At 30.4% G+C, this 144,179-nt stretch overlaps 8 protein-coding genes and 1 long non-coding RNA gene across 13 annotated transcripts in view; 6 read left to right on the forward strand and 3 right to left on the reverse strand.

The window, feature by feature from the left end:
* The window catches only part of LOC124948300 (doublesex and mab-3 related transcription factor 3, truncated), a 37,405-nt gene extending 11,755 nt beyond the window's left edge, over positions 1-25,650 (forward strand). The window contains exons 3-6 of one of the 3 annotated variants that reach the window (XM_047491728.1): positions 19,878-20,000; positions 21,640-21,914; positions 22,475-22,799; positions 23,119-25,650. In XM_047491728.1, coding sequence (XP_047347684.1) covers positions 19,878-20,000; positions 21,640-21,914; positions 22,475-22,799; positions 23,119-23,444 — 1,049 coding nt within the window. In that variant the 3' untranslated portion in view covers positions 23,445-25,650. The remainder of the gene's footprint in view (positions 1-19,877; positions 20,001-21,639; positions 21,915-22,474; positions 22,800-23,118) is intronic. The other 2 variants (XM_047491729.1, XM_047491730.1) reach the window with 2 other exon arrangements.
* A 5,002-nt stretch (positions 25,651-30,652) lies between these two features.
* Positions 30,653-34,381, forward strand: LOC124948265 (sorting nexin-4-like). The gene is made up of 10 exons (XM_047491624.1): positions 30,653-30,856; positions 31,232-31,338; positions 31,423-31,639; positions 31,720-31,825; positions 31,907-32,016; positions 32,093-32,230; positions 32,374-32,584; positions 32,684-32,816; positions 32,920-33,034; positions 33,146-34,381. The coding sequence occupies exons 1-10, from the start codon at positions 30,779-30,781 to the stop codon at positions 33,194-33,196; spliced, it is 1,266 nt and encodes a 421-aa protein (XP_047347580.1). The 5' UTR covers positions 30,653-30,778; the 3' UTR covers positions 33,197-34,381.
* Positions 34,382-35,406: 1,025 nt separating this feature from the next.
* Positions 35,407-52,464, reverse strand: LOC124948580 (pyrokinin-1 receptor-like). The gene is made up of 4 exons (XM_047492387.1): positions 52,119-52,464; positions 50,527-51,796; positions 37,676-37,902; positions 35,407-36,524 (listed from the first exon to the last, which is right to left on the reverse strand). Exons 2-4 carry the CDS (start codon positions 51,380-51,382, stop codon positions 35,931-35,933), a joined length of 1,677 nt encoding a protein of 558 aa, XP_047348343.1. The 5' UTR covers positions 51,383-51,796; positions 52,119-52,464; the 3' UTR covers positions 35,407-35,930.
* A 3,498-nt stretch (positions 52,465-55,962) lies between these two features.
* LOC124948424 (neutral ceramidase) lies at positions 55,963-91,474 on the reverse strand. Of its 2 annotated transcripts, none has more exons than XM_047492022.1 (15): positions 90,994-91,474; positions 88,771-88,947; positions 88,139-88,282; positions 87,867-88,043; positions 87,510-87,637; positions 87,025-87,223; positions 86,428-86,634; positions 60,156-60,278; positions 58,957-59,151; positions 58,166-58,399; positions 57,698-57,793; positions 57,378-57,548; positions 56,494-56,609; positions 56,246-56,414; positions 55,963-56,154 (listed from the first exon to the last, which is right to left on the reverse strand). In XM_047492022.1, the coding sequence occupies exons 2-15, from the start codon at positions 88,915-88,917 to the stop codon at positions 56,110-56,112; spliced, it is 2,151 nt and encodes a 716-aa protein (XP_047347978.1). In that variant the 5' UTR covers positions 88,918-88,947; positions 90,994-91,474; the 3' UTR covers positions 55,963-56,109. The 2 variants fall into 2 exon arrangements, with proteins under 2 accessions (XP_047347978.1, XP_047347979.1); XM_047492023.1 differs by lacking the exon at positions 90,994-91,474 and adding an exon at positions 90,639-90,735.
* Positions 76,336-82,541, forward strand: LOC124948425 (cuticle protein 19-like). Its single transcript, XM_047492024.1, has 3 exons — positions 76,336-76,493; positions 79,130-79,402; positions 80,919-82,541. The coding sequence occupies exons 1-3, from the start codon at positions 76,485-76,487 to the stop codon at positions 81,186-81,188; spliced, it is 552 nt and encodes a 183-aa protein (XP_047347980.1). The 5' UTR covers positions 76,336-76,484; the 3' UTR covers positions 81,189-82,541.
* LOC124948426 (cuticle protein 19-like) lies at positions 85,015-86,345 on the forward strand. The gene is made up of 3 exons (XM_047492025.1): positions 85,015-85,162; positions 85,445-85,669; positions 85,747-86,345. The coding sequence occupies exons 2-3, from the start codon at positions 85,445-85,447 to the stop codon at positions 86,008-86,010; spliced, it is 489 nt and encodes a 162-aa protein (XP_047347981.1). The 5' UTR covers positions 85,015-85,162; the 3' UTR covers positions 86,011-86,345.
* Positions 91,475-98,186: 6,712 nt separating the features above from the next.
* LOC124948644 (serine protease nudel-like) lies at positions 98,187-106,733 on the forward strand. The gene is made up of 23 exons (XM_047492527.1): positions 98,187-98,457; positions 98,532-98,678; positions 98,763-99,950; positions 100,044-100,256; positions 100,356-100,519; positions 100,605-100,732; positions 100,871-101,308; positions 101,396-101,691; positions 101,839-101,983; positions 102,071-102,201; positions 102,267-102,548; positions 102,803-102,962; positions 103,419-103,588; positions 103,663-103,776; positions 103,848-104,034; positions 104,106-104,438; positions 104,547-104,735; positions 104,806-104,953; positions 105,054-105,219; positions 105,297-105,473; positions 105,573-105,810; positions 106,032-106,148; positions 106,279-106,733. Exons 1-23 carry the CDS (start codon positions 98,355-98,357, stop codon positions 106,577-106,579), a joined length of 5,535 nt encoding a protein of 1,844 aa, XP_047348483.1. The 5' UTR covers positions 98,187-98,354; the 3' UTR covers positions 106,580-106,733.
* An 8,602-nt stretch (positions 106,734-115,335) lies between these two features.
* LOC124948789 lies at positions 115,336-116,530 on the reverse strand. The gene is made up of 3 exons (XR_007100843.1): positions 116,024-116,530; positions 115,839-115,878; positions 115,336-115,741 (listed from the first exon to the last, which is right to left on the reverse strand). It is a non-coding gene; the product is annotated as an uncharacterized LOC124948789 (long non-coding RNA).
* The window catches only part of LOC124948785 (sushi, von Willebrand factor type A, EGF and pentraxin domain-containing protein 1), a 34,150-nt gene continuing 6,369 nt past the window's right edge, over positions 116,399-144,179 (forward strand). For both annotated transcript variants that reach the window (XM_047492951.1, XM_047492952.1), the window contains exons 1-24: positions 116,399-116,970; positions 125,965-126,040; positions 128,541-128,574; positions 133,499-133,580; positions 133,756-133,922; positions 134,897-135,037; positions 135,353-135,582; positions 135,953-136,306; positions 136,446-136,820; positions 136,894-137,062; positions 137,145-137,507; positions 137,585-137,767; positions 137,845-138,021; positions 138,096-138,298; positions 138,381-139,004; positions 139,100-139,223; positions 139,299-140,621; positions 140,700-141,152; positions 141,234-141,451; positions 141,526-141,778; positions 141,859-142,700; positions 142,789-143,672; positions 143,754-144,001; positions 144,077-144,179. The exon at positions 144,077-144,179 is cut by the window's right edge and continues 29 nt beyond it. In XM_047492951.1, the coding sequence (XP_047348907.1) occupies positions 125,969-126,040; positions 128,541-128,574; positions 133,499-133,580; positions 133,756-133,922; positions 134,897-135,037; positions 135,353-135,582; positions 135,953-136,306; positions 136,446-136,820; positions 136,894-137,062; positions 137,145-137,507; positions 137,585-137,767; positions 137,845-138,021; positions 138,096-138,298; positions 138,381-139,004; positions 139,100-139,223; positions 139,299-140,621; positions 140,700-141,152; positions 141,234-141,451; positions 141,526-141,778; positions 141,859-142,700; positions 142,789-143,672; positions 143,754-144,001; positions 144,077-144,179 (7,622 nt within the window). In that variant the 5' untranslated portion in view covers positions 116,399-116,970; positions 125,965-125,968. The remainder of the gene's footprint in view (positions 116,971-125,964; positions 126,041-128,540; positions 128,575-133,498; positions 133,581-133,755; positions 133,923-134,896; positions 135,038-135,352; positions 135,583-135,952; positions 136,307-136,445; positions 136,821-136,893; positions 137,063-137,144; positions 137,508-137,584; positions 137,768-137,844; positions 138,022-138,095; positions 138,299-138,380; positions 139,005-139,099; positions 139,224-139,298; positions 140,622-140,699; positions 141,153-141,233; positions 141,452-141,525; positions 141,779-141,858; positions 142,701-142,788; positions 143,673-143,753; positions 144,002-144,076) is intronic.

Below are 144,179 nucleotides of genomic sequence, written 5' to 3' on the forward strand. Positions count from 1 at the left end.
AGTGTGTTTCGAAAGAATACGTCAGCGTCGTTCACTATAGCCCACTTCCTTTATTCGGTTTCCCCTTTATCCCTCCTTTCAATTCACGCTCACTCGTTGGCATCGCGCGCGCAAATTGAATTTATTTCTTTTTTCTCTTCTTTTTTCTTTTTTCTTTCCCTTTTTTTTTTTCATCTTTTTGTTGCTCGCCGATCTTTCTTCCGTACAAAGCTCGACAATGTTGTCCGTTAATGCTAAAAACTGTTTTCTTTACCTTTAGTTACAGCCAATTAAATATTTTTTATAGCGAATATTTCAAAGAATTTTTTCAATCTTTATTTGATCGATAATTTTCATATTTGTTTTTCCTCTTTTTCCTTTTTTCTTCTTCTCTTTTTTACTTTTTTAATTCGAAAGAAACACTCGAAAAGCTCAGCAACCCTTCTCATTTCGCTATCAATCGATACTACCACGTGAAAAGTCTATTAGCATGTAAATCTGAAGTGTCCCCTAGAGAATTCACGTTGGGGTAACGTGCCAATAATTAGTTATATTAGTGTATATATATATATATATATATATATATATATATATATATATACATATATATATATATATATACATATATATATACATATATATATATACATATATATATACACACACACAAACATATACATATATACACAACTAGGAAACCGCAATTTCAACTTTCAAAGGAAGAATCTCTAATGAAGGTTCACCTTTAACTCTATAACGAATCGATTCCTCGTAAGGTCCATCTTTGATACGGAAATTTAGAGAAAATTCAAACTCTATCTATCTATAGCGAAGAAATATAATTGGCCAGTCTACATATAAATGAATTTTTGAATGGATCGATCTTCATTTTGTTTATATGAATAATTTTATGCCAAGAGAAATTTTGAGTATTTAATATTAATTAATAATTAAACATATTCGAATGTAAAATGTTTTTTTTCGTTTTTTTCTTTTGTTTTTTTTTTTGTTTTTTTAATATAAGGTGTAAAGATTAATTGAGAAGAAAAATATTGGGTGGTGAGAAGATCTTCGTGCCTCTTTTCAATAAATATAAAAAAAGAGAAAAGAGAAAGAAAGGAAGAAAATGAAGTAATGATCGAGAGATGGTCCCTTTAATTGGAAGTTTGCCATTGAATCGTGACGGTGTTTTCGTCGACGAGGGGAAACCAATCTGTACTCATTCATCGTCCAGTTTCTATATTTCCTGTGAGCCACGAAGCCGTGCTATTGGTCCCCGCGAAGATGGCAGGACGCGTGCCGTCTAAATCCGCTACCCCTCGTGGGCAACGCGCTTCAATTACTTTCTCAGGGTGTACATTTGATTCGAATTAAACGCCACCGGTTAATGCGACTTTTTGTGTGTTCATATTTAAGGGGGCTGATCAAGGAAGTTAAGGGAAAGGGTATATGAAATTGATTGGAAAATTAATAGTAAATATCTGATATTTACTGAAATAATTTATTGAAATTAATTCGTTGAACAGCTACCGAATTATTTGTAAATTTGTTTAATTTTATTTAGATATGACACGTTTTTAATACTTAACACTCCAATTATGATGCCAATTAAATATATATATATATATATTTTTTTTTTTTGATATTTGTGCTCATACAACATTTATAAACATTTTTACTAATAAGCAACTATCTTATAAAAATTATGTAAAGTTTTTTCTTAGCACTACATTTACTTGTAGTTAAAGTGATGATAGTTAATAGAAATAAAAATGAACAATATAAAAATGTTTAATAAAGAAAATATTTTCTTTTTTTTTTATTTAATCAGAACGTACAGTATTATGTTAATTAGGAATAAATGCATGTAATTAGGAAGAATATCTTTGTAAGAAAATCGTATTCCATAAGAACAAGAAAAAAGAAAGAAAAAGAGAAAATAAGTCCTCAGAAAGAAAATGTTCGGTCATAATTTTCTTTGTCACTGTGGACCTCTTTCTTGTACACTCCACAATCGCTCGGAGTGCGATTACCATCGAATCTATTTTTCTTCCTTCTTCCACCATTCGTTCTCCGTTCCATTCTCATTTTGGCATTGTGCGACGTGTACCGCCAGGAATAAGAAGAGGATAACAATGAAAAGGAATATAATATATAATATGCAAATTTCTACATATTGAATCTGATAGAATGGTGTTATTTTGAAGAAATTCATTTTCTGTATTTAGTCCGACATTTTACTGAATTTAGATCTAAAATTAAATCGATTTTAAAATCAATTGAACAATTTATTAGTTCTTGCAAAGGCAACAAATTTTCTAAGGAGAAATTGAACAGGTTTCATCTAATTTTATCATCTTTAATCAGATAAAAGACAAGAGTTTTTTAAGATAAAACGATGATCGAACTATTAAATATAGTAAACAAAACTGACGAGCAAATAACGTCTTTGGCATGCCATATTAAACTTTGACATAGGAAACGTATGGTACGCTAAAGAAATCATTTATTGTTTAAAAGGATTAATAATTTATTCACTTTACATTAAACGATAATACAAATTATTTTTTGACATAATTAATGTCATAGAAAAAGATTATATAATGATACATCAGGAAGACGAAATTCGTTTAACCAATCCGTAATTCTCACGATCACTTGATCGAGGAATTCCAATGGAAGGGACTAACACGAATATCTCCATCGGGCTTTGAAACTTTATCTCACGGCACGTTTTAACGAAGAAAAGAACGAAGAATTCATCGAAAGAAGGAGAAGTACCTAGAAGGAGTAAGGAAAAGAGGAGAGAGAAAAGGAGGAGGAGGTGAAGGTGAAGAGAAAGGACTCTGACAACGGCAGATTCTTTCGCGGCCCTCGGTGGTTTCCGTTAGCCTTGCCTTCGCAATATCGCGTTTTAAAAGGTACGAACACTTTCTCAGAGCTCTTCTCAAGAGCGTAGGAGGAGATCGCGTGGTACTTCTCCTCCACCTCCTCCTCCTCCTCCTCCTCCTCCTCATCTTCCTCCTCCTCTTCTTCTGCTTCTTCTTCTTTCTCGTATCTCCTTTCTTTTCCCTTTTCGTATTCTCCGACTGTTGATGGTACTGGTGGTGGTAGTGGTGATGGTGGTGAGGTGGATGATAGGGAGGGTAAAGGAAAGGAGGAGTAGACTACGCGCGATATATATCGCATTTCAATTTATATAAGGGCACGCAGACGCTTAAACCTCGCGAACGAAGGCACACTCACACACACACACACACACACACACACATATATATATATATATTACTTATAGAAACGTATACACGTTTCTATACTAGAACGAGACGGCGCGTAAGATGTCTTTCACTCGATCTCCGAAACAGAATGCTTACAGTAAAGTACGAGCCGAGCCAAGACTTCAGTCGAGAAGTTCAGCAGTAATTGAATTTCTCGGGCCAGTGCCTTCGACCGCGGGGGATGCCGGAGCTTGGTTGATTCGTTGCTTGGCTGGCTGGTTAGCTGGTTGGCTGGTTACTTCTCTCTCTCTCTCTCTCTTGATCTCTGACCTACGAAGAAGAGAAATCAGAAGAGAGAGAGAGAGAGAGAGAGAGAGAGAGAGAGAGAGAGAGAGAGAGAGAGAGAGAAGCTTTTCCGCGTCGAAGTACTTGTATTGTACTCTCCTGTAGGTATCTATAGGAGAGAAACTCGGTGATTCTCCATTCTACTAGGACCGCCACGGAAATCGAGCTCTTACGCTCAGTACAAGGGGGTGCTGCCGTTTCTGGAAACGCTTCTAGATGTCCATAATACGTTTAACTGGCGAACACATGAACGTATGTATGTAATATCCAATTTTGGTAATATCCCTTAGGACTCTGGGTTCTTAACTTTCCGCAAGCTGTTCGTTTACTTTTCGAACTTCCTCTTCCTTTCTATTCTTACCTTTCATATTCGATCCAATTACAGTTTCCAGTAGATATATGCAGTTTCGTCAATATGATATGCACGTTCAAAGGGAAAACTTGAATACGTCGAAAACAATTCGAAAGAGAGAGAGAGAGAGAGAGAGAGAGGGGGGGAGAGAGAGAGGGAGAGAGAGAGAGAGAGAGGAGGAAAAAACGTGAAGAAGTAATATTTTGAGAGAGCCAACGTAAGAGTGTCTGGTTACATTTGAAGCATTCTTTTAACATTCGCCGTTAAGTGAAAGTAAATATTTGAGACGGTGGAAGAGGACAGTGACTAGCGTGCCACCATTCGGTATCGAACGCACAAAGTAAGTAGGTAAAAACGTATGTTTAAACTGTTTAATTCGTATATATCTTTAATCTTCCGCGATCGTATTCGGTCTCTCTTTCACTAATTCTTTTTCTTTGTAATCCTACTTTCCACCTGAAACGATCAATGTAATATTTTTCTCAGCGATGAGTATGATACTCAACAATTTTATACGTTGTCAACTAGTATATATAATTATAATTGATAAAAATTAATGAGGATCTTCAAGTTTCATTCTTTTTGTTTATATGAAAAAGAATTGACGAGTATATGAAAATAAATTCAAAATATTCTGTATTCTATTTATTGATATGATCGATAAATCTAAATATATATAATCTCATATTAAATGAGAATTAAAATTGTGAAGAAATAATAGTTATATCTTAAGTTTTGTCGATTCATTCACTATAGTGTTCACATTCAACAATATAAACATATCGACTTTTTTCCACGTTCCTTGGATGCCTGAACCAGTAGGTCCATCGATTTTCACGCATGGAAAGCACAACGAGAGAGAAACGAGCGGCGCAATCGTTACGTCGAAAAAGAGAACTCTGAGACTTGGATTTCCAAGTGAGTTCTTCGAAGTAGGGAGAGAAGATATGTCGTGAATGTGTGCTCTCTCTTTCTCTCTCTCTCCCTCTCTCTCTTTCTCTTTCTCTCATTCACTCACTCACTCTTTAGTTGTTCTCTTTTGCACGGTACGCGCACACGCAGAGGGTTACCTTCGAGTGTACACGTGCGGTACGCTGTTTATTCCGAAGGATCTCTCCTTCTCCATTTTCGTAGACCATTATCTCGTATGGTTGAGTGGGAACAGCATAAGGGGGTGGAGATGCTCCTTCCAGTGTCCAAGAAACTCCACTCTACCGATACTTCGCTGGTCCTCGTTTTCTCTTTATCTCTCTCTTTCTCTCTCTTTCTCTCTCCCTCGCTCTTTTCTCAACTATGCTGGTAGCAAAAGGATGCCTTTGGACTTTAGACTTATTTTTTATCGATCGTGATCTTATTTACTCTTTCCTACTCTCGGATTTATCTGGTTACTTTGATCCTCATCTCTTTGAAATTTATATGTTTCTTAAATCGATCAATAAATCCGATAAAAATTAAAACTATACATCGTTTAGTACTTAAATATGAAAATATTAATTGACTTAAAAAATATCTTAACTACCGTGATTGTAATCCACAAATTTGTATCTGCGAAAAATATTCAAGTAAATAGTATCGCAAAAAAAGTATTATACAAATTTGAATAATATAGTTTGTCTGTGTGTGTGTGTCTAATAATTATATTTTTATATTTGTCGTTAAGGGAAACATTCTTAGCGAATATTTTGAAAGATCATCTTTCTTGATGGCTCCAAGAAATGTGCTATTGCATCGTTGGTTAAATAACTATTATCTCTTCGACGTTATTTTTACGTTCTATAGTTTAATGAAGCAAATACGATTGCTACTTGACTGCTAGATGATAGATAAACACGTGCACCTTGCGCGCACGAATATAGATATTTATATTTTAACGAGGCTCGCCGACGGCGTTATTTGCAAAGATTCAGGATCATCGATGTCCTCGTCGTAGTTGTAGCCGAAGAAAATAGAAGGAGATGAACGATTGAGTTAGAATCTTACTTGTTTGCATAGGTGTACCTGCTCGTACGGACGTTTACACGTGCACCGCCACGGGAAGAGCACGTTTCCGTGTGTGTTTGAACAAAACTTCTGTTAACGTCTCCTTTCTTTCTTTCGGCGAGCCTCTTCGATGACTTCGTACTTTGACTTTTGTGTACACACGCTCCGCAAGCGCGTAAAAGTAATACAATATTACCAACCGTGTCTACCTTCTTTAAAGTTTCTTTATAATTTTTGACAAATTTTTCAATTTTGGAAGAAAATTATATGCTGAATAATTTTTAAGATATAGAGATATCTTTTTTACATTAGATTTACAGATATTGATCGTACTCGTCATATCGACAATTACATTGAAATGCATGTTTTTCTGTTCATTATAACATTCGTTCATATCGTTAAATCGATCAATGTCAATACAAATTATTAAACAATAATATTCACAATTTTTCGAATTTCAAACAGAGGCAATTTGAAACCAATCAGATTTACAAATTTCTTAGATTTTAATGTCAAATTTCGAATGTCAAGATATGAATCAAAACGAATAATATCTTTTCGATTCTAATCGATTAAATTTGAAAAAGAACGAATATTTCTGAACTTTTGTTTTTGAATTCTATTTAGAATAAAAAAGATAAGAGATAAAGATAGCGATTGAAAAATTTCTCGAATGAAAACTTCATATTTATCTCTGTATTTTTATTGTCATCGGCAATTACGATTTAAACGTAGGAAACATGTATAGGTATATTATATAAATATATTAAGAAAATATAGATACGTTTAAACTGATATAATCGTAAGGTACGATTCATGAAATGGATCGTTTCTATTCAATGGCGGATCATATAATAAAATCTTTCTTTGCCCTTTGCACGCTTTCGAACGTACTCTCAGACGCGTGGCTTCTCTTTTGAAAAAGCCTCGAGAGCTACGAACATATTTTTATAGTCCTACGCTTTGGTTCTTATTCAGGGTGTATTGTTAACGAAACCAGAGCGCACTCTGGTTCTTTGTTTCGTCTTTGAATGCGAGCGCGCGAATAGCTGCGCGCTCGCGCACGTTAAGGTCGTCTCTTCTCCGAAAGAAAGAAACGAAGATACACTTCTTCTTGAATAATCGAATAGAAATTCTATTTAAAATTCTTTAAAATTTTCTGTCTTTCTCTTTCTTTCTTCCATTGTCCTTTCTTTTCATTATTTTATCCGCTGTTTGTACTATTACGTTCGTCGTTTGTGTGATAATTATTATAAGATATAAAAAATATCTTGTTTATATGCATGAATAAATGAATCCGACGATTATATAATAAACTACATACGATTCAACTTTTTAACAAGGTGATATAAACAAAGTGATATAATATTAATGATATAATATAAATGATATAATATAAAACTTATTATAACTTATTATAATTTGGTCTAGATCAAACTATATTATACTAATTGTAAGCATTATTTAAATTTAGCAAAAATTAATGTTTGAGTATGAATTAGTTAATTTATTAATTAATAAACACTTCAATAGAATATATATAAATGCCAGATTTCAATGTTTCATAATTCAAGTGTTTACAATTCGGTCATAATTCGAAAATTAATTTCAATAACATATTGATAAAAATAATGATTATAATTATCAAGTAATCATGAGATAAAGTTACACGTGAAATTTTGACTTTTTCACTATACGTATGTACTTACATACCTACGTATTTCCCTTGAATGCAAATAAATACATAGCTCAACGAATTCATGCGATTTATTCAAACAATAGTGACGGCTGAAAACAAGGGTTAGAGAGGGGTTAATAGTAGAGAAGGGATGGTTGAAGCGTGCGCACGCGCTCCTATAATAAATTATTATTCTATTCGAATATCGGATATTACTCCGGTGATATTCGAGTGCGGCGTTATTATCATCGAAATGTTGGTCCGCATACATACACGGATACATACACTTATACGCATATGCTCTTCTCTATACGTAGTTAACGCGTTAACGCGGAGACGTAGGTGGCGATCGACGTCCATGCTTCGGCGATCGTTCACATTATTATCGACTGAGTACTGGGTGCTAGTCGCGCGCGCCTGTGTCAATGTGATAGGAGAGAAAACAGCACTCGATACGGAATTCTGTGATTGTCAGATCTCGAAAGCATAATAGGTCGCAAGGGGGTGGGAGTTGGTGGCTGCGATCGAAGTATGCATAGGGGTAGCACGTCTATTCAAGTCTTTCTATATCTGGAACACTCCTTTTCTATGTGAAGGCAGTCCAGGATGATGAGCCAATGCACGCTCGAGTACTATAAATTGATGGACCAGAAGTACCGTTTTCTACCAGTACATCACGCGCATCGAGTCCCGCAGAACTTGAAGAGCAAGGTCTGGCTATGTTCTTACCAGTCTGATCCCTTTTTTATAAATTCAAAGTCAACGCTGAGATATCGTCTCAAGTGTTGAAAAAAAGTATCAGACCTTTTCATTTTTCTTTCTCTCTTTCTCTCTCTCTCTCTCTCTCTCTCTCTCTCTCTCTCTCTCTCTCTCTCTCTCTCTCTTTCTCTTTCTCTTCCCTCCGCCCTCTTTCTCTCTTTACTTTTTCGGCGATTTTAATTTGTTGAATTTCTTTTCTTAATCATTATGTTTCAAAAAAATATTAACTGAATTGTGATAACTTTGTTGATTTTTAGAGTTCCAAAGAATCGAAAAATATACATATATATATATATATATATATATATATATATATATATCTAACTCTAAGAAAGCCATATGAAATCTATGGAGAAGAAAAAAGAAAAGCTATCGAAATAAGGATGCTTTGTTTACCACGGGCTTCTCATCCTCGCATTTTTCTTTCCGTTAAAAGAGACTGTTTCACTTGATACGTATCGTATAACGAGAAGTAATCGAAAGAGATTAAGTATAATGTACGGTATCATTGAAATAAAAAAAAATTCATATTCCAAGCTTCTTTGAAATTACTTTCAAGAAATCAAAATTTTTTCAACATGTTATTTGCAATCGAAAAACAAATTTGACTATAAAAATTTTGTAATAAGGTACATAAAATAATTATAAATAATTGAGAAACTGATCAATTATATTAATTATTTCGAGGAATAAAATTGTAAAAAATAAAACATTAAAATCGTCCTCATTACTTTCGAGACAAACTTATATATGTATACATACGTACATATAGATATATTCACTAACGTATCTCGACTCTCATCGAGTTTGAGGTTTCGTAAAAACTCACGACGAAATCATTCAAGCTTGGGAAGCGAAAACGCGCGAATGCATAGGTACATGTTCGCCTTTCTTTTTCTCGACATACATAAATATATATATATATATATATATATATATATATATATATATACATATATACATATATACATAAATCGAAAAATAGAAGGAAAAGGCGGAAGGGCGACTTCTGCCCTTCTGCCGTCCCGCGATCCCTCCTGGTGCTCTCGGCAAACGTTTACGAGGCATAAACGCCGAAACAAAAGACGGCTGGGTGCGAAACAATTAAAAACGTTACGCCCGATCGCTCTCTTCCCTTCCCGCGCGCTTCTCTTCTTTTCCCTCTTCTCTCTTTCTTTTTCTTTCTCTTTCTCTCTTTCTCTCTCTCTCACTCTGATTCTCACTCTCACTCTCTCTTGCTCTCTGTGGTTCTCTGTACCTCACTCCCACCCCCTGAAAGCTACCCTAGCCAGCTCGTGGACCACCCCCCGCTCGTTTTCACCCTTTTTGGCCGCACAATAACGAAAACACAGCAATGTCTGCACTTTCCTTCCCCTCCCCTCACCACTCCACCCCTCTCTCTCTCTCTCTCTCTCTCTCTCTCTCTCTCTTACTCTCCCCACTCCTCAATCAGATTCGCTAACCCCTACTCCAGATCGCAAAACTCCCACTACGGCCGATCCGCGCGCACTGTCGCCCAACAAACAAAAGGGAATCGCGTCGATTTAATGACTGATCGGGCTGTTGCTCGCTGTTGCTGTCGTTGCTGGCTTCAAGGATCTCAACGTTTTTTTCTCACTCATTCTCTCTTTCTCTCTTTCGTTCTCTCTCTCTCTCTCTCTCTCTCTCGCTCTCTCTCTCGCTTGATCTTTCTTTCCTTCTTTCTTTTTCTCTTTCTTCTTCTTCCTCTTCATTTCCTTCGATTTTTCTTTTTCCCTTTCCTTCTTTCTTCGCGAATATGGAATTTCCGTTTTCTGCCTCTGATTTCTCTTTCTCTTTTTCCTTCTTTCGCATAATCCTTGATTTTTCCGACATCAGCAAGAAGAGATCGGCCAGCTGCTATTTTACAGGCTTATCGATACGTGATAATGAGAAGCTTTTGTTTTGTGCTAACACGTACACAACCATCATCAGGACTGCCTTAAAGCTTCGGCTTTTCGTTTTGAATGCAACGCTCGGCCGATTTCCGCTCTGTTGCTTGCATATACAGACATAGACGTAGAGTTGCACTGTCCGTAGAAACGACGTCGTAGCCGAGCTCGAATCGATGAGAGAAATACATAAAGAGTGTAAAAGAGAAAGAGAGAGAGAGAGAGAGAGAGAGAGAAAGAGAGAGAGAGAGAGAGAGAGAGGGAGGGAGGGAGAGAAAGAGAGAACGATCGTTATGTACGCTCGATATGAACACTTTTCGTGAACGAGGTATAATTAATGCGCGGAGAAACGGAGTTTTGTAATTCGCGTGAGATTCGAGAGTCGTCGTTTCGTTTCTAAAGCTACACGAATTTTTAGGTACTCGAGGTAGCCCGCTCGCGAAAAAGAAGAACGCGAGTTGTCGACGTACGCACATCGACGTGAAAGTCAAGTTAAAAATCTATAGGTTTGAGAAGTTTCACTCGAATCATACTGATTTTTAGATAACATACACATAGTAATCCCATCTAATTATAACGATATAATGAGAAATCTTTAAATAGGAAATTAATAGGATCATTCATTTTGTTTAACATTTTAAAGAACTATTATCTATTACTAAATCTTATCAAAAAATTACTAATTATAAAATGATCGAATTTTCTTTATTATTCTTTTTTTTTTTTTAGGAGTAGAACTTAGTCTTTATTTTTGTTTTTAATTGATTCAGTCATTCATCTTTCTTTTATACCTAAAAATGATATCGTGTCAGTATGATTCATTAGTCGATATGATTGTTCAAATAGATTATGTTTTATATATCGAGAAAAACACGTGGGACAAACGAGGTAAGATAAAACGTTGTCTCCGCAACGTTTTAGTCGGTGGTTAAACGTCTATGTCCTTTATCAAAGAAGAAAAAGAAAAAGAAGTTTTCTTCCTTTGGTTTTGGATCCTACTCCAATTACGGTACCTCGACACAGCTGCCAATAATTACCGGTTTGGTTCGTAACCTCAGAATCCCTCCGAGTACCTTGGAATTATATAGATATTGTCTCTAATGATGCGGAAACTTGGCTGGTTCTCGGCTGGTATCGCTTTCGTAACGCCCACACTTCAACCTCGATCATTCTTCTCGTTCACGAGATATTCTGGACGTTTATATTATCGGATCAAGTTACGTCGAGAGCATTTTCGGTGCTCCCTCGCCAATCGAACATACCGTTTACAATAGACGTGATACACTTTTGTCAATCCAATTTACTATGACGTATATATAAATGTGCGATCCTCGATCAGAAACCTACAATATGAACTATGAGAATGCATCACAGTGTAGCGAAGGATTTTTATAAAAGCGGAATATATTATTTGAATTTTTTTTATTATTTTTTGAGGATATTCATAACATCTTTTGAAGGATGCTATTAAATCGAAAAATATTAGATAATGTATATGTACACAAATTTTTGCAATGTTGTAATAATTTACTTTTTAACTACAAAATTCGAAAGTCGATGCTACATTATGATTTTGAAATTTTAGATACTTACTTTTTTCCACGGCACGATATTTCGATATCGTAGATCGGAAATCTTCTAGATCTTGAAAATAAAATTGACGAAAAGTTTAGTCTAGGTGTTGATCGAAATAGTATTAAAATCCCGATTTGAATCACGATTTTACACGTGATTTAATCCGAAAAAAACCTTTGTATACTTTTCATGTATCCACGAAAGAGATTTTGAAAAACACGCAGGTACCTAGACAGACGATTTAGGTTCGTGCGAAAAAGAACCTATTTTTCCGGGATCGTTTCGAGTTACTGAAATATTATCGGATTACTTGTAACTTCGTTCTTTCGTCTCATTTTTTTATCCATCCTTGTCTTTTAGCAAAACACAATTATTTCAAATTTCGATCTTTACTAAATTATTTATATGTTACTTACGATATTTAAAGTGTATTTACAAAATACATGAAAAATTGTTTCTCTCGATATTATATATTACATAATCGAATAAAGATTTTGATGGAAAATCGATAAACTCGAGGGTTAAACGGTAAAGATTTTTCGCTACCAGTGATGGTTCAGGACCCTTTCGGATAATAGGTCCGAGATGATTCACTATCCCCATGTCTCCTATAGCCCTTAAGCGCACGCAACCCTTGGCCCACTGTATCCATACGTCAAGCCCGCGTGATCGTGAAGTCATATGATTCCTGTGAAGTGACACGGCTACTGTCACCTATTGTCCCGTTTAAATCCGAAGGGTCGATTTTCAATATATTTAACCTTATCAAATTAGGCTAATTATTTAACTAATAAGATTTCGATTAGATTCGACTTTTTGTAAACGTAAAAATTGAAGAAATATTCAAAAATAGAAAGAATAAAATATGGACGAAAGTCTTCTTCGTTTTCTTTCATATTCTTTCTATAGGACACAAAGCGAGTCGTAAGTAAGGTACGAAGAAGGGAAAAGAGATTGATAACGCGAGCCGAATCGATCGGAGACCCTTTCTTATGATAATCCTTCCGCAAAATTTTATGTCAGTGGGTGGAGACTAGAGTTGGTGACGGGTGGAGAGTTGAACAAAAATTGTCGACGATTTTCTGCAGCTGTCGCCGTTTAGTTCTCTCACCGTCGATTCTCGAATATAAGAAAATGTGAGATTTAGGTACAAATCCTTATTGTATTTTTCCGATATAAAAATCCAAATCATTTTTCCATCTCTTTCAAAGATGATTCGAGATTTTCGTGTTCAAAAATTCCGTAAAATTTCATAAGTATTTATACATGTCAAATTCGATTTTGAATTTACTGTCTTCATTCTATAAAGCGGATGTAATAACACCGAAAGGTAGCTCGCGAAAGAGTATATATTAATTTCAAATTACTCCCTCGCGAAAGGGGATCGAAAGGACGGGTCAGGGTAGGCGTAAAAAAAAAGAATGGAAGAAAGAAAGAAACGAGAGGGTGAAAAGTAGAAAGAGAGATAGAGTATACGTGAAGAAAGAAGATTAAGAGAGAGAAAGAGAGAGAGAGAGAGAGAGAGAGAGAGAGAGAGTCAAATATCGTTGTGGAGTGTGGTTATGCGTGCTTGCTTAGTCTTATTGTAAGCTTGGCTTAGGCTAATTTATAGAGATGTTTCGTGTCCTCCACAGTTACCCCGCAGGCTGTGTCCTATTACTCCTATCCTCTATTATGCAGTTCCATCGTAGGCTGGAGAGCACCCGATATCTATATGCCATTCTAAATTATTCGGCATTGTACTCGCATGATTCCATTGTCCGCGTCTGTCTCCACCACCGTACGGTGATGCGCAATGCCGCAAGTTAGGGCGTAGACCCACAACGACATGCAAGCTCCGACGGAACCTCGAGTACTTCAATGTGTATGTGTATGCGCGTGTTTCTACGTACATCCATAGTATAACACACCTGAGTGCGTCGATCGTCGTCCTTCCTAACTATATCTCTACGTCCTCCTTCTCTTGCCTATACGTCTGTTTCGAGTATACCGCTGTCATCGATCAAGAGTGAGAGAGAATGAGCTACACGATCTCTCTCTTTCTCTCTCTATCTATCAATCTATCAATCTATCTATCTATCTATCTATCTATCTACCTATTTATTTCTATTCGTCTTGCGCTCTTTGATCATTCTTCTCTTAATATCTATTTAAACGTTGTTACTTTAGACTCGAATAGTTAATTTATTGTCTTCCCAAATAGTATTTTATCTTTGATCTCCCTCGCTTCGATATATCGATTAATAAGAAATTAAACGTTTAAGAAATATGTACTTATAAAAATTGAAATTCGAAACTTGTATGCACTGTTTTTTGTACTCGTTCATTTTCAATATAAAGGCTAATTGAAAAGTTCCAAGTTGAAGTTTCTTGCAAAGGTTTTGCATAGTTTAGCTTTTGCTATACAACGAACGATTCTACAGAAAGGTTCGGATTAAACGTCAAAGAATTTCAACAGAAAACTCTTTACTTCAAATCTTTCCCATTTACACTGTTCTATAAGATTGCATATACTTTGTCATTTGTATTGAAGTCGTTGAGAGTTGGTAGAAAAAAAAAGAAGAAAAAAAAAAACAAATTCGATCACCGTAAAAGATTAATTAATTGAAGCGAATTTAAAGTAATTTCAAATTAATCATTGAGTTTTCTTATTTTCTTGTAAAAAATTTCTCTTTTTCCTCCTGATCGTTAAACAAAAATACTCTTAGAAGATTTTAATTCTTGGGAAAATTATGCAAAGGAAAGGAACATGCCTAGAAGACGGTTGTTAGAGGACGCACTTGAATTAAGATATCCTAACAAAGGCACTTTTCTATTGCCTCTATTTCTATTATACTACTTCCACTTGTATCGCCACCTACCCTTATTATACCTTCGTTGCTTTTCTTCGATGGAAATAAATTACAGGAGAGTAAATGAAGTTGGAATGAATCGAATTGGTTGCCAGATAAAGAAAGAAGAACGAAGGAAATATATATATATAATATATATAAAAAGAGAAAAGAAAAATAAGAATAAAATAGTGAGATCGATTTATAATTCCCCATCTAGCTACTCTTCGTATCTCTCACGATCACCTGATCTTTCAACCATCCTCCCTTTCAATCCCTTCTCCCCTCTTCTCTCTCTCTCTCTCTCTCTGTCTCTGTCTCTGTCTCTGTCTCTGTCTCTCTTTCATCGCAGAACACGAGCGTACCTTATACTCTTCTTCGTTGACACTCGTCATCCACCCCACGCCGATGTCGTCATTCGCACGCATTTTCATTCGTCGCTCGTGTCAATTGCTTCGCTTTCGTGCCTTTCGTTTATTTCTCTGTCGCTCTATCTACTATACCTATCCATCTCCCTCTCTTTCTCCCTCCCTCCCTCTCTCTCTCTCTCTCTCTCTCTCTCTCTCTCTCTCTTCCTCTCTGTTTCTCCCTCTTATACAAACGAAATTCGGAGTTTAGAAGTGCCTTTATTATACGTCCACGCTTCGGCTTATCCACCCGATCGGAAAGTAAATTCGTTTTCCCATCAAGTTTCACTCATTTTCCAAGCGTAATCAATAATATTTGTTAATATATATCGAATAATACGAATAAAATAATACGAATAAAATTTGAAAATGGATGACCATTTTTATACTCTTTATTGTCTCTATTAAAAGAATGTTATCTTTGTTTGTTTGAAAAGGAAAATAAATAAAGAAAGAAAGAAAGAAAAAAAGAAAGAAAGAAAGAAAGAAAGAAAAAAGAAAGAAAAAAGAAAGAAAAAAATAAAGAAAGAAATTTAAAGAAAGAAGAACGATAAAAGTTAAATTTCTTTCTTTCGCATATGCCCGAGGGAATCAGATCAGAGTAAAATTGCACGAACCCTTCTCGAAATACAAGAGGAATACCGTTTCTGAAGTGAAAGACGAAAAACACTCGTGTTCACTACTATAATGTGCTCCCTTTTATGATACGTTGCGTTGGCCCTCACCGAAGGGCAAGCCCCAATGTATAATGGCTCGCTTTTTCTTCAGGTACGGCTAGACGTTTGAGAGGGCGATGAGGAGGATGATCCTTTTATATATACATACTCTATACACGTATACATTCGTATAAAAAAAACGAGACGAAAAGATTCGAAAAGAATTAAAAAAAGCGTAGGGCAGGCATATCAGTCGCTTCGATTTCCTAATACCCAAGCATTTAACCTTTTCGCGTGAGAAGAAAGCTTTGCTACCTCCTACCGATGATCTTTTCTCTTTCGAAAATTCTCAAGAGACCGAAATTCGAAAGGGCGAATCATTCATTCCTCGTTCTTTCGTAGGTATATATATATACCTATATATATATACACTAAATATCAAAAGAATGAATACTTCATTTGAAGAGAGTATATATGATGAGAAGCAAAGAGAGTTCGTTTTAAAATAAGATAATAACAAAGAAAGTAATTTTCCTCTGATACTTTATCGTAATATCAAAAGGAAAATTAAAGTATTCAAACTAAATAATACACCCTATATATAAGTACCTATACTTAAGAACGAAACAAGAAATATTGATAGTATTATATTACCGCGAAGTTTGAGTGAAATTTGTAGAACAATTCATCTTTAGAATTTTACCAAAATATTTGTCACTAATTTATACCTCAATTAATTGATTAATATACCTCATTATCTCTGCATTATGTGCTTATAACATTCTTGAAAGTAAACGTATCGTAATTCCTGTGTAAATAGGGTTCGGAACCCTATCCACCAGCATATTATATATATACATATATACATATATATATATACATATATAATATATATACCTACGTAAGTACTGTATATAAATGAGTGAGACAGGAAGGGGGTTGATTCTTCTATGTTACCCTCGAAGTACGGCAGTGTCGGCTACGAGGACGACATTTTAATAAGAGCTTCGTAATGCATATAATTCCGCAGGCACGACGGGCTATGCATTCGTTCGCGTTGAAATTTCACGCGTACGCGAGCATAGAATAGACGGATACACAGTACACTGCTTCAAAATGATTCTCTTCTCTTCTTAATACATACATATATATGTTTGTTTGTATGTATGTATATGTGTGTGTGTGTTTGTGTGTGTCTCAAATACAGAAGCTACATTTACGCTTCAATATTGCATTCCTTTCCTTTGACGTTGAGAGGATATCAATTATTATTATTAATATCATTATCTGAATGCTGGTGCACGATAAGAAACGTGGAAATCATTTTCCTAGAGAACCAGAGAGAAAAGAGAGAAAGAGAAAGAGAGAGAGAGAAATACAGGGATGGTGGAATTTTCCTCGCTTGGAATTTAACGGTTAATGCGATAAACTTCCAAGCCGAGTCACTGTGAATTTATCGAAGTGTCATAAATCGAATGAGATTCTTTATTGAAAGTAGATATATTGAATATGAATACTATAAATCGTTTGGCATATTCATTGAACAAAATTTAATGGACAATTAAATGATTTTAATATTTCAACTGCGAATAAGGATAATAATAAATGATGCATTATTTTCTTTTATTTTGATGTCTAAGATCTAGAAAATTTTTATCATTATAATATTTGCGAATTATGTAGAATGATTTATAGAAGAACTATCAACTTTCGTGAATTATCTCTGTACGTTTGAATTCAATTATTAAATCATATATAAATAACTGCAACACCCTAACGTTAAATATAAATTAAATGATATTCATAAAGAAAGATAAACTTATATTTCTTTTGAAAAGGGATACACAAATAAAAAAAGTATCAAGGAACGAACCAATTTCTAAAGGCTAATCGCTACGCTACGGTATTCAGCATCCATTCGAGGATTGTCCATGTATTAATAAATCGAGAGAGCCACAATATAATCATTATCATCAAGGATTAACAAGGGTTGGTTTGTTAGAAATAATTGCTATAGACCAGCAGAGTCGAGATGCCTTCTGAACTTACCAACAATGTAAATGAGAGAGAGAGAGAGAGAGAGAGAGAGAGAGAGAGAGAGAGGAAGAGAGAGAGAAAGAGAGAGAAAGAGGACAGGACGATTGCGAATAAAGCTATAATATCGAACTCGTTCGGCCCTCTTGTGCACGTGCACGACCATCGAATTTATATACGGTAATGCCTGAAAGACTCGGCTTTCTCTGTAGTAGGTGGTGGAAACGTAGCTCGACTGACCGCTCGTTAAAAAGTTTAACCGTCCGTTTATTAGTACGAGAGTGCGTTCCAGGGGTGGGATGAAATGTAGCTAGAGTCTTAGCCAACTTTCTCTCTCTCTCTCTCTCTCTCTCTCTCTCTCTCTCTCTCTCTCTCTCTCTCTCTCTCTCTCTCTCTAACTCACCCTCTAACCTCTTCTCTTGGTTGCCCCAGGCATAAGTGCTTTTCCACGTTTTAACTACGAGCGATAGCATAACATTTCGTTATCGTATTATTTGTTATATATATATATATGTGTGTGTGTGTGTGTGTGTGTGTGTGTGTGTGTGTGTATGTGTATGTGTGTGTGTGTATATATAATTTAATTTAACGTGTAATTATAGGCAATATACGTATATATTTGTCTACGACTAGTATGCGATAAAATTCAATAGTTTGATCGATTTTATATGAGTTTTATAGTATTTTGATTGCAATTTAAGCATCTAATTTTCTAAATTATTATATATTTATATGCAAATATGTATTTGTATATAAGATGAATAAGAATCAACGAGAAATAATTTGATTGATTTTCATGAATATTATCTTTCTACATTAGAAAAAAAATTGCAAGTGAGAAATAATACGATTGATTTTTTACGAATGTCACATAGTGTCTTGATTGCAATATGTTTCTATTATTCTAAATACTTTTAAGTATGTCATTTGGAAAACTGCAGTTTATTATAAGTTGCTGTTTGCGTTTCTTATCGTAAGTGGATGGTGAAAGGGAGATTTAGTATTATAGGGAGTAATAAAGCTAAGCGTTCGGTCTTTTGTTTCTGTTCGAATGGACAAAAGGGTGGAACTTGCGTGGGATTAATTTATAAAGCCAGAGATAGATATGAATGGTATATAGGGTGATTAGTTTTTATCAACGTATGAATACTGACTTTATTGTGTCTATATCAATTTGTTTATGTTATTTTTGTTAATATCATAAATTATATTATATATATATATATATATATATATATATATATATATATATATATATAATCACGATTTATTGTAACGATGCCGATAACTGGAATTCAAAATGATCACTTATGGTAAAACTTCCATTATCTAAACTTTTCTCTTTCTCTCTTTCTCTCTTTCTCTCTGTCTCTCTCTCTCTCTCTCTCTTTCTTTCTTTCGCACTAATCACTAGACTAAGATATTAGTAGCCGAGAATAAGCATTATGCGATTATCGTATTGAGCAGTCGCTCAATGAGTTTCCTACGAGTGCCGTTGCGTCTAACTTTCAAGTGGTGTTATAGAAACGGAATGTGGTATAGCTTCTTAACTAGAGTGTTCTCCCCACGCTTAGGATGTACCTTCGAGTGGGTAATGCTTAGAATAACGGACTCCTTAAAGAGCACATTGAGAGAGATAAAGAGGGAGAAATGAAGAGAGAGAAAGTTACTGTTTAGATAAAATATTTGTCGCTAATAATACATTTCATACATTTTTAATTTTGCTATCCAAAGACAACGAACTGATCGAGAAAGGAAATGTATGTGAACATTTTTTTTTATGTAATAATGACACTAAATTCGATGATTACCGTGTCATTAAATTATTCTGTCTTACTTTCAAGTAGCTGCTCATATATCTATATTTTTTAATTGTCTTATTTAATTTTTTTCATCGCAAAATTAATTGTTAACTCAATATTTGATTTTAGTTAAGTATTCGTTTATTAAATTAGTATAATTTAGTATAATTTACTAAGTAAGTTTTATATTATATAAATATTTCTTTAGATACATGAAAATGTATTGATTAATAGAGATTCGATTCTTATCATTGTTAATGCATATTATTGTATTCATTATAAATTAATGGCTTTTGGATTAGAACGAGCTTAATTAGAGAAGATTGTGCCAATCAAAATATTTCTTTCTAGGCTCGAAGAGAACAAGACTTTCCGATCATACCAAAGGAACGATATTAGCTGGGGATGATACGGGAAACGAAGATGATCGCGAATCAGATTCAGGTGGCGAACTTCGTGCCAATCATCCACTTGGTAAGGGGGCTTCACTTTATCTTTGATCTTTTTTATTTATCGTAAAAATATATTTTTTTCGATATTTTATTTAATCGATCTCACAAAGAGTTTATTTTCCTATCACCTATTTTATAATACCACGAATAATGTTGTATATAAATATTTATGTAACTAACTCATGATATATATATATATATATATATATAAAATTTAGCAGACAGATTCACTGAACGAAGTTTTATGATATTATCTTATTCATTGTTAAAATGACGTCTGTAGTTCAAGAACGCAATAAATTTGAAATGCCGCGCAGGTATAATATAATATATGTACATCTTAGTGTCATAAAAATTTAACAGATTCTTTCATACAGCTACATACAATTCTTTAATATAATCTTATTATCATTTATATGATGTGCAAATAGTATGATATATATGTTCGTTCATAATTAGAGTCGTAAAAATTTAATACATACATTCATTCATACAAATGGGATATGATGAAATGAAGTTCTGCAATATAATCTTTTAATGATAGTGATAATATAAGTTACGCTCAACGATGCAATAAATTCGCAACATCATGCAAACAAAGAGGGAGAATAGAAAGGAAGAAATATAAAGCGCAGGCGCCGTTATCTTCGAGCTAAGCCCCTTGATTTCACAAATATGACAGATAGATGCGTGACGCCGTTAAAATTTAAGGTGAAAAGCTTGACGTATCAACTAAACAAAGTTTCCTCTAACATCTCCCTTCACTATTCGATCAGCACACAAACTCTCTTTAGATACTTATACACGTCCGCTGGACCAACACTCGTTTCTGCCATTCTCGCGGCCTTCATGAAGCTGCAGGATTGGCGGGTACGTGAGTTTGCGCCAATCTCGTCTGCCTACCTCCTCCAATAGCAAATTCCCTTGATACTGTAGCAATCCTCTCTCCAAAGCTCTAACAAGTGGAGATCCCGTCGAGCTACTCCTCTTTCTCGAATTCCCACCTTCGTGGTGAACCTTGGCACTCCCATCACTCTCCCTATTCGTCTCTAAAGATCGTTCTACCCCTTGTCGTTGCTGAGAAAAGAACAAGTACAAAAGGGTTCAGACTAGTCGTGTCTTTGTTTAGGTATTTTATGAAATAGTATATCTTTAAATAGTTCTCGCGTTACAGTCAACGGATACGGTTTTATAGTTTTTTCTTCTTTTTTTTTTGGATTGTAATTTTCAATATTTGTCGATCTTAAAACCTTTTTATTGTGAACATTCTTATCTACGAAAAGTGAAATATTTTGAATGTAAGAAGTCTAAGGATATTTACGATTTCTTATAGACATTCTATTTCATTTTATAACGACATTTTTAATTATCCTCAAGAATTATTACGTAGAAACATAAATAATTTATGTGACTAGATAATAATTGTATAATTTTTATAATATAATAAGTGTTTAATATTTATTCATTTAATTTGTTCATCTGAAATGTTTTTTGATTATAAAAAAAATCTTGTGCATTAGGTAAATTCTTCTTTTAAATAATTATTTGTTGTTTTTGAAACATGATAACTTGTTTCAAGTATAATGAAAATTTAATATGCATTATGCATTATATATCATTCATTGTTAATAATCAAATTCATTTGCGTTCTGTGTTAAAAGTTGTTTCTAGCCCTGTCGACAGTCAAGACGCCGAAATAGCAAGAATGCGTACAAATAGTCTGAATGATTCTGAAGAAGGAAGTCCAGAGCCAGGTTCTTCGAGTCCCACGCATACACCACCCCTAACGCCTGCACTTACACCACAAAGAGAAAGTACACCAGCTCCGGAAAACCTCAGCTTGCGTAAAAGCGGAAGTCCGCCACAAACACAACAAACTCCACAGGCGGTCGATCTCGTGCAACCCAGACCAAGTCCGCCATTAGCCTCACTCGCAGTGAGTTCAATACATTTCTCAGATTTGATTATGTCAAAATTAATAAAAATTATTTACTTTAATATCATCGATTCGTATATATATATTTATTTATTTATTTTTTTATTTGACTTACTTTTTAATATTACTTACATTTTAAATTAATATTAATTTATTATGTTTATTTATTGATTTTTTGTAATTATAAGCCTGGAAGTAGACATTTTATCTTTAATCGATAATATTGCTTGAAAATGCTATCTATCGATAAACAATTCGTTTAATCTCTTTAGATAATAAAATAGACCCTTCAATAGAACAAAAATCATTTATGTATAAATTATTGCATACTACAAGAGTTTCAAAAAGTTTCTTATAAATAGCGTTTGTAAGTAACATTATTAACAAAAGTATAGAGTGATATCTATATTCAAGAACGATATTTATAATTACAAATCATATATTTTTTTTCTATATTTTAATAAAATCAAAACGATGTTTTAAATGAATGAAATAAATTGAAATAACCTTGGTTTGTTATTTATTAATTCCCCTTAAGTATTTTCAATAAAATTTTTTAGGAAAATCCGTATTCTATGTTTCAGGCCGCAGCGACGTCGGTGCATTTTCCTACTTATGCACCACTTTATGGACCAGCGGTCAGTTCCCTGTACTGTTCGCCCACGATTTATCAGCATCAACATCATCCAAATGTACATGAACCACGAGAAATTCAAATGCAAATGCAAATGCAAAATATTCAACAACCTTGTGGTATACAAGTCCAGCAACAACAACAGCAACAACAGCAACAGCAACAGCAAAGATCGCCAGTCGATGTTCTTCTTCGCGTATTTCCTGGACGACGTCGAGCCGATGTGGAAGCCCTATTGCATCGATATAAAGGTAAGTTTTGAAATGTTTAATTAAGTTTCATTCTTTCTCATCTTTACTTTCAGAATAAAATAAAAGCTTATCTTATTAGGATTATAATTATTAAATCGATACATGTAAATAATATATCTTTTGAATCGATCGTAAACTTTATCATCCAATTAATTCTACAAAATCAATATACATTTGAAAAGCTTCTGTCAAAGCAATGAAATGCAGATTATAATGGAAAAATTTTCTGACTAGACGAAAAAAGTAAAAAAAAAAAAAAAAAAAGAAAAAAAAAGAAAAAAAAAGAAAAAATCTATGAAATAAAATTGTATACCACTAGGTGATGTGGTATCAGCGATGGAAGTGTTAGTCTGTGAGGATAATCTTCAACCAAAGTCAGCGTTCTCACCATTGGCGGGTGCCTTGGCTTCAGCAGCAGCTGCTTCGGCATCAGTTTCGGCAGGCTATACGACACGCAGTGCTTACTGTACCACACCGATCCCTTCAACGAGACATAGATTTCTCGCAGCACCTTACGCTGGTACTGGTTACCTTCCAACCGTGATAAAACCACCGAATCAAAGCCTTCACGCCAATGGTACAGGTGATGCCTATCGAGAAACATCACCGGATGATGCCAGTGATAAGACCAGTTATTCCGAGTGACCTGAACAAGAGAGGACCACTGTTTGGTCATATTTGCAGTAGTCGAGAATATCTTTCGACCGCCATTGTCCTTTCTCCGAGAAGAACACAAGCTATCTAAGCTATTAATAAAAATCAAAAAGGAGAGCTGTTATTTTGAAAGGTAGACGATAAATAAATTATCATCGTTCTCTCCGCTCAATTTTCTTCCAGCTCGGACTCGATTCCAATATGGCGGTTCTAGATAAATCACGTCCTACCCATTAAATTAATTTTTCTTTTTTTTTTTTTCCACACAAATTTCTAATAAATATAAATCGTCGTTATTATCACCCGAATGATATTTTTATTTTCATAATAATATCATAAATAATACGTATTTTATGTAATATCAGTGAAATGGAAAGCTTACTTTGAATTTTCCATTCACGTTCATTGCACTTTAAGAGTAAGTTACTCGCATTCAGTAAGAGACAGAGATTTTAAGAGACGCGTGGTTTGACGTGAATAAAGACTAAGAAGGGGTGGCCACCCTTTCGTATTTGTCCACAACATTGAACGTAATGCACGCGCGAAATCGACTGCCTGCTTACGAGCTAATTTTAAATCGTACGGAGATCTCTACCTAACATCAAAGGGATTAGAATTGTACGTAGGAAAGCCGGTTTTATCCGTACCAATGTCAGAAACAGTTGCGAACTAGTTAATTTCGATAAGATCGACTTTGACGAGTAACCAATAAAATTCTTCCTGAAAGGAACATCATTGTCAAAGGAATCTTATTTTTGTTGATAATAATCGCTAAAACAATTTATTATTTTTAAAGATCTTTATTTTTTGCACAAACTGCTGTTGCTGCTGCTGCAAAAAAAAAAAAATAATAATATGAGAAAAAGACTTTTATACGATCCCATTTCTTATCGCTTAAAACTATATAATTAGAAATAATAATTTTGTTAAATAAAACGAGCTTTCTTTGATCCAACATAACGACGATTCGATAAACATATATTCCCTTCACAAAATGAATTATCTTCAAATGAACCCGATACGATTACGTCTGGATGTGCACATGACAATCCGCCCGAGTAAAGCGATATATTATAACTTCCTGTCCACCCATTTACCCGCAAACTCGCCATAATTTCTACGAGAACGAATTATTTCATATTCAAGAAATAAAATGTTCACAGTGAAATAGCGAAGATTTATGCGAAATATTTCGAGAATAAACGATCATCTTGAACGAAGACGATCGAGAGAGAGAGAGAAAGAGAGAGAGAGAGAGAGAGAGAGAAATAGTATACTATATTATACATATAGGTCGGTTCGTTATAAAGAATATTATACTTTATACATGTATAAAGAAAATGCGAACGTTACCGAGTACGTATATTCGTAAAATAAAAGTTTAATAAGTACGTATGTTGGATATATTAATAGGATCAGAAATGAAGAATTGTAAATAATAATAAGCGTGTGTTGCCGATTGATTTTTGTTTCGAGGACGATTTTCCGATTCATTTTCGCGATTTGTCGCATGTAGTACGACGTTCTACGAGTTCGAACAGTATACATGTTACGTACGTGTATGCGTGTGTGTCCGTGTATGTATGTATAATATGTACGTGTTTGAAAGGAAATGAGAGCAATAGAGAGAGAGAGAGAGAGAGAGAGAAAGAGAGAAAGAGAGAGAGAGAGAGAGAGAGAGAAAGAGTATGTACGAGCATTCGAACGACGAGAATGTTATAACGTATATCATTCGTTTATTTTTTTCTGTACCTAATCCTTAGAATTTTGGCCGAGATCTCGTAGTAACGAGTTACAAGGTATTGCGTGTAGCCTATCGATTAAACGCCCTTCCTATCCGATAAAATTGCTAAGAATAAGAAGAAAATAAGAGAGAGAGAGAGAGAGAGAGAGAGAGAGAGAGAGAGAGAGAGGGACAAGAGAATGCAGTAGGAAGAAAGGCATTAAAATGTTTATCGAATATTCTTGAAAAAATGGAAAAAATGCAGTAAAAAAAAAAAAATTATGAAAAGTTGACGACCATGTACACTCGTTATACATACATAATACATGTTTCACGACGAGACGCGCGGCGCCATAATTATGTATCTGCAATATACTTAGATTATACTTCTCCGTCTATACGGCCTCGAACGCACGTCGTACTTTGTAGTTACCAATAAATATGTTACGAGAAATAAACAAAAAAAAAAAAAAAAAAAAAAAAAAGAAAAAACAGCAAAAAAGAATGTATAGATCGGACGTAAAATGAATAAACATGATATTGATACTCAATACGAATGAGTTGTAAATGATTTTTTTTTTTCTTTTCGAATCTTTGATTCGTTATAATCTTCGATAAGGTAAGTGTGTTTTTTTCTTCTTTGGTTTCTTTTTCTTATTTTTCTTTAGCTCCTTCATAATTTTTTTCTTTACTTTGTTATCTTCTTTATTCGTTTTCCTTTCTTTGTTTTTTTCTTTGTTGGCTTTCTTCCTCTTCTTCCTCTGAATGGCATTTCATTCCACACGAAATCTACATAATTTCCATTCTTCTTTATTTTTATAAAAGTAAATATATAAAAATTAAATGAATAATTCGTTTCGGCGTACCTCTTAAAGAATTCTTAAATTCGCTTACTTTCAAATGCAATAGTCTCCCTTTTCTTCTTAGCTCGACTTGCATTTGCTCAAAGGTTAACACAAAATGACGGGAAAGGAATGTTTGCGTAATTCGAATGACTTAGTTGCGTGTCTCCGAAGCATAGAGAGAGAGAGAGAGAGAGAGAGAGAGAGAGAGAGAGAGAGAGAGAGAAAGAGAAAGAGAGAGAAAAAGACAGAGAAATTAGCTGATAAGGAACGCCACGAGAACGTGACTTTTTGAACGACCCTCGTGCAAGCAAACGGCGACGAATTACGCGCGAGTCTCCGTGAATAGTTTATATCGTGTAGAAAACCGCTTTAATATGACAAAAGAATAGTGAGTAAGCGAGAAAGAGAAAGAGAGAGAGAGAGAGAGAAAGAAAGAAAAAGTAAAAGCAAAGATAAGAGAGAAAGAGAGAGAGAGAGAGAGAGAGAGAGAAGTTGAAAATGAAAGAATGAGAGGGTGAAATAGGAAGGGAGGGAACGAAAATTAATATATAATGTAGCGTTGAAGTAGTATATGCGGTATCATAATTTCTTTTTCCACCATGCAACCAAGAACAGAATAAGGGTGGGTTCCAGTTGCTACGCCACCACTTTTTTCCTCTCTTTTATTCTCTCTTTCTCTCTCTCTCTCTCTCTTTCTCTCTCTCTCTCTCTCTCTCTCTTTCTCTCTCTCTCTCTCCCTTTCTCACTTCGCTCCTTCTCAACGCTCAATGCGAGAGTAAAACGGGTATAGTCTCGCTTTAGAGGAATATAATCGACTAAACCTATTAGCGACACACGTTCCAGCATTACCATGCCGTCTCTATATACACACACACGTATATAGTTATATATAGCTAAGTATTATCATCAAGGACGAAAGACGTTTGGATGCATCTGCCAGATATTGCTTTTGGCCTTAACGCTAAAAGATTTCCATGCAAATCGTCTTGAAAGCAACGCCTACGTTCGTTCTTTCTTCATCGTCCTTAACAACACAAACCCAAAACTACTTTTCTTTTTTATTTTTCTCTCTCTTACCACATATTTCTTCGCTTATCTCATTTTCTCAGTCATATTCTAAATGAACGATCGGCCATATTGGTGGCATAGCATTCTTGGAACTTTCGATAATATTCAATTAATTATTTCGATATTATTATCGATTGACAAATAATAAATAATAATCGAGATATTGGGATAATATCGAATCGGAATATATATATTCGTTCATTGAGATCTTATATGATTCTATTTCTTTTCCCATTGACTCCTTTCTTTCTTTTATTCTCTTTCTCTTTTTCTCATTCTTGTGCTTTCTCATTGTCATTCGGAATGCGTGGAAAGTAGGAAGAAACGAGCTTGTCTTACCTTTTCCGATAAGAAAGAGTGAGAAAGAGAGAAAAAGAGAAAAAGAGAGAGAGAGATAGAGAGAAAGAGAGAGAGAATAGTTCATCATTGATTTATATAATCTGTACGATTCATTAACGACAAATTCTGTATATCCCGAACCAATTCCACGATGGCGCAATCAAGGTGGCATCGAGAAAGGCATTTCTCGCCCTCGACTCAAACTACCAACAAGTATTTCAATATCCGCTCCAATATATTCCTATCGACCCTATAAGCGTATGTGCGGTTATATTGGATTTTCCATCTGCCCCTCGCGACTCCTTTCTCTCTCTCTCTCTCTCTCTCTCTCTCTCTCTCCCTCCCTCTCTCTCCCTCTCTTTCTCTTCCTTTCGCTGAAATAGTGGATAAGTACGTGCCAACACAACCGTGTCCTTTGGTATATATCGATGTAAAATCTTCGATCATCTTCGTTTCATCTATTACATTGAGATTTATACATTCTAAGATGAGAAAATAAAAAGAGAAACAATTTTTGTCTGAAGTTAAAAATTAATGTAAATTGAAACTCTTTCTTTTTATTTCATTTTCTTTTGGTGAATGTTAAAGCAGAATAGTAAAATAAAATTTATAAGTGATCTTGAAAGATTTGAGAATTAATATGGAAATAATTTTATGTAGTTTATTAATAAAAAAAAAAAAAAAAAAGAAAAATGTTATTAAAAATACTGACGTATTATAGGTAAATCTTTTTTTTTTTTCTTCAAATTATTAAATTCTTCAATTTACAATAATAAAATTATATTTCAGAATACAAATAAAATTTTAATTATTTTACACATTAATGGAATTAATAACATATACAATTGATAAAGGTTTTGAATAAAATGATGATGATCGCAATATCCAGTAAAATAAATTCTTGATCAATTTATAAATAATGCCGAATGCCGTTTTACGAAGATGAAAAATTTTAAAGAGAAAGAAAAGGAAGTATCAAGAATTAGATCAATTTTGCGTGATCTGTTCGAAGATCAATCTATTTTACGTGGATCTGCATGTTTACTGTATATCTGTATATATGAAACTATTCAACCCCCGGAAAAGGGATTACGCGAAACAATTTTCAAACTCGATAATATTAATGTCTAACAATGGGCGTGCTAAATTGAAATACAGACAATTCGGCATTGTCCCGATCACCCTTCTCATACAACCGTAGGAGAGAGTGCGCGCGCGTGCACAGGCGTGTACGCGACGTATTCATGTACAAATCGCCTACTAATCTCCGTTTCATTGATGTGTCCGCATTACTCTCTCTCTCTCTCTCTCTCTCTCTCTCTCTCTCTCTCTCTTTCTCTTCTCTTCTCTTCTCTTCTCTTCTCTTCACTTCTCTTCTCTTCACTTCTCTTCACTATATCCTAGTATAATTGTATTGAAAGAGACGAGTGCACGTTCAAGGGTGAGTGTGAGAGTGCGGTGATGGTAGTGGTAGCGATACTGATGGGTAGAGGTGGAGGAGGCGAAGGCATGAGAAACGACATATAAACGAAATATTAATTAAATTGGCGAATATCTCTGTCCCTTCCTGCTTTCTCTATCTTTCCATTTATTTGTCCTATGTATCTCACTCCGTACCATTCCCCTTCTTTTTATACTCTACCTCGACGCACATTCTTGTTTTTTTTTCTTCTTTCCCTTTGTCGCTTATTTATTATGCATTTTACGCATCGCATATTAATAATATGTATGTATGTATATATGTATGCATGTATGTATGTATATATGCAAGTATGCATGCATATGTATATGTATAATATACACCGAGATATAATTTTGTCTGTGTACTCGATAGAACTAATTTCAATCAGTTATCTCTTTTTTCTGTTTTTTTTTTTTCTTTTTTTTTTGGAAATAATTAGACTCTTTAGATAATTAAAGAGAGTATAAAAAGAAGATAAATTTTCTATGTTTTCTAATAATTTAAATCGCTCTTTATAGTCACGTAGTATTGTTCCTCGATAAGTAAAGGATATAAAAAGAAAGAAAGAAAAAAAAAAAAATGATGAAGGTAGTCCTACCGGGTATTGTAATGTAAGTAATAGGAAGGGAGACAAAGGGAACGAAATACTGTCGGGGTGTCACCCTGGCAAACACTCCGGTAGACCACCGCGTCTAAACCCAAAGACGACGAAGAGAGAGTTTAAACTTTTAAGGAAAGTCTTCACTTTTGTCCCGTCGAAAGTTTTTCAAATTATGGCCGTGGTGCGGAGGTTGGTCGGATAAAGTCCCGAGATTTATATCTCTCCTTGCCAAGGTTATGAAGTTGAACTTTCTGCCAGCGAAGGAACGGAAGCGAGGAAGTAATAGGGAATTTTCGCGCGGAGCTTGTACTATAATTAAGCCGCTTTTCTAATGGAGATCGATGGGTAAATTAGCACAAACTTTGCTCCGCCACAAACATATTTCCTTATTTCTTTATCGCTCACGCCATTAGAGTTAGAGATTTTCTTTTCTTTTTTTTTTGCGAAGAAAACGATAAGCATCGTTCGTTCGTTCGTTCGTTCGTTGTAATTAATTGATACGATTATTGTAGAAAAGAAAAGGATCCAACTTTATTTTAATTTTGAAAAATCATCCTTTCTACGTGAATTTTAAAAAGATATTATTTTCAGTAAATTGTCAATATAATTTTGTACTAATCCAAACAATTATTTTTTTTTAAATAATTTATATATATTATATAGAATCTTACTTATTTGATCACCGAGAACATTTGGTTTTTACTGATGAAGTGGCGCTACTTTAATAATCTGTGAAAAGTATTCAAAACTTACCATATACGTAAATAACTTACCGATCAAGTACAGACATCAATATTATTTAGATGACTGTACTGCCATCTGACGTTTTAAATGTGAATAAATTTAATACATTAAAAATAACTACAATCGGTATTTAGATTTCGTTTAAATTATTATCAATATTATTTTTAATATCTCATAAATATTTTCTAAAATTCATTTTCAATTAAACTTTTAATTCTTATGTTATTGTTATTAATTAAAACTTTTTGTCATTTGTTATTGTTATTAATTAAAACTTTTTAATATTATCGAATGTTACCAAGTTATCATGTAGAAATTTGATTACAATATGGCGATAATATCAGCACCATCTATTACCAAGCTAGTTGCAGTTTAAAGATTTATGTTGCACAAGTTTGGCTTCCTTGAAGTTTGACATTTGGTCAGCCTGCATGTACGTGTCCCTTCATATCCCGCTCTATCACGCGTCTGTAACGGAGTGATATGAAAGCTGTTTGACGAGTCCTCAATCTTACCGAACCATTAAATTTCACGTTCGGAGTCATGGAAGACGTTTTTCAAAACGGTAATTATTGTAACGAGGCGAATGCAAATATGAGCACTTCGGAGGCATCAAAAGAGGTACACGTATATTTTTAGCATGTATATGTGCATATTACATTTTACTCCAACAAATCTATGTGTAAAATCAATACGTTCATTACCCTTCGTTCCACATAGAATATAAACGTGTTATGTTTATTGATTGTATATATATATATATATATACGATATCAATTTTGTCGATAGTCAACTTCTTTCGGATATTATGGTGTTTTAAAAGATATTCATTGTGAAATACTTTGAATTTTTAAGTATATTATTAAATATTTTCGATTTATTTTTATAAAATTTAATTATATAATTTCATTATCTATTGAACGAAATTAATTGAATAATACAAATTAAAATAAATTGAATAATATAAATTGTTTATATGAAATTATGTTATTTTAGGATTCCTTATTGGATCATATGGAAATTTCAATAGTTGAGGCTGAAAAACGATCTAATGGACCATTAAATTTAAGAGAATTCTATACTGTATACCTTGTTGAAACTAAGTATGTATGAGGTTATTTATTTTGACAATGAAATCATATGTATTATAAAATATGTTTATGGTAAAAGATGAATGCATTTTACAGAGTTACAGATCTTGATTTTAAGGGTGCTCTAAGCATCACAAGTTCATTATGGAGACGTTATACTGATTTTGAATTATTAAGAACATACTTAGACATTGCATATCCGTATATTGTATTACCACCATTGCCAGAAAAAAGAGTATTATATGCATGGCAGAAAGTTACAACAGATACTTTTGATCCAGATTTTGTAGATCGACGAAGAGCAGGATTAGAGGTACAACGCTTATAATTCTAATTAATGTTGTTATTTTTTATTTTTTAATAAAATTTTCTTACTTTTCTAATTATGTATAGAATTTCTTGCTAAGAGTAGCATCACATCCTGTACTTTCTCAAAATGAACACTTCATGGGATTTTTACAACAAAAAGAAGGCTGGAGGGAACATATTCAAGAGATAAGTAAGTAACAAATTACTTTTATTGTTAAAATTACTTTTATATTTGCCACGTTGTTAAGCATAATCTATTTTTATTTTGTAGGTTATTTACGTTTAGCAGAGTCCAAGTTAAAAGCTCTCAGTGTAGCTGTTCGTTTAAGAAAACCAGATAAAAGATTTGAAACATTAAAGAATTATGGAATTGAACTTCAGGTAAATTTTGATTGAGTTCAAATATTACAAATTCATCAAAATATAATAATTCTAAGAGTATATAATATTTTTTTAGAACAATCTCTGCAATCTTCTTAGAGTACGAGCTCGTCTTGTGGAAAAACAATACAGTTTATATAAATTACATGCTAATTATGGCCGTGTGTTTAGTGAATGGAGCGCTATAGAGAAAGAAATGGGAGATGGTTTACAGGTAATAATAATTTAATATACATTTATGATATCTTATTGCTCTTAAAATTTTTAAACAGATGCTGTCATGCACCTACAATATGAAAATGTATTAAAAATAATTAGATTATTGTAAGCACACTGCATTACAGCATATTTTCTTAGAAATCAGGACATTACTTGGACTCATTAGCAGCTACAATTGATACGACACTTGAAGAAGAAGAACTTATAGCGGATCAATTGAAGGAATGGCTCTTTGGAGCTTCAGCTTTACAAGCTGTTGTTAGACGAAGAGAAGCTTTACAGGTAGCTAGAGATGAAGCACAGGATGCATTGATAGCTGCGTGCGAACAAAAAGACAGAGTGATACAAGGTACTTTTTATAAAATTGTAAATATATATTTGTTAGAGCATACAATATTTTAGTGTCTTACGAGAATATATGAATATAATATACATGAAAAATATATAGGAAAAGCAGGATTAATGTCCCGACTATTTGGATCTGTCGATACTGAAGAAGTACGAGAGTTAAAAATTCTTCGATTGGAGCATAGAATTACACAACAGAATGATATCGTTAAACAAGTCGATGAGGATTTAAAGTATATACATATATATATATATATATTTTTTTTTTTTTTTCATTTATCAATTAATAATTCGTAATTTATACAATAAAATAATTTTTATTATACATATGTGCAGATCCTTTTCTAACAAGGCTATGATAGATATAGATAGATTTCAACATCAAAAGGTCATCGATTTGAAAGAAACTTTGGCAGCTTACTGTGTTCTACAATTTAAACTAGCTAGAAAGGTAAAAGTTCTATCTGTATAAAATGTTATGTATATATCAAAGAAAGTTCATAATATTCATTTGTAAATTTATATATCAATTACTTAATACTATCATTATCATTAATTGCAGAGTCTTCAAACTTGGCAGCATATTAAGGAATGTCTTGAAAGTATACCGTAAATATACCGTAAGTAAAAATAATTTCAAAATGCGATTTCTAATCGATGTGAAAAAAATAATCATTCCAAATTTTTCGCGCGATCTATATATATATATACATACACATATATATATATATATATATATATATATATATATATATATATATACATATATATATATGTATATGTATATGTATATATATTTCTATATTTATGAATTCACTGAACTGTACGCTTATTAATATTATTAATATATAAGAATTTTTTTATCATTAATTTAATCCCATATGGGTGTGTGCGCATGCGTTATTTTGTACGCACACACACATATATGTATGTATACTATTACCATCGCGTTTAGGTGTATAAATTTATTGTACAATGTTATTTCGTATTTATATGCATTTAGTCGAACGTGACGTATTCGTTAATCGATACGCAAAAAAGATATTATTATATTAAGACGACATATTTTAATCAGGTTAAATATGTGAAAACATTATCACATTTGATAGTACATTTACTTATAGAATTTTGCAAATTACATTCTTTTTCTTTGATATTACATGACACCAAATTTATCAATATTTTTTTTTTTTTGTTTATTTTCTTTTTTCTTTTCTTTTTTCTTTTTGTCTTTTTTTTTTATTTTATCGTATTTTCTCTAAAAATGTTCAAAGAAAAGGCTTCGTTTGTGCTTTATCTACTATAAAATAATCATTTAATTAAATTCGTGCACGTTCAATATCACCGTATATTCGTATCTTTCGTTATATTTCTGATATACAAACAAACTTTGTTGTATTTAACATAGAAAATAATTCCAAATCTCTATATATCATTGTTTTCTTAAAAGGTAAATGTTACTCATTTTACTAAGTGTATTTTTACAAGTTCAATATGTAACCTCCAGTGCTTTAAGTAAGTAAACGGTGCCTGATTGAAATGAATTATTTTATACAAAAAAAAAAAAAAAAAAAAAAAAAAAAAAATGAAAAATAAATAAATAAATAAATAAATAATAACAAATCTACGTTCATGGATTTGATCGTTTCTATTATAAATTCAGAAAAAATCTTTTTGATGTTTGTCTCCATCAGGCATCGTACGACAATCTCCTATACATATGTCACAATGTTTCGAACCTTTATTGTCATTGAATATATACATATATATGACCTATAGAGGAAGAGTACCACAAGAATAATGCTTTTATTCATTTATTAAACATGCCTTTATTTATCCTTTCGTTATGAATTTTTTTTAATATTCACGTATAAAAAGAATTTTTATATCTTTTTTAGTTTCATGCGAAATAAATATGTTTTGTTTCAGTCTTATATATATACATAAAAAAAAAAAAAAAAAAATAATAATAATAATAATAATAATCTCGAAGCTCATTATTATATGTTAGAGTTTTTCATTTTAATCACAAGAATAGAGATTTATTTTTCCTTTTTTTTTTTCGTTTTCTTCTTTTTTTCTTTCTTCTATGACACTATGATCTTTGTACAATATAATCGGCTTGTTCTTAAGCATTATATGGTGTAATGTTTGTTAGATGGCAAATGATGAACGTATTTAGTTAATTAGTTAAAGAACGTAATTAGTTAACGTAATATTTTTTTTTCCTTGACGTATTCTTTGCCTCAGCCGTGTATTGTCAACGACAATTTTCTTTTCCTTTTTCTTTTTTCTTTCTTTGTTTTTTTTTTTTTTCACACGCTAAACTATATTCAATGAAGGAAAGGAAAATGCCAGAGATCTAGAACATTTTAAAACGTATGATTATATATTTACATTAAAAATATTAATTTTTATACATATCCTTAGATTCTTAGTTGACATTAATTTTATAAAAATTATTTTCTTTCATGATTATTTACAATATACGAATAAAAACAGTAGAAAGAGATAGATAGATAGATAGATAGATAGATAGATAGATAGATAGATAGAGAGAGAGAGAGAGAGAGAGAGAGAGAGAGAGAGAGAGAGAGAGAGAGAGAGAGAGAGAGAGAAATCATTTTTATTGACAAGAAAAAAAATTATTTATGAAAAATCTTCGTAAATTAATATTATATTACGTGTATACATTTACAATATAATGTATGATTTATAAAGATAATAACATATCCATGTTGAGCTTTAAATGTGAATATAGAGATTAGAACGAACGTAAAGAAAAATACGAAAGTTGCTTTAAAGCTGATCGATTTTCTTTCCTTAGCTATTAAAAAAAAAAAACTTATTATAATTTCGTGTTCATAGTTCGAGAATGCTCAATCTTTAGAACGATGACGCAATTATTGAATATTGAAACTAAAGTTCATTACAAATCATATCTCAAATGTTATTAATTAGCGTTAATAATCTTTTCGATAAGATATTGTTTCATTTTTATCTTTATATTATATTCCTACACCTAATGATAAATCTTTATCACGTATTTTCTAACTATCACAGCGAGTAATTGTCATTCCAAGAATTTTTGCTTTTACAGAATTTCTTTAGAAAACATTCGCAAGATTAATTTATTATCAGTGATTTTAATTATATTATTATTATTATTATTAGATTTAAAATTGACATTATACCGATTGAAGTTTATTATTTTTCTCAAGTCTTCTTTTAGAGAACAAAATTATAGAGATATTTATTTGCAGGGTTTCATTATTAATGTTCTATACGTATTGAGAATTTGTAGTCGGGAAATGAATGTGAATTTTTATTGAACGCGTATTTACATTCTACGATCCTTGCTCGTTGCCCTCGTGTATATTCCACAACGTCATTGAAAATTCGCACTGGTGATTGTCATTGTGAACATTCGATGCGTTGTCGTCACGTGACAATGAATAATTTGACCTTCGACGTGTAAATTTTAAATGTTTCAAACCAGGCAGCCATTTAAAAAAACGTCGCCATTTGTTTTCTGGACCATCGACTTTTGTGACCTTAAGAATTGTATATCTCGTTGATTCAGATCGTCTAAGTTCGCTATTAGATCGATCATCGTACGATTTATTCTCAGAGGAAGAACATTTTTCTTCTATTCTAATCATTTTCGAATTTTTCGTTTCTCGTTTCGTCTTCTCGTTCACGTACAACTCCGTTGTTTGTTCCAATGGCTTTTCTAAGATGGCCGATGATTGAAAAGAACGACGTGGACTATCATCCCGTGCCGAATTTCCAGAACACTCGGTACTATCCTGCACCATGCCTGTTCCCGTTGTTGTTGCTATTTTAGAACCTATTGTCCTTTGTTGCGAACGGGATAGATTCGAGTAAAAACGCTGATTTTGTCTAAGAGTAGACATCCTGCAGCTCTTCGATAACGTTTCCTGTTGGAGAACGAAATTTTTATATTATTTTATTTTTCATAAGACTCGTAGATCTATTTGAAATTATTGGAAATGCGATAAATAATATTACGATGTATCATATTATGTTCTAATGAAATTTTAATGGAAGAATATAATAGTATCTAATTCAAGAAAAATAAAATCTGACAAGATTTAATAATCTGATCGAATTGTTAAGAAATAATGAACATTTTTTAACGAACTTTCTCATATTCTGAATTGATCAATATTTAATTAAAGTTTCATGTAATCGAGTTTATCTCTGGTACGTTGTATATCTCTTCGTAACATTCACATATTTGATTTTCGATATAGACAGAAAGTTTCCAATAATTCCATTCGGTAAATAACGTATATATATTTCCATAAATCGTTTTCATAAATCGCGCGTAAATCATAAAATTCTATCGATATATGTATAGAATAGGAGTTATTGAAAGAAAACAAGAGAAAAGTTTTATTGATCCGTCAGAGTTGAATGAATGTAAATCATATGTGCGGATTATTGTCAGAACTTTCTTCAGGCTTTATATAATATATCCGTAAATTCGATATTCCGATTTACAAGTTATCCATTCAAATTACGAACAATATCTTGATAGATTAAACTGTTAAAAATATTGACAACCATTCGATTACGATTATCGTGTTTTATTTGAATAATCGGAACGGTGTATAAAATCGCGCTTTTTTTTTCTTTCCTTTTATTTCTTCTTTATCTTCATGAAACAACTTACATCACTTTTATTCCCATAGAATCCTAGACCATACATCATCCAACTTAAAGTAAAAGAAACTTTATTCTAATGAAAAAGTATGCCGATATAAGAATCGTTTAGCCGTCTACATTTCCTCCCCTCCTCTCTTTCTCTCTCTCTCTCTCTCTCCCTCTCTCTGTCTGTCTTGTTTTGTTCAATACATTTTTCTCTTACTTCGTACTTTCGTACTTTTTATTACAATCTATTTGGGAAAACAGTCAAGCAACTTAAAAACTTTGTAACAATGTAACTTTGAGTATTATTACGAAAAACAATTCAATTTTATTTGATATGATCGATCATTTAAGATGGTTAGCGAAAGAAAAAGAGAAATAAACCAATGAACGATTTTACGATGATTCTTTTACTCACCATGAAAGCCGTTCGAAATTTATTCGACATGATGTTATAAAGAATCGGATTGATAGTTGTGGAGACGTAATACAGGACTCCAGACACGTAGGTCATCAATAGATAAAGAGACTCTATCCATCTACTGTAAGATGTGAAATGGTCCTCGCTGTTGGTACCATAAATGGCGATCAATCGTTGAACGTGAAATGGCGCCCAGCAGATGAAGAATGCGACGACAACAGCAACTAAAATCATGCAAAAGGATGCACTCATATAAAATATATATCAATTTTCTTTTTGAGAAGATAAATTTTAATTTTTCTTTTTGCTTCTTTTTTTATTTTTTTATTTTTTTTTATTTTTTTTTTTTTTTATTTTTTTATTTTTATAATAAGAAAGCGTTGTTTGAAATTTAGGGGAAAATATCATACGTCGAGTCCTTCGATTTGTTAATTATTTGACGTACAAATAAAATGAAACTCTCAGTGTTTTAAAAAAAAATATTATTCAGTATCTAAACGAATTTAATTGACGTAAAACTTTCGTAGTTTAAGAGACAAGTCAATGTTTATAATGACATACGACATATCTGACATCTTTGGCATACGTCTTTATATGTCAAAGGATTAATAAATAAAATATTTCAGTTTTTTCTCTAATATTAAATTCCAAACGATTCTATTAAATCACTAACTCGTGGAGAATATTTGATTATGTGTGATCAATAAATCAAGTGTGTAATTCGAAACATAGTTCCATATTGTTATTCATCTCAACGTAATTATAATGAATTACGAAATCTCTTAAGTTATTCTATTGATATTGATGTAAATGAAAGATTTTTCACAAATAAGTTAGAACGATGTGTAAATAAGATTAAATTAATAATATTACGTATCAAGCGTCAAAGAAAATTGTTAAGGTAAGTATAAAACTTGTTTGTTTCTAACAAAAGTATTTCACAATTTTTTCAAGTTAATTATTTTTTTGTCGCATTTTTTTGAAATATATAATTGTATTATGTCAGAATATAATTAAATATAATTACATAGCTATTTAAATATAGAAATAATACCAAAGACACATTACTAATGAATATATCTTATCTGTGAAGTATTAATATAGGAGTTAGCAATTGTAAAAGTAGTTTAAATTAAAAAAAAAAAAAAAAAAAAAAAAAATGAAAATTAACAATTATCAAAAGTAACAAAACAAATAAGAGATTAAATTTTATCAAATTGTTGACTTAAACTATTTTCTGAATAACGATGATATAGTATTTTATTATCATCATCAATGTAAAAATAGATAGGAAAGTAGTAGATTTTTTAAGTGAATTTGCATTTTGCTACGAACAAAGAAAACAGAAAAAGAAAAACAACAACAGGATAAAGAAGTCAACAACATGGAGAACATCACGATAATCGCGATGCTGCTACTACAACTTGCTTTATGAGTTTTGATGAGTAATTCGCGAATTATTCATTGCTGTTTTCATAAACGTTGCCGTCAACGTTTTTTGAGAATTTAATAAGAAATTCTTACCACGGTCGTTTTTCCCTTTTTTCATTCGTTATACGGCTTCCTTTACGCCGGCCAGTCAAATATCATACAAATCAAGGCTAAACTTCCCTTTGACCTTATCTCACCTTTGCACTCTCTCCTCCTTTTCCAAACAATGCTCACATTTCCGATATGGAAATCGAGCTCTCGGTTTAATTCTACTTGTTCTACTTTTACGATTACAACCGATACGAGATTGAACTTTTTATTTTTTATTTTATTTATTACATTAATCTGTTTGTTGTTCTTTCCTTTTAATTGTCATTTAATGGAAAATAATACGTTGATATTTTAACATAGAAATAAAATGGGATAGAAATATTGGACATCTTTGAATACTTTTTCGATGAATCTTTGTATAAAAATTAAACCGATAGTTTCTCTTGATTTTTAATGATAATCAATATTGTCGAATATTTGTTTCTTAATGAATTTTTCAACGATAATGAGATACTTAGAACAAAGATTTTATTTGTTTGTACGTTTTCAATTAATTTCCATTTAATAACATTATGTTATTTCAATGGTTATTAATAATTGATTTTTCTTGGATAATATCTTTGGATTTTAATAAATTTATTTAACGTTAATAAGCTGTTAGATAAGCTTTATTAATATTTATTCATTAATTATAACAAAATTTATAACCTATTTATTAAATATCTTTTTGTAACATATTCTTATTACTTTTATAATGACGTTCTTATAATTCCTTCAATAACAACAACAAATACTATACAAATTAATAAATAATATTCTATACGTAATAAAAGAATTATTAAAGTTGTTAATAATTCTTATTAACAAATAATTCTTATTAAGTTGTAAATAATATTTATTAACAAAAAATAATATAACTTCGAATATAGAATATAGATGAAATCTACTTTTCTTTTAATCTGAAATTTTGTGGAATGAGATTGTTTTTATCTACAAGCAAGTAACATTGTAGAGAAATAAATCCATATGATTCGAAAGAAAGAAAAAAGAAAGAAAAAAATAACGAAATGAAAAACGCAGTATATAAAGTACGTATTTAGAGTTTTAATTTAAACTCGTCGCGATTTTGATGTATCTTATGACAGGATAATAAAATCGAGAGAAAGAGGAAGAAAAATTTTCATGTTTGTTTCTACCATAATTCGGATCGATCGTCGCAGCTTTTATTGTCAAAATAATTCAATTGGGATTATTTGAGATTATTTTATATACATTGGGATTATTTTCAAATGGATCGAAGAAAAAAACGTGATGTTCGTTGTTATGATTTTTTTTTTTTTTTAATCCGTATTCTCCATACTCCCTATATCAGTATTCTTACATCAGTATTTAACATCATCGAATTTATGCATATTGCGAGTAATTCAACTTTTTTCTGCTAATTTTCCTTGAAATATGGACGGTTATTTTTTTTTTATTGTTTCTCATTGAAAACATTTTTGAAATGTTTTTGATTGAAAATATTTTTATAAATAAGTGGAACCGTCAATCGCTCAAGAAAAAATGTATGCACATTAATTGTGTTATGTTACATAAATGTTGGAAAAAATATATGCAATATTAATTCTTAAAAATATATATAAGTATTATATATAGTATATAAAATATATATATATAATATATATAATAATATATAATTAAAATATATACTATATGCTCTCTAATACGAGTACATAATAGTATTTAATTTATAATAGTATATGCACTTGCGAAAAAAAATATAATCGTGAATATGTAGTCTACCTTGAACCATTCATCTCTTCCCTTTCAAATATTTTTCTAACGTCAATAAAAAAAAAAAAGAAAAAAGATATGGCTCGTTACAGTTGTGTGAATCACCAGATGTTTTTTCAAAGTACCTCACGAATTAAACATTTTGCACTATTGTACCTTAATACTTTTTTTATTTAGAATGGCATGAAATCAATTTATACAAAAAAAAAAAAAAAAAACATTGTAGAGTTCCATTTAAAAAAACAAATCGCACTACACGATGATAGAGCTTCATAACTAATATAAAATTTTTTTCTACAATTTTTTCCTATCGTCCATTCCACCCAGTTATTAGTCAACTCAAATTATATACAGGGTGTCTCAGATTTTAATGGCCAAACTTTGTCAATATATTTCATAACTCTAAATAATAAAAAATGTTAATGATCCTAACAAATCATGCAGTAGAACATTTAAAAAATGGAAGACGGTTTTATTTTTTACGTGATAAATTCAAGAAATTATTTTCAGCGCGTAAAAAAGGAAAGGTCAACAACAGTCATCTCGCGATTCTTGTGAACGAAGATTGACGAAAAAGTTATACAGAAAAGAAGAAGAAAAAAATGAAATTATAAGACAGAGCATTCTTCGTGACTGGAATATCCATGTACTTGATAAGGAGCTGTATCTATATCATTTATATTCGTGTTATAACATTTTTTTGTCGCCAACTGCTGTTTTCGGCTGCTTCACTCAACAAAATGATATAATTTATTCTAAAGCTCGGCCGTCAAAAACTTCCAAGATATGTGTTCCTATATACATGCGCATAATATTACCGGGGTTTTTTTTCCATTCTCTTCAAAAAAAAAAAAAAGGAAAAAATAAAAAAAAAACAGAATTTTATATACTAACGCTAAAGTATACTAGCAAGGACTTTGTGCAGAATAATATGATTATTTTTCGAAGGAGAGTTGTAAGAATAAAGACAGAGTATTTTATATTTAAAAATATATAATATGCACGTTGCATGATAAATCATATTTTACATACAATTAGTTACAACTAAATGTTCACGTAATATATTTTATTAAAAAGTAAACCTTGGAGGAAAAAATTATATTTTATATTTTCATCTTATTTTTTTCATAAGAAATCACCTCATTTGTCACGTTATTCGCCCAGACACTGTATAAAAAATCGTGAATAAAATTAAACGAATTATAAATTTTACATATCATTATAAATAATTCAACACAAATAACAAATTAATAAATCGTGACTATTATGCATTTTTGATTTCTCTCTCTCTCTCTCTCTCTCTCTCTCTCTTTCTATTTCTTTTTCTCTTTCTCTCTCTTTGTTACTCTTCTTTTGATAGTCATAGAGTAAAAAATATTAAAAACGTAACAAAAAATATTTATTCGTTCATCTTCTTCAGAAGAGTTTCAGAATTCATTGATCCCTAAAAAATTTCAAAATCGTCGTTATCTTGCTACTAGGTTTGAAAAAGTTTGATTTCCATCCCCTTTTTTTGCATCGGCCTTTCATTGTCACAGAACTTATTGTAAACCAATTCTATTGAATTACATTATTTAAATCCATTCTCATAACTATAGGTACAACAAGTTACGCAAATCGGCGCTTCGAATTATATTTACGTAATATGTAATAATATCTGTTTATATTTTTAAAAGAATATCTGTATTGAAAACATTAGGACGGCTTTTCCCATTTCCATTTTACGCAACAATAACAATGATTGCGTTCAACGTTTTTATTTAGAGAAAATGTAGAAAAAATGCATAAGAAAAATAAAGTAAGAAACAAAGAGATTGCACTTGAACAAATTTGCGTTTACTGATTGAATTCCGATAAGATTCACGATATTTTTCCTATTTATCCTGACATTTTTAACTATCAGCTCTATACTTTTCGAGAGATAAAAAGAGATACACACAGACAGAAAGAGAGAGAGAGAGAGAGAGAGAGAGAAAAAGAGAAATAAAGGAAAAGAGAGAGGGAGAGAATTCATAAACATTATATATAAACATATAAATAAATATATTAGGTGGACCGGAATGTAATGTCGTTTCTGCGCATGTTGATATTTAATTGTGATTAAAAATAAAAACTTGTTAAAAATTTATTCGTTTGAATTTAATTTAAGAAAGCGACATTACTTTCCGGTCCCCCTAATATATATATATATATATATATATAATATTTATACACATATAAATCATATATTAATATAAATATTTATTAAAAATATTCATAACATATGAAAAACAGGAATCGACTAATCCCAGGTAAAAAAGAAATATATTACAAGTTTGGGTTGTAATGTTTTGTCAAGTTAAATCGCCTCGGCGTAATTATAATGGTAAGCTAATTAAAACAATAACGCCTTTCCGTTAATGTTAATTAACTAGGCACGCTAAATAGAAATTGCTTAACAGCAAAATTTTAATGCTTCTCAACAAATTCGAAATGTGATGAGGAAAGAAAAAAAAATGCATTGATTATTTACACGTAAATTCCTTTTAACGCGAATTCGATGATTCGCTGAATATTATGTACCAAATCTACAGATTATTCGATATTACATATTTGATATTACATAGGTATTAACATGTAGATATTTGATGAATATGTATATAATAATCTGTAGGGGAATTTAAAAATTTCTTTCGGAAAAATTCTCACGTTGCTCGATTGAAATGTTAACGTTTAATTAAATGGGAAATTATGAAAAAAATTGTATAATTAGATAAAGCGGGTTTCGATAATAATTATTTTCTATAGATTAAAATTAAATCTTTAGTACGTATAAATGATATTAATGAATTAAGATATTGATACTTTTTTAATAAAATATTACATAGTATTATTAGTAAATTATATATTATATAGTTTATTATTAAAAATTATATATATATATATATTATTTTTTTGATATATATTATTTATATTTTATTATTTATAAAATTGTTCTTTTTATTATCTTGAAAATATTTATCTTATAACTTGAGATAAATATTTGTTTCGATTGATATCTAAATATTCAAATAACTAATATATTTTTGAGTTTATGATTTTAATAGAGAATTTTTTCAACTGTACTCCTATATATTTTTTGTATAAAGCGAGAGTATATACTGCCAAGTATACGCAGTATTTGTCGTATCTCACGAGGATGATTTCACTACCACCGCTGTTATCACTGTCAGTATTATCTGGAAAATTTATATTTTTAGAGTTTTCATTTAGTATATCATTGCCATAAACGCCACTTGTATTATGACATTCCGCAAACATTTAATAAATTACTTTTATTTTGTCTTACATCATCATTTATAGTTAATAATAATTTATCAGATATTTAAATCATATAGTTGTTTGAATATGTAATTTATTATAAATTGAAAAATGTTCTTTTGATTATCTTCATAACCATTCAAGGTGTAACAATGATTTTGTAATTATTGAACTTTTTTTACTATTATATATATATATATATATATATATACTTACAAACAAAAAATGACGTTAAAATTAAAGAAAAATGAAAGTCTCGATTTTCTATATTTTCTTTCTTCTTTTTTTATTCTTCTTTTTTCTTTTTAATTTTTCTTTCCAATATAAATAAAATTAATTAATTTGAAATTGTTCTTGGACGTTTGAATCGGACGAGGAATAAATTAAAAAAAGAACAACAATAAATGAGAAAATGAAAAAGATAAACAAAATAAAATTCATGATATTGACATTCACTTTTTTCAGTAATTATTAAGACGATTTTTATTCCTTATCACAAAACAATTAAATATTACGGATTTGTTAGCATACATATATATTAAAAAAACGAATGAGATCTTTGACGCATTTATCGACTTCGTGGTCGTTAATTTTTTTGTTACATACAACTATATAATTACTTTTGCAATGAAAAAATATTTCTATTGTCCTTTTTTTTTGATAAAAGTGATTATATCTTTCTTTATAAACACATTAATCTATTCAGTAGAGAAATGATCGATGAATACAAATGTACGAAATTTATTTTAATTAAAAATAAAATGTTACGAAAGAAGACGGAAATTTTTGGTGAATTATTCAGTTATAAAAAGAATCGATAAGTAAACTTTTTTAGTAAGAGTAAAGAACAAATGATTTATTTTTTTCTTTTTATCAATCATAAAAGCATTTGAAATTTTCATAATTGATTAATTCGTTTTCTCCATTTAACGGCTTAATATTCTAGAAAGACAATTTTAATCTTTTTTAATCAGTATTGAAATTCTAAAAAAAAAACAATTGTTTCAAACCTATATAATTAAATTTTTTCTTAATCTGTAAAAAAAAAAAAATAAATTTGTTCGTATAATAGTTCGTAAAAAAAAGATTATACAGTATGAACCATTGATATAATTTATTCCAATCTAACTTTAATTTAGCATATATTAAATGTATAAGAAAAAAAAAAAACAGTTTTATATAATTCCATTGAAATAAAAGAGAGATTATAAAATATAAAAAAGAATAGACTGAATGAAAAATAGTTCAATGGGAATCGTACAAATGAAAGTGTCCTTTTTAAGCCACATTAGAAAAAAAAAATGTCGAGATCGATTGTTCCAGATAAAACGTTACTTTCTTTTCTTTTCTTTTTTTTTTGGGTCGTCGTCCGCAGGTCTAACCCACGTACGTGTAAGAACTCTAATATCAAAGGATCGACATTTTTCTTTCTCCTTTTTTTTCTTTTCGTTTTCTATCGTCGACATTTTTTTCTCCCCTTATCCTTTGTCAACGAAGCCTTTCTTTGAGTTTTTTGACTCGTATGAATGCCCTGTTTACAGGGAGAACAAGAAAATAAATTTGAATTGCAAAATTTAAGGTAAAACGATGTTTGACGATTATTTGAAATTTCGTGATAAGATTAGAAATTGCTGAATTTAATTTTCTATATCGTGAATTGTTTATTTTTTCAAATTATATTTCTTTTCTATTGTAAAAATATATATTACGTATTTTAATTATGGATTGATTAATAAGTAATATTGGAATTATCGATATTTTATATATTTAACTGAATTTTTTATATATTAAATTAATCTTATCTAAGATAGTAACATCAATAATATTTTTTACTGAAAATTCTAGCATTAGTTTTTCAGTCAACCCAATACTATACTATTATATGTGTGTATGTATTATTTGTATGATATATTTTATATGATATATTTATATGATATATTTTATTATATCGTTTTTATATTTTTAGATATAAAATATTGAAAATTTTAACATTATTTATTAACAAATTCAGTGCATGGAATTAAAAATAAAAATTATGCGCTCCCATAAACTTACTATATTCACTTATTTTTTATTCTTCATCATGTTATTAAGAATGTAAAGGAATTTTCTAAAAATTAAATATAAAACTTATTGAAGAAATATTTTTAATGAACAGAATACTATTACAATGTGCGTTATAATTATCATATTAAATCAATCGTATAACTCTTTTTCATAACTTTTAGATCGACTAGAATATTCTCTTATCAACAAGAAGAACGAAGGAAGTTATTTGTAAGAATTAGAAATCAATATCGATGCGTCTTCGTCCGTCATTTGACGCCATCGAATATAATACTTCTTGTTATTTTTTTTTTCTCTTCATGACGTGGTAATTATTAATCGTAAGAGATCGCGATCATGTTAGGAAACTTTGACCGATCGATGTCGACCATTCCATAGAATATTTACTCTTCGGTGTACATATTTACGCTTCATCGACTAGAACTACTAGGGGTACCAATGTAAAAACATTAATGAAACAAAAATAATGTTCCGAGTTTTTCTTCAGAAAGGAAAGACCATATTAATCTTTTTTAGGAACCACTCTTCCCCCTCCCTATAATAATAGGATTAACCCTTAAATGTACATGCTTGTGAAATTTCAACATATATTATATATTCAAAATATACTAATATTGTATTCTGTCAACTGTATTTGATCAATCTTTAATACATCCACAAATTATAAGTTTTGAGTTCTCCATAACTATAATTTTGAATTTTAGAAAATTTCTAAAATATTATGCTTTAAATCATATTTGAAAAATATCCATATTAATATGTCTCAACGAAGACATTAATAAAAATAGAAAGAAAAAGAATATTCAGGATTTATCTTAAGAAATTCATTTCGACAAATATCAATAGTAGTTAATAATATTTGGTTGTCAAGAAATATTACCAAATATTTCCTCGGCGATATTAAAATACGTTTCAAATAAATCTTAATTATCATATCCTTAGATTTCTTATAATATTGCACATGAACAGCGATGTCCAGTGGTAAGGATGATTAGTTTAAATGATTACGTCATGTAATCGAATGAAATCATGTTGATAGATTAATATAAACCCGTCATAGGATAAAGAAATAGGTTAATTTAGAGAAAGAATCTTATACATTTAATTCTTGTATTTTCATCCGTAGAAATGTCAAGTCGTAAGAATAAATCGATCAATATTGTGAGCCCATTAATGGGTCAAACAAGTTCCTTTGTCGTTAGATACTTTTGTACACACACACACACACACACACACGCGCGTATATATATATATATATATATATATATGTCTAATATAACTATGTATGAAACTTTGCTCACAATTGAATCCTATTACATGTATAAGGGCAAAAGTGGAAGAGGTGAAACCATTTAACTCTTTATCTATCTCTATCTTATTCGCTTTGACAACGAGCATATAACCTAATCAATAATTTAATCAATCAAATCTATAGCAGTGAGACCGTTGTCCTTTATGCACGCGTGTAATTATTTTTTATGAAGAAGAACAAAACGATCTTTGACCCTTCATCCTTGACCTTTGACCATCACGCATTAATCTTCTAAAAAAAAACTGACTTTTCATTTAATAAATTTTTCGAATTCCAGTAGATTAATTATTTAATTAGAAATGTTAGGAAGATAAAAGCAATATAAAAAAAAAAAGAAATTACAATAAGAAGATCGAATATTCAAATTTTCATGTATTATAAATGCATTCAATGATTGTTCATAGTACAGGATAAAAAAATAAAAAAATATGTTCATTTATAATTCAGTTTAAAAAAAAAAATTTGAAATTCCTGAGACTTGTTTTACATTTTTATTTTTAAATTCTTACTTTCTTTCTTCTGTTCTTTCTTCAACTACGATGTTGTTTTTTTTTCCCACGCGAAAATAATCGAAATATGTGATATATTTAAAAATAGTTTGTATTTATGTATGTATGTATATATGTATGTATGTATATATATATATATATACATAAATTATTTGTTGTTATACTAAATTGACACATTTTTTTTTGTTAAGTATGTTATTTTTCACAGATTTTTTGATGAATGAAAAATTGGTAAGAAATATTTCCGAATTACATTTACTTGCATATTTGAAAGGAAGAGAGAAAGACAGAAAGAAAAAGAGAGAGAGAGAGAGAGAGACAAAAAGTGTATAAATATCTTCCTTTCTTTTCCAGTTTACTCCAAATTCCCATAAGTTTATTTTCATTTTGTCCGCTCGTTTCGTAACTTCGAAAGTATCGATCGATGATCTAGCAATGAGTAAATTCCGGTTATGTCGACATTATTATTACAACAAAATGTGAATTTGTTTCGAAGGTTACGTAATTGATTGGATTCCTTGAAGGAAATGAAATCTCAAGGTATTAAATGGACGACCAAGCCATAGAAATAATTCGTCTCGATATATCGAAATGAACTCGAGTATTACTCAAACGGTATCGATATAACACAAAAATAATATACGTAACACGTAAATCATGAACATTGCACACATTGGTATGTCAATTTAATTTGATCAGGTGCAAATTGGAGATAGACTAAACGGTCGATTTGGAATCTGACCGTATTTAATTTAATTAAAATGATTTATATGTTAATTAAAACAAATAACAAAAGAACAAGTAAATTCATATATTTATGTATATACGTACGAACAATTCAAAGCAAATTCAAGCAAGATGACGTCAAAATGGATTTTTAAGGAGAAAATTTATCGTCCGTAGGCGAATTAGGTTTCAAATTCTCATTAAATACCCATTTTCGATAAGTCGAATTTCAAATTTCTTTTTTTCAATTGAAACCAATGATGACGAAATTAAGACGTTAACACTGAGATCGATAGATATCTAATAACTGTCAAAAGTTTTTCTAAATAAAAGATGCAAGATAACTCGTTATTATACTTTTTATATCACATATTACTCTTCTTAAGAGATATGTTTAATGTTGTTGGAAACTCAGTAAAAACAGAAAATTTTTGAAACGTTTTAAATAGTTCTCAAGATTGATTTCTGGTCATTGATGATTTCAACAGCATTCCACATGTTATTATAATCGTGTAGGGAGAAAGAAAGAACGGGAAAGAGAGAGAGAGAGAGAGAGAGAGAGAGAGAGAGAGAGAGAGAGAGAGAGAGAGAGAGAGAGAGAGAGTGAGAAAGAGAGAGAGAGGGAAAGAGATCACAGGCTTTGAATAACTTAAATTTATTTTGATAGATTCATGTTAGCGTTTCGAATCGAGCTTAAAAAACATTGGATATTAAGTTTTATTTTTGTTGACGAAACTGAGAGAAATCTTATCTTCTCGACCTTAATAAACGACAAGCTAATCTTATAAAGCAATTGACGAATTCATTTATTGCTTTCAAAACATGTAAAAAAAGCAAAAAACGAGTGCGCGAGTTTATTGATATATAATTTACAAATACATCTTTTATCTATTTTTATCGATAGCTATATGTATTATAAACAAACAAAAAAATAAATAAATAAATAAATAGAAAGATGCGGATGGAAACAAACTTTGATAATATGAAAATGATCGAATTGAATAATTCAGTCGAATTGAGTTGAGACAATTTAAAAATATTTGTAATGAAGCAAGAATCATGATAAGAATACGTCTATAAATATTTTTGTGAGATAATAAATTCTTACAAAAATAAAATAAGATGTTTTCTCTCATTCCTTTTTACACAATATTACTACAAGTATTTATCATTAGCCATGTTTCGTAAATATGAATGAGATTCAAGAAGTAGAAAATTTAGCTTCATGATTAAAAACAAAATTAATACTCTATAACGTCATGTAACTTTCAAAACATTTATATGGATTTTTAAAGATTTTATTTGATTTGTTTACTAAAAAATTAATTTTTTAGTCATATTCAAAGGTTAATTTGCTAATTATATGTGAAACTTATAGTATAATTATATTATTCTTTTTGTTCACATAGAATAAATTGTATAACGTAAAATTTATAATGCAACTATTTATTATATACTATAAATGTTATACAATTTTATTCTCTTATAAGTTTAACATTATTTATAAATAAATATATATATATATATATACATATTATTTTTATTATATTTTTATATATATTTTTATTAAAGAGAAAAAAGAAAAATATTTTGATTATAAAAGAATTAAGAAATTAAAGTCGAATCAAGAAATAAAATAAACAAAAGGAAAGACTTACCGAGCATCTTAAGAACTTTCCTGGAATTTTTCCCAGGATAATGCCTGCAGCTTCTTTGTGACTCTCCATTTCCAGGTTTTCTTCTCATCATGTTCGATTTTCTTAACTTGAGACCAATAAGAATATATAGAACAGTGATAAGACTCATGGGTACGATAAAGAAGAGGAAAGTCGACATCTCGAAGGAATGTTTTATTATAATTCGTTTCACCGTACACATAACTATCTCTTGTTTTGATCCATGACGAACGACACCAAATTGTAGGGCTTGAGGTAATGCAAAGGATAATGCAACCAACCAAATTACGAGGATTAATTTAACAGCACGTGATAACTTTGACATAGTCTGTGATAGAAATGGATGACAAATAGCAACGTATCTTTCGACGGTGAATGCCGTGATAGTTAATACAGAGGCATTTGTCGATGTTTCTGCGGCCAAGCCACGTATAACACAAAATCCTTCGCCAAAAATATAGGAATACTTGCACCATACCAAATAAATTTCAGCAGGTAAACCCGATATTAGAAGCAACAAGTCCGATACGGCTAAACTAAAGAGATAATAATTCGTTGCTGTGTGCATCGACTTGTTGCGTGCAATCACTATACATGTACTTATATTACCGATCGTACCAGTAATGAATATTGATGCATAGATTATCGTGACAGGTATCACTATGTATAAAGAATCCCTTCGAGCTACCATCGAATAATTCTCTTCGGTTAGTATCGTTGAAGTCGTATGATTATGATAACACGATTCACCATTCAATTGCGGAAGAATATTTTCTTTCAGCGTCGAGTAAACCGAACTCGTTGGCTCTATTAAATTCGCTGACAGAGTACTCTCCATCGTTATTTCTCTCGTTTCTATTGGCTATCATACCATTAAAATCGAATTCCTTTTTCTTTCTAGTTTCTCTTTCAAGAACATTCTTTGATTGTTTTTTTTCTCTCCGCTTTCTTTTTTTTCCCCTTTCTTTCTTTTTTTCTTTTTTATGAAAATTTTAAGTAGATTACGTGGAACGTTTAATTTCACTCATTATTTCATTCAATTGTGAAGTCAAACATAATTTTTCTGCAAAATAAATGGAATTTAATCGTTTAAGATCATATAAAAACTGAGAGGATTCCTCTGTTATTTTTCTTCTATTTCCTTTTAATTGATCTTGCACACACGTAATCGTCAAATATACGTAGGACAGGTACGAAAAAAAAAAGAATTTAACTTATTTGCGTTCGAATTGATTTTGATATCCACGTAATCCTGAATAACACATGAAAAAATTAAATGAGAAAATGAAAATAAAGAAGGAAAAAATAAAGGACTATGAGTCTATTCGAAACATTTTTATCTTCTTCTTCTTCTTCTTCTTTTTCTTCCTTTTGTTCCACTTTAAATTTAAGAGAACAACCAATACTAAAATAAAATAAAAATAAAGAGAAGAAATGAAGGATGATTTCTTGTTTTTCTTTCTATTCTTCCTTTTCTTATTGTTTCTCTACAAATTTCTTCAATTTTAAAGTATACTCGAACAGAATAAAAAATAAGAAAAGATAAAGTTAAAAAAAAAATTGAATGAATTTACTTCTTCCTCTTCTCCTTTCTTCTTCTTCTTTTTTACAATTTGATTTCGTACACACGTGATTCTCGAAGGGATACGCGTAGAAATAAGAGAAAGAGAGGAAAAACTATGACCGTTTTATCGCACACGAGCCGTCACGGTTGCCGCACGAATCGCGACTGCGATGCGAAACAGCCGCGAAGAGGAAGAAACCGGCCGGCACTCTCTGCGTCGTCTCTGACCATCCGTTCAGGCCGTCGTCCTCACGAATCGACTTTTCCTTTATTCTAAATAAATTGAATTTCGTCGTTGCCATTGTTGTCTACTCTCTTTTATTTTTTCTTTTTTGTGTTTACAATAACTCTCCACAAAACAGGAGAGGGAACTTTTTTTTTGTGATCTTCGATCTTTAAAAGGGAATTTTTTTTTTACGAGAGCCCTTCTTTGAGAGAAATTGATTTATTGATAAATTTTCAGGAAGGATCTCGAAAATTTTTTGACCTTTTTGCAATTAAATAATGAAACTTCGGAGATTGTATTGTGTAAATGTGTTGACTAAAATAAATTGACATCTTGTAGATTGGATGTTGTGCATTGAGACGGCTATCATACGCGGTATTTAAATATATGTATATATGGATTTAAGTAGACAGATTAAAGATAAAAACAATATATCTTTAGGATAGAGAAAGAGAGAGAGAGAAATATTGAATTGATTTATAATTAAATGGCATTATAATACATGAGTTTACAATAAAATGACATTTATTTATGAATCAAACCAATAATTATGATATTTTTATAAAACTGTATTTTATAATGAGAAGAAATTTATTATAGGAATGAAATTTCAAATACATAAATAATGTTTTAGTTTATAAAATAATGTCTTAATCTATCATTTTTGCATGGCTATTAGATTGATTTATAATTGAGATATGTAAATAAGTAGAAATTTATTATATATATATATATATATATATATATACAACGATATGTACAAACGGTTATAAGTAAAGAATTCATTACAATAAAATAGCACTTATTTATGATTCGACCTAATATACATATATATATATATATAGAAAGAGAGAGAGAGAGAAAGAGAGATTTTTATTTTATAAAATTTGAAGAAAAAGATATAATAGAATGCTAAAAAATATAATATATAAAGAACCTTTTTGTTGAAAACTTTCAACTGAAAGCAAGTATCAGAAGGGCAAACAACAAAGAAAACATTTAGTTTCTTGCGAACTATCCCTTCTTAGTAAACTAATTTAAACTAAGAAACTAGAACGAAGTAGGAAAAAGTTCAGTTTCGACATAAGTTAGAACGAAATTCCCCAAAAGATACAGTTAAGGATTGGTTAACTTTTTTTGTCGATAGTTTCCCCTTTTATTATTTCTCCTTTTATTGTCAACTACAAAATAAATCGAACATTTGAAAATATTGATATTGATCATTGTCAAACGTGATTTTTGAAATACTTGTATCACTTAATGGAAATAAAAATTAAAGTAAAATGTATAAAAATTATCGCTTTTAAATAAATTTGATATATATAATAATTTTGAAAACAATTTTGTTCTACGTGTAAAAATATTATTTTGTTACATATTCATTACTGTTGTTTCTATTTTTCAACTCATTCTCGAACAGGCTAAAAGATAATTATGCTTGCTAAGAAGATTTGGAATTATTATTATAAAAAATAAAAAATAACAAGAGTTAATCGTAAGGCATATACAGAAGAAACATGATGTTTCCGAATAATGTCAAACTTTCTAATCATGAGTGACCATATTTAATTCGTAAAATTTCACTTAATTCTATAATTACTAATAATTTAAATTAGTAATTATATTCAATTATATGAATATGTCCGTATATAAATATTACGTAATATGAATATTACCGTGGATATTTAATAAAGCTATTTTTTTTTCCATGTTTTATTAAATAAAAATAATGTCATAATGTCAGAGTTGATATCCAGAGTGCAAAGGATTAATAAATGTCAAGATTAATCGTTCTTAAATATGATTTTTGAAATACATATATAACATTTATTAAAAGATTAAAATGAAATAGAACTATAGAAAAACTTTCATCTTTTGTGCTAACTAATTAACACCAAATAAACATAATTTTGTTCCATGGGATAAATCGTAATGTTTAATAAATTGGGTAACTTCATATGTAAACATATCAGTCAGTCGCACGTGTTCGAGAAACACGTGCTTTCTTCTCACTTGAATAAAATAACTTAAAGTTGGAACGAATAGTCAAATGATAGATCTGAAAATAGATCTTCCAGTTTTTAAATTCGTTCTCTTTGTGGATGCGTCTTTTTTTGGAAATGGATAAAATATAGAAAAGGTCAAGCTCGGCTATCTTTATCTCGAGAAACCATACTATACATTCTATAATTGTCCAAACAGTTATCGATCAACTATACTAAGACAAGTAAACAAAAAATGTCCACCTACGTGTTCTTTCTAAAGAAAAAGAAAAAAAAAAGAAAACAAAGACGAAATATTTCGTGAAGTTTAAAACAAGTAAATGTCTTTGTTCAGTTCTTTTTTAAAATCCCGTTAAACGCCTCTTCATTGATTTATCAAATAAAAAAAGTAAGTACAAAAGAAGCTACGACTTTATCTATAAAGATATCGAGATATTTAATCCAGAAATTGAATAAAGAAATATAAAAAAGACATATAGAACGATTGTTCTTTTTTTAATCAACATTGTCGTATTTATTGCAAAAAATTTGATTACGAGATATAAAACAAAAATTATAAACCTTGATCGGAAAATACTTTATAAAATATGTTTACGTTAACAATACAAAAGTCCATTTTTAAGTATCTTTAGAATTTGAATACTTTTATAACTTGCTTTGAATGAAATTCTCTTTTATTTTCGACATCCCATGAGTTTCATTATCGAAAGTCAATTTTTCTTTTGTATTGTACTTAGAATTTTGCATAAAAAAAAAAAAAAAAAAGAAAAAAAAAAGAAAAAAAAGAAGAACAAAGGAAAGATGACCAAATGAATTATTTTATATAAAAGATTCGTATATCGTCTATCGTGCAAATGAAGCAATAAATTTGTCACAGTGATATAATGTAATTAAAATTACGATGGAAAATTTTGAATCAGAAGACTGTCAAGGCTCCCATAAGTCGAAGTTCGTCGAATTTGAAATTTCTCCTTTCAGTGAACATTTAACTAATCGATTAACTATTTAAATATTTTAAAATACTAATTTGAATTGATTACCTTCCTAAATATGTCTATCTTCTTCTATTATTGTAAAATAAAAGATATAGTTTAACATTGTTAAGAAACGAGAAGCACGCATCGATAATTCATAATTTGCATAATTTATATAATTAACGTTGAAATTTGGAATTAATGTTGAATTATATAAATATACATTTACGTATATATAAATACATATACTATGTATTTATCCTTCTAGAATATTTAATAATAAAATTGACTCTAATAGTAAGTGCTGGTTAGAAATGAAAAGAATCAAAAACTGATATATAAAACTATTGCAATAGGAAGGAAATCAAACTTTTCTATAACAATCACAGAATTAAAGTTTTTCCGTAGATTAAAGTAGATTTATCTGAAAGATAAGAAAACTTATAGATATTAAAATGAATTACGAGAACGCTTTCCCTTTAATCACATATAATCCACTTCTATTCTCTTTTTCGTAATCATTCTGTTTCTCTTCTTTTACTGCTGCCACTGCTTACTCTGGAAATGTTATACTTCAAAGAATTTATATAGAAATGAAATTATTATTTATTTTTCTTTTTTTTCTTTTATCATTTATAACAAAAGAAAAAGAGAATTTATTTCATGTTTCGAACATTCATAAAATTTCAAATTCAATATAAGTAAATATTTTTTATATGTACATAAGTAAATATGATAATTATTAAGCGTATTCATTTCATTGAATGATTAAAAAATGCTACATGGCAAAATATATAACTAAGCATGTCTTCGTCGACGGATATTAGGTTCAGGCTGAACCACCTAAAAATAAAAAGATTAATGAATGAAAATACGAACAATCGATAAAATTCTTAAATCCAATCAAATTATTGTTATAAATTGGATAACTTACTTTGAAGGTATTAGAAACTCCTTCATAAGGGTAGACACCTCCGAAAATGTAACGATAATATCCAAAATGTTTGATACGATATTCACCCTGTTTTACATCTTCTGGAATTTCCCATGTAATGTAAACTTGACTCGAGCCAAGAACTACAGACGTTCTAACCCACTCGAATCTACAATAAAAATATTATCAAATCGATATTTACATACTTCAATTCGATCGACTATTTTAATATCATTGTAAACACGTACTTCGTTTCCCAGTCGGCATCAGTAGCAATAGTAATCCATGTATTGTTTCTCAATAATCGCTCAACTATCAAATACGAGTTATCCGTCATCAAGTTGTTTCGTGGATGTCCAGAGATCTACAAAATGAAAAGTAAATTAAACGTTTAAATACAGACAATGCGATGTTTATTCTAAACATTATTTCATCGATTTTATCTTCTCATTAATAACATGCCTATTCAATATTTAATATAATTCAATTTTGGTGTATTCGATCATACTACTAATTCATTTTCATAATAATTGCATATATGCTAAAGGATATTAATATCGAACTATAAATGCAATATGGGTGTTTCATAATCAATGAGCCATATAAAATATCAATGACGTAATTAAAGCGATGTGACGAACGATTTCTCTATTAATTGTGATAATAAAATTACTAATATTGTTTTTATCGTAAAAGAATATGAATATACAATATGTACATACGTCAGGCATATATGTATCAATTATGTGAAGTGCATTTATCTCGATATGGTTCAAAGAGCGTACTATACGAGTATGGTTATTGTCAAAAGAAAATTGTTCGCATTTGCATGTGTATCCATTTTGATTAATTCGACATGTCGATTATATTATATTTTGCGCAAGAGCTTTATACAATTTAAATATTTTTTTTTTTTTTTTCTAAAATTGAATCAAGGTCATGTTATAATGATTCGATCAAATTTTTTTTCCGTCTGCTCGTCAAAAAAAAAAAAAAAAAAAAAAAGAAAGAAAGAAAACATTTTTTTATTTCTGTCTACTGAAAAAAAAAAAAAAAGTAATAACATTTTTTTGGCAAAAGTCAATCGACTAAAAAAAAGTGAATATGTAAATATTTTTAACGCGATACTTACGAAAGATACCCTAACAATATCCCCAGGATAAACGATAGATTTTGGTTGTTCAACACAATCGCCAAAACGTTGTCTCCACTTTGGCGTGTCGAACAGCACTGGCGTAAGAAAGGTAATCATTTTCTTCGAACTTAAATCCAGTGGATTTGGACCGGGCTTAACTTCTTTCTTCTGCAACGTAAATAAATTACTTTGATTTCAATTTTGGCTAAATTATTATAGCTATGTCGTTAAAATCAAAAATAAAAATTTACAATAATTTATAATAGTCTATAAATCAAAAGTAATGAATTATGATAAATCGTTTATAAACTACTCACATGAATGGCTGCCATTACGAGTTCTTGATATAACTTTAAATAGATAGTAAGCGTATGTGGACCGTATATAGTGGATGCTCCTTCGTACCTTTGAATCTAAAAATCGTTAAAACAACTTGAGACACGAAGAATGATAAATGTAGTGGAAAATACGATAGATGGAAAAACACTCTCGGTTTACTATCATAACTCATATCCTATAAATATATATTGATGAAAAATAAATGGAAACTCGGGTGAAAAGTGAAGAAAATATAAATTCTTCATGTTACGACCTTAATTATACATTTGACCTCTACTTATACTACGGAGCTTTTAAAACAAATATTTAACAGTCATTAAAAATTCACGTTCGTTGAAAAAAAAAAAAAAAATTTAGATCCTACGTGATTTAATGAACAGGAGTTAATGACCGACATTCGTAAAAAGTAGTAGAATAATATTATAGGTTTGACAAAACGTCCTCACTTGATATTCCTCTGGCGTGGTAATGTAATCACTGTACGTGTTACAAAGACCTGCGATTATTATAGAATAATCCTCATCGTATGTAATGCTATTCGTAGCAGTTTTAATAGTCTCTCTTAGTCTTCTCCCGGACATCGTTGTGAATTCACCTGGTACTCCGGCTATAATAACATTTCCAATAAGAGCGACTTGCGTCGAAACGATTCTCGGTTGCCACTCGTACGGGAACTTCATCTGGAAAGGAAATTAATGTGTTATAGAAGAACATATGTGTTATAGAAAAACAACGAGAGAAAGAGAGAGAGAGAGAGAGAGAGAGAAAATAAATCGACGAACTTGTGAATATAGTTGTTTGTTTAAAATGGATAAAATTTGTATAACTGGATAATATTTGTATAACTGGATAAAACTTTGATTTATAAATTTTTTTTTTATATATTGAACTATATATTTTGAATTAATTTATATGAAAAAAAAAAAAAAATTTATTTATGTCCATTAAATAAATGACTATTCATAATTTATTTATATAATATGCGGCCATTAAATTTTTAAAAGAAACACTTAAATTTCTATTATACCACTTTTGTACTATACAATTTAAAATTTATAATGTAATAAAAAACGATAATTAAATTAAATTAAATTATCTCATTTCTCGACTACTTACATAAAATATATTTACTCTTTAAATGTTCCGCTTTCTCGTTTAAGATATAATTTAATTTGATTTCACTTTCACCTTTCTGAAATAAGTCAAGAATTCATTATCATTTGGTTTTTATACTTACTCGACCTGTGGCAAGTAAGATCGGCTTGGCGCCGTGACAAAGAATATCTTCTTCCGTAGGAGTAGCCAAGAAATTTCGCACTGTATTCCAAAAAGGATTGGTAGTTGTTGTACCTTGCTCGAAAGAAAACGATCCTGGTCCATCTATGGAGCCGGCAGCAAAACTATAGCCCATTGCTGGTAAGCAACCATGTACCTAAAATAAAAATAGAAATATTGAAAAAAAAAAAAACCAATAAATAAAAAGATAGGAACGTTTTTATTTGAGAACCTTAGTCTAATTTTTTTCTGTCTTTTCTTTTTTTCTCTTTTTTTCTTACGTTATCCTTCGTTTTGCTCTGAATACAATAAAGATAAAGATACCAATTCGAAGATAGTACAAACGTTAGAAATACTCATCGGCATAACAATTATTTCATAAAAACCAATATTACTCGAGCTGGGTACGGTCTAATGATTTTATGTAATCCGAGAGCATCGACATGATAAACACTATAATTTTATAAATGGGAAGTTACAACAGATTAAGAAATATTTACGTTTTATCGATATCACTATTATATGTAATGTATATATTCATATGTGTATATATATATGTATATATATGTGTATATATATATATATGTGTGTGTGGTGTGTGTGTGTGTATTTTATGTTCCGATCGATGGATTGGAAGGAATGGTTCTAATAAAAAAAAAAAATTTCGATATTGCCTATAGCGAGATCTCACGAGCGAATATACACGTGATTAATAAACGAATGTAAACTGATACACGTTGTTAAAATGATTGAAAAATACAATAACAAAGAAATCGAATGTTGGTTATATGTAGATAGACAGCTCTATATAAAGCTATTATGATAAAAATTGATAAAACATGTTAAAATGCAAACGTTTTTATTTAATTGAAAAAAAAAAGTTTAAAAAACAATTCCAAGTTTTTATTGAAATTGAAGAATTTAAATAAATATTTCGCTTTTTATTAATGTAAAATAATTGATATAAATAAATGTTTATCTTTTTCTTCTTAAACCGGAGAAATTAAATGGCATTTAATTTAATGTAAATTAATTTAAATGGCATTGCATTTCTAATATTAATAATAACAAATATTAATATAATAACATTAGTAATAATATTATTATTATGTTATTTCTTTATAAATTTTTAATTTTTCTAAACAAAATTTTTTTTTTTACCTCCTGTACGTTTCCTGTAGTTGTATTAAAATATGTTGCGGATTCTTTAGGCATATCAACAAATTGATGTACAACACGTATCGAACCGATCACTTCCTTCTTAACATCATTCTTCCAAAGTTCCTGCAATGAAAAAACGAACGATTATTATTATTAGAATTAGATATTATTATTTCGCCGAAGAATCGAACATATTACATATTCTTGCTATAATCGACCATACCAGCGACACAATAATTTCAACATTAGTTGAATTTAAACGTTTCAAGAATAAAGCGTTTTAATGAGCAGCTGACATAATTCCCGCGTAACACATAGTAGATAAATGAGCTTTGAGTACTCCGATCTTTAAACAGTTCGAGGCAAACCAGAACAAATGAGGTTACATTTACTTGTTCGACAAGTTTCACGAGTTTCGATTTTCGCAAATGTTACGTTTCAGACACATTATAATTATTATCATTATATTATTCAAAGTATAATCATTATCATCCTTATTATAATCATTTATTTCCCATCGCCTTATTATTATTTTATATCAACACTAATATTATATCAATTATTATTATATTATATAAATTTTTATTACGTTAACTATGATTATATTATACATAAATATTATTACATTAATTATATATATATAATTATATGTATTATTATATTATTTTCATTATCAAAAAAGTTTTAAAACTCAAAACTATAATAATAGTATTATCATTGGGTAAATCACAAAAATGTTTAATAAATCATCATGTTTCGTATTTCATCCCTAGACGATAAACTTTCTCGAACGGATGTTAAAAGAACTGAAATCGACGAATCGGAAGCTCGGACGCAATTGCTTCGTAATTAACATACATTCACGTGCTTCTCAGCCGTGACGAAGTTCGCTCATAACGCAAAACGTATACCGCTCCAAGAGTTTTGAAGAGAAATGAGGATTAGCATGATAAAAGATTCGAAACTCGACGACTTTACCCTTCGTGAATCTACTACATATATGTATATACATATCTAACCCACCTCGGTCGAAGTTACACTGTCGCTTGTCAAGCAGTGAACGGGAAACATAAAACGTTTTTCCTTTAAGGGGATGTACTAAAAGAAAAAATAAATCGCAGGAACGTATTACTCAATGTTTTATAGCGAATTAAATATATACGAATTATTTATAATAATTATTTATATTTACATACTATTTATATATACGCAGATATATATATATATATATAATTTTTACAAACAAATATATGTATATATATATACAAATTAATTGTAATTATGCGAATGAAATATTCGATCGCATCGAGGGATGATCAATGACAGATGATTTTTAAGAGTGTGTAAGTATAAAAAAAAAAAAAGAAATGAAGATAAATTCCACGTATTATTTTCAATAGATTACAAATATTACCATTCTAGAGATAATTTAAGAAAGATTAAATAAATAATAACGATTTAACTAACGATAAGCCATGGAAGTCAACTTTAATCCTTTATAACGCTATGTAATTTCGAACTCACACGTTTATATATTTATTTTAATTTTAATATCATTTTAATCTGAACAGCAAATTAATTGTTACTTTAAAACAAATTTTAATTTATTTTAGATTATATAATTTCTTTTAGGCGCGAAGAAAAATTAATTTATAGATAATTAAAGATATGATCCATTAAAATTAATGATTATGAAATTTTAACAAAAATTTTAATAATCCGATGATAAAAAAAGAAAATCATAAAAATCTAACGATATATTTGATATAATCGACGAGGGAGGAATAGATGAAGGAACATTTCATTATTTTCGTTTAACGTTCAAATAACGGAATCATCGACGTCAACTAGTCGAACAAGTCTTCCCAGCAACTGGAAGTTTTCGTGGTTTCGCAAGAAGTATCGATACTATTTCCGACGAAGTTCAGAATACCCGAGGGAAAGTGACCTGAGCAAAGATCGTGTTTGGAAGACATCCGACCACACTTTGAAAGAAACAAATAGAGACAGAAGGAGAAAGAGAGAGAAAAAGAGAGAGAAAAAGAGAGAGAGAGAGAGAGAGAGAGAGAGAGAGAACATTATATACACGATACACCACTTTCCCTTACACAACCACATAACGTGTTTTTTGTACAACACTTTAGAATATAGATCATTATAAACTTTTATGAAGAAGTTCTATCAGGGACTTGTAAGAAATGTCGCGTCCGAGTAAAAAAAAAAAAAATGTGTAAAAAATTATACTTCACTGAAACTTTCTAGAAAATCTGAACAGTACGGAGTACTGTATAGAGAATGAATTAAGTAAAAAAAAAAAAAAAAAATACGAAAACGCTGAGTTTGAAAAACGAGGAAAGTTTGTTACTCGATAAAAAGAATTAAAGCATTCAAAATTTTGTCGAAATATAAGAAATGCAGAGTAAATTTTGAAATACAAAAACTCTTAATAGATTAGAAATCTATGGAAAATAAAGGCATACTCCGGAAGAAATAATTTAAGATGTAAAAGTGAGATCGCTATGTTAACGAAGGAGATAATTAGCATAGTAATTCTTAACAAGCTATGAACAAAATCTTGGATATCTTAAATATTTTTTACATATTTCTTTTTTTTTTTTTTTTCTTTTCTTTTTTGTATATTTGAACGTAAGATCAATCAATCATTCGAATTTATTCTAATGAATAAACATAAGGTTAAAATAATCAGTGCATAACACTAAACACTGTTAATAGTTTCTAATTATCTACGATGGAATCGTAATCGATGGCGATTATTTATTCATACTAATTACTATCATTAAATAATCAAATCTTATTTCTTTCGGTAGTAGAGTATAGGAATAGACGATGAGACTTTAAAATTGAGAAAGGATTCGAGTTTCTACTATTCCTGCCGGAAATTTCATTTATAAAACATTTCCATATAAATGAAATCCAATGATTCCTCAGTAAGAAATAAAATTCGACTTTGTGTAAAATCGAGTGTCATACTAACGAAATAGCTTTCACGCCCTCTTCATGAATTTTAATGTTCATGAAAGTATTATACCTTTAAATAGAACATCCGAAATTACGTAAAATATATTTTCGTCATTTCTATTGTATTTTTTTTTTTTAAGATTTCGAAATAAAATTAAAATAAAATTAAAGTAAACGACTTTGTCGAAGAAAAATATGCCATGTGACTGTATTCCCTTTTTTTCCAATTTTCCCCAAAGGATTTAATTATCAAAGTAAATTAAAATCATGCAATGTAATATTATTAATGAAAAAAAAAAAAAAAATATTTTCATTAGTGATTACATTGATATTTTTATGGAAGTATTACATTAAGTGATTTTATAAAATTATAAAGATGAAGAGAAAAATTTTTATTTACTATGGCCGATATTTTAGCACATTATCTAATCATTGAACAATTAAAGGGAAAATCAAATGTCATCAATAAAATGAATTATCATATAATAAATACAATGAAAATAAAAAAAAAAATTAACAACTCGATTAATTTTAATTACGATATATCAAAGAAAAAGATGTGAAAATTGTTGCTAAATTACAAATATTGTATAATAAACATATTCTTATAGATATTAAAATTCATATTATTATAAACATTAAATCGTTCGTCATAATAAAAATTATAAAGCAAAATTACTTTACGAAATGAAGAATAAAACTTCAAAGGAAAATAAGAAACAATTGATAAGAATTCAAAGAATTCGATTGAATTCATAACTATTTGATAACTACACAAGTAAATAAGTTTCATGCTTGCAAATAAAAAGAAATAAAAAGGAGGAAACGAAAGAAAATGTTTTATGTATGCAATTAGAAAATAATTTATTGCATCGACGCGCAACTTTATCGTAATATTTTCACGTTTACCATTTACTTATCTTGACGATTTAGTTATCTCAAAGGATTTTGAAGTATATACAACTATAAATGTATAAACACAATAAAGGTGTTGCACGGGCGTTTTGTACGTCGCATTTTCTATATCACGTTTTCTCCGCCAAAGTAGGAACTGTGCGTTTTAATGCAAATGATTACACAAACATGAAACACATTCGCTTAAACGACGCGCGTATTGCACGCGGAAAACAAAATACACTGACAATGCGATACAATGTTTAGCGTGTAAAACACCCGTAAAACGTGACGTGCAAGATGCGGCATACAAAACATCCTAATCTAATAAGACATTGTCTATTATTCGATAATAAATAAAAATATAAATAAAAACAATGTTCTATTGTATACGCATAATTTAACAATGATTTATTTACAAACATTTACTTACGTAACATTTCTACGTGATCATTTACATTTGAGAATTTAATTATTTCAAATAATTTCAAAGTATATACAATTGTTAAAAATTAAAAAAACAATGAAACATTGTTTATTTTTCGATAAAATCCAAAAAAAAAAAAAAAAAAAAAAAAAACAAGAAGAATTTGTTTCGACAATCTTTTTCTTTTTTCTCTTTCTTTTGTTTTTTTAATTGACATTATATTATATTATATTATTTATCGTAAAATATAATAGGAGCACGCTTGCAATCACATACACGCATATACGAACAAACAAAAGAAATGATCGTACCGTTAATTAAAATTCGTGAATCATGTCGATGAGAGGTCATCAGATGGAATGTATGTTTGTGACACAAGGCACGTGCGTACCAGTACCCACCGTGATAATTCGATTACGAATCCCTTCCGATGAACATCTTAGACAGTCTCCGAGTACGGTTTTAACGTCATTAACAAACAAATTACTCTCGAGACTGGCTCTCCTAGTCTGAAGAATGCATCTTCAATGTTACCAATGCGTTACGCTCGAGAAACGGTGAAATCTCGGTCCACCTATGTTCTCTCGCTTTTATTCTTCCTTCCTTTTAATTATTCTTTTAGTATAACTTTGATTAACAGGAAGGAAGCGTATACGTAGCGATCACCGTAACGGGCACTGATCTCTTTTCAGTCTATATGTACGTATATATGTATACATGTATATACTTATATTATACATATGTATAATATTTATGTACATTTTCATCCTAAATAAATATCTAATAAAAGATTTGGTCAATTTAATCGTATACTTTTATGATAATAAAATGTGTAACAAATATAATTCTTTAGATAATATAATTCTTTTTTGTTGTTTTGTTTTTGTTTTCATTATATTTTTTTTTCTTTTTTTTTCATTACTTTTACACATAGCGAAATATTTAATTGATATAATATATTAATTAATATAATATAATATAATATAATATAGTATTTATTCTTCTTACAAGATTATAAAAAATAAATCATGCATTAAAAGATTAAAATGAAACTCATCGCACTATTTATTTTAATCGAAAGAAATCTTTTGTTCTTTTCGTCTCTTTAAAATGTCATGCTTAAGAATAAATAACGCGAAAAGAAAATTGTTTAATCGTCATTTTTATGAATGATAAGTTAATCTAAGTTAATGCAAATTTTAATTAAAAACATCGTTCGTATATAATATTACGAAAAATTCTATCGATCGTCTGCGTTTTCGTGTATCGATCGCAGTCGTTAAAATTTTCTCGATTGTATTTTAAAATGAGATATTTTCCTTAAATCCCTACGATGTGTACTTTAAAATTCTGATGAGATTGCGTGAAAACTTGGAATTTACAATTTATGCAATCCAAAGCAGAGATTTTTCGAATGGTATATATGAACTATTAAGTGCCACTTGAGAAGAAAAGTTATGTGAAAAATTTAAGTATATTGTTCGACATTGAGTAGTCAAAGAACGACGAAAGTTCGATGAATGCCAAACAAATAAAGTTTACTCTAGTTTACTCGAAAAACTCGACAAATTATTATAGAAAGAAAAAATTCGTATGATTCAATTGTTGAATTAATTTCTTAATTTTCTAAAATCATCGAAAGTAGATTGATTACTAGAAAAAAATAAAAAAGAAAAAATAACATGAACAGCCGCATTTTTCATTCAAAACGAAAATTCGAATGATCAAATATTGAAATTAATTTTTTAATTATCTTATATTTTTACAATAAAATATTGAGATCACATGATTCTTTATCCCTAATCGCATCTACGAAGAAACTTTACATAAGTATTTAATAACGATAAAAATGAATCCGAGTGCAATTACCATTTACATAAATAATAATAACAAAGTGGGAGCTAAGATGTCCTCTCTTTCGCACGCACCGTTTTCATTAACCTATTACGCATTTACTATACTACGGAACTTCTCTTCCGCACGACATTGAACTATTTACCATTTCCATCGATATGATTCAATCCTGTTACGCTCCTGTAACTCTCTTCGTAATTGAAGGACATTATTATATTACGTGTTAATCCTTCGCTTTGACATAATAAATCTAGTTTCCGTGATGAAGCGAAGCGTGAGAAAATCCAATCGACAAATCACTTTTATTTTACTTGCGATCTTGTACACATATCTTAACAAATATATATATATATATGTTTCTATTTATATTTTATCGAATTCTAATTATGTTTCCTCGAAAAATCACGAACTCAATCAGAATTGCTTAATTTGCAATGCTATTTTATAAAATAATATTAAAAAATAATATTATTTTTTTTTTCTAATTATAGAAACTGAAACACGAAAACAAATATATTTATTTGTTGGTTATTGTACGAAGTCAAACTTTTAATTACTATATATTACTATATATTATTTGTATAATTATTAAACAAGTAGATAAAACAGATAAATTGTAAGAATTTGATAGAAAGATAAATAAGTTTCCGTTCAAAGAAGAATTATCTTCTAACGTAAAGATTTTAGACAGAAATCGAGCACTCTTAAGTCTCTTTCGATTTTAACATCATTAAGGTTTGCAGCACGAGGTCGCAGTAATTCTCAGCTAGAAAATAGGATCGTCGTTTAGCTATCGTTTCAATCGTTGTAAACGTCGTCTTTAAAAGAATCGTTCTGTGATTCGTTCAAGTCAAAGGCGTGGTTTGTTTTCTTAGAAAAGACAAAGTAAAAAAGGATAGAAATATTGATCACGAAACTATTGCTTTTTCGTTGTCCTGTAAGTTATATTTACTAAATCCACCAGATGAGATAATAAATAAACATAGACACACATGTATATTAACCTGTATTAACAAGTAAATATTTCGACATCTTTAATGAAACACCATTGATTATGCGATAAATTATAGTTGCTTAATAATCCTTTTTTCGTTAATCAATGCAAACACACACACACATATAGAAAGAGAGAGAGAGAGAAAGAGAGGGAAAGATATTGAAAAATAAGAGTATGAATTTCCAAGTATTTCTGATAATAAGAATAATCCATTAATTTCATTTTGCTCATTGCCCACTTTTATCTCGATCTTCATTCTTTTCCCCTTTCCTCTCATTTTTCCTTTCTATATCGTTATTTCTCGTATCCTTTTCTTATTAAAAAATTTCGTTTCTATGAGATCTCATGCGCGAACGTAAAAGTAATTATTCGTGAAATATCCCGTGAAATTGTAAGATAATTTTTAAATTCCAAATACACAAGATAAATTTATATCGGACTTATCATTACGTATTTTAGTAATCTAATAAATAAATAATTAAACGCTTTATACATCGCTTAATCATTATAATGATTAATCCAATCGATAACTTCAGAATTACGAAAGGTTTAACTGTATCGATGTCTAGAAATCAATTCGAGGAGATAACTTTAACTCTTTGAGTAAAAAAAGAACGGAAGATCATCGTGACGATTCAAGTCTCGATAGAAAGAGAAAGAGAGAAAGAGAGAGAGATAGACAGAGGCAAATAAACAAGAAAGAGAGAGGTAGGACAGGAACAAATAAATAAATAGATTGAGAGATAGAGAGAGAGAGAGAGAGAGAGAGAGAGAGAAGATAAACAAGAAAGGGAGGAAGAGAGATAGATAGAGGTAGACAAACAAGAGAGTGAGAGAGAGAGAAAAGACAAACAAGAAAGTGAGAAAGAGAGATAGATAGAGGTAGACAAACAAGAAAGAGAGCGAGACAGAGAGAGAGAGAGAGAGAGAGAGAGAGAGAGAGAGAGAGAAGTAGATAAACAAGAAAAGGAGAAAGAGAGATAGATAAAGGTAGACAAACAAGAAAGAGAGTGAGAGAAAGACAGATAAATGTACAAATAGACAAATAAATAAGGAAAAATTAACAGAGAGAAAGATAGATAGAAATAAATACATGAAGAGAGAGAGAGAGAGAGAAAGAGAGAGAGAAATAATCAGATAGACACAACAAAAGTAAAAGGGAGATATAAATAATAACAATGGAGAAAGAAAAACAGAGTTAATGCGAGAAAAGAGATATCTAATACCGAGACAAGACTGATAGTAAAGATTTTTAAGCGCGGAAGCTAAGTCCCAACTCTTATAGATCTTAAGATACGGTATATAATGAAGGCAGAGGTGCTATACGATTGCAATGTCCTGCTTTCAGACGTGGGAACAGGAACGTGTAAATACGCGGATCGGTGCTGAGTGACTCGTTCCATTTTTTTTCCACTCTCCCCTCCTACTCATTCTCATCTTATCCCCTCTCGCAAACGATTCTTTTCCCGGAGACTACTAACTATACCCGCCCTATGCTAATCGACCCTTGCACAAGACTTAGACTAATATCAAAGGGTAATACTCCCCCACCCTTTCCTTTCTCTATCGTTCCTTTCCTTAGAGTCGTGGGACAAAATTCGCTAATGCGTTGGTGGTCTTTAAACTCACGTCGATCGGGTGTATGCAGTTCAGGTTTCAATGTAAATAAAATGAAAAAGTAATGGAGAGAAAAAAAAAAAGAAAAAGAAAATGTCACGTTTCGTGAGAAACGTTGAACAAATCGTTGAGACGAAGAAAGTTTTAAAGTTTGTATCGTATTGTTGATTACGATTATTTTTTCTATCGAACGATACTCACTAGATCGATTAGAATCAATCCTTTTTCGTTTCGAATATAATGTCAAAAAAAAAAAACAAATGCAAGATAGTTAATTGCTTTATTACATTAAAAAAGAAAAAAAGAAAAAAAGGAAAAGAATAAAATTTCTTCAAGGTTCCACTCCGGGACAAATTAAATTCTAATTCCTCTCGTTATTAATCTTTTTCACTTTTACTCTCGTCTCACGATGTGGTATTAAAATTTGACTGAAAATCTTCGATGAGAAAAAAAAAAAAATTCATGCAACTAGGCCATTTTTCTCTCCCTCTATCTCTTTTTTTTTTCTTCTTCTTCTTCTTTCTCTCCCTTCTCGCTCGAAATGCTCGAGAAAGGGTTACGAAATCTTCACGTAACTCCTCGTCGTTGGATGGGGGGAGGTGAGGAGGGGATTCGTCGCATGCTATGAATACGAAAGTAGTAGGATATCGGGAAGTGATGTTATTGGGAGGAAGAGAAAAAAAAATGGAAGTGCTTCTTCTTCCTCGTGTCAACGACGCGAACGACTATGGTTATTCAATCGGGAGTTGCCGCTGTTGGTTTCACTTCTCGCCAAGTTTTAAAGAGATACACTGTGTTTGCCTTGCACGAAATCAAACTAGGGAGCAGCCAGGCATTAACTATTCACAGCCTTATACGTTACATACGCTTCCTTTCTTGACCGTCTTTGAATAACAAGTGTACATCATCATCTCCAGCTCACACTTCTCTTTCTAATCTCGAACGTATCTAACGAGAATAATATCATCTTTCCTTCCTCAATTTCACAAACATTTATTTTTCCATTCGAATTATAACAAGTATGACATGTATTTTTTACTCGACGTATATCAGAAATGTAACGACGTTAAATCAAATTTTATTTTTCATTTACATTCGATTCTGATATTAATTCGAATATATATATATATATATATATATATATATTTTCTTTTTTTTATTTATTTATTTTTTTTATATATATTTTTTTTTTAAGTAGATCGTTCTTATAATCGCGATCGCAATGAACTCACGTAAATATCAATGATATCAAATAATATTAACGAAAATATCAAAAACATTCTGTATACATGACATATGAATCAATGAATCATATCTATCCTACGTATTCGATCAATGAGATTAATGACTATATTCAAAAAAAAGTATGTCACGATCTATCGAACAATAGATTATACTTCTCACGCTTCAATAAAAGTTTAAACGTAGTAATAACAAAAGATGAAGGAGAACTAGATTGAAATATGAAATAAACATCGAGATAACGAAGCTGATGAAAGAAACGTAATACGATATAAATCTATTAGGGGGACCGGAAAGTAATGTCGTTTCTGCGCATGTCGATATTTGATTATGATTAAAAATAAAAACTTGTTAAAACTTTATTCGTTTGAATTTAATTTAAGAAAGCGACATTACTTTCCGGTCCCTCTAATATTTCAAAAAACAATTGATTTCTTACAACAAATATTAACATTTCTTACAACAAAATCCACATGATTCACAAATATTTATTATAGAATGTCTAGGATAATTAAGAAAGAAAAAAGAAACAAGCAAACAAGCGAACGAACGAATAAATTTATTTGAAATAATAGATCCGTTGCTTCCAAGAAACAATGGCAGTGTAAAAATGATCAGAATGCTAATGTAAATTGCAAAAAAAGGTATTAATGACTACATTACGCACTGAATCCTTGAGTAAAGGATGGAAAAAAAGAAAAATAAAAAAAAGATAGGAAGAAAGAAAGAAAGAAAGGAAGAAAGAAAGAAAGAAAGAAAGAAAGAAAGAGACACGAAAAAAGTCGACACTGACTTAGGCTAACAACGCAAAGCGGAAAGTTGGCCTCAGTGAAGCAAGGCCTTCGCTTCACACTACAGACAAGGTACTAGTGAAGAAAAGAAATAGAGTTAGCGTCGATTCGTGTCGTTCTATTGGCCCGTGCCAAGGATACGTCGAAAAATTTCTTCTCCTTCCTTCTATTCTATCTTTCTCTTTCTCTCTCTCTCTCTCTCTATCTTTCTTAGATGACTCTCATTTTCACATGATTGTATTGAAATCACTCTGTTAAACAATGCATTACGCAACCCAACCGACACTCTCAGTTAACGTCCAATCGACTTTAGTGCAAAGAAGATAGTACGATATGATTTTCAAGGAATAAGAAAAAGACAAATAGATAAAAGACAACAAATACGACGATATTACACGCGTATTTGCTTCCGTTAAACGTTACTACAGCAACTTCGCAGTACTATCAATCGTTTAAAGCTACGATCCTTATCTAACAATTTACTAAATCATGGTATAATTATTTTCCATCGTTAATCGGTCTACGTACGTTGATTCGTACAATCGAGTCATTAGATTGAAAACAATGTTTCGATCGCAATACGATATGAAAACGAGAAGGAAAACTGAAGTTATGCTAATCGACTATTTGATGCATTATACCGTCCATTTTCACGGTCCTATAAAATGGAATATTTTATTGAAAGAATGAAAAAAAAAAAAAAAAAGAAAAATAAAAAGTCATATGTAGTCGAATGCAACGTGGGAGTAAAGCTTTCCATGCTCCTACATAGTGTTAGCACGATGCACGTGTGTATATGTATGTATCAGAGGGAGAGGAAGAGAGATGTATGCATTTCGAGTTTGCGTAGCTATGGTGCTGTTCGCCATACATACTAAATACCGTAAGTAACGTGCACACGTCTTCAGCACACATCTCACGTTGCCTTTATCGATATGTGACTATATCTATGACTACGATCCTTCCTCTTTTCTATTACGGTCACGAGGCAACCTTTCACGGTTGTTAGAACCGTAACAATACGAGTAACTTTTAAACTTTTTTCGAAGAAGAGAAAATCGATCGATCGACGAAAATTCTGAATGTTTTATTCCATCGGTAACTTCCCGATTTATAAAATGATTTACGAATGAAAAATGTTTATGGATCACGACGTGAAAATTTGTTTACATATATTATACGTAGCAACGTGATCGATGTTTTATGAATATTAAGAAAAAATTTTGATTCAGAAGAGTATCGTAAAAAATATGAAAGTATATATATATATATGGAAAAACAATTAATTAATTTTCATGTTATTAATTAATCAAAATTGAAATTTTAATTTTCAAAAGGATACTTTTCTCTTATATAATATATTCTAAATTATCCGTAAAGATTGATGTCTTCATACATAGAAAATATATAATTATACTTAAAACTAAATTCATTCGCTTGTTATCAATTTTATTGGAAGATACGTCTTTTTTTTTTCTTTTTTTTTTTTTTTTTTTTGACATATATCCTTTAAATTATTCAATAATTCGTATCACAAAATATACGTAAAATATAAATAAATTTAAAAACAATTCAAACAATTATTAATTTTGCTGAAAATATTCTTTCTTATCGCATATTTTTTATAACGTTCAAAAAGATTCAAGCTCGTCGAAAATATTTCTATTCCAATTTCTATTTCTATTCATCGGATCGATATCAAATAAGGAAGACAAAGTCATTTTAATTGTTTCACAATGAAGTCTTGAATGAAAGTGGATTCTAAGTGGTGATGCTGTTATGTCGTCGGACATTGACATTGATGATAAAAGCATACGTAAAAGCCTTTTATTTTTTCTTCTTTTCAAATCGATCCCATGTAATGGAACACCACGAAAGTGGTTTCTACATTGATATACCGCAGTGTGTATCAGCGTACGTGCAAAACGATCGAGTACATATACATGTTTAATAAAAAACGTGATACGGAAACATACAATATATCTCGTGAATGCAAATCATCGCTTTCACGACCGCGAAAATTCGTTCGCGTTTGGAAATCGTTCGAAAATCGATCAATTTATTTACTCTGAGCGAATAAAAAATGATAATTAAAAAATAAAAAGAAAAAAAAAAAAAAAAAAACAAAAACGATTTCGTTCGGGAAATCAAAAATGACGAAAGCAGCACGTCAACATTACGTTTGCTTTTATTGTCGGGCCAATGCTCGGACAATGAAACACTTTCACGAAAGGCGACGAGCTAAGAAAATCCATGTAATGATTAATATTTATAAGACTCTTCTATGTTCATTCAAATAAGTACGTCGAAAAACGCGTTAGAATTCTTGTTTATCTCTCTCTCTCTCCCCCCCCCTCTCTCTCTCTCTCTCTCTCTCTCTTTCTTCACTAGAAAAGCAAGAGATAATGAGAAATACAACTTTAAAAATAGAATTACTTTATCAATGGCGTTACACGTGTATAGATATTTATATACAGAGTGTACAAATAAACTTAATGATCTTCTCTTAATGAAAAAAAAAAAAAAAAAAAAAAAAAAAAACAATAAATAAATAAATAATCGAATCTTTTCATCAGTCAATCGTAAGTTTCTACTTTTTAGAATTCTAACTATTTACAGAAAATTCGTTGAATCAAAAAGAAAAAAAAAAAAAAAAAAGAAAAAAGAAAAAGATCCAGTTCTTTTGAGTGATAAAATTATATTAAATGAATCTCTTGCAAATATTTTTTACTCGTTAAAAAAAAGAAAAGAAAAAAAAAAAAAAAAGAAAAAATAGGAAAAGAAAAAGAAATTATTTGCCATTAACAGAGCCAATCTTGATAGTTTTGATTTATACACACCCCGTATGCTATATTCGCGGTTAGTTCGAAAGTGAAGACTTGAATGGCAAACGAGACTTTTCCCTGGATCGATCACGAGATTCGAAGCGACAAGAGGCACGGCTTTAAACGCTACGATGAATCTTTTCCTTCTAGAACAAAGTCGAGAGAACGTGGAAGCGTTTACTCGATCTTCATGCAAGGACATTGCCGTCTGGGTTGGGTATACTTAACGAGCAGTTAAAGGAGATAATATTCATAAGAAGCTGGTGCGAGGTAGTCATTAAAGAAGAATATACCTGTTACTTTTGCCACTGTTTTCCTGCCTTTGATACGAACTGATTTTAAATCGTTATGAAAGCAAATACATCATTTGTTAAGTTTAACAATGCAAATTATTAGGTAAGACGAGGAATGAAGAATGCCTTTCAAGAAATTTCAAACTTCGAATTTTTAAATGAATAATAGGAAAGGAAGTTTCGAAAATTACATAAAATGATACTCGTTCAATGTATCGTATTAATATAAAAAAAAAAAATAATGATCGTCAAATTATCATGATATATCGAATAGAATAGATACGACTGAAATCTACATAATATTAATATGAAATTACTAACTAAATTTACGAATGAGGTAAGACAAGTAGAATTAATAATTCGATTAATATAAAAAGAAATTTCCTTTCAAAATGTAAAAACAGAGAAAGATCTATCTTCCTCTTACGTTCTTTCTCTCTCTCTCTTTCTCTCTCTCTCCCTCTCTCTCTCTCTCTCTCTCCCTCTCTCTCTCTCTCTCTCTCTCTCTCTCTCTCTCTTTCTTCCATCTTCTACTAAATTTCCCCTCGATGAGTCCTTCCATTATCGACAATTGAATTTCTACAGAATTCACGAATCCGGAATTAAATTATAATGATATTGTAGTTTTAACTGACGAAAGTGGATCGATATGTGAAAGAAGGAAAAAAAGAAAGAAATAAGAGGAACATTAGAAAAGGGTGAAAGAAAAATGCTATAGAAACTGATACCTTTATCTCGAACACGTCCGTCTACTTACGTGGTTGAAAGTAAGGAAGGGATAAAAACAGTGGATGAAATATTACGGGGACGAAGTTGAAACTAATTTGGTGGAGTGCGCGAGTGAGTTGTGTACCTTATGAAACATGATTGCCCCAGGACGCAAGAACGCCGACAGATAATAAGTAACTGCGTAAGAGAGTAGAGAGAAAGAGAGAGAGAGAGAGAGAGAGAGAGAGAGGGAGAGAGAAAGAGTGAAAGAGAGGGAAAGACTTTATCGAGGCTAACGTTGAAAGAAAGCTGGTAATATTTCTCGTAAGTTAACGAAATCGTCCGCGGAAACGTTGAAACATTCAATTACAACAGTCAGGCAATGTCATTCGCGTAATGAGAACTATTCATATACCTATAGCGTTGAGTGGGAGGGATTAACTACATTCAATCTTTTATCATGAAACTAAACCACTGTTACTTGTTCTCTTCCCATGTCTCGAAACTTGTCGAAATTACAAAATTCACGGCCGTTCCATAACGGCCGTGATACGAGAACTCTAAAGACAATAAGTGGAACACCTGGGCTAACTCGAAACTCATAAATATAGGTAAGAGTTATTGGCTAATATATGTTAATAGAACTCTCTCTCTCTCTCTCTTTCTCTCTCTCTCTCTCTCTCTCTCTCTTTCTTTCTTTTTCTTTCTCTTTCTGTTAGTTTGTTAAACTCGAACGAAATTACGTACGAAAACTTCAACATATTTCATTTGTATTTACGAACAACTAATTTATAATGTAATCAGTCCGCGTGAAAAAAATCTTTTGTCTTAATTTAACTCGATTTTTAATGAAATTGTTACGAACATTCATGAATTATAATCTGAGAATTTTAATTTCTACGCGTGAACACATATTTTACAGTATGTATATCAATTCTTATTTCAAAAATATAATTTAATATTCCAATCAAATGTATAAGATATTTTTACATTTGTATTAATAAAAGGAAAAAATAAAAAAAAGAAAAGATCGATTTATGAATCGACGTGTACATTTACTATGTCAATTAGCTCGATGGTAACCTTTGAAATTAACTAACGATATAACGTCAGAAAAAAATATTAATCAAAGTTCTAAACCATCAAAATAATGTAATTATGTTCAATAAATCATTTCAAAGATTTTTATTCTTATTCTTCTTTCTTTTCTTTATATTAATCCTTTTGAGCTTCTTTCTTATAATAAAAAAAAAGAGAAAATCTCCATAAAATAAAACATAAATAAACAAAACAAAAAAAAGAAAAAGAAAAAAAAAAAAAGAAAAAAGTTCGAAGAAAAGCAAGAAGGTGTAGGTATTCGCGTGTAGTTGCGTGTAGCACGTGCCTCTAAACGACTTCACAGAAGTAGAAAAGAGGGGCTGCGATTGCGAGCAAGAGAGAAAAAGAAAGAAAGAGAGAGAGAGAGAGATAGACATAGACATAGAGATAGAGAGAGAGAGAGAGAGAGAGTGAGAGAAAGATATTGTAGGCAGGGAGTAAAAAGAGGAGGTTCGCAGGAGAGCTTTTGCCCGGAACGAAAGCATCGTTGGTGGGAGATGGATATAAGCCCATCGGTTGAGAATAATGCTATCAGTGACTTCGTGCTCTCTCGCATAAAATAACCTAAGATTATTACTTTTTGTTCTTTTGTGAAGGAAACATCATGTTCAAGGTACGAATAATTTCATTATCTCTTTCTTTCTCTGTCTCTCTCTCTCTCTCTCTCTCTCTCTCTCTCTCTCTCTCTCTCTCTCTCTCTCTCTCTCTCTCTTTATCTCTCTTTTTCTATCTTAATCGTTTTCATAGAAAATAATTTTCAACTGTAATAATAATTAATCCTATCACACGAATTAACATTATATCTATTTATTTTTTTATAGACAAATACTTGATCGTTTACTATCATAATAATATACTCTATTATATCCTTTTCTTTTTTTTTTGAAAATACGTTTCTCTATTTTTATCTCGCTTTGTTTCTTTCCTTTTGCAAATTTTGACTATGTACCATTACGTTAATGTGCCCGCATGTGAATGACAAAAGATGTCAATTATTCTAAGACAGAAATCCTCGTTTTGTTTTTGCCTGTAGTCATTTTGACCCTTCTGCTCTACTGATACACACACACACACACACACACACACACACAGACATACTTCGTCCTTTATCTTTATCTGTTTCTTTATCTCTCTCTCTTTCTCTCTCTCTCTCTCTCTCTCTCTCTCTCTCTCTCTCTCTCTCTCTTTCTCATACGAATTCTACTAGATATATGTTTTTTCATTCCCTCTCTTTTTTTTTCTACACCGCGTCTTATTTCACTTTACCATTCCAATAAATTCTATTCGAAAAAAATAATATAAAATCAGATATCCTTTCTTCTATGATTTCATTTTTTATATATATGTTAAAAAAAAAATTCGTTTAATATATCATAATTAATTCTACACTTTTACCAGTTTCTTTTCAATAACTCTTGAAATAGAATTTCGAATAGGAATTTTCATTATTTCTTTACAAACTTCACTTTTCTATATACATATACATACTTATGTGCATAGATAAATACATATATATGTCTACACATAGACACATAATACATGTGAATATATGCTCCCTTTTGTGGCATGAAAATGTAAATAAGAAAGAATAATATGATACGAGAAAAAAATAAAGAAAGAGAAAAATGTTAGAAGATACTTTAACCATTAGAATTTCAAACGAATAGTCACAAGAAATTCTATAAAATCTTTCTCACCGATATTTCTTCTCGTTTGCTTTTTGATTGTACATATATGTTTACGTAGATAACAACAATTATATTACGGAAAAAAGAAAAAAAAAAAAGGAAAAAAAAATAAAAAAAGGTCCAAACAATAAATCTCTTCCGTTAATCAAAAAAAATGCAAGATCCTCGTTGTTCTTAGAAAATTGTGACAGGAAATTTTCTACGATTTTCCAGAGGACCCAATGAAAAGAACAAATAGAACGGTTGTTCAAACTTCTCCAAACTTATATCAAACTTTGTGCTTAATTAAAGTGTATCAATGACGTAGAACGGATATGAAATTAAATCTCTTTTTTTCTTGTAGTTCGACTGCTTTTCCTTTTGTATCATCTGTTTGATAAAAAAATAGGAAGTGATAGATAAATAGATAGATATGGAGAGAGAGAGAGAGAGAGAGAGAGAGAGAGAGAGAGAAAAAGAAGAAATATAAAGAAACGCAATCTCATCTGAAAGTGAGAAAATATATTTTATTCTCTCAAAAGAACATATAAAGAAGTTTCTTTACCGAAAGATTTATACGAATCCATAAGAAACGTGATGAGTCAAAAGAGGAAATGGATAAATTGATGCCTTCGAAAATAAAGTTCTCAAGAAGAGAATTTTTCATACATATTTCAAAGTAGACTCCGAAGAGATATTCTGAAATTTATGAAACTCTTCTCTTCCGTTGTTAGCTTCCAATATACATCATTTACCGTGTATTTACGGATCTCTTTCATGGATCGATAAATATCATATCTTTGATCACTTGCAGAAAGAAAAAGACAACCATCTTCTTATGAAGATTCCTAGATTGATTAAAAAAGTAATAATAATAATAATAATAATAATAGAACTATAAATGTATATATATATATATATATATATATATATATATATATATACATAATATATAATATAAAAAAAAATGCATTTATAAAGATCTTTTACATTTTTTTCATGTAGAAATGGAAAACGTTTGAATATCTTTTCAAAAAAAAAAGAAAGAAAACTAAAAGGAAAAAGTAATAATCCACTCATAAGAGAGGCATATGTCTATGTGTACAAAAATATATTCATAATATATCTATAATATATATAGGTTAACATTTTTTTTCGTACGGAAAATGGATGAATCTTCTTTCAAATATATACATAATATATCGTAAATAAATATATAATATCTGTACAAGTAATATAAACTATATATTTTTATTATAGTTTCTATAGTTTTGTTCGAGCGGAAATATCAGATAAATGAATTTTTTTCCTAATAAAAATCAAAGGAAAAGAAACAAGAAAGATATAATGAATATATAGAAATAATGAACAAGAAAGAAAGAATAACACGTATGTGCGTAATATACGACAAATAAATTCACAACAAATGTATAGAAATATTTGAATTTTTTTTTTTTTTCTATCATTAAATGACGGACAAATAAATAATTATTTTCGAGAGAAAATTTAAGAAAAAAAAAAAGGAAAAAACAAAAAATGGAGACGAATTTTCGATCGTATTATTTTTCTCTTTTCATTTTAGATTTTGTACCTGCTCTGTGCCATCTTCGCGTGGTGCGAAGGAATTCTCGTGAGTGGTTACAACGGAGCCGATCACACAGTTTCTTACGCTGATTACGAAGGCCTCAACGCGGGATATGCGGGATCTTCGGATTACGAGGGACACGCCGTTCTGCCGACGATCGCAGTTCCGGTGCACGCAGTCTCGGCCGCACCGTTACACGCCGATTCATCCTTCGATCATACTTTCCATTCCTACAAGCAGCATCACGCCGACAAGGACCACGATTATTACGTAAATTTCTTTTATTTTTATTCATCATGATACTCCATCTATATCCGTCGATTAATATTATCAATTTGCATAATTAAAATCATAATAGTCATATATCTCATATATACGTCGAAAAGATTTTTCTATGTAACATTTATAAATCTTCATTGAAATTATTCAATTTTGATTTATATACTTTACCAATATCGGTATTGTATTTTTCGCAAAAATTACGAATTCATTATTTAGAAATTTCATTATTTTTAATTAGAATCTCTTTGATTTCGTTCTTCCAGACAGGTATATATATATATATATATATATATATATATATATATATATATATGTAATTTCACTTTTAATGTGTTTTAACTTAAAAAAAAAGAGAGGAACAAAAAAGTCATTGAATAATTTGTAATCGAATTTGAAATTGAGTCGAACTATAAAAAAATACACATAATCCTTATTATATAATAAAATCACGTTTACAAAATCAACATAAACTCAAACAGTAATACAAAAATATTGCAAAAATTGAAATTTTAAAATATGACACATTTCATTGTTTTCTCTCTCTCTCTCTCTCTCTATTATCTATCTTCCTTGTAATCTCTCTCTCTCTCTCTCTCTCTCTCTCTCTCTCTTTCTCTCTTTCTCTCTCTCTCTTCTCTGTCTCTCTATGTAACAAATGAAGCAAAGAATCACCTTTTTATAACATTTGCGTGTCGTCTGTATGCTCTTTTAAAAAGCGCGTTTTCACATATGTTAAATAGAGATTCCTCAGTGTGTCACCAAAAGAACACACATAGAGAGTGAGAGACTGGGCAGGCTGACTCTCTTGTTTTGTAACTCCTTCCGTGCTGCATCTCATTTCTAATGTCGACGTTCCGCGACGCCCATTGTCGTCGCTTTCTCGCGATGTTAATTGAATACCAGTAGCGAAATATCGTCCCAACGTTGGCGAACGATCGTCTTGAGAGTAACACGCGATGCTACGGCTTTTTCTGTTATATAGACTTCTTATATACATTGAAAAATATCGTAGAAACTTTTCCCACGACATTTTCATTCATTCATTCATCATTTTTCCTTCTTTAAAACCGTTCGTTCTCATTGTATTAATTTCACTTAAAAGATTATATCAGTCGAAGGTGAATGTTGAAATTAAAATTACGAAGTTCTAGGTTAAATTTAAATATTTAATTAATTAATTACGATTAATTGATATTGCATTACAGAAATTTCAGAAATGAAATTGACTAAATCAATATTCGTTGACTTGTTCATTGAAATTTAAAATCAATGAGTGATTGATAAGAATTATTAAAAAAAAAAAAAAAAAAAAAAAATTAAGAACAAAAATTCATTCATTATTTAACGTAGTAGATATCGATAATCTTCAAGACTGATAACATACGCTAAATAATGTTAGTATAAAAGTTTAAAATCGGGGAAAAATCAATCGTTTGATCTATCGAATTATTGGCGCACCCAGTGCAACAACATTACGTTCTTACGCAAACACGTTTTGTTTCAGTCGCACCCTAAATACACCTTCAACTATGGTGTACACGATCCACACACCGGCGACGTTAAGACGCAACACGAGGTCCGTGACGGTGATGTAGTTCACGGTTCTTATAGCGTGAACGAGCCTGATGGAAGCGTAAGAATCGTTGAATATACCGCAGATGATCACAATGGATTCAACGCGATAGTGAAGAAGGTTGGACCAGCGATTCATCCAAAACCTGTACCAATCGCCAAATACGTTTCTTCGCCAGCTTATTACAATCACTATGACTAGGAAAACTGATTATTTTTAGATGATTAATTAAGAGAATGTTTATTTAATTTTAATCAGTCCGCAACGTCCTGAACAACATTATTATCTTCTATCTCTTTCTCTCTCTCTCTCTCTCTCTCTCTCTCTCTCTCTCTCTCTCTTTTTCTCTTTCTTTTTCTATTTCTCTTTCCCTTCTTTATGTACCTCAATTCGCGCCAAATATTTAAACGGGCGTCCGCCATATTGACTACTCGAGTAGAGTTCTCCTCGTGTAAAGTTGTAAACGTACGAGCGTTTAACTATCCGTCCATCGGAAAGATCATAAAGATCTTTCGAAACGTACTTTTCTTACCTCGAATAAATATTTAATAATATTTATATAGAAATACAAAATCATCTTTATTGTCATTTTCTACTCATCGAATATGAAAAAAAAAAAAAAAATTATTTTAAATTAATACGACTATTATTCGATATCTCGATCGAAAATTTGAAAATGTTATCTAATCTTATTTCCTTTGAAAATAATTTTACATAATTTTTTTCTTCATATAAACTTGACTCCGATAATCGACGATTGAAATAATATATCTAAATAAATTTAATATGTTAACATGAAAGTATATTAATTCCTAATGAATGTATGAAAATATATCTCACAGAAATAAGTAATGATATTCGATGAGATTAGTATAATGATAAGAAAGAAAGAAAAAAAGAAAAAAAAAAAAAAAAATAATAAAAACAAAAAATTACGAAGATGCGATTTTTCCAATTGAATTCTAAAAAGCGTTAGGTCATTAACTTCTTCCCCGAGAATACTCGTTTATTTTTCGCTCTCGTGTACATTTGTATCGTATTTCAACAGATCGATAGAATCGACAAAGTCTTCAACACATAAAAGTACCTTATTTCGAGATAGAAAAGTCATCTCTTTCCTCACGAAAGAATTCCCTTCAGAGAAGAGATTTTGATTTCGTTATTCAAGTGGAATAAAGCTGAAATCGAAGAGATCCAACGCCGTAGGAACTTTGAACAAATCTAGCGTGAAACCGAAGAGAGTTTGCATCATAGATAAGAAGATGAGAAGGTATATACATATACAGAGACACATGGTATATAGATATAAGTTTATAAAAGCTGAAACAAGATTTCTAAATAGAGAAACAACCTTGAATAAAATTTACTATGATAAACGTTAAAAAAAAAAAAAAAAAAAAAAAAAAAAAAAAATATCTAATCTCCGAAAGCCGTTAAATTAATAGCTGAATGACGTAATGTAAATACAATTGCATATTACTCAATAAAATATTTAAATTCTATTTGAAAACCTATCCTTCGGTATTAAAAAAAAAAAAAAAAAAAAAAAAAAACCCTAACTTCTTTTTATTTTTTAACGTCGTACAGTAACTTTTGAAAAGGTATGAATGAGAATTTGATGTTTCACTTTCAATTTTTTTTTTTTTTTTTTTTTTTTTTACTAATCCTCAAAATGAGAAAAAGATTATTATAAGCATAGATTCATTTTATACATATCACTTTCAAAATGATATTCTTCGTACGATTATTACAAGTCGATAAATAAAATCCTACAGTAAAGTAGAAACGGTTGCTCAACTCGTATGATTTTTATCTCTCGCTCATCGTGTGAATAATGAATCATAATCATTTCTTGTAAATGATAATGAAAAGGAAAGAGAAAACTTTCGCTTTCGTTTGAAATCATCATATTTCGTAGTATCATCTTTAATTGTTCATCTTCGTCCGGAAAGTTAATTAAAAATTTATACACCGAAGAAGAAAGTTTCAGCGATGTTTCAAAGTTAATCAGAATTTTATTACAGGAAGAAAAATTACAATTGAATTAATATCTCGATTGAAATAGAATTTATTATCGTTTAATGGATTAATTGAAGTTAATTGATGTTTGATTTCAATTATTATTTGAGGTCCTATATTATCATAGAGAGTGACTCGATAATCGCTGATACCTTTTGACAAAATAAATAAAAATTGTAAAATAAAATTTTTTTTTCTCCTTTTTATATTTAGCGAAAAAAAATCGACTATAAATATTAATCGAAAACGTGTACATCTAAGACAATCAAATATAGACTATATCTCGTTTACAAATATTTGATAATAGCTCATTGATACTATTAAGTAATCAAGATTATATATATGTAATACTAACACTACTTGTAAACAAAATATGATGTCTATTAAGATTCGTTTAATGATAGCTGACTTACTATAAACCTGTACTGCATTAATATTTAGAGTCGATTTTCTTGAAAATAAAATCATATATGAAAGAAAATGTATTCTATAATTCTCTGAAAAAGAATCAATCTTTTCCTAATTGTATTATAATTAATGGTTTCACACTGTATACATTTTTTGATTCAAATTAGATTAGTAAAAAAAAACCATTAATCTGATATAGAAAGCTAATTAGAAAACAGAAACTTTTTACATGTAGTAAATAAAATTTTTAATTAAATTGCATTTCCAAAATTTTCTATATATTTATAAGAATTCTCTAAATAATAAAATAATATACGTATATATATGTATGAAATTTATCTCTATTTTATATATAATTTTGATTTTACTTTTATCCTTATTTTATTTTATTATTACTATCATAAACCCGAACGATAGGCACGTTGCTATAACAGACATATAAAAATAAAAGAGATGAAGAAATTTTTTTCAGTTTTGCCAATTTCTTTTTTGATTCTTTTACAACATCCGTAATATAACTCTTCGCGTGACGAATCACGTTACGTGACACACCAATACCTATCCATTGCATTTCGTATATGATGTATGTATTTATCATATCAGTTCTATGTGTAATATTTTACGAAAAGTATCAAATCTTACGGGCACATTTATTTTTTGTTCTATTAAAAAAAATAATCGAAGAATAGAGTGAGAAAAAAAAGATGAAAATTAATGACTCGTTATGAAGACCAAAAAATTAGAAACATTAAGATTATTCAATCTTTATACTTCGACAGTTTTTAGTCGCATAATACAAATCACTCTAATCATTTCCATAGTGAAACAATATACGTTTTTTGTTTGGAATAATTTCATTCTAGTGAGCATACACAGAGAAAAGAATATATTATATAATCTGTTATAACATTTCATGGTCGAAACTAACCGAATAAAATTCATGTACGATACTCAATCCTCTCAAGGTTATTATATTTAATTAATGTAATATAAAATATAATTATCTTCCAGATCTATACGCGAAAAAATTCGATAACGTAATAAAGAAAAATGATGATTCTCCGTTAAATGAATGAAAATAATTAGAACGATCATGTTTATCTTTTATATAAAAATATTTTATAAAAAAAACTATTATATTTCACCAATGTAACTACATTCAAATCTGAACTTTACTTGAATAATATGACCTAAAACATTTGACAACTAAATCGTTTTACGCACGAATGTTTCAAATTGATCAAAACCAAGGTCAACCATCGAACATTCCCTTTAAGAGATGCAAAGTACATCGAAGGGAATGTTTTAAGGATGTTTCCCCCCCCCTCTCTCTCTCTCTCCCTCTCTCTCTCTTTCTCGCTAATTCTCTCATTGCGTTTCCCTTTTCAAGAAAAAAAAAAAAAAAAAGAAATCTTGGTTCCTTATTTATCGAACCTCAACGTTACGTATTAGATTTATAGGCTAAAAAGAAACGTGATTACAATTTTTTCTCTTTCTAAGACACTTTCGGCAACCTTCGTTTTGTCAAAAAAAAAAAAAAAAAAAAAAAAAAAAGAAAAAAAAAAATGGAACGTATGTCACGAAAAGAGAGTGACCTTGGTTCTTATACAATTACCATCGTTACAAGAGGTTGAGAGAAACCGTTAGGGGGTCCAGACGAAGTCCAACTATAAAGGAGCTGATCAGTGTTCCAGATTTATCGTTCACCATTCGACAATCAACTAGTGAACAACAACATATTATCAAAGGTAAGCCTTCACGAATATTCATTGACATATCTTTTCCTCTTATATTATTAGATTTACAATTTAATTCAACTTATTTCTATGAAAATTGTGTTCTTTGAGTATTAAAAGAATAGATCCGATGCCAAAGATTTAAATATTCTTCTTAATGATTTCCTAAATCTTTTGAAATCTTCCTCGAAACATCCAACAAATTGCAAAATTTTAGAATATATCTCAATTTATAAATATACCATTATCCAATGATATACACTAAGATCTTAATTTATTAATCATTCCTTCCAGATGTTTTTTGCACTCGGTCTAGTTCTATTGGCTATGAATTGTGATGCCGTTTTGATTAGATACGGACATGAAGGATACGGAGATTATGAAGGACACGATGGTTACAAAGGATATGAAACAGCAGTCTCACGTTCGGCTGTTATCACTCCTGTTCTTAGTAAATTGATCTATGGTGTACCAACTTATGTACAAAATTATGGACCATACGATCATAACGAAAGATATGTAAGTATTCGTACAATAAAATAAAAATGAAAATAAAATGAACATTAATACGTTCGAATATTCGTTTTTTACTTTAGGCTTATCCAAAATATTCTTTCAAATATGGTGTCCATGATCCCCATACTGGTGACGTTAAAAAACAAGAGGAAGTTCGTGATGGTGATGTGGTTAAGGGTTCTTACAGTTTAAACGAACCTGATGGTACAATTCGTGTGGTCGATTATACATCTGACCCACACAATGGATTCAACGCTATTGTCAAAAAAATCGGACAAGCTGTACATCCTACGCCACTCGTCAAGTATATTGCCCCTGAATACGGATATGAAAAGCATTACTAAATGGATATAACGTGGATTTCGATTGTCTACTTCGGAATCGATGAAATTGATTAAAGATTATTAATGATTTCGATAATATATATACGTGTACATAATACCTGTTAAATTACTTAGGATAAATTGATGCATTTAAGATAAATAATAAAGCAAACAATAGATAGACATTATAAGCGATTTTTATTCTTATTATCTAGAAAAAAATTGTTGAAATAATTCAAGATCAATTAATTCGATAGCTCGATAAATGGTGTAACCTTGATAGTTGAGATAAAGTTTGAAAATCTATACTATAAAATTTACCGTAATTAAATATTATTTCTATTATAAATAGATGATACGAGAAATTGATTAATTTAGATAATAAATTTATAAAGAAAATAATGAGAAAGATATAGTATTTAAATATTTAGTACTCACCGCCGCCTTGTTGAACATTTTTCTTGCTATAATACTAGTACTCTCGAACATATCCTTGCCAGGTCCTGAAGCAAAACACATTTCTTGTTTCCCTGGACAAGTGTAATGCTCGGTACAATTCAACCCGGAAAATTCGCACTTTGGACCGCGAATGTTTGGTGAAACATCGCCTAAATTTGTAGAAGCGAATGTAGCGACAAAAGGACCCTAAATAAGTAAATACAAATAAGATATATATTATAAAAAAAAGTATTTATATCCATCATAAATTAGGTACTTTGATCTAATCATTATTATCATAGATTGACTCATAAATATATATCTTTATAATTAAGAATTTATAATTATTAACTTCTTATAATTTTATTATAATAAAAAATAAACTCCTTTCAATTTTATCATAATAAAATTTGAAAATAATTGTAATAAAATTGTATTACAATAAAATAAATTCCATTAGAATTTATTTTTGTAATAAAAAATTATAATAATTTGTATAAAATTATTACATAAAATTACGACTTATAGGTATTTATAAATCAATATATAGATTTATAAAGATCTTTGAAGAGTCCTAAGTCATGTTAAATTTCTCACCTTGCCGATCATAGCATTTTTATTCATCATTTTTTCAAAAAGTATCGAAGCATAACCCACATTATCACTCGATACTAAATGATTAGTATTGTTCATACTTGTTGGATGAACAGCAAACCAATTGATGACACCCAACGGTTGGTTATCAGCACCGATAAACTGTAGCTGCGTCATCGTTTTATCTACATTATAATCGTATCTGTAAAGCAGTACATGTAAGACGTTAATTCACAAGGTCTTGATGACATCATATGTCGGTTTGTAAACAGGCTAATGGTTATAGAAGATAACTATAAAAGATTCTATTCGAATATTTTCATTTAAAAAATATGCAAATAAAATGTTAATAGAATACAAGACAATGTAAATGTCTTTCACAAACGTTGAACGAATATTTTTATTTGAAGTATCAACTGTTTTTCTTTTTTAATTTTAAAACATTGTCTTAACAGTATAAAACTCATGTTAAAGAAATTGTCACGTACTTATCCCTTTCAGCCTTTGGATTATTGAGATAAGCTAATGGACTTCTGTTCATATTGGCGTCCAAAATTTCTCCTTGCGTAATGAAAATTCTTCCAGGTACAACATTGTCGTGAGCACGTTTAATACTCTATTAAAAAACAAAAATAATATATTAACAAATATTTTCAAATGTACATTTAAATCGTACGTATTACAAACGTAATTCAAAGATCGTTCTATCGTTAACGAGTAAGTATAAAATTGACGAATTCAATTAATATTCATTGAAGATCAATATCAAAATCAAGATCGTTCATTGACACTTCGTGATTTTAAAATATAAAGATTTTATTCAACGATAAACGAATGTCACATACTCTTGTTATTCCGTTTACAATGGCATTGAAACTTTCCTTGACGAAACCATACGTGGTAAGGTCAAAGAGTACGTCCATCATGAAGCCACCTGGACTGGAATGCGTATGCGTACTGCTGATCATCACGTTTCTTTCCGTATACAAATTTCCATATAGTGGCTTCAGTTTACGCAGTACCTAAAATAGAAAAAGAATTATACCTTCGTAACTAAATATAAATATAATCTCACGAAGATAACGTCATTTTAAAATTAATCTTTCTGAGAACGTACCGCCTTTCGAACCTCATTTCCAATCATGGAACTATCAACACTGACGAAAACAAACCTCTCCTCGCCATCGTCGATGATGTACGTACGTGAGAAGGTTCGAAGATGTATTCCTGATCCTTTTTGATCCATCTTTGCATATCCCATCTAAAAAAAAAAAAAAAAAAAAAAAAAAAGAGAGAAAAAAAACCAAAGGAATGAATCGAAAACTAAACCTAACGATATTAATGTTCGCATATTTCATCTATAACCATAAATAGATTGAGAAATGTTTAGAATAAGAATTGAACAAAACAATTGAAATGCATTAATAAACGAATATGAAACAAAAACTATTCTAATAGATTTTCTTTTTTTTAATTTAACTATTGCATATGAATTACATACAATTTTACGATTAACATTTCTGTACAAAATTATTTTATTGTTAACAAAATTTCCAACGAAAAACTTTTTAAAAATGAAGTAAACGAATCTTTTCATTCACGGCATGAGGTCATCATAAAAAATGTGCTATGCAAAAAATCTGAGAAAATAAATCGAAAATATCTTTTTATATAGAATTATTACAAAAAAAAAGAAACAAACAACTATGTATGTAATAAATATTTTTCAAAGAAATCATGGACACTTACAAATACAACTTCTGCAACGGGTCCGGTGGAATCGGCTATGCCAACTCCGATGCTGTACGATGCTAGACAGCTCGGAGATAGGATAAATATAAATAAGACGATCCATAGTGCGGATAAATCATGAAATCGTAAGCGATTCGTATCCATTCAGCTTACTGTACTTCTTGGCTTTTCAAACTGAAATGAAATTATCAATTAGGGAAATTAATCGATTGAAATTATCTGTTTAAATTTGGAACTGATATATCCATTGAAAGACTTTCAATATCTTTTTAATATTTTGATCCATTCTAAACGGCTTGTTTAATATATTTTTTTATTTTTTTATTTTTTTATTTTTTTTTTTTTTTTTTTTTTTTTTTTTTTTTTTTTTTTTTTTTTTTTAATCTGGAATAAGAGTTTATGATCTTTATACAGTTAAAAAAAACTAACTACTTTAATTCTTTGAGACAAATTATCATTATATCTAGATGCCTAAGTCACAAACACGAAGAAAATATCTAAACTTTCACTTTTACTAAATAAATATATAAGAATTTTTACAAATATTTACTCTCTCTCTCTCTCTCTCTCTCTCTCTCTCTTCTTCCCCCCCCCTCTCTCCCTCTCTCTTTCTCTTTCTCTTTGATAGATAACGAGATGGTATGTATTATATGTTTAAATTGCAAATATGAAAATTCGTAATGTAGTAATAATGCTGCAAATAATAATAAACTTAAGTGTTATGAATTAATTTAAAATACTAAGAATCTAAATGTCTAAACGTTTGTTTTAACGGGTAATGCATTATTTTAATAATTTATAAAAACCTATCTCTTGTCTCTTATCTTTTATCTTTAAAAAAAATTTAACTCTTATCTTTTATTAGGACTACCTTTAATTTTTTTTTTTTTTTTCCTTTTATAAATTGCCATTCGACGCGACCTTATGTGACTTAAAATGAATCACTACCGCAGACACTATCTCGATTGAAAAGATAAATAATCTTTTTTTTTTTTCTATCAATAATAGATTTCATGCTCTATCTATCTCTTTCTCGTATAAAAACTAAATATATGAAATGTATAAAAGTAAATATATTTATATATTATTAAATATATAAATATATTTACTTTTATAATATATTTTGTTTCATTCCTTCGATTAATATAAAAATGTTTATTTAATTAAACGACGTTTTATAATCTCACGTTTTAAATATTTTCACAATACGAAATAAAATAATCGATTTTCAATTGAATCAAAAATTCAATTATTTAAAATTTTTCTTATGGAACATCCTGTAGTTTTTTAATTAATTCGATATTTTAAACAATTATCTATAAAAAAAAAAAAATTATCAAACGTATGTATAAAACTATTGTATTGCATTGTATTGACAAAAGTTAACATAACGCTCGTCAGGAATTACAAGATATGTCATAAATATTAATTGTACAGTAATCAACTGAGCATGAAAAATATAATAGAAATCAAATTGAAAGACAAAAGCGTTGCATAACATTATTACTTCTTTACAAATTAAAAATTCAAAACAATAAACTATAAGCTTATATGATATAATAATAATAATTATTATTATTATTATTATTATTATTATATAATTTCTTATATTCAATTCTTTTTTCAAACGATAAAGAAAATGAATTAAAACGAATTCAGACGAAATATTAAAAATATTAAAGATATAGAAAATTATTCGGTTGATAATTAGAGAAAAAAAAAAAAAAAAAGAACATAATTTCTGATATTACCGATCCAATATGAGAAAAGGAATAAAAAAATTAAGAATATATCATCCGAAAAATAAAAACAATATCATTGATCCAATGCAATATTGTTAACGCTATAATTATAAGATTACTTACTCCGAGAAAGATCCAAGTCGAACAGAGAGATCTTTCGATTGCAAAATTTCATATATATACATATACATATACATATATATATATATATATATATATATATATATAATACTTGAAAGATGGTTTCACCGATAAACCAATTAAATTGTAGCTTTCACTTTAACTTAAAACCGCGCAAATTTGCTTTAATTCCTTATTATTATATTGTCGTATAATTTCGATGCACGTAATAATAAAATTCTGAGATTCATTAGTAAACACCATACAAAGAATAGCAATTGCGTAACAATTCCTTTTTTATTTACTAGAGTACGTACTTACCTATATAGAGACACAGAAAAAAATTAAGATAACTCACCATCCTTTTATTGGCCAATTCAAAGTCAATATTCTTCTCGTCCAATCAGTTAAGATTATTCTCGAAATCCGTTTGTTGAGAAATATGACAAAATAACAATTGAATCAATAATAGGATGAATCACATTCGAAGTCACTTAAACTTTGACGATACAGACCGTACGAAGCGATGTCAAAGTATCAGATACATGAACACGAGTTGATCGTAATAGTCTTTTCTAACTGCTCATGAACGACACTCCTTCGTGAGTGTCAAACGTTGCCCGACTCACATACCGTGATGCGTATCGAGAAGGGGAAACGGAAACAATTCTATGGTTATTCTCTTCCCTCCCCGCCACTTTTCTATTTCTACTCACTTAGTGACCTCTATGGTTTTATCCTTTTTCTTTCCTGCCTCTCTTTCTCTTTCTAACTAACGATTGTCGACAGTTACATATCTGTCTACATCCATTTCCTTCTCTCTCTCTTTATTTCGTTCTTTCGTTATCTCTCTCTCTCTCTCTCTCTCTCTCTCTCTCTTTCTCTCTCTATTTCGTTCTTTCGCTACCTCACTTTCTTTCTCTTTCTCTCTCTCTCTCTGTCTCTGTCTCTGTCTCTCTTCTTCTTTCTTTCTCTTTCTCTCTCTGGTTCTTTCTCTCTTTCTCTTTCTTTCTCTTTCTCTCTCTGGCTCTTTCTCTCTTTCTCTTTCTTTCTTTCTCTCTATCTCTTTCTTTCTCTGTCTCTATCTCTCTTTCTGTTTCTCTCTCTATCTCTTTCTCTCCTTATGTCTCTCTCTCTCTCTCTCTCTTTCTCTCACTCTCCTTCTCTCTCTTGCCTCTTCTTCGAAACAAGCTAGAGGAGAAAATTCTCGACCACGTGAGTCAAGCGACAGGTGGTCCATTTTCGTTCGAGGATATGATTGGTCGAAATGATCTTTCCTTGCATCTTTAATATAATTGGCCACTAGGTCAAGTAGCCGAAGAATTTTTAAAGGCAGTATTTCGAATCTACGAACTCAGGTTTACGTCTGACAAATTTATGCTTAACTTGTATATGCATATATTACATAAATCAAAATAAATAAATAAATAAATAAATAAAAATGAATAAATATATTTTTTAAGGTCGATTAAATTTTTTAATAATTTTGATAAAAAAATATTTAGAAAAAAAGGTGAACGTTTCCGAAATTTCTTTACGTCACGTAGAAAAATACATCTAAATTATATTATATTCAAATATATCTACATACTAAGATTTATATTAATCATTTTTAATTAATAAGAAATGTTCGTGTGAGTTTAACAATAAAATTTTCCATTAAGATGTTAAATTAAAAAATCGATTTCAAATTTTGATAACAAGTCATAATCAAAAAGAGAAAAAGAACTTTCATTGAAATTAAAAATATCTAATCCATATTTATGGCGTACGATATAATTAAAGTAACTTAAAATAAGAAACATTGATCAATCGTGGAATGCTAGGTTAGGTTGGTTTAAAAAGTATTTTTACGGTATGATTAATATTTCTGCATAAAGCTTATTTTATTTGAGATGTGTCAGAACGATATACTATAATAAGCGTGACAAACGTTTAAGTTTCTTCTAATTTCATTTCATATCTATTCCAAACTTAGAATTAATGCCAAGATAATGTATAATTTACGGCTATCGCAAAAAATCACATACAAAGTCGCATACATTTATATTATTTTTACATTTAATTAAATGTTAATACAATGTAAAATATAAGAGATAGGCGACTCGATAAAGAAGAAAATAAAATATATAATCGCTTAATTTGTTTGCCTTCATCTATTCATACAAGATTATATTCGTTGTATCTTAGAACATAAAGCATTAACTCAGCATTAAATCTATACAGTAGATATATTCCGAGAAGACTACCCAAGAACATCTTAACGACGGCTAATTAATTCAATTTAACAACAAGCAATTAATTTCGCTCTACTAGCAACATTTGCTTGTACCAGTGAAGCGAACTAATGAAGGTATGGACTATTACTTGGAAAATATCTTCAAGCTGCTATTTCCTCTATTAACCGAGTTAATAAAACTCAATGTTTTATTTTAAATTGTAATTGATAATTACAAAAAATATTATATATAAAAAAAATAATGAAGTATATGAAACTTCATCGAAACTACATTTACACAAATCTCTTTGTTTTGGATCGTTCAATTCAGAATAAAGCGGTTCCTGAGAACATTTAAAGCCGATAGATTGAAAGAAAATAAATCGCATGCATATTACACCATCTTATTTTACAAATATCTCTGATCTTATCGGAAGAGAGAATGTAATATTTATTGTTATTATTTTATAGAGATTGCAATTTGTCAAGATACGAAAGTTATAATAATTTTTTTTTTTTTTTTTTTAATGGAAATTGATATTTTAAGTATAAGAAAAGTTATAGAAAATATCGATAATACAATATCAAAACTATCAAAAATGCAAGGAACACTTATAGGATATCTTTTCATCGATATTTTATCAATTATTAAATAACTACCATAAATATTGCTTTTTCTATTCAAAACCTAATGACTTCTATTTCTACTTGAAACATTTGTTTATAAAATCAATAGGATCAGAGATATTTGGCTATATGATGATTTAAATGAGACACCCGCTATATATATATATATATATATATAGTTCCATTATACATATTAATTAAATATATATCTTCTATTCGTTCTTTCACGTGTGCGTATTAATTAAATAATGTATATGTATAGAATCATTTTGATTACTCGTTACGAGAAGAGAAATATACTTTTATTTTATACGTTCGTAAATTTTTTTTTATTTCAATCAATTACTTTACGAGTGAATCGTAATTAGATTGAAATAAAAAAATATATATATATAAAAATAAAAAATACATAAATAAAATAAAATAAAATATTTTTTTAAATCTGTTATTACTTACCAAAAATTTATGAGAACACTGAGTATCGATAGAAATCATTGGCATGATTTTACTAGTTTAATTTGACTTCGGGAATAATTTAGGAAATATCAACAATTTTGTAAACGTTGCATTAAAAGGTTACACGATTTTTCTTTCATTAAATCGTTACACGATTCATCGTCCTTAACTAATGCCAAGATCCATCACATATTTGATTCTCTTCTCCCTTTAATCTTCCTCCTTTCCATTAATTTTACTAAAAGGAAAAATACGACAAAAAATATAAATAAAATCAAAATTTATAAATATTACTGAGACAATTTGTTTACGTAGACATCATTGGATTTAAAGGGAATATTTCGATTATTACAATTCGAGAATCGAAATCATTGTTATCGATATTATTTACTGCAGGCTCTATTCTCAGAGGCTTTATTCTATAACTTATTTGTAGTGTTACGCATGTTTACGATTTGAATGATAAAAATACACATACGTTTCTGACACATAATTCTTGAACGTAAATGTATTATATTTGGAATCGAGAACATTAACGCTTCACGTTACATTAATTTACATTTGATAAAGTCGAAACACTTATGTATTATAATAATATCGATTAAAGAAAAAACAAAAAAATATAAAAAAATAATAAATAAACATTACATGACATGCATTGATTGAAAATGTGCAGTGTGTATCATATTTAATTATAATTTTTTATTAATTGATAATACATATTAATCACTTTTTGATATTGCTCTGTATTGTAAATGGATAATTTATATAAAAAAAAAAAAAGAAAAGATATACAAATATTATACATAAACAAAGAACTCTGTCAATAGAATACATGAATATGCATTTGGAATTACTGAAAAGAAAGTTAACATTTTTATTTGCCTTAAAAAATTCTATTTTTTGAATCGAATGAAATAATTGAAATTTTTAATGCAGTGAATGTTGCGAAAAAAGATTGGGAAGATTTTATTTTTCATTAAGTTAAATAAAATTAAATCATATAACATATATATATATATATATACAAATATATAAACATTGAGAATAAAGAATAATCAGAGCATTTATTATAATATCTTCTAAATCCATTTTTGAAAAAATTATATGTTTTTTTTTTGCAATGATTGCGTTCCGATATTGCATATGTATATATTTATTTCTTCTCGACCTTTTTAAACTATCATTACTGAAATGTATGATATAAATTATTCATTACATCATACAACAAAAAATAACATACACGTTGCATTTGCGATTGTCAACAATTTTAGAGATTTTCCATTGCGATTATTCTCAACTTCGCATTTATGTACACGTGAGTATTTCATGAATAGAGTTTCAGTATCTTTATCAGAAATTATTGTACATTATTTTAAAATATACGAAAACACATATAGATTTATATTTCAAAATGTTGAAATTAAATTTTTTTTATTATTTTCATAATACACTTACCTATGAAAATTTAATTACGTTGTCATAACGATTGTACGAATTATTTATTAATTTTCACGTTTCATTTATTTTAATATCAGATCATATTGAATTAAAAATCATATAAATTATTGTAAATCATTGTCTCGACACATTGAAACAACGTATATCTATTCTATTTTTATTGTTGAAACAATCGTTATATTTAACAAAGCATTTTTATTATTTTTTTATGATATGAAACACTTGTTATCACAAAGTTTTACAAATTCGTTTTACGTCATTGACCAATTTTCACCATCTTTTTTTATACACGAGTAATTTGATAGCACCTTGAAACGAACTCAAATTTATCGTTGAAATACTTTCACGATGGTTTTGGAAGATAAGAAATAAAGAATATCTTTAAAATTAATTTACAAGATATTTTGGTAACGCGGATTTCTGTGTAGAAAATTTAACGATTTATTCTTTAACGTAGCGCGTTCGTGCCAGCAGAAGCTATTCTTCAGACATACTGAGAGAAAGTAAAAGAATCTACATTACATAATCGATATTCGCCGCTAAATACGACCAGACTATTCTATCACCTGATTCTTTCTCTCTTTTTCTCAACTTGAATCGTCATGCTCGAATCGTCATACTGATTCCCCTTCACTTATTCGACGCATATTTAATATTACACGTTTATTTTTCAACGCTTTATTTTTTTAATAAATTTTTATTCAGTGGCATAAATGATTTTATTAATCTGTTTGTTGTGCTTATAGATCGATCAAATTCTATAGAAATGAAAACAAACAATGCTATTGGATATTACTCGAGAAGTTTCCTTGTTGTTATTTATCGATCAAACAATATCAATTAATTAATTTGGAATAAACAAATAATATAATTAATTTAGAACAAACATATATAATTAGAAAAAAAAAAAATATTGTGACTTTGTTTATCAAGATTGATCAAAAATTATGTCTGTACTTATTGTTAGCGTAGATCATTATAAAACAATGAATGCTCAATGAATGTATAATAAATTGATAAAAGAAAATGTTATATCAGATTATTCTAAATGTAAAATTTATCGTAGAAATTATTCTAAAAATAAAATGGAATCGAACGAATGAAAAGTCGGGATGTGCTTTTTTTTTACATTGTTATTACTAACAATTGCATTAATAAAAATTGGTTAGAAAAAAATTTATTAAAAGGATTTGAAAATGTGTCGATAAATCATTGTATTATACTGCATATAATAATTAATGTAAATCGTATTTCATTAAAGTATGTCTAACCTTCAGTTCAAATATGATTCATTATAGACAGCGATGGTTATCCTACATTCGCGTTCATCCTACTAACGAATTCTTTTATGTCCATCATGGAAACAATAAAATACAATTGATTGTTCCTCTATGATTAATAAACTGTATATATGTAATATATGAGTTGGCCAGCTATTGAATCTCTCTCTTATTCAGGAATTATTTTGTATGCAAATAAGGATTATATAATGCAACGTTTTCGTAAGTTTTGCGAGAGCTAAAAAAATATGTGATTCAATATAATTAATTTATTTATTATTTAATTTAAAATAGTTGTTAATTATATATAACATTTATATCAATGTTTTCATAATTATTTATGAGAACATTAAATATCACGCCTAAAGTAAGGCAACACTTCATACTCCGTCGATAATGTTGTTGTCAAACGCCATCTATTAACAAGAAATCTTTTCGAGCCTTATAATAGCTGGTTCTTTTCATATAAGCATTTATAAATGTATTATCTATTATCAGTTAATAATAAAAAGTTTCTTATTAACAGATGATACAAGGAAACGACATTATCGTCAGAGTATGAAGGGTTGCCTACTTTTAGGCACAATATGTAATAAATAAATAAAATCGAGGAATAATATATATTAAATTATTTCATTAACGTATAACATTGAAATGATAGATTTTTTCTTAGATAGATCTCTATAAGATTATTACTTTTACATGAAGTTTTTTTTTCCAATAAATTTAGCGTGATCACACAAATCTACATTTAAAATTGCATATAAAATTTTAACAACAGTTTCATGTTTAAATAGATTTAATAAGATTCTCCCTTTCTGTTTCTTTCTTTTTCCTTTGTCCGCATTTACATTGTTAAACTTGCAAATGCATTTCATTAATGAAAACTATGTCACGAAGTGAGTAATTGACTAGTCTGCACATTCCAAAGGAAATCGAAAGAATGACATGGCTATCACATTTCAACGCTAATTGTTGTGAAATGATAAATTTCAATTGAAAGTACTTTTACTGATTAAATAAATAATTGAAAAATATTTTTATTGAATAGTATTATTCTTTAAGATTATTCTCTGCTAATTGTGTTAGAATATTTCAAAAATTGATAAAGTTACAATCATTAAAAATTTTGAATGCTTTTTAGAGAAAGAGAGAGAGAGAGAGAGAGAGAGAGAGATGTACGTAACCTTTCAATTTGTATAGTATATTATATGGAAGAATTGGTTGAAAAAATAAATAATAAAAATATTTTACAAATTTATCGAAATATTACATATTTTTCAAAATTTTCATGCTTTCGATAGACTTACATATAATGGAAAAATTTCTACCCATTTATTTTCTGCAAGTTTTGCAAGAAAGATCGTAAGAACAATGCGTACAAATCGAATCGGTCCTTTATACGCAATCGAATGTCGAAATATTCGAAAGACTTGTCGCTGACACATTCGATATAAGTTTCAAATAGATTGCTTCGTGTATTACTTTTTTATTCTGTTTTGAAACCATCGAGCTGAAGGATCACAGTTGACACAACGATATCGTATTACTTTTCAAATCGTTTTTATAACAAACAGTTAACATTGAAATAAAAAATCAATAATTAAACAATTGTTCTATCCTTAACATCATAAGTTTACTTTGACGTATTATTCAATAGTGATCTTTTTAATAAAAATGGATGAACGTGATAAACAACAAGATCTGTCTAAAAAATTACAAAATATTCTGATCGATCGGTCATATTGTTGTGAGAGTCTAGTAACAACCGTATTAAAAGGTAAGTTGAATTTTTATAAGAGAAATATATGAATTATTTTCATTTGATAATCTATTTTATTTTTTAAACATTAGATGACTCGAACCGACATATTTATATTCCGTTCATATGTTTGAATACGTTAAAACGTTCGAAAACATTCTTCACTGCTGTACTTCTTTTTATGATTTTAATGATGTGCCTCTTCGTCTCAATAATTTGCGTCGTGTCTTTAGAAATAGGTAAAAAAAAAAAAAAATATTTTTCAGGATATTTGAATCCATCGAAGCATTTATAATAAATTTAAGAATATACTGATATTACAGGAGATCCTATTTATCATGAGATTCATATCGAGCATGATTATATCGATAAAACGGAAACACCGATTGAATTTACTCAAGAAGGAATTGATAAAAATCAAACTTCCGATATTGATATCAATGATTTTAACGAAGACACATTGAAAATGATATATTCCTTTCTTCCTGAAGATCAGAATAAAAAGCGTTTTAAACGCGAATCAAACATGTCGTTTGAAAGTTGTCAAGAAACAGCGAATAACTGCGAATCGATGAACAAATTTCTTAAAATACTCATGAACAATAAACATTATTTATCGACTTTGTTGGAAGATACAGATATCGTTCCAAACAATCTAGAAAATAAAAATTCGAAGTTTCTGGAGATAATAAGATGTTTAGAGTGTAAAATCATGATAACCGAAAGTTACGAGTTTGATCCAATGAGCAACGAAGATAACATGTCATTTCAAAACGAAGATAAGAATATTCAAATCGTTATCAATTTGTTAGACGGTAAACACGATACGATTGATGAATATCATAATTTAGATTCAACGGGTATAGATGAAAAAAGGGAAACTGATGATACTGAAACTATGAATTTGATGCCAGATCCTGTAATAACGTCATCGATTGGTCAGGCTAAAAGGGATAACACGCGTCAAATAGTCGATAACATATTAGAGACAGTTTCTAACGAATCATTGGATACAGTTAACGAGAGATCGATGGATTATGGACTTAAATTATCATCGTCAAGTTCTCAAATAATTTTACCTACTGCTGAAGTTATGCAGCAAGCGAGTCAAGTAGATTTAAAACCACCGTATACTTGGATGCCATATCCCACATGTTTTTATGGTATATCTCAATTTCCCCAGTCCAGTGATCTAAATTCGCCTATCATTCCAACATCCTATCCGTCTGGTTCTTATCCTCAAATTCCTCAACAATCTATACCATATTCCGGGAATTCGCAATCATCAAATCCATCTCCACCAAATTTCTTACAAATTCAAGCTCAAAATATGCAATTACTATCTCCTTCTGAGAACATTGTTCCTTGGTTATCTATGCCAAATCAAAAAGTTCCCCCGGTTGGACCTGGTAGATCATTACAATTTTATTGCACATATTTGCCAGCACCGCCATTTCATCCCTCAAACATTCCAGGAGTTCCAGACTTTAGGCATACAGGAAAGAATATAGGTAACAATGATAAACTTGATATATCGATTGTATTTAAAAATAAATTCAATATATCAATACGATATATTTTATTAATATTTGTTTATCTTACAGAAAATTATGGATCTTTACGTTGTCCAGTAAACACATTTCTATGCGTTCAAAACAATCAATGTATCTCGAAATCAAAATTATGCGACGGTTACGTTGACTGTTTCGACGGTAGCGACGAAAAGAATTGCAGTTGTAAAGACAGAATAGCGAAAAATCGATTATGTGATGGATATGTCGATTGTCCTAACGGCGAAGACGAAATGGAATGTTATGGTATTTATTTTTGAAAATGAAATTTTTCGATTAGGAGTACGAGTCTCATTGATTTTTTTTTTTTTTTAATACAAGAAATGTGTTGAAAATTTTTTTTAGATTGTCCAAAAGATTCATTTAGCTGTTACAATTCTAAATATGGAGAGATGTATCGTAGATGTGTATCTCTTTCTAAACGTTGTAATGGATCTCCAGAGTGTCTAAATGGAAAAGACGAAGAGGATTGTAGTTTACTATTACCAACACATATCAAAAATACAGATGTATATTTTTTAATAAAAATGATTTTATTTTTCTAAATGATATACATACAATAAATTTTGCGAGATTAATTGATCATTATTTCAGATTAACGTGGTCGGCTATACCGAGGGTTATCTACACAAAAATTACGAAGGCAAATGGTATCCAGTTTGCTCGAAAGAAATGACTTTGGCTGAAGAAGCCTGTAAGAATGAATTAAGATTGAAAAAAATGTATGTTTCTGTGAATTCAAAAAAAAAAAAAAAAAAAAAAAAAAAAAAGAAAAAAAAAAGAAATAAAAGATAAGATTATTTGTCATTCGTCAAAGGACATATACATATATGTATTTATCTTTTTTTGATTGATTACAGTGGTAAACCAAAAATTGAAATCCGTACAATATCTTGGAACGATTATGAGGGATCCTTTTTGATAATAACAAATGGCAAAGTGGAAATAATCGATTCTTGCACGAACACAATGTATGTTAAATGTCCACCTTATCCTTGTGATGCAACACATCAGTCTCAAGAATATGATTCTTATCTTTCTAAAGAAAATAAAATGAGAAATAATTTAAAAATGGGTCAAGTTAAATTATCAAAAAATTCGACAGAATCGAACGGAGAAAAAGTAGTTACAAAGCTTAACGAAGAATTTGATACGATCCTAGGAATTGTTGGAGGTCGTGCTAGTGAACCAGATGCATGGCCCTTTTTAATTGCTATGTACAAGGACGGCAATTTTCATTGTGGCGGTGTTATTTTAAACGAATATTGGATAATCACTGCTGCTCATTGTCTCGTTCAGTAAGATCTTTTCAAATATATTTCTCAGCGTGATATAATTAAAATCTCATTAAGATTAATCTGTAAATTTTGAAATCCTTTATTTAGAACTAATCACTATTACGAAGTACAGGCTGGCATATTACGACGTTTATCATTTTCACCTATGACACAAAATAGAATCGCAAAAAGTATTGTAGTACATCCGAACTATGATCCTAATACGATGAGAAATGATATCGGAATGATAATGTTGGATGCCCCACTCCATTTTAATCGATGGGTTCGTCCTGCATGTTTTCCAAATGAGAATATACCTGGTTCGATCTGGGAACAAGTACCATCCGCTCATACAATGTGTGTGGTCATGGGTTGGGGTGCATGGATGGAACGAGGCCCTGATAGTAAAACTCTCTCTCTCTCTCTCTCTCTCTCTCTCTCTCTCTCTCTTTCTCTTTCTCTCTCTTTCTCTCTCCTTCAATCATTAAAATTACTTATATCAATGGATATTAAATTTCGCAATATTATAAATCAATTTTAATATTATGTAGCTGATCAATTGAGAGAAGTTGCAGTACCTATTTTGTCAGAATGTATCGATTTTGAATATGACAATATAACTGAGATTTGTGCTGGATATCCTGAAGGTGGTCGAGATGCTTGTCAAGGAGATAGTGGTGGCCCTTTATTGTGCATGTACAATATATTATTTATAATATATAGCATGAAAAATATATAAAAAAAAATGAAATGATCGGATTATACATTTTTATTATTTTTTAGGAATCCATCCGTGGACTTGTCTTATTACGTAGCTGGTATAGTTAGTCATGGTGAAGGTTGTGGACGTCCAGGAAAACCTGGCATTTATACAAAAGTTAGCTATTTCGTCAATTGGATCAAACAAATTTCTGGTAAATTTTTTTATATTACTATATATAAATGTATTATTATTAATTCGATTGATTTCATTACGTAGAAGGACGATCGACACTTCGTAGGAAAGGTTATCCCCTAAAAAAATGTCCAGGTTTTAATTGTCACGATGGAAAGTGTTTGCCAAGTAATCAACGCTGTGATCGTACGGTACATTGTTTATATGGCGAAGATGAAGAAAATTGTAATGATTTTACTGATTTTCAATTATTCAAAGAATCCGAAAACGAAACTCATAATAAGTATATTACGTATAATGATGATTACAAAGTAGTTACTGATATATCCAATATGAATGAAACCACGATTGACAGTTCAAATACAGGTAAAAATGATATTATATTTAATATAGAAGTGAAAAATTATAATTTTTAAGAAGATGTTAAAATTTATCTTTAAACATCATTTCATTTTTTTCTCACCTTTTAATCAATAATACAAGATATAAAAGTATTCCCATTGAGAGACAACATTTTTTTTATAATTTAATGAAAAGGTTTTATTTGATCAGGATAGATATATATTTATAAAAATAAAATTGATGTCGTTTAACGAATTTTATGAATTTTTTGTTTACAGAAACTCCTATCATTACAGAAAATATTTCATGGTCATCGTCGGAAACCAGTGCATATACTGATATTTCTAATATTTCATCGTCAACTATAAAATATATAGAATCAACTTCTGTCTCAGCGATCGCAGAAAATTCTGTTTCTTATGTATTTACATGCAAACTGTAAGTATGAAATAAATTTATATAAAGTTGCAATGATAAAAATAATTTATGTTTTCTTATCATTTGTAAAAAGTGACGAAATTTTTCGGTGCATTGCAATCAATTTTATTATTACTTGATTTAAGAAATTAATCGGTAATATGCATCGATCAATTGTTTGTAATTGATATAAATGTTCACCCTGTAAATAGACAACATTACATACATGATCGATAATGTTGTTTGCAAGTTCAAGAGACTTATTTTAAGCCCCTTAATACAATCGCTATAATTCACAAACGTGTATATAGGTGTTGCCTTCTCTTAGGGACTAAAAAAAGTTTCTCACTGATAGATGGCACTCGTAAACAACATTATCGACTAAGTAGAAAGTGTTTTATATTTTCAGGCGCAATATTCTATATTTACATAAATAAATTTAGAAAATCAATGAACAATAGAAAATTTAATTTACAGATTAATTCAAAGCATACATATAAGTAAACGATGTGATAGAATTATCGATTGCGAGGATGGAACAGATGAACTTAATTGTACATGCAAAGATACTTTATCTCAATATCGACCAAAAGCAATATGTGACGGATACATTGATTGTGAAGATAAAACCGATGAAAATAATTGCAGTAAAATTCCTTTCAATTTCTTTAATTTACCTTCGTACATGCTCTATATTTACTGAAAAAAATTGATCTTTCAGAGATATGTTCGGATGATCAGTTTCTTTGCAATAGAAGTAAAACGTGTATACCCTTGTCAAAGAAATGCGATGCGAAATTCGATTGTCCTTTGAAAGAGGACGAATTGGATTGTTGTAAGTTTCAGTTATTAAACTAAAACTTGATGATTTCTCGATGATCATAACATTTTTATTGATTTTCTTAGTCATCTTAAGTAATGGCAAGTACGTGAATATGGACATTGACGGACGTCCAATTTTAAACATCGAGGGTGTCCTCACTAGAAATCAAAATGAAAAATGGCATCCAACTTGTCATCATTCTGTAAAAATTCTTAATCAATCATCAACTGTAATTATCGCTAATAATATGTGCAAATATTTTGGATTCGAGTAAGTAGAAATGAAATAACGAATGAATAAAATTTATAATCGACGACATTTAACAATACTTATTTTCATAGAAACGTTGATAAAGTTGAAGAGGTATCAGTATTGAACATGGATCTAGAATTGAAAGATATAAACGGAACAGACACGACTTATTACCAGTCTATGCCGACGTACGTCGCTCCTAGCGAGGAACTGTCTACATGTCTAGGTCTTTACATTCATTGCAGACCGGTTCCAAGCAGCAGTGCGAACGTACACTTGCTTGTCGATCCAAAAACCGGAAGTCGTACTTATATCTGGCCGTGGTTAGCTGCAGTCTTTGTCGATGGTCTCTATCGTTGTTCAGCAATTCTATTAGAACCAAATTGGCTGTTATCTAGTTCGACATGTACCAAAAATATCAAGTATGTTTATTTTTTAAGATCAATCAGATATTTTTTTTTTTTTAAATATACAATAAGTATTAGTTGTTCTAAACTGAATTTATATAAATAAGAACGATAATATTGTAGATTATCAGAAAATTATACAACTGTATTGTTGGGTTATTCTCCGTCGTTCCTTTACGCGGATGGGCCTCATCAGCAAGTGTCAATTGTAGACGATATCAAAATTTTAAACGATACAGGTGCATCACTTATTCATTTGAAGACATCAGTCAATATGACGCGTCATGTGCAAGCACTATTCCTTGAGAAAAAGTTCGTATAAAATATTAATATTAAATAACAAATAATACTATACATTCATAAGTCATATTATGTTCTTTAGAATTTATCCACCAAGTACTAAGGATAGTTGCATAGCAGTTGGTACAGACAACGAATTGACAATTCATACGGTGCTTTTAAAACCAGTTTTGAAAAACTGTCAAAAGTGTCATCGTTGTTTCGTGAATGCTAGGAAAGATTTTTGTACGGTGAGTTTCATCTTTAAAAAAAAAAAAAATATATATATATATATAAACCTTGTTCAATTATTTTTCTTAAATTAATCAAATGTTCGCATACATTAATCAGACAAATAACACGTCAAACGATTGGAATGGAATCATATTTTGTCACGGAGTTAAAGGCTGGTATCCGTCGGCAGTGTTTCACAAAAAAAATCCACCTTGTAGTTTTCAACGAGTACAAGCCTTAACGAGCATTGATTATCTAAATGCATATCTTACTCAAGCAATGGGTAAGAAAATTTTATGATTTTTATTTAATGTAAAAAAATTATTATACACTTTTCTCAAACAATTGTTATATTTTCAGAGGATAATATTAAGCCATACAAAGAACCTAAATGCAACGGTGTTCGTTGTAAAATTGGCCAATGTATTCCTTGTGATCGAATTTGTGACGGAGTGCAAGACTGCCGGGATGGTTTCGATGAGAACATAAAAAATTGTTTAAAATTAAAGGAATTCCGTCAGAACAGTAACAATAACGGTATTAGTATGCGATCATAATATTCTAAAGATCTATCGTACAGTTTATAAAATGATGATTTAAATTTGATTAATATCTTCTCTTATTTATATCGAATAGAATGTTCTCAATTCGAATTACGTTGTGGAAATGGCGAGTGCGTATCGAAAAGTCTATTTTGTGATGGAAAGTTCGATTGCAGTGATAGAAGCGACGAAATGACGAATTGTAGTTGCGCGAATTACTTGAGATTGACTACGCCGGAACGTATTTGTGATGGTAAACGAAATTGTTTGGATAAATCGGACGAATCGCCAATGATATGTCCTTGCAAGGATGACAGTTTTAGATGTGCCGGGTAAATTAAATTTATTCATACAAAATTGTATTATTAAATTATATCTCATTTACTAGAGAATTAAATTATTCAAATAATTACATTAATAACATTTATATAATCAATTCTCTTATTTAATTATATTTTTGTTTTTAATTTGATTTATTTAAATGAATTAAATAATGAAAGATTATAAAGAAGATATTTAGGAATATAATTTAATGATAATATTGTATTCACAGAATCAATGGGACTGAAATATGTATCCCACAAGAATTCGTATGCGACGAAGAAAATGATTGTCCAGGTGGTGAGGATGAAGCAGAATGTAAAAAAATACAAGAATTTCATAAGGATAAGTGAGTATTTAATTTAACGATGAAATTTTCGATTATCATTCGATGTCCCACTTATTTATCAGTATTAATCTTTAAATAGAATTAATTTATTCATCGTAAACTTTTAATTAAAAAAAATATTATTTTATAGAACCAATATCGGAGAAGTAATACAGAGAAGTTTTGGTATTTGGCATTCGGTATGTTTCCCAAATCCAATAAACACAAACGATGAAGCATCCGAGATCTGTAAATCATTGGGTTATGTTTCTGGTATATTATCAAACATACAAAATGATACCGTAGCAATGATACCAGTTTTCGATGATTTTTATATAGTTAGAATAAATTACAAAATATGGTTAACAATGAGAAATAATAGACCAATGGTAAAATTGGTAAAGCCATGGATACCCTGTTATCGTGCATTTGTTGTTTGTAATTCAAAATAAATAACTCTAGTACAATTTAGATTAATGGATACTATTTAATATAATAATTTCTATACAATTATTTATTGCGTGATAAATATCAATAACTGTTTTGTTAATGATAAATATTTATTAAATTTCTTAATAAATACAATTTTGAAAAATAATGTCTAATTAGATTTCCTGCTTCTAATAGAATAACTACGCCAGACGTTATAGCGATTATTTAATTAATTTCAAGGCATACCCAATAATATGCTGGTCCCTGTTAATTGTGCAAGGCACCGTCGATCGTGTAATCGGCACTGTCTACGTATAATTTTCTTCCAAGAAGTACCGTTGATCCACGTTTATCCCGCTGCTCGCTTCACCGCTTATAAATACCTATTCTCTTCTCACGTTCTCTCTCTCCATCTATCTCTATCTTTCTCTCTCTCTCTCTCTCTCTCTCTCTCTGTGTCTCTTTTTCTTTCTCTCCCCTCTTTTTCATTTATTCTATTCGATCTCTCTACGTAGCTTCGATTCTATCATTACTATCAGAACTAACAGTAACGTGAAATGAGAAAATTCTTACAGATCTAGTGATCTATTAAATAACCAAAAAAAAAAAAAAAAGAAAAAAAAAGAAAATAAACTATATAAAACTCACGATAATATTTTATCATCGAATCTAACATAAGTAATAACAATATAAAAAGTATTCCTACAGATAACTAATGAACAAAGTTCAACGATGATAGTAAGAAAAAGATTATATGAACTATAGAAAAAAAAAAAAAAAAAAAAAAAAAAAAGATATACAAATAATACATATATCGAAATAATAATTTTTTTAGATTTTTATTATCACGCTATCGTATTATTCTTTTTTGCGTTCACAAGAGCGTGTAGTTATACGTACTTACATAGTTAAGCACGTGCTTACCTAGAAAGAACGCAATGTGGCCAATCTGGAAAAGGCAGAAGGGGAAAGGCTTGCGGGCTAAGTCATGAAGCCAGAGAGAAATCTTTCCTTCTCCAACTCGACGAGAACGAGTCGATGGTGCGAGGAATGTGCAAAGTCCTCATTATGCATTACCCACATTACATCAGCGCGTGCCTCTAAGGTGTATTCTCGATGTTCTATCCGTAACTATAGATGCCCATTCTATCCTGTCTTACAGACTGAACTACTAATACCTCGTGATTCATCCTTGTTCACACGAAAATGACGTTTACAATTCGCAAAACTATGGCATTTTATTCACGTATATATGGAAAATATGAAACGGATTGAATGAAATTTCATGAAGATTGATGAACAGAGAAAAAAATTAAGAAGTTAAAATTGATTATTATCGTCTACGGGTTTTAATTAATTTCTCGAACAAGGTATACTCTTTAAAAAAAGAATTTTTATGATCTTTCAAAAAAATCTCTTTAATTTAGTTTATTTTTTCAATGTTATGTATATATAATGCGAAGTAGTTAGTTACTATTTAACGGGTATTAAATATGAAAATATTAAACGAGAATTTTAAATTAAGATTAATTCTATATTTAAATACGATTTCTTTTATTTTTTTTTTTTTTTATTTGTATTTAATTGTTTTAATTGAAATTAAAAGTGATCTTAATAAAATTATTGCTTAGTTGAATTAAATGAACAAAATTGTATTTGCATTATTAAACGTCAGATGTCACCAAAAATATTGATTTTTAATATTACTGTATTAAAATTCCAAAAACAAAGAAATTAAAGAATATTTTTTTAATTCTTAATGAAAAATTATAAATTTATGATATAAGATATTTCATGTTGAAGAGTATATTAAAATTTTCGTTATAACATTAGTTAAAATCGTTATATCAATCAAAGTCAACATAAAATCGTAAAAAATAAATTTAAACAAAGAATCTGAAATTCATCAAAATGACGTAATTTCATAAATTTAAAGTAGATTCATGAATTTATTAAAATTGACATAGTCAAAGTTTAAGATATTAGAAAAAAGTTGAAATTGTTAAATAAATCGTAAATAATACATGATTAAGGAAAATTCAGATGATGATAAAAAATTATATACAGGGTGGAACATTTCAATAAGAACATGTGAATGTTTATAGATGCATAATAATATTTCTTAATGAAAATATTATAGTAATAGTAATTATAGTAGTAAAAAATCTTTTTTTGAAATCAGTTCTTGTTAAGAACATATTTCGTTTATTAATGAATAATACAAAATAAGCAGGTATTCTCATTTAGATTCCTTATCCTGTATAATTAACATTAGAACTATTAAACCCGTAAAAATTATGGATTTCGAATCTTTTCTTTTACAATGAATTGAAATGAATTTACAGTACATTTAAGATGATAATTGATAATACTAAAACTATGCTGAGCTACTTTGATCACATATTTTTTGTTAATTTCACGAGTACTTGAAAAAAAAGAAAATTTTAAAACTTTACTCTTTATTATTTTTACTTTATTTAATTTTACAATAACAGATAAACAAAAACATCTCACAGTTAAAATTATTCTAATAATCACGATTTCGGTAATTGTAGAAGAAAAATTTTAAAAATCCGTGACTTTGACGTATTAGAAAATGTCAATTGAAAACTATTTTTGTCTACTTATCATTATAAAATTGAATGAACTGAAGATAACAAAAAAAAAAAGAAAAAGAAAAAGAAAAAGAAAAAATAACCATTTATTTGTCAAATATCTGTTAAATTGACGGACGCGTTTAAAAAAAAAAAGAAGTATTTAGTTCCGGTGTTAAACGAAACAGAAAGAAAATCTACAAAATTCATTGTATACCTAATTTTACTCATCATATAATTTTATATAATCAACATAATCATATAATTATATATATATATATATTTTTTTTTTTATTTTTAAATATCGAACTAATGAAGGATTGCAAGAAGAGAATTAAAATTTCTCGATTAATCGTTGAATAATGCAGGTACCGATAACGGATCATGTAAGTCTAATGAAAAAGAAACTTTCCATAGTGAGGGAAGGAAGAGTAAGGGGTAAGAAACGCGTTTGCCTATATTTACAACGACGTGAAACGATCGACGATGCGAAAAGGCTCCGCATCGCTACAAAGTAGCGTCAGGGTCCGAGTGTACCGTTACACCTGGCAGCTTCCTGCCTGTTAGATTGCCGGCCTCCATTGGCATCGTTCAACTATCCTTCGCACACTTACCCAACTATACACTTAATTTTTCCCTACTCCCTTTGTCACCTACTCTTTAAACTTCTCGCACTTTTACTCGAGGAGAATAAATGAATACACAAAAACATACACGAATGTGTGTACACAAACGCACGGACATACACACGTGCACGCACATGTATTGCTAGTTGATTTTTCGATCATAGGAATGACTTGACTAGATCTACAAACTGGGACAGTAAAGAGTCACACGGGATCACGTCATATTGACTCGAATTCTTTCATTTCTTCTTTCATTTTCATCATTTCGATCTATTCATTCATGATCGAATGAATATATCATTAAATTTATTATATATAATATACTTACGTTATATTTTTTTATTTATTATATATAATACGAACTTACGTTATAAATTAATAAAATTGATAAATTAAGATTGATCTTGATATTCAAATTTTATATATTTTATACTTTCCTTTTTTGTTTTTTTTTTTTTTTTTTTTCGTTTACTTTTTAGCTAATCATCGAACGTTCTTATTATTTTTATACAAGCACATCATTCGATATTTAAAAAATTATTTGTATACGTCATACTACGTATGATTAACTGGATTCTGTACGTTTACAGTTAGGAAGCATCGACTGAACTATGTGCCCATTCCTCACGTTTCTTCATTAGACTCTACTGCAGGATTCGTTATAGCTTACGCCACACCTACGTCGCTATCATTTTCCAGTTCTTTTTTTCTTTTTTTTAAACTTTTTATTTTATTTTTATTTTCTTTCTCTTTTCTCAATTTATTTTTCTCTCTTTTTTTCTGTTCGTCATCATAATCATTTTCATCATTTCTTTTCTTTTTTAGCGTCATCATCCTTTTCATCTTTTCTTATCATCATTTTTGAATATTTCCTTTATTTTCTCTATTTCTCTAAACGCTCATTCGCCTTAAGATTTTACACTTATGAATCAAACGATGATTAGAAATGAAGAACGAAAAAAGAAGGAAAGTTTGCCTGAAAATTAAAAAAAAGAGAAAACAAGAAAAATCGTTTTTGAAGCATCCTTTAAGGACGATGAAAAAAGGCAAGGACGATGGTATTTTTTAAATCACCGGTTTTACCAACTCACCGAACTTTTTGCATTCCACGGCGAAACTTGGCACGTACCCACGCATACATACTTACAGAGCGCGTGCACGCGAGTAAAAGAGGACGATGTAAATGCCTCGGCCGTTAATTCGCTTCGAGTTTTGTAGGACACAGTAAGAAAGAGAGAAAGAAAGGATGACGATAAGAGAAGGACGAGAGGAGGTCCACGTTGCATGTTGCACGTTGTTGCTCACTGGCGTGGTACTTGCACGGAGTGTTACTCTTAACGAAATAACTTTCGGTTTAATTTTCTCTCAAGCTTTGAAAAAAAAAGCTCGGATTAAATCAGAAATTTAATTACAATTAATAAGATATTTTCATGAAGTTATTAACAAACAAAATTTTTATTATTATTTAAACGATAATTGGAATTATTTCTAATTGATCACGTTATAATAGTATCATTTTTTAGTTTATTTGATTTAATTAATTAATATACGATTAAATTAAAGAAAAATTTATATATAAATATTATATGATCCTTTATATGCCATGTAACTTGAAAGTTACAAGCTATGTAATATATATTTCTTTTTTTTTTTTTTTTTTTTTTTTTTTTTTTTCTATAAAATTAATTAAGATTCTCACATTTTTATAGAATCGATTGTTAGTTTAGATGCGAAGATTGATATTTATTGAGTATACTTAATATAACTTTTATTTGTATGTGTATGTGTATGTGTTATAACTTTTATATAACTTTCTTAGTATTATTCTATATAGTATTACACTGTAATATATCTATAATACATGTAATAATATACTAATATAACGTATTAAAAGATTATACTCTTTCTCTTTCTCTATTATATAGTATAATTATAGTATAGTTATACTAATATAAATTATAATATAAATTGCACAATAGATTTATAATTTTCTTAGATATAAAAAGAGAATTGATTCGTTACAATGGCCAAACTGAAAACAACTTACATCATCTTGAAAAGAGATTTTTTTTTGTTTGAATGAATGGACTGTTAATTTCTGCGTCGAATGATGTCTCTAACACGTCATTGTGTATTCCGACACGAGAAACGTATAATACGACGGAGACGTCATTTGACACAGAAAGTAAGTAAATTACATCAAATAAATTTAAATTATCTTAAAATTATGCTAGACAATCAAACGAAATAAGTAAATTTTTCTGAAAATAATTTCTACTGATAAAAATGATAAGGGATGTTAATTCTCTTTCCAAAAAATGTACTTCTACGCCGTTGTACGTTAAGCCGATACGTATTACGGTAAGACATATACACCTGTATTCGTTGGACAAACTCCTTCGAACGGTTCCTCCAGGTCGACGCCCTGTCAAAACTCTGTCTAATCGTCGTTGGACTTGACTGTCATCGTTGTCATTAAAATTATTCGTGATTTATTTTTTGTTTTCTTTTTTCTTTTTTTGGTTTTTTTTCTCCGTTTCTCCATTTCTTGTTTTTTTTTCTTCGTTTCACTCAAGACCTACGTAGGCAAAAAAATACGCAGAGAAAAAAAATTTAATAAATATAATTTCCTATAGATTTGCATTATTATTTAAACAATTATTCAAATTATTTCCAATTGACTATTGTAATAATAATATTATTTATTAGCACATTCAATAGCTCGATCCCTTCGCGTACGATTGAATTGAAAATAATGATAATAATAAAAAGAAAACCATTAGAAAATAATGAAAATAATTAAAAAGGAAGAAAGAAGAAAAGAATTAAAAAATAATTTAAAAAATGACAATACAAACTACATTATTTTTTAATAATATTTATCGTTGTATTTTATTGTAAGGACATACTTTAAATGCTATCTTCGCGGCAGATTCTCAAACATACAAAAGTCACGTTTTTATCGTTTACTTAGAAATGACTCTTTAGGAACTCAATTATCTTTTTCTTTGGTGTACCTTCCGACGAAAGAAAGTCGCGAAAGTATGGTAATCAAACGGTGCTACGTGTTCGGTTTTTTGGAAAGTATAAGTAGCATGCTATTTCCTGCTATATAGAATTGGGCAAGTAGTCCTCAAGGACATTTACAAAATGCTTAAAATTCTCATGAGATTCCTTTTTAAAAGATTCTAATTCTGAGTTATCTAAGCTATCTTTGATTGTTATGTTTATAATGAATTACGTCAAGGAATTAATCTATTTCATGATAAAATTGTTACTTCTGATAGTCCGAATAAATATTTAAATTTCGAACTGGTATTACTAATTGTTATATTTTTTAAGAATATTAAAAGAAAATTTGTGAGGGATGTTAATAATATTAGAGAGAAAAAGAGAGAAAGAGAGAGAGAGAGAGAGAGAGAGAGAGAGAGAGAGGGAGAGAGAGAGAGAGAGAGCGATTGCATTAAATAAAATATATAGATACAATAGATTCGTATTATTATAGAAGAACAAATTGTTTATCAATAAAAATATCCTTCGATGATAAGAAAGTCACGTGAGAATTTACTACTTTTTTTTTACTTACTAATTAATTGCCTCGAGCTTTTCACTTAAAATGGGTCAAGCCAAAGAGATTATTAGCATAATGTCCAGACGTGTACACGCACACATACATACATGCACACACATACACACATACACACACCTTGCGTATACCCTACGTATTAATGATATCACTTACGGTAAAATGGAAAACACAGGTACAGTCGTGATAAATGTCCAAGTCTCTTTCCTCGTCCTTAGCGAAACCAATTCTCATTGCAACATAGCGTCGGCGTAATATCGCGGTTTCGAGATTTTCTGGCTTGGTGAGCAAGCTAAGGATGATAGTTCCGTTTTATTTATGAACGCAACGTAACGCGGAGAGTTTTCCCTTCGTCTCCTTGTGATGAAGCTTCTCGCGTGCGACGAACGAGTTGCCGGGTTGAACGCCTTCCAAGTGCAACAGACCCGATAAGATGCTAACGGAATGCGCTTAGACATCAATGCCTTTTATCGATGTGCCATCCGGCTGTCGCTTAATTTGTGCACTTGACTTAGTATCAACGATATCTATTTTCTTTGCCATCATAATTGAATCTAACCGTTAAGCTTTACAAATAAATATTACGAAAAAATTTCCGATCATAAAAGTTTTTCTCTCTGTTCCAATGATATTCATCGACATATCTTGTACATTTTTAATATTATGATATCATATTTTTAATTTCATTAACATTCCTCAATTCAATATTTAACTTAAATTATTCTTTGATATTTAGTTACTTACTGTGATGTCACAATGATCGAATATAATCGTTAAGTTTTATAAATAAATATTGCGAATTAAGTTTTATAAATAAATATTGAAAAGAAACTTTTCTATAATAAAAGTTCTTTTTCTTTTTATTCAAACAATTCGTTCGTTCTTGATATTGTAGTTTCAAATAATCCAAGCCTATTTTAATACAATTTTTTTTTTTTTTTATCGTTTTATCCAACCAAAAATTATGAAATGTGAAAATTATAATATTATTTATATTTCGAGATATGAACTAACTCTGATACTTTTCTGATGAAAAAGTATATAAGATTTAAACAATAAAAATAATTATAATCTTTGTAAATAAATATTTTCTAGAAAACTTTCTAACCTTTCGATCATTCTCTTTTTCTTCTAATTTAATTCTTCGTATTAAAACATTAAATCTCTTAATCGGAGAAATTAATTTTTTTCCCTATCGTTACAATATTAATGTTAATTAAATAGATATAAACGTTAATTAAAATATTACTATTATTTAATAGCTCTTTTTTCTCGATAAATGATTGGAAAAAATAATCAATTCCTCTCATAAAGGCAAAAACGATTTTTCCTGAGATTACCTATTTTGAAATAAATGATTTCAATTATCTCTCTCTCTCTCTCTCTCTCTCTCTCTCTCTCTCTCTCTTTTTCTTCTTGTTAGATAAGATTAGAAAGGAAGAGAGAGAGAGAGAGAGAGAGAGAGAGAGAAAGAGAGAGAGAGAGAGAGATAACATTAACATCGCACTCATATATCTTATTAAACGAAATCGTTTCGCAGCACATCTCCGGTCCAATTACGGCTTTCATTCAAGTTACCAAGAAAAAGAAATCCAGCACCCATCGACATGCCAAGAGTGGAACGACTCCACCGATCTCGCTCAACGACCTTTCTTATTCAAGCATTGATGTCTCTCCTTCGCAAACTTGTACGCCTACTTATTATCAACTAAGATCGTTTAAAAGTGAACGTGTTAAGTTTCTAAAAAAATTATTTCAATCCAAGTTCTTTTTGATAATGAATTTTCTCTCTCTCTCTCTCTCATTTTATTTTCTTCTCCGTTAGACTTCCATTTATTTCTTTACAGCACGGATCATTGACGCCAATAAGTTACCATTCGTGGAACGTTACGTGATCAGATGTTATTCATGACCATTCCATTCTAATCGAACATTCTGTTACTTTTTTTTTTTATACGAAGCTTAGTATGTCTTCGCTTTTTTTATTATTTTTTTTTTTTTTTTTTTTTTAATAAATGTTGAAGCACCATCAACAATAAGTATACTGTAATTTAAAGAAATCGTGATTTCTAAGAGATCGTGCAGATTCTATGCAATATAAAGAATCCTTTCCTTCTTTCTGTCTATCTGTCTTTCTCTTTCTCTCTCTCTCTCTCTCTGTCTCTCTCTCTTTTTCTCTCTCTCTCTTTCTCTTTATCTTTCTCTTACGTTTCCTTTCCTTTGTCAAATAAGACGCTCTCGAAGAGGCCAAGTATACCTTCTTCTTGTTAATAACACAAATTTCTTCTAGCGTGCGCGAGTAATCGCCATTGAAACCGAGTCTGACGGTTGTTCGGCCACGAACGCTACATTCACGTCTTTGCTTCCCTTCGTTTACTATGATACTCGAATTTTTTCAAAGTATACAAAAATATAAATTATTAAAACATAAATGATTGAATAATAAAATAAAAATAAATCGAATTATACTTACATTGATAGTTTTTTTTATTATCATCGGGATTCACGTCACACTTATTAAAAGAATAAAAAGCAAGATAACAAAACTTTGTTCATTTTTCTTCTAGAAGATTAATCGAATGAATTTCTTTTACTTCCAATAGATAGATAAAATAATAAATAAATAAATAAATAAATAAAGAATACGGAAATGTATACCTAGATAATGTCACGGTTACAGTTTCGTTCACATCCTCGAGGACTATTCTTGGAGTTATATTCTTCTTCGAGTAAGATCGTCAGAAATCGAAAGCCGAAGTACGTCTCGGTAATCTTCGGCTAAAAGGCGAGGATAACCGACCGTCTCCTCCACCTTTTATGCGCGCCTACGTTCACGGCTCTTTCCTTTTTTCCTTGCCTTTCTTTCTTTCTCTCTATCTCTCTCTGTTCCTTTCTCTCTCTCTCTCTCTCTTTCTTTCTTTCTCGTCCTCTCTCTTTCTCTCTGTCTCTCTCATTTCTTGATGAAGGAGAAGGCTCCCTCTTAGGTAGGTTAGCTCACGGCGCCGTTCACCTGGTCTCAAAGAGAGAGTTAGCGAGCTCTTCAGTCTCGAAACGGTGGGCCGGAGAAAAGGAGCTCCGTGACCCTGAATTTACTCGACCTCTCTTTCTATTTGTTTTAATATTAATATTATTATAATTATTATTATAATTATTATTATTATTATCAATATCATTAACATTATTGTTATTATTATTATTATTATTCATTTCGAACGTGAGTTCATTCTCGCAACTTTCTTTTCAATTAATCTTTTCCTCGTCGAATCCTTCCAAGATCATCCGGATCTTTTTTCAACGTCTCAGTGTAAGCTTGCTTCGCTGATCATTGCCTTAATCGATCCCAAAAGGTGTTCCGTGATTTCGAGGTCCTTTATCGTTTTCGCTACGCAACCTTGAATTTCTCTTTTTAACGGAATACGAAGGAAAAAGGAGAAAGAGAGAGAAAAATAGAGAGAGCGAGAGAAAGAAAAAGAGAGAGATAGAGACTCGGTTAGTGCAGTGACTCGCTTCGTCGAGTGGATTCCGCAGGAAGGATCCAAGCTGGTGTGTATGTACATGTACCCGGGAAATAGATCGTCTCGTGAAACATAGAGGAGAAAGAGAACGTAAGTCATAATAAGATCGAAAGATCTTTCTTTATATATATATATATATGTCTATGTATCTATGTGTTATCTATCTTTATGTACACGTGCATAAACAGATCGTCTCTGAATATATAAGTATCTTGAAATTTTGTGGAACGCGTGGCTGCATCTCGTGTAGGAATAAAGGTCGAGAAAAAAAAAGGGGAAAAAAAAAGAAAGAAAAAGAAAAGAGAGACCGAGGGATCTCCTTTCATGATGAGGCGATGTGCCATCGCAAGCGTGACTGCTGCTTCCTGCTGATCGTTAAAGTCGATCCCTTCTCGACTCTTTCGGCCTTTCTCGCCTTACTTCGTTAACCTCCTCGTTGTATGAATCTTTATGTCTTACAGTAATGACAGGTTGATTGGACATCTGTGAAATTAAAAATAAAAATATTTCGAAATCGACAAGAAATTATATCAAATTCGCTATTCGATAATACGGCAGATATCTTAGATTTAAAAAATTTCTATTGATATCTAATCATAATTACACAAGATATTTTTCGTAATTATTATTATCATTATTTTTTTTTTTTTTTTAATACTATTAAATCTATAATCGTTAAATGATCGACTTCAAGACAATTAGCTCATTTGCAATCTCCAAAATATTTACTCTCTTCGATTCTTCAATATAAAATTGTTTTTCGAAATATTTCGAACATAAGATCTTCAAAGGAACCTGTTCTAGGAAAGATCTTTCGAAAGAAAAGTACCATACCGGATCTAATTCGTGGAGTTTACGACTGGTGGGTTGAGTTAGGTAGGTTGATAAGTAGGTAGATAGGTAGGTATGTAGGTAGGATGTTGGGATAGCACAGGTAGAAGAATGGAGGACGCTCCATCAGGTGGTAGTTCTCTTGTGTAGGTGGATAAGACGTTTTAGTTCTAACAACCTAACTCTGTTCAAACTTCAAATATTGATAATTCCATTATGTTCACATTTCAATGAACATGTTGTCTTTCGATAAAAATTGTTATCCGATCTTTACATTGGTTGGCAAATACAAATAACATAATTTGTACACGGCTATGCTCGATAGAGTCGATTTTATCCACATAAGAAAGTACACCAGTGAACCAGTATTCCTTACGACCTTCCAACTCGTGGTTTAATGAGGAATTCACGCTCGTCAGACGATAACTTGATAGAGGTCTTATAAGATATCTTATAATACATTCCAAACAGGTAACTGATACCAATGACCGAATAAAAAAAAGTGTGCAAAAATAAAATAATACTATATGTAAAAACGTATTTTTAACTTATCTACCCCTGAAAGATACATTTTTTCTATAAGGACATTAAATGCGTACCAGACGTGCTGTTAAAGTTAAAAAAAGATAAAGTCAGTCAATATGACGGCTTAAAAGTCAAACCTATGCAAAGTATACAAGAGAGCGTTGGAAAAGAAAAGAGAGAGAGACAGAGACAGAGAGAAAAAGAGACAGACAGAGAGAGAGAGAGAGAGAGAGAGAGAGAGAGAAAGAGAGAGAGAGAGAGAACACGTCTGTGCACGGGCAAGTGCGTTAGATAAATACCAGATAATAATAATCGCGTACCAACCGTGAAGAAATTGAAAATGAAACATAGGAAGCATATCGTTCTAATATTTCTTGATTCAGGCAACAGCAGCCACGCCCTGCATGCTGGATATAAAGAGAAAGAGAGATAGAAAAGGAACAGTAGAGTATATCGTGTACGTAGGTATGCCTGCTATTCGCCTAGGCGCAGCTTCGTAATTTCGTTCTGCCGTTTCCTTCGTCTCCTCTCTTCCAGCCTTGCTGTTCAACGCTGCTGCACTTTCCTTGCGCGTGGAAGCGGACAACATGTTGATTGGTGGACGGTGTTATCGGTCGACGAACCGTGTGAAACGTGAAATCCGGCGATGTCACCACGTGGATTTATTTTCTTGTTATTCGAAAGAAGAAAGTAAAAAAAAAAAAAGAAAAAAAAAAAAATTAGAAAAATTAATTCATTATTCGAAAATAGAAATGATGATTCGAGAATTAAAATCGTCGTTAAAAATAAGATCATCGAAATCGATGTCGATAAGAAATTAATACAAATTCAACAATTTTTTTCTCAATAATAATCTACCCAACATAGATATCATGTGTAAGATTAAGCAATAGAATTTATTTTAACAAGGAGAGATTTTAATTTCAAATTATTTAAAGTGAATTTATAGCTATTTATAGGTGAGAATCTTTATTTGAATTAAATCTAAAAAAAAAAAAAAAAAAAAAAAAAAAAACGATCTATAGCAAAAACAATAAATCGATGATAAGTATTGAAAATTTTCGATGACACGATAATAAAAATAAATGACTCACAATATTTTTCAAAGTGATCTTTAATGATAATAGTTGTTAACTAACTTCTATGCACTAAAAAAAAGTCGATAACAAATATATATATATATATATATATATATATATATATATATATATATATACATATGTAAATTATGATTAAACGATATTCTTTTAATTCTAAATTATACATAAAATTCAATGGAAACGTGTGCACTGCAATAGAACGCGTAATTACATAATAAATTTATTCGAAAGCGGGACGTTCCACGAACTCGATTATACCACAATATGTTACTACTAATGGGGTTGCTAACGGAATTTCTCGATTCCCAAGATTATTTCAACATTATTACGTCGATTGATCGACGAACGTTAGTTTTATTCCTGACATCTCACAATCGATAATATCGAAGATTATTAAATATCAATCTCGTGTTTTTATTTACTATTAAAATGCAATAAAAAAAATACAATATATGTATTTTTATAGTTAACACAGTTACAGAAAAATATTTTGTAGAGCTATGAGTATATTGTTGGATTAAAAATTTAATTTTTTACTATGTGTGATTGTTGCTTTTACTATAATTTATATATACAATTTATATATACAATATATCATATAAAAAAATATGATACATATATGCAAAAATGTGACGAAAAATATTAAAAACATTTCTAAGGGATGAATTTACATTAGATGATTCATCAAATTTTCAATATTAAAGTATCATCATCGATCTTTATTATTTTAATATTTTTCTCCTATTTTCATTAACTTCCATTAATTCTTCCTGTAAATATCGTAACATAGTTGAGTACACTTTAATTTCAAATACTTAAGTCATTCATAATAATCTTATAATCTAAAACAAGAAAGTTTCAAGTAAATAGTAAATAGTAGTTGTATGCATGAAAGGTAATGAAAACTTTTATTACGACAAAAATATTACGTCAGGATTCATAATATTCTTTTTCATATTAAATATAAGTATAAGAAACTGTAACCGTATAAAGTTATTACATCATTGAAATATAGCTGAAGTAACTTAGTTCTTTTTAACGTTCATGGATTTCGATCGAATCGCTTCAAAGGCGAATCAATTACGAGAATAAAAAAAAAAAAAAAGAAAAAAGCAAGTAGAAATGTTTTGCGAGTTGTAAGCACGTGGACACGATGAGAATCTTTTGATAAATGTTTACGATATATTACGTTAGGAGGAATGAAAGGTAAAAGGGGAACTACTCGTAGAGATCTACAACGCACAAAGACAAGTTCTTGCTCGAACTTCCTTTACCGTACTTTTCCCACGACCTATTCTTAAGCTTGCACCCACAAGCAAAATCGCTGTCGTTGTCGTTGTAAGTACTCGATCCTTGCAAAATTCTTCCGTCCTTTTCCTCTCGTATGAATACTGCGCTTTAATCATTTTCATCTCTACCTCCTTGAACACGTAGAAAGGCTAACAATGATCTCATACCATTTAAGAATCTCTTTTTCTTATCCTGATATTATAATCGATCAGGTGTATTTTATTATTTATTCTTTTTACCGAATAATATTTACCAAGTATAAATTGTCCGAACAAAATTTTATTTCGTAAATTCTTGATAATAAAAATAAAGATTAAACATCGTTTTGACGCTCAATATCGTACTCTTAGTGATAACAAACTTTCTCTCAATAGTTATATACTATCATAGAGACTATTTGACTATGAGAATTCTTTGGGCGTTCGCTAAGGATAAAAAACACATTGATCACCATTGTTCGAGTTATTGTTATTTCTAGTTAAATTTATAATTTTGTAGAATTTAGAAGACTAAATAATAAAAACAAGAGTTATTTTCGTAAGCTAAGGGAATCACGTTATTGTTTGGAGTCTATCTTTAAAATATTTATTTTTTTATAAACTCGAAAAAGGAACCGTACATGTGATTATTCTACAACCTACAAAAAATCATTTCTTCCGTTTACGTGAAATTCCTCTTACACATTTTCCCTTTCCTATTTTTTTTTTTTTCAAATTATTCCATTTAGAATAGTTAGTCGCAAAATAATCTTAAAAAGCTCAAGTAAAAATTTTTTCATTAAAGTATAGTCACCAACGTCACTGGATAAATAACATTTCCTAAAACTCTAACGTATCACATAAAGCGTCTCACTAATATAATCAATACATCTTAAGAATATATATTATATTATTATACTTTGCCTATCATCATTCATTCGGTCACATCACAATACATAAACTTAGGCCTCGTACCGATTAATATCGATTCGAGGATTCGATGAACGTGTTCTCAGGAACATCGTATAATTCTCGAACGAACTGCTTACATCGCTTACGTGAAAGCATACGTGTCAACAACATTACAATGTTTACAACGTTCGTGAAGATACATATCATAAAACGTATTACATTATTTTATTTTAGATCTAATTTAGATCAATTATCAATTGTTGAATCAAAATAATAGAAATTCTTGATATAATAAAAGCAAAAACTATATATATATATATATATATATATATATATATATATATATATATATATTAAGACCAGATAACATTTACTAACTACCTATTGTTAAAATGAAACAATAGGAATTCTTGATAACAAGATCAAAAATGAAATATATTATGTTTGAAAGATTATCGATCAAGTCATTTTTATAATGATCGAAAGATCATAGAAACGAAGTCGTCGATCGATTGAAAGATCATATATTCGTCACAATGAATTAGAAAAAAATAACTGATATTTACATTCTTGTCACGTTGACATCATTATTCTGATAAATTGAATCCGTGTTTGAGTGACATGTTGCATACGTCAGATCTTTACAAAGTGCATATTTTAATGCTACGTACCGTTGTACGAGTGAATATAAGCTCTTCGTTAAAAATCGTATCTCGATTCGTCGTCGATAAGTATTATGTCTGTACGATCACCAAATTCGTCGACAAGCGGAAATCCATGTAAGACGAACAGGAAATCGCGATTGGATGATATCAAGCGGTACTTCAATTCATATTCGTTAAAAACTTCAACTCTTCGTACCTTGTCAACTTCAAACGAAATGCATTCTAAAATATTCTAGTCACAAAAGTATATCTACGATAATTTTAAATTATTATGTATAGTAACATATAATTATTAGAATTAGATATATAATAAATTAATAAATATGTCCTAATAACAATATTAAATTACTTCTGATAATAACAAATAATATAAAACATAATTTAAAACATAATTAATAAAGATATATGAAAGATTTTCAATATATAATAAAATTAATATCCTAATATTAAATTTATTTTAATAAATTAATAACTATTGGAATTAATTTATTTTCGATCGTAATAAATAATCTAACTATAATTGCTTCCAAATTTGCATTTTTTTCAAAAAGCTAGCTTATGCAAATACTGTCTCTAATGATTTTGTAAAATCATCAAACAAACATAGAATTTCCTTGTTAAATAAAATCAATCGAATAGAATTCCTAAAGTAACAAGATGATTAGTGATGTACTACGGTATATTGTGGGAAACGTCACGCTCTGGTGACAGCTGAAATTGTAACTAATGGACGCAAACAAACAGTTCAGCACAATATGTTACTTATTTATATCTTGATAAATTATAAACAAGTGTATTCCAATATCGATGTATTTTGTTAAAGACGGTTAACTTTAAACATGTGCATTCCGATAGATAAAATTCAAAGAAAAATAAAAAAATAATCTCTCTCTCTTTCTCTCTCTATCTATCTATCTATCTATCTATCTTTCAAATAAAAACTTCTAAGATTTTCTTAACAAATCTGTCTTAAAGATAATTAAATATAACATATTAAAGATTGTAAAATATGATAATTACGTTGGACACATACATACATAGATATATACACGTACTATATAATCTATATATATATATATGTATTATATTTGTCTATAAATAGATATCTATTTATATAAAAATGTATATGTATATGCATATATATAGAAAGAGAGAAAGGAAGAAAAAGTGGAGGAGAGAGAGAAAGAGAAATGTAAGAGTGGTAAGATAATACGACTTTATAAGTATCACACACACACAAGTTATTCATAAAACCACAAGGAACAAGGCGACCTTAGAATCGTGTGTCCCTCTTCGTATTTCAATTCATTGTCAACATAGTGTTCGTCGTCTGGTAGTGATGATCTGCATCCAGAACGGAAATTTGATATTATCCGGCTTTATATTGATGCTAGAATCATCTCCGTGATGAGATATCTCATTTGTATATTGATTATTTATTATAATAATTACTATAATCACTTTATGAATTGCAAATAATCAAACGACAATAATTTATATTAATGATAATTATAAATAAATTATCATTGGCAATATTTTTTTTTTTAACCAATAAAATTTGTAAAAAATGCAAGATATTTTGTTTTTGTCTTTTTCTTGAACTTGAACGATTTCAACCAAAGAAGTATAGTTGTTTTGTTTGTTCGTTACGACGAATCATGTTCGAACGAGTTACGTTTTAATACCGAGAACTCCACGAATACATCCATCTTAAGTGTAAAATAATTTTCTACTTGTTGTAAGGAAAATTGTTCACGAAGCGAAGCAAAGTTTCACGTAAACACAGTCAAAGAAGACGATTACAGGTTCTTTTCTTGCTTGATGCTAAGTTTTCTTTACTTCTTCGTAAAGATTCTTCGAACTTTTCGTCGAGCTAAAAAAAAAAATATCACGTAAGATGATTGATCCTCCATCGTTAATGAGACAGACTTTGTGTATTTGTACCGAGATATTAACGGTAAACCACGATCGTACGAAAGAAGATCTACTTTCAGAAAGTATGTAAAATGAAATGAAAAAATTCGGTTAACTCGTTACAGCCATTTTGTTTGACTAAAATTATTTGGAATAAAAAAAATGTTCCGTGAATGTGCTAAAATTATTTAAAATGTTTGCTGCTTTTTTTTTTTTATTTCAAGAATTTCAAATTTTTTTAAGTAAGTTCTATACTAACGAGATAAAAACATCAAAAATTACTTTACGAACATTTATTGTAAAACAAACGATATATAATTCTGATTAAAATCTTTCGTTAAGTTTCTGCTTAATACAAAACTCACGTCAACTTTATATAATTAATTTGTATATAATTAATTATATAAAGTGTGTTATAAGTAATACAAATAAGACTATAATCTATAGTTAAGGAACTAATTTTGATTATATTTTTCTTTTGTTATTAACTAGACTACTATCACTTTTAAAAATATGAATTATGCTTTCAAAATTAATTAATATAAAACTCTTATATTATTCTTTTTAATGTATCCATATGAATTGATCATCAGAAGAATTTTTCGATTAGAATGAAATATTTTCCATTAGAAAATAAATTACTTAAGTATATATATTTAACTGTTATCGAACTTCCTTGTTCGATTTTCGATAAATTTAAAGTTGCATCCAGTTTTAGAATGTCTGCGGAAAACATGTATGGTCAGGTGCAAAGTTTGATGCCACGTTTTCCGGCGGATGTACGCCTGATAGCCATATGTCTTTTATAGGATATAGGTCTTTCGATTATCTTTAGCAACACCGTTATACCTATATTCTGGATGGTCGTTTATTGTCTTCACTATTAGCTGGTTTTCATACAAGAATTCATTTAGTTCTATCTCTAACGGATCTTCAAGATAAATAAATCTTATTATGTTAAATTATTTTAGCTATTTGTCCTTTGGATGTTCTTATGTCGAAAATTTTATAAACCATAGAATATTTATATTTTCATGTATTTAATAAATGTATCTGATCTATGAATAAAATTAATAAATAAAATATAATTGATCAATAACATGTTAAGGATAAGGCTACTTTTGATGAAATTTTATATGATATCTAAGTCGTGATCAACGATCTTCTTATGCTATTATTAAGATTTAAAAATGTTGAATCGATTGGTGTAACAAAATTTCACTTTAAACAAATATTAACAAAGGATGTTATTGATGAACGTCGAGGGATCAAAAACAAAGTTTAATATGCGTTAGACAGAGTGATAGGGAGAAGTGATCGAACCACAGAAACCGTAAGGAATTTTACGAGTATTTGTATATATGTATATATATATATATATATATATATATATATATATATATGTATATATGCATTTATATATTCTATGCTCGGTGAATTGCCACGACGATACCTTCCGCATACTTTTCATCGTTGAAACTCAACGATTCTTCGTGCCTTTTTTCTCAATATGAATTCTATGATTTATCGTTAAAAATTCCGAATATTTTACAGTCGTCAATGATCTACGCAGTATTTTCTATAGAATTTACAGAATTGTTTGAAATGAGTAGAAAAATTGATTGAGTTAATAATTACGAAAATGACCTATATCACATGTTTTTTTCATTTTGAGATATTACATTCCTTTCTTATTTTTTTGTTTGTTTTCTTTTTTTTTTTTTTATGAATTCAATTTTTACCAATTTCTGAAATAGGTCACTTTCATAACTATTTCTAAATACATTCTATGAGCTTAAATAATAATGAAAAATTTGAAAATGTAAAATTTAATTTATTCTTTTAACGTTCCTTTTTCTTCTATTTCAGAAATATGCTGATAAGAGAACTGGCGACCATATTGATCGCCTTCCTCTTGTGCCATGTACGGCTCACGGCGTCTCAGGTGAGCATTTTAATTAAGATATATGATAGAATAATTATACATAATATCGTAATAGAATTGCAAAATTTACCAACTAGTTTCCGACCAAGTATCGATCGAAGAAATATTTGCTTAGAATTTCGAAACTCGTAATTGATTGCGTAGAATGATTACTGATACACGATTCGCAGAATCATGTTTTCAAATTCATTTTTTTTTTTTTCTTTTATTTTATATAATATAATATCTTCGCATTCAGTCACTATCCTTGTCCTTTTTCTTATAGATCATTCATGAAGCAAGGTCACGCGTCATTTGCTAATGCGCGACAAGTCACACATAGTTTTCAACGATGGCTGCATATCAATTATCATTCTGACAAGAGAACATTATTAATTATTTACACGTTCTCTTTAACCACGATTCGTCATGGGGTGAATGAACTATCCCTATATGTTCTTATCTAATGAAAAAATAAAAAAGAAAAGAAGGTATTAACAGAATTATCCTGTAAAAATTATTATACTGTTAATATTGATCACTGAAGGATGAAGTATTAAATTTAAAAAATCGTAATAAACGTAATATCAAATATTACGTTACAGCATCCTTCAACGTAAACAAATTCTGTAATTAAATCTTTCATAACGTTTATAAATAATTCAAAAAATCTAATGCATATTTAATCGAACAGATTTATTTCCATATAAAATTAATACAATTTTTCTTTTCATCTCACGAGTTTAACAACTATTAATGATAATAGATTTGAACTTTTTCCAATATTCATTGAACCATGGAAAGTCGATGGAAAAAAAAAAGAAAAATAAAAAAAAAATATCGAGCAACGGGTTAAAACAACGATCGATGAAGTCGGTTAAAACTGAATTCGATTTCGAGTCGCGTCGCTGTTACGCGCGGATGGCATAACGGTGACGAATAACGGGTCGGTTTCGATGCGACGGATAAAAGTACGCGTTCGTGTTGGCGAAGAGAGAAGAAGAACTGAAAGTATGTAGGCGTCTACTTTTCTCTTTTTATTTCACGCGTCACGGAGAGAAAGAGAGAGAGAGAGAGAGAGAGAGAGAGAGAGAGAGAGAGAGTGAGAAAGATAGAGAGAGATATCGGAGTAGTTATATTCCATCTCTCATCTCTTTCTTTCTTGGTCTCTCTCTCTCTTTCTTTCTTTCTTTCTTGATTTCTCCCTCTTCCTCTCTCTCTCTCTCTCTCTCTCTCTCTCTCTCTCTCTCTCTTTCTTTCTTTCTCCCTTGTTTCCTATCCTTTTTTATCTATCTATTTCTTCGTTTATTTTTCTGTAATTCTCGTTTTCTCTCTTTCATTATTTATCCTTTTATTTAATCTTTTTTTTATATTTCTCTATCTCTTTATTTTATTCCTATCCTTTTAGAAGAATCCTTGGGAAATTTTAACCGCGGAATATGAAGTAATTCGCATGTCGGTGTTCCGTGGAAGTTACACTGCCTACCCGTTTCCACCGGGTACCATACTTGATGTAGTGTATAATACTGAGGCCGAGGTGAAAGTGAATTTCAGGATAGGCATGTACTCACTCACTCACTCACTCACTCACTCACTTACTCACGCATGCACGCACGCACGCGTGCACGCATGTACCTGTACATACATGTGGAATTGAGCTTCGACTGCTTTAAAGTCGACAATGTCACAACATACTTGCTCTTGCAACATATTTTAAACTATAGGAAGTGTCATGATAGAAAAAGGGCAAGCAGCTGGATAGAATGAATTGAAATGAATGCGTTGGGAAGTGGGAGAAGAACAGTAAGAGGGTGAGAGAGAATGATAGAGAAGAAAATAAAACTCCTTAGAACCAAAATTTGAGGTCGTTCAAAATTCTTCATACCTTTAAATTACAATGTTAATCGAGGCATCATTTCGTTCATAATTTTGTTACGGTATAAGTAATTATACCATTGTTAAATTATACTTTGGTACGTGTAACGCAAGTCAAGTTAATTGTAAGATACGTAATCGGATTGTTCCCGATGATCTCGCGTTACAATGGAGTGAGAGTAACTTCGAGATATTCTCATTTTTTGTCGTTATTTTATTTTCCCTTTGTTACTTCTTCGTTGACTATCGTGGGAATTCTACGTTGACGATTCACGCGACATTTGCTACTTTCATATTTTTGATTTCATAATTATATATTACACATTGATTTTAATCATAACGTGAGAAATTATTCTTCTTGAAAAAATAAATGGAAATCGTAACACCCAAACTTTTCTTTTGTGTGTATATTTCTATATGTGCTTATTCTGTTTTGAATAAAATTATACATTTGTATAAGTAAACGCGTTAATATCATTTATCTTCATGAATTTTATCAAGAAGATAAAAATTTATTTTAAACAATAAAATTTTCTTTGTATACTTTAAAAAGTACAGGTGGAATTTTTTAACTAGTACTTTTATGTAACTGTACACTCTAAAATCTACAATTCATTAAAACCTACATTATTTCTTTTTATTCCAGGTTCCTACAACGAACGTCTTCACCTGTCCAAACGGTAAGTCAAAAGCCAGATAATAAAGTAACTTCCCTCGTAACTTCTATATCTAATAACGTTCCTTCAAGAATAATTCTCTCAAAGAGAAATCCTCCTTCGTTTGTAAAAGGTCACGCCCAATGGATATATATAGCTCACAGGTAGAAACAGGTGTTGATATAAGGTTCTCATTAATGATTTAAGGTAGTAAATTATATTGGTCATCAAATAATTTATTACTGATCTGTTTTTACTTTTTTTTCTTTTCAATACGACAATAAAAAAAAAAAAAAGAAGATAATAACAAAAAAGTCTGATCATTGTCTGATCATTTTTCTCTCTCGGAGATAGGATCTCAAGATGCGACGTGAAAGCTTGAAATATTTATTTCCTATGGTCAGCGAAATCGTGAGCATTAGAAAATCTAGGGTTGGATTTATTCGTAGAAGGATTGGCATCATTGCTCTTGCTTGTTGCTTCTTGCAGTTGCTTTGATTCTCGTTAAGAAACTTTTACTTTCGTGATGGCAGCCTTGAGGAATGTGGAGTTGGTCATTCGTAAAGATACGGATAAATTCTATATAATGATCGATCAATTGCTACTTTTTAATGGATTAGAAAATCTCTACATAAATGATTTTCCTACTATGAAAGTTGTAATCGATTAGTATTGGGATATAATAAAAGCAAATGATATTTGAGTTTTTATGAGATCATCTAAAAGATTAACTACTTAATAATATTGTTAACAATTGTTGTTAACGAAAGTTTACTCTGTTATTTGTCGCTAGATCATTCATGCCCAATAAAATTCTGATTATTCGAACAAATAAAAAAACATAAATATATTAACAACACTTCCATCGTTAAATTTCATGTTTAACTATAAATGAAAGAAAACAAGATTAAAATTTGTTATTTAAAATCTAACGAATCTTTTCAATACAACTAAAATCGCGTACGATTTTACGCGTACGATTGTATCCTTTTATTAAAATCTTTTTATAATTTGAATCATCCGATATTAAATTAATTATTACAAACAGTATTCATTGTAATCGTTAAACAGAATATATTAACGAAAACAAAGCACGAACTATTGATTATAAAAGTCGATTTATTTCTCAATGATTTTAGTACATATTATAATGTAGATCAAGGTATCACAAAGTAAAAAATAAATTTAATTTTTACTAATTATTAACGTATAGAAATAGTATATAAAAAAAAGAAATGAAATAAAATAATTTAATTATACGTATAAAGATTCGAAAGAACTTTGAAGAGAACAGTTTAATCCGGTTTTTGGATTATTTGTACGGTTTGAAATATCCCTTGAGAAAATGTTGTGGTGACGTCGTGGACCAGGTAAAGATCCACAAGGTAGAAAGAAAAGAGAAGAGGAGAACGGCATTCCTAAACCGTGAATCCTCCTCCTCTCTCTCTCTCTCTCTTCTCCTTCACTCCGTTCTCCTCCCTTGCAACGCGTTGAACCGATTGATCCTAAAAATACACCACAAGCGGATGCGCAAACACCACAGTTATCCACTTCTTTCAACGACCTCCGTACACATGTATATGTGTATGTTAGTACATATATACATATGTATACGTGTACGTACATTTTTGTATACGTATATGTGTACGCATGTAAATGTATATTTGTATGAGTATGTGTATGGGGGCGTGAGCATATTTATATATGTACATGTACATGTATACGGATGAATGAATTTATGTATATATGTATATAGCTGCCTAAGTAGGTATCTGTATATGTATATCGTCGAACGGGATTCCAAAATGTAGAACATCCGGTGACGCGTTCCTTCCTTCATTTCTTACATCTTACTATAACTCATTTCCTCCTGTTAACGCTCCATCACGAGCCATAGTTGTTTCTTTGAAGCGAGCTCTTCATCAAAGGGCTTCGTACTTCACTTATTACGATCGTTATAAAAAAAATAAAGAAGAAATAGATGGTACTACTTCCTGGACATTTAGGAAAGATTTATTAGAGAAAATAGACCTTTATTACATAAAATGATCTTTGTAATCAATTTTCAGATAATTAGAAAGAAAAAAAGGATAGGAAATATTTAATGAAAGAGAATGATCTTTGGTCTGTGCCTATAATAATTATTATATTATAATATAATATTAATCTGTGTGTGCGTGCATTCTTATATAATTATATAATATTACTCTGTATAACATGAAGTATACAATTATTATAATATAATAATTATTACGTACATATATATATATATATATATATATATATATATTGTGTCAAAATAAATATTAAAAATTATAATATAATATATAACGTATATTAATTAGAATATACAAATATTTGTATCGATTATTAATTTTTGTCACTTATTTTTACATTATTTTTACATAAATAATAATTTACATCATTTAATGAAACTCTTCGTAAACTTAATCAAATTAAGTAAGAACTTATATATTTATAATATAGCTAATAATAAAATAGCTTTAAATATAGCTAATAATGGTGTCGATCGTTGAAATTATCGGTGTTACTGAAAATATAAAATCAAAGAATAAACGAAAAATTTTACTTAATTCAAAGTTGAAAATAATATATTTAAAGCACCTTTACGACTCCATTATTGTCACTTTATGAGTAATACAGAAAAATATTTCACGCATATGTGTGGTATGCACATATGTAAGTATGTACGTCGAACGAGAAATGCTAATATACGAAGGAGAAGGAGCAACTTTGTCGAAGCGTAGCCGTTTGACCTTTCGAAAGAAAGGAAGGCCGCGATCGGCTCCGTCCACTGAGAGAATTGCAACGACACATCGCATCGAAGAATCCATTATCTTATGAGAATAATCGAGTTGTTGAAATACACTTCATAGCGTAGCTACGATCGATATTCACCTATCTTTTCTTTTTTCTTTTTTTCTTTTTCTATTTTCATAAAGAAAAATGTATTCATTGTAAATCTCAAGACAAGCTTTTACTATATAGATATAAGATCTTTCAATAAGTTTTATCGAAAGTTTTCTTTTTATTTATCTTATTTTTTCTTTCAAATATCATTTAAATTTAAACAATTTTTAAAAATCTTTCTTATAATAATAAAAATCTTTAAATAAGACGATCGATTAAAATTATAGGATACTATCCTTTTTTCTAGATTTTTAGATTAGATATTTTTACATAATTGCAATTATATTTCGCCGATGAACGATCGGATTACGTTCTGAAATTCTTCAATGGATTATGGATATATTAGTTAGAATAGACAAATATTTATATCGAGTATTATTAATTCTTGTCAATATTTTTATATGATACTTCGAAGCTTTTACATGATAAGTAATAAAAGGTAATGTCGTAAACTTGATCTTTGACATAGTTCAAAGAAAATATTCGAGCGACAACAAATCGTACGATCTTGACGGTCAATTAACATTCAACTAACATTCAGAATATCGTGAAAGAATTCTATCTCTGAACTTTGACTGTAACATACGAAAGAAGCTACGGTTGATAATTAGACTGATATTCTCAGTCAAACCTTTATATATCTATAATTTTAAATCGATCATACTATATATGTTACAAAAAAGATTTTAAAACATTTGTTTAAATTAAAATGATTTATCTAAAAAAAAGAAAAGGAAAAAAGAAAAGAAAAGAAGAACATTCGGTAACACTTATTGAAGAACCTTATTATTTGTTAGAAATGATTCTTGTCAGAAAATAAATAAAAAAATGATCGATTGTAAGACGAACTAAATACAGACATGATCCGATCATACACGGATCGATCTTGATTCTTTGATTCTCGACGATCTCCTTTCGCAAAGTAAAAGCTCGTCTACCGAGCTATAAACAACGCGACGTTCATATACGTACACGTATGTATATATGAGTGCGTGCACTAAAAACGATCGAGGTCGTTGATGTCCGTCATTGTCCATACGGGTCAATAGTTAGCCTGCTTTCTTGTATCGGTACTACGATTTTGACGTTACTCACGTGCTCATTCTTCTCGTACGTAACCGCAATGACAATTTTATTCTCACATTTGAATGAACGTTACGGAAAAATTAATTATCTTATTAAATATATACTATGAATTAATTTACAGAATAATCGTGATACTAAATTCATCGATAAATTATTGAAAATATTAAATACATTTGTTTTATTTCGATAGATTCATTCATAAATTATTTCGATTCTAAATATTTATCACCATTCATTAAATTTTACTACAACTAAATGAAAATAGATTATTAGTAATATTAAGTTTATATTGCATTATAGGATTCATTCTCAAGTATTATTACTTATTAGGTATGTTATTCTTGATATTTACTATCACAAAATACAAATAAATTATCATTAATGATAAATTTGCATTCACATACACACACATACATGTTGACATTGATATTTTCGAATATTTTATATGAAAACAAATAATTTAAAAAAGTAAATCAGAAGTTATTTACAATTCGATACAATGAAAGGAACCTCATTTAATACCGTAACTTTCAGAATACATATAAGTTGTCACACGTTTAATAATTACAATATTCACAACAACTTTAGTCAAATGAGTTCTCTCGAACTTAATAACTACAGATTGAAGATGAAAATCGATCAGGAAAATGACAGAAACAAATTCCTCAATTTCCCAATTTCCTTTAGTTTTTAATAGTACCAATAAACTATTACTACGAAAATGAAATTTTCTTTGTTCGCGGAACAAAAGGAGTTACGTTCCATTTTAATCATTATTTTTCTTAAAATACGAAAAGGAAGGAACGACTACATTTCGATCGTTTATCTCGCATGAATGCTTGCTCGAATTTGCCGGCGTCTTTGTTTTGTAATCCGCTCGTTACACTTTAACAAAGAAAATCTACTTAATATCTTTCCTTGTGTTACGCAGGATGGGAATTACGAGGTATACACTGTTACAAGTTCTTCAACATCAGGCATTCCTGGGAAAAAGCGGCGGAACTATGCAGAAGGTGAGCGAACCATGAACACCAATCGGAACTTAGTAAATTACTGAATTACAACTTTTTATTTTCTTTTTATTTTCTCTTTATTTTTTGTTCCTTTTCTTTCTCTTTTATATTTATTTTCTTTCTTAACGAACGAATATTGTTCGTCGATCAAACGATTTAACGTTTAAAATTACAGGTACGGAAGCGAGCTTATGGTGGTGGAAAGTTATAGCGAGAACAACATGACTGCGAGTATGGTTGGCCGACATTTGGACCGTTACTGGTTAGGACTCGCCTCGTTAGACGATTTGCGAACCAACACGCTTGAATCCGCCGCAGGAATGCTAGTCTCTCAATATGCTGGTTAGTTAAAAATCTATTATCCCCGTTAAACTTCTATCATAAAATAATTTCTAGGAAAAAAGTGTTTCGAGTTATTGGAGTTTGCTGATCTTTGCTCATAAAAAAAAAGTTGTAAATATTTTTGGAAAATCTACGTCATTTATCGATGATCAAACGAAAATCATTTACAAAAGAAAAAAGCAAAAACTTTTACTTTCAATTTAAGATCATTAAAAGTAATAACAACAATTAGAAAAATATGAAACCTGTGTGGTACTATAACTTTTTTTTTTAATAAAATTGGATACTAACGAATAGACCAATTTTTTCATTTATCCAAATTTTATATAGCCAAAAATAAAATTTATTAATATCAAAAATGAATGAGGAACGATTGACATCGAGATTTTTCTTTGCTCGATTATCGTCAGCCCCGAGACAAGGCCATCTTTACGGAAATTAGGAGCAAAATGCCGAGGAGAAGCGAACGTTTATAGACGAGGGCAGGTTTTGTATCGAGGTCGCGCAAACGCGGAACTCGCACGCGGCACGAAGACACACTTTTCCCACAACAATGCCCAGACATCTCCGTTTTATGTCCGCGTCGGTACAAGTTCCTACTATTTCCTCGTTCGCGTTTCACTCGTTTACCGTTGTTACCCTCTTACCGAATTACCAAGAGGTTTACGGTTCTATCACTTATCCTATTAGCAAATTTTTTGTTACAAAAGAAAAGTAGTATGAACTTATATTATTTGCTTATTGATACGAAATATCTACAATAAGAATATCTTGAAAAATGTATGAGTATTATTATAAAACTATTTTGCATAAAATATATATAAAATATAATATTTTGAAAAATCTTGTATACGTATAAAAAAAATATTTTTTAAAATATATACGTATATAATATAAATATTTTGATTAATGTATTATATAATATACGGATCAATCGAAAAATGTATATGCTGCAAATATTTAAAAAAATGTAGGTTTCTGGGCATCCAGGCAACCAAATCCGCAATCAGGTGAATGCGTCGACGTTGCTTTGACGGACGATCGTCAAACTTGGGAGTTAACAACCTGTGAATCGCTCCTTCCTTTCATGTGCCGGTCAGCAGCTTGTCCAGCCGGTACGTATCATAGAAATTACGAAAAGACGATCTTATTCTTCCATACTTATGTCAGAAAATATAATTTAACCTTCCGGAATTCAGGAAGAAAATGTAGAACGGAATATTTCGTGTTAAAATTTATTTCAAATCCAATTTCCTTCCTTTTTCTTGATTGTATCACGTCGAGTTAATTAAAGTAATTTTTGTACATTTATATATATATATATATAATTTTAATTATCCTAGTTACTACCGAAACAATCCAGAACATTACATCATAAATAGATTTTAATGTGTATTTGAGACATCATTATAAATCTGAATTACATACAGGTTCTTTCCATTGTTCGAACGGTAAATGTGTGAACGCTGCGTTCAAATGTGACAAACAAGACGATTGCGGCGATTATTCGGACGAAATCGATTGCCCGATGAACTGTCAATTTTATATGGCCAGTAGTGGTGATGTCGTCGAAAGTCCAAACTATCCTCACAAATATGCACCTTTGGCAAATTGCAAATGGACTTTGGAAGGGCCGCAAGGTCACAACATTTTATTGCAGGTTAACAATCATCTAACTACCTTTTTTTATTTGCAAAAAAAAAAAACTCGTAAGAATGTCATTCAAAGGAAAAATACTTCGAGCATATCCGAGAGTATGTATAATGAATAAATAAATTAATGAAATTAATTATAAGACACGTTAGCCTAGAATCAAGTAGCCATGCCAAATCTAACTGATTCGCTTTCTGAATTGGCTTTCGTTTCATCTAACGTATATCTCTATTTACCACGAAAGGTAAATCGGCGCGCACGAGAAAGCATGCAAGTTGTTCAATCACGAAACTGAACGTAATTGCTCGTTCGCTTAGAACCTAGGAATGGATCGATCGTTTTAACTTGTGCTTGATGATATTTCGTGTAATTTTCAGTTCCAAGAATTCGAGACGGAAAAGAGCTTCGATATAGTACAGATACTGGTAGGCGGTAGAACCGAAGATAAATCTGTGAATCTAGCAACCCTATCTGGCAAGCAAGAACTCAGCAACAAGCTCTTTGTTTCGGCCTCGAACTTTATGATCATTAAATTCAGCACTGACGCTTCGGTCGAGAGGAAAGGATTCCGTGCTTCTTGGAAAACTGAGCCGCAAACATGCGGTGGTATTCTTCGTGCTACTCCCCAAGGACAAATACTCACGTCACCAGGTTATCCGCAGAATTATCCTGGTGGATTGGAATGTCTTTATATCCTGCAAGCTCAGCCTGGAAGAATAATGTCTCTTGAAGTACGTCAAATATCAGCAATTTAATACAATTTTAAATGTTCAATTTCATACAAAATAACAAGTTGTCTTCCAATAAAACAATCGCTAAATAGGATTTTAAATGAGGAAAAATAATCAACGATATTCAATGATTTTTTAGATCGAAGACTTAGATCTAGAAATGAATCGTGATTATATCCTCATACGAGACGGAGATTCGCCAATGAGTCGTCCGATTGCTCGTCTAAGCGGAAAATCCGAAGACAATCCTACAGTGATCATGTCAACCAGCAATAATCTTTATCTGTATTTTAAAACGAGTCTGGGTGATTCAAGACGTGGGTTCAGTATTCTATACACTCAAGGATGCAAGGCAACAGTCGTTGCAAGAAATGGAACAGTGCAATCACCTTCTTATGGCCTAAACGATTATCCAAATAATCAAGAATGTCTTTATAGAGTAAAGAATCCTGATGGAGGACCGCTTTCCTTGAAGTTCGTCAACTTCAATGTTCACAAGACTGATTTTGTACAAGTATGTTGACAAAAAAAGACGAAAATTATATGTTTATATTTAATATGATCATATTTTGATTTGAAATTTGTAGATATATGATGGTCCAAATACAAATGGACTCCGATTACATCCAGGAAATGGTTTTACTTCGAATACTCGTCCAAAAATAACTCTCACCGCTGAAAGCGGAGAAATGTTAGTCAGATTTGCTTCTGATGCTTTACATAGCAGTTCCGGTTGGCAAGCTGCTTTTTCAGCGGGTAAAATTGTGATCAATAACAAATGTATATTAGTTGAAATTTTCAAAAGCCTGCTTAAAAACAACAAATATTTAATAATTAGATTGTCCTGCATTATTACCTGGCGAAGGAGCTCTTGCATCAAGTCGAGATACAGCTTTCGAAACAACAGTAACATTCTCATGTCCATTGGGACAAGAATTTGCAACAGGGAAACCCAAAATTACCACTGAATGCCTACCCGGAGGAAATTGGTCCGTTACGTATATACCAAAATGTCAGGAAGTATATTGTGGTCCTGTTCCGCAAATAGATAATGGATTTTCTATTGGTTCATCGAACGTCACATATAAAGGATTAGCTACTTATCAATGTTATGCTGGATTTGCTTTTCCATCTGGAAGGCCTACAGAAAAAATTTCTTGTTTAGCTGATGGAAGATGGGAAAAGAAACCGTCTTGCTTGGGTAACAAAATTTATTTTTAAATACGCAAATTCTAATTTATAACATCTGATTTATTCATTTGTGTACTGATTTTCCAGCATCTCAGTGTGCACCACTTCCAGAAGCACCCCACTCAAATATTACAATTCTTAATGGAGGTGGTCGCAGTTACGGTACTATTGTTAGATTCGAATGTGAACCTGGTTTTGTTAGAAGTGGTCATCCAGTGATCCTTTGTATGAGCAATGGTACATGGTCAGATGAAGTGCCAACTTGTTCTCGTAAGTAGACTTATAAGCGAAAAAATATCTTTCTAAAGGATCACTTAGCTAACTATGTGTCCATTGTTATGCATCAGGTGCAAAGTGTCCATTGTTACCTATGATAAAGAATGGTTACGTTGTCGACCCAACTAGAGAGTATTATTTTGGTGATGAGGCTAGAGTACAATGCAACAGAGGTTACAAACTTACAGGATCGAACATTATTCAATGTGGCCCTAATCAGTTATTTGACAATGTTCCAACTTGCGAAGGTAATAAAAGTAAAACGAATTTTTTATGCACATAGATATGAAATATTGAAATAAAAGCATCGATTTTCTAATAGACATAAATGAGTGCGCGACTAGTCAATGCGATCTAGCTTCTACGGAATGCATTAATAACCCTGGTGCATTCACTTGCAAATGCAAATCAGGATTTGCTCCAACCATGGAGTGTCGTCCTATAGGTGACCTCGGTTTGATAAACGGTGGTATCCCTGATGAATCCATTACTGTTTCGAGTTCCGAGAATGGCTACATGAAATCTGTGAGTGATGTTTCACTATTATATTTGTATTCTGTATTTGTTATATACGAGTATGTAATTATCAAAAAACAATTTTTTTCAGGGAGTACGTTTAAACAATGGTGATGGCTGGTGTGGTAATAACGTTGAGCCAGGAACGAATTGGGTAATGATTGATATGAAAGCACCAACGATCATTCGTGGTTTCCGAACACAGGTTGTTGCTAGAGTCGATGGCAACATCGCATTCACCTCGGCAGTACGTATTCAATACACGGATGATCTAACGGACACTTTCAAAGATTATACCAATCCTGATGGCACACCAGTTGAATTCCGAATTCTTGAACCTACATTATCTGTACTGAACTTACCGGTACCAATCGAGGCACGATATATCAAATTTAGGATGCAAGATTACGTTGGAGCACCTTGTATGAAATTAGAAATAATGGGCTGTACAAGATTGGAATGTACCGATATAAACGAGTGTGCCACAAAAAATGGTGGCTGTCATCAAAAATGTATCAACAATCCTGGTAGCTATTCATGCATGTGCAATACAGGTTTTGAACTCTACAAAGGTAACGGCACCGCTGGATTTAATATTGAAAAGTCTGAGACTGGTGAAAGGGACGGCGATTTGTATCAGAGGAATAAAACTTGTGTACCTGTAATGTGTCCTGCCTTAATTGCACCGGACAATGGAAAAATTTTGTCGACCAAGGTAAAGAATCAGTTCAAATATAGAGAAAACTAATTTTCAATAATAACTTACAATCAGTACAATTATTAATATCTAAATATATTATTTGTTTATAGGACCAACATCATTTTGGCGATGTAGTTAGATTCCAATGTAACTTCGGTTACGTTTTAGCTGGTTCATCGGCTGTAGTTTGTACTTCCAGTGGCGTTTGGAATGGTACAGTACCTGAATGTCAATGTAAGTAATACTAATTTTAAAAATATTACAATTCGTTTCCTTCATATTTTTGAAAAATATAATTTTTGTTAATAGATGCCAAATGTGTTTCACTACCGGACGACAAAAACGAAGGACTTTCAGTGATTCGTACCGACGAAACTAGCGTTTTGGTTCCATTCAAACAGAACGTCACTCTGAAATGCGGCAGCAACGGACGTAATCTAAGAAATACTGCAACGTCTGGTTTTCGTCAATGCGTTTACGATCCTAAACCAGGTCTGCCGGATTATTGGTTATCTGGTTTTCAACCAGCTTGCCCACGTGCTGATTGTGGCAAGCCATTGCCAACGCCCGGTGCTGAATATGGCCAATACATTGATACAAAATATCAATCATCTTTCTTCTTTGGTTGTCAAGATACTTTCAAATTAGCAGGAGAAACTAATCGGCATGACAACGTTGTACGTTGCCAAGCAAATGGGGTTTGGGACTTTGGTAATTTACGTTGCGAAGGTCCTGTTTGCGAGGATCCTGGAAGACCAAGTGATGGATATCAAGTAGCTCGCAGTTATGAACAAGGCTCGGAAGTTCAATTTGGATGTAGTCGACCAGGATATATTCTAATAAATCCACGACCAATTGTTTGTGTTCGAGAACCAGAATGTCGAGTTGTCAAACCTCTTGGTTTAACATCTGGACGTATACCTGATTCAGCTATCAATGCAACATCCGAAAGACCGAACTATGAAGCCAGAAATATTCGATTGAACTCGGTTACTGGATGGTGTGGCAAACAGGAAGCCTTCACTTATGTTAACGTAGATCTTGGACAAGTCTACAGAGTCAAGGCAATTCTAGTCAAGGGTGTGGTAACCAATGATATCGTTGGAAGACCCACGGAAATACGTTTCTTTTATAAGCAAGCTGAAAGCGAGAATTATGTTGTTTATTTCCCGAACTTCAATTTGACTATGCGTGATCCAGGAAATTATGGTGAATTGGCTATGATAACTTTACCGAAATACGTACAAGCTCGTTTCGTGATACTTGGTATCGTCAGTTACATGGATAATGCTTGTCTGAAATTCGAACTCATGGGATGTGAGGAACCAGTCGCTGAACCACTGTTAGGTTACGATTATGGCTTTTCGCCATGCGTTGATAATGAACCACCAGTTTTCCAGAATTGTCCTCAACAACCTATAGTAGTACAAAAGGGTACTGATGGTGGTTTATTACCAGTAAACTTCACCCAACCTATTGCAATAGACAACAGTGGTAGTATTGCTCGATTAGAAGTTAAACCACAAAGTTTTAGAACACCTATTCGTGTATTCGAAGATACCGTTGTGAAATATGTAGCCTTTGATTATGACGGAAACGTTGCTATTTGCGAAATTAATATAACTGTACCAGGTTAGTCTGTCGTTTTGTGAATTTTACATAATTTATCGATAACATTACGAGATAAAAATAATGACTAATTTATTATAGATTTAACACCACCCAAGCTAAGTTGTCCTCAAAGCTACGTGATCGAACTCGTAGACAGACAGGAAAGTTATTCGGTTAACTTTAATGAAACACGAAGACGTATCAATGCTACTGATGCGTCTGGCCCAGTAAGAATTAACTTTGTACCAGAACGAGCTGTAATACCTATAGGTGGTTTCGAAAACGTGACAGTATACGCTGTAGATTCGAGTGGCAATCGAGCTTCCTGTCATTTCCAAGTATCTGTACAAGCAACACCTTGTGTCGACTGGGAATTGAAATCCCCAGCTAATGGTGGTTTAAAATGTGTGCCAGGTGATAAAGGCTTGCAGTGTATAGCAACGTGCAAGAATGGTTATAGATTTACCGATGGAGCACCTGTAAAGACCTTCGTTTGTGATATTAACAAACATTGGTCTCCAACTTCGGTCGTTCCAGATTGCGTATCTGAAAGTAAATAATCATTTATTCTTTCTCTTTAAAACTTTGAATGAATCAGTCCACTTTTTAATGAATTATTTATTATGTTTGTAGATACTCAACAGGCTGATTATCACGTAGTCGCATCAGTAACTTATCGAGCTAATGGTGCTGTCTCACGTCCTTGTTTACCACAATACCAAGACTTGATGACTCAATATTACATTAACTTAAATGCTATCTTGACACAACGCTGTTCTGCTGTTAATGTAAATATGAATGTATCATTTGTAAGATCGATGCCTTTCCTATTAGAAGAAAATGTTCTACAGGTACGTTGACATTATCAGTGTGACTTATAACACATAAATCACAGTTGAGATAGAAAACATTTTTTTATACGTAGATGGACTTCGTTTTGGTGATCGTTCCCGTTATTCGTCAACCACAAGTATATGATCTATGTGGTTCCACAATAGGTTTAATCTTTGATCTTTCTGTACCATATGCAAGTAAAGTCATAGAACCCTTGCTCAATGTTTCTGCTATTGGAAATCAATGTCCGCCATTACGTGCTTTAAAATCAACTATCACACGAGGATTTACTTGTAGCATTGGTGAAGTACTAAACATGGACACGAACGATGTTCCTCGATGTCGTGAGTATTATTTCATTGAATCAAACTGATAAAATGATACTGTGTAAATTGAAGTTATCGTGAATAATTTGATATTACAGTTCATTGTCCGGCTGGTACTTTCGCTGGAGAAAAACAGAAACAGTGTACATCTTGTCCAAAAGGTTTCTACCAAAATAGTGATCGTCAAGGTTCCTGTTTGCGTTGTCCTTTCGGAACATATACAAGGGAAGAAGGTTCTAAAAGTATAGACGATTGTATTCCAGTGTGTGGATATGGTACATATTCACCAACTGGTCTGGTGCCATGTCTAGAGTGCCCTAGGAATAGTTACACCGGTGAACCACCAATAGGTGGTTACAGAGATTGTCAAACTTGTCCAGCTGGTACTTTTACCTATCAACCAGCAGCTCCAGGTCGTGATCGTTGTCGAAACAAATGTTCTCCTGGCATGTACTCAGATACGGGATTAGCACCCTGTGCTCAATGTCCAAAAGACTTCTTCCAACCTCAGCACGGAGCCACAACATGTATCGAATGTCCAACCAATATGTATACCGACGGAGCAGGATCAGTAGGTCGAGAGGAATGTAAACCGGTACAGTGTACGGATAGTGTGTGTCAACATGGTGGACTTTGTGTACCTATGGGACATAGTGTACAATGTATATGCCCGGCTGGTTTCTCTGGAAGACGCTGTGAAATCGACATCGATGAATGTGCTTCTCAACCTTGTTACAATGGCGCCACGTGCATTGATCTTCCTCAAGGTTACAGATGTCAATGTGCAAACGGATACTCTGGTATCAACTGCCAAGAAGAAAAATCAGACTGCAGCAACGACACTTGTCCTGAGAGAGCTATGTGTAAAGACGAACCTGGTTTCAACAATTACACGTGTCTATGTAGATCTGGTTACACCGGCGTTGATTGCGACATAACGGTAATCGATCCTATTCGTTGTCATAATCATGACTAATAATTATTGTATTATCATCAATCGTTAAAAAAATTTTATTTTCATATTTTAGATAAATCCATGTACGGCGAGTGGAAACCCATGTAACAATGGTGCCACTTGTGTAGCGTTACAGCAAGGTCGATACAAATGCGAATGTTTGCCAGGTTGGGAAGGTCAAAGCTGTGAGATCAACACAGATGATTGCGCTGAAAGACCCTGTTTACTTGGTGCCAATTGCACCGATCTTGTAGCTGATTTCAGTTGTAATTGTCCGCCTGGATTTACTGGCAAACGTTGTCATGAGAAGATTGATCTTTGTTCTGGAAATCCTTGCCTTAATGGCATATGTGTTGACAAATTGTTCAGCCATGAATGTATCTGTCATCCAGGTTGGACCGGTGTTGCTTGTGAAATTAACATCAATGAATGTTCTAGTAAACCATGTCGTAACAACGGACAGTGTCTCGATCAAATCGATGGCTATACTTGTACTTGCGAGCCAGGATACACTGGCAAGCAATGTCAACATACAATAGATGATTGTGCTTCAGATCCGTGCCAGAATGGTGCCACGTGTGTCGATCAACTAGAAGGTTTCCTTTGCAAATGTAGACCTGGTTTCGTCGGACTTCAATGTGAAGCAGAAATCGATGAATGCCAAAGTGATCCATGCAATCCTGTTGGCACAGATCGTTGTGTAGATCTAGACAACACTTTTGTTTGTCACTGTCGTGAGGGTTACACTGGATCAGGCTGTGAAATCAACATCAACGACTGTGCTTCCGATCCATGCCTAAACGGTGCTACTTGCAGAGACGAAGTTTCAGGTTTCAAGTGTATGTGTCCTGAAGGTTGGACCGGAGTTCATTGCGAAATCGATGTCGGCATGTGTCAAAATCATCCGTGTCAAAACGATGCAGCCTGCGTCGATCTTTTCTTGGATTACTTCTGCGTGTAAGTCTAATTTGGACAGATCGAAATGAACAGTGTTCAAATTCGAATTCATAATATCGTTTATTTTTATTTTTTTGACAGTTGTCCTTCTGGAACCGATGGTAAACAATGTGAAACTGCACCTGAACGTTGTATAGGTAATCCTTGCATGCATCATGGACGTTGTCAAGATTTTGGTTCCGGGCTTAATTGCACTTGTCCTGATGACTATACTGGAATTGGTTGTCAATATGAATACGATGCTTGCCAAGCTGGCGCATGTAAAAATGGAGCCACTTGTATTGATGATGGTCCTGGTTTTACTTGCATTTGTCCACCAGGCTATACTGGTAATAATATATCCTTAATACTAATTGCATTTAAACATTTTGGTGATATAAATCAAATATTGTTTTAAATCACAGGTAAAACATGCGAAGATGATATTATTGATTGCAAAGACAATTCATGTCCACCCTCTGCAACATGTATTGATTTAACTGGAAAATTTTTCTGTCAGTGTCCATT

Source organism: Vespa velutina, chromosome 4, assembly GCF_912470025.1.
Source record: "Vespa velutina chromosome 4, iVesVel2.1, whole genome shotgun sequence".
Lineage (NCBI taxonomy): Eukaryota > Metazoa > Arthropoda > Insecta > Hymenoptera > Vespidae > Vespa > Vespa velutina.

Bases quoted from the DNA above. Each gene is read 5' to 3' on its own strand.
- LOC124948265 (XM_047491624.1), top strand. From the start codon at position 30,779: ATGGAAGACGTTTTTCAAAACGGTAATTATTGTAACGAGGCGAATGCA. The intron at 32,017-32,092 runs GTAAATTTTGAT...ATATTTTTTTAG, and splicing joins ATTATGGAATTGAACTTCAG to AACAATCTCTGCAATCTTCT. The intron at 32,817-32,919 runs GTATATACATAT...ACATATGTGCAG, and splicing joins CAAGTCGATGAGGATTTAAA to ATCCTTTTCTAACAAGGCTA.
- LOC124948424 (XM_047492022.1), bottom strand. From the start codon at position 88,917: ATGGATACGAATCGCTTACGATTTCATGATTTATCCGCACTATGGATC. The intron at 57,794-58,165 runs GTGAGGACGTTT...AACGATTTTTAG, and splicing joins CCACGCCAGAGGAATATCAA to ATTCAAAGGTACGAAGGAGC. The intron at 56,415-56,493 runs GTACGTGTTTAC...TTTTTATTGTAG, and splicing joins GATGCCGACTGGGAAACGAA to ATTCGAGTGGGTTAGAACGT.
- LOC124948425 (XM_047492024.1), top strand. The intron at 79,403-80,918 runs GTAAATTTCTTT...GTTTTGTTTCAG, and splicing joins ACAAGGACCACGATTATTAC to TCGCACCCTAAATACACCTT.
- LOC124948580 (XM_047492387.1), bottom strand. From the start codon at position 51,382: ATGGAGAGTACTCTGTCAGCGAATTTAATAGAGCCAACGAGTTCGGTT. The intron at 37,903-50,526 runs GTAAGTCTTTCC...GCATGATTTTAG, and splicing joins GAAAGTTCTTAAGATGCTCG to TTGCTGTTGTCGTCGCATTC. The intron at 36,525-37,675 runs GTGAGTAAAAGA...GTTCTCCAACAG, and splicing joins AATTTCGAACGGCTTTCATG to GAAACGTTATCGAAGAGCTG.
- LOC124948644 (XM_047492527.1), top strand. From the start codon at position 98,355: ATGGATGAACGTGATAAACAACAAGATCTGTCTAAAAAATTACAAAAT. The intron at 98,458-98,531 runs GTAAGTTGAATT...TTTAAACATTAG, and splicing joins AGTAACAACCGTATTAAAAG to ATGACTCGAACCGACATATT. The intron at 100,257-100,355 runs GTATTTATTTTT...AATTTTTTTTAG, and splicing joins AGACGAAATGGAATGTTATG to ATTGTCCAAAAGATTCATTT.
- LOC124948426 (XM_047492025.1), top strand. From the start codon at position 85,445: ATGTTTTTTGCACTCGGTCTAGTTCTATTGGCTATGAATTGTGATGCC. The intron at 85,670-85,746 runs GTAAGTATTCGT...TTTTTACTTTAG, and splicing joins ACGATCATAACGAAAGATAT to GCTTATCCAAAATATTCTTT.